Here is a 118,243-nt window from a genome sequence, read left to right on the forward strand (position 1 = left end):
CGCAGGTCTGAGGGCCTCGTCGTTCCCTCCAGCCAACCCAATGTCAACCTCTTTTCTCGCTGAAATCCCAGAACTATAACAAACATCAACAAGGGTATCCCGAACAACATTATGCCGATGTTTAATACCCACAATACCAGCACAAGACACCGCGTGATCACCGAAAATATCTCCAGCAAAAACCCTCGAACAAGCAGAGCACGACGTGGAGATAGAGAACAATGGAACACCCAACCGATAGGACAACACACATCGATAAGTCTTGGCGTTCATCGTCTGACCCAACCCCGAAATAGGAACCGCCCGAAGCCAAGCAGAGGTGTGATCACCCTGCTGAGATTTCCACAATGCTGATTGTCGAGGAGTTAAAGAATAAGCAGATTCTGCAGAAGCGGTAATCTTTGTGAAATACATATCTGCCAATTTCTTCATGAGTTTAGGGGCAGCGACCTCACTCGGATTACTCAAAATGTCAGACTCCACTGTTCCATTAAACAGACACAACGCATCCTCAAAGGCTCGTCCAAGACCAACAATGCCAGAATGCCGAAGAAGTTGTGTCTGCAACCCAGCAGACTACAACCGAGAAGCAAGAAAAGCATAGTGACGAACATCACCTGCAGAATAAACACCAAGCCCTCCAAACGCAAATGGTAAGGTGGCAAGCCGCCACTGCCAATCACCAAACCCAGGCCCCGAAGCGGTAACAATACGCTCCAAGGAAGATCGAAGAGCTCCATCAAAAGTGCGCTGAGCTACCTCAAAAGTACTAGGAGGACAAGTACGTAATGCAAAGTAGAGTTTTGAAACTCCAGTACATGCCCTAAGTAACAACAATTCACACTGAGGATCATCTAGCATAGCGACTTTATCCATAAGGGCAATGGTCTTGGTCACCCTCTGCATCACAAGCTCACCACTGAAACCAGAATCGGAACTAGCGGGACCTCCAAGCAACCTAACACCACGCAAAGGTCGAGCAATATTAGGCGGAAAGACACCCACCAGCCAGCTTCGAGGGTCTTCCGTAGGCCAGAAAACTTCAGTTTTTTCCACGTTAAGACATAACCCAGAACGAGGTCCTTCCTCCATAATCAACTGCAGAACTTGCCCCACCACCAAAGTGTCTCCAATAATCGTGCCGTCATCTAAATACCAAGCCTGAAGACATACATCAAAAGTCTCTCTAATTTTACACACCAGAGGTTGTAAAACCAAAGAAAAAAGCAAAGGACCAAGGGGATCACCCTGCTGCACCCCTTGAGATGACCATAAGGTTTGGTCCCCATAGTACAACCTGGCTGGATTAGAATAGCAGAATTCAACCCATCGCGAAATCCCTGGACAACGGCGACGTACCTCACTTAACATGACCGAACGATCAACCAGATTGAAGGCATTTTGAAAATCCACCAACAACATAGATAGACCCACATCAGAACCACGATCCTCAATTAACCGATTCACCGCATGAAGAATTGCCTCACCACCTGAAGAAACCCCAACACCAAATTGAAGGCCATTAAAGTAACTCCCTAAAGACTGACCAACCATAACAGCACCCACCTTCGAAACGAGACGCCTCCAAACCGTACCCACAGCAATAGGACGGATACCACCACCGGGCTTGACAAGTGGCGTAAGAGGAGCACTAGCAATGTACTCTCCTAATTCCATAGGACATCTTCCAGCTAGAAAGAGATTAACCACCCCGGTAATAGAGTCAACCAACTCATCTGAGACTGCCACAGCTGCACCACTTAAGCAATCCATAAGATGTTGAGCACGCAAACCATCCCTACCACATGATGTGCCACGAGGGAAGCTCTTAATCCGATCCAAAACAACAACAGAAGTCGTTACGAGATGAAGGTGATCAATAGGTATATCAGGCAAGGATGGAGCTGGAGATGAAGGGTGCTTGGACTGTAAATCCGCAAGAGTGGCGTCATTATAAGGAGCAACGCCTGAAGAGGAAAGAACCCGAACTGCAGCAGTGTAATGGCCATCGCAAATCTTCCTACGACACTGCTTTATATTACGCTCCTCCAAATCAATGTCCTCATCATCAACCGCCGACAAAGTAGGAGATTCCTCCGCCAAAATTTCCCTCACAAGCTGCAAATTACCACCCGCTACATTCCAAGAACAAATAGCACGGGAAATACTCTCTTCTTGATGCCGACGCCTTACCGTAGACCGAGACTCACGACTACTCCGAGGGCGAAAGACTTTAAGGATGCAAAGAGGTAACACCAACAAAGAGACCCAATTAGAAATGTCATCAGGCTTAGAGATCACCTTATCAAGAGCACCTTTCAGAACCCGAGAAAACCCCAAACGACACTTGGGAGGGATAGACTTAACAGTGCGAAACCCCTTAGAGAAAAAACAATCAAGGAGAGCCACATCAAAACCACCGTTATGATCTCGCACCTCACCATCCACATGACCAACTTGCGCAGGAGAAGAAGGAGCTTGCGGCTTGGTAAAATTATGAAGCACAAAACGAACAAAACCATCTCCTTCATCAGGGGGCGAAACATCCTCATCCCTATCATGACGACACTTAGAACGAAACGTGTGCGTTTTATAGCAAACGCCACATAACCAAATCCCCATACGCCTAAAAGTAACTTCTGCCTCACTATAAACAGCTAAATTAGAAGTTAGAGAATGACGGGTGATATCTCGCGCATCGATACAACAATGACGATCACTAAGATGCCTAATTAGAGAACGTCGAGTAAGGCCATTTCCACTCCCATCTTGACAACCACTAAGACCCACAAACGGACAATGAAACTTCACAACGACTCCGGACATAGGCTGCAAATACTCTCCCAAGAGACACTTGAAAACTGCCAATTAAACCCCTATAAAGCTGCCTGAAAACTGCACCCAAAACACACCAAAAACACCACCAAAACGCACCTGAAATACGCCGGAAAAAGCACCAGAAACAGACCATAAACTGCACCCAAAACTGCTACAAAACACAACCTAAAACTGGAGCAGCACTAACCTGAATTATGCCACAAAACAAACAGAATTTTGCCAGAAAAACAGCCCGCAAACAGCCCTCAAACTGACCCAAAAGCCGCCTGAAATATGCACTAAAATGCTCCAAAAACGCAACTGAAAACACGACTGAAAACAGAGCAGAAACAAAGCACCAAAATCCTCAAAACAATGCCTCAAAAACGACCAGAAAGACGCCTGAAACCAGCCCTCAAACAGCACCAAAATCACACCCAAACTGAAACAGAAAACTGACCCGAAACCTGCCTTAAAACCGCCTGAAAACAGCCCCAAAAACACCTGGAAAATACGCCTCAAAGTCGCCGGAAACAGGGGAAAACAAGCAGCAAAACACCGGACTGAAAATCGCCTGAAAATTGCCTGGAAATTGCGCCTCAAAACTGCACCAAAAAAGCCCAAAACCACCTGAATATTACCCCTAAAATAGCCGCCTGAACCACCGGAACCACCTAACGCGAACACGCCTGACCTGAACGACCCTAATCGCCGGAAAATGCGCCGGAAAAGGACGTGGAAGCCTGCCCTGCCCTACCCTAATCGCCCCTAAACGAGAGAAATTCTATTATTATTATTATTATTATTATTATGACAAAAACCTACGAAGTCAATCAATTTACGAGAAATTAGAGGGGAGCCGAGATAAAATCTGGGCCCCCACCCCTCTTGCCATAGCAAATCCTATCTTGATGAAGATGTGAGCAGCTGCACGAGCACTAATATACTGAGTCCTAGCGAACGCCTGAACCCTCTTTAGCAACACAACATTTTCCTTCTCTAATTCTCCCAATGAAGAAAAGGAGAAAGGAAGAAACCCATAGCCCAAAGCCCTGCTACGTACGTGTCCCATACTTGTCCCGCCTTCGCTGAGCCGCAACCAATACAACACGACCAGGAACGAAGTCAGACAACCCTAATTGTGTCAAAGGAGAAGACCCCGTCAAGTCAACACATATATCAAGGCCTCTGTCCCAGGAATAAAGCAACACATCTGCTGGTCGAATAGCCCCATCGTTTCCACCAGTCAACCCAACGTTAATCTCCTTTCGAGCAGAAATCTCGGACCGGAAACAAATATCAACAAGGGTATCGCGAACAACATTATGTCGATATTTAATACCCACCATCCCAGCACAAGACACAACATAATCCCCAAAAATATCCCCATCGAAAACTCTTGAGCAGTCTGAACATGTTGCCGAAACATAGAACAATGAAATACCCAACCGTAGCAAAGAACAGAACGGTAAGCCTTATGATTCATAGTCTGACCCAACCCCGATATTGAGACCGCTTGTAACCAGGCAGAAGTGTGATCCCCTAGCTAGGATTTCCATAAGGCAACCTAAGGCAGAGATAAGGAGAAAGTGGATGTTGCAGAAGCAGTAACCTTCGCGAAATATATATCTGCCAATTTCTTCATGAGTTTGGAGTAGCGATCTCACTAGAGTTACTTAAAAGGTCAGTCTCCACAATCCTATTAAAAATACTAAGGGCATCATCGAAGGCCGGTCCCGGACCAACAATACCAAAATCTCGAAGAAGCATAGCCTGAAGACCAGTAGATTGCAAACGCGACGCAAGGAAAGCATAGTGCCGAACATCACCCGTTGAATAAGCACCAAGACCTCCATAAGTAAAAGGTAAAGTGGCAAGACGCCATTAACAATCACCAAAACCAGGCCCCAAAGCAATTACAATGCGCTCCAAAGAAGCCCGTAGGGCCACATCAAAAGAAATCTGTGCCACTTCAAAAAGACGAGGGGGACAAGTGCGCATAGAAAAGTAGAGTTTTGAAACCCTAGTACATGCACGAAGTAGTAACAACTGACATTGGGGATCATCAAGCTTAGCAACAGCATCCATTGGCACAATGGTTTTCGACACTATCTGAGAAACAAGCTCACCATAGAAAGAGGAATCTGCACTGAGAGTACCACGAAACAACTTAAACACCATGCATAGGACGAGCAATATTAGGAGTAAAGACACCGTTGAGACGGCTACGTGGGTCTTCCGAGGGCCAGAGAACTTCCGTTTTCTCAACTTATTATTATTATTATTATTATTATTATTATTATTATTATTATTATTATTATTATTATTATTATTATTAAATTAGTGGGAAGCCGAGGGCCCCCCACTCCTCTAGTTATAGCAAACCCTACTCTAGTAATTATATGAGCAGCAGCACGTGCCCAATGTCTTGCGTCGTCGAGAATTTCTGAACCCCGGTAATGCAACAACCTCTTTCTCTAATTCCCCAAGTGAAGAAAAGGAGAAGGGAATGAAACCATATCCAATCGCTTGACAATTAGATTCGTACTTGACCTGCTTCCGATGAGCCGCATCAGTCACAACCCGTCCAGGAATTATTATTATTATTATTATTATTATTATTTGATTTTTTTTACTCTTTTTATAACATTAGAAAATGTGTTAAATAATATAAAATATTAATTATTACCATTAAATATTATTTATTATTATCAATTAATATTATATTTTAATTCTTATTATTATTTTTATAAAATATTGATTATTATTATTATTAAATATTAATTATTATTATCTATAAATATTAGTTATTTTAATAAATTTAAATTATTTCATTTTTATTAAATTTGAATTATTATTAATTATTAATTCTAAACAAAGCGAAGCAGGGCACGGCGGAGCAGAACAAATTTCAACAGAGTAGAGCAGGGTAGAGCAGAGCACAACAGCTCTAAAGGCCTGTTCTCATTTACTGAAGTGAGCTGAATTGAACTGAACTGAACTGAAGTGAATTGAATTAGACTGAATTGTTTATGAGAGAAGGAAATTAAAAACTGAACTGAATTAAACTGAATTAAACAACTAAAGTGAACTGAACTGAAATTAAGCTAAACAGAACGGGCCCTAAAAAACAGGGTCGTAGTTGGTGTTGCTCTGAGATTTCCACCAACTCTTAAGCTTGTTAAGGTAAACTAAATATAGCCTAAACATAATTGCAGTGAATTATGTTGTAAAAAAAAAAAAAAAAAAGTCAAATAGGAAGTGGGTGGACTGAAGAAATAAAGTAAAAGACAGTTTTTGCAGTAAAATGCTCAGATCGTACCCACTCTTGTCTCTGCCCTCCCATTTGGCTTCTACAACTGCTTCTCACACCTTTCCTTTTTTTTTTTTTTTTTTTTTTTCAATTTTTAATATCACCTAAATTTGGTTAAATTTTTCCTCCCTCCGACATATAGTTTTAGGTAATTTAATTGACTTAAATAAAATAAGAGGTAAATGGGGTAGTTGGAGTATTAAAAAATTATAAAAGAAAGATAGTGGTGTTAATAGTTTATTAAAAAGTAATAAATGTGAGAGGTGAGATATAATAAAAAAAAAGTAGTAGTGGGTTTGGGTGGGGACCATAAGAGGAGAGAGATATAATATTTTAATGTAGCTTTTTGCCAAAAAAAGAAGTGTAACACTTATTAAAACACGACCGAATTCGGTAAGTATAACACTTAAAAAAACACGGAGGAAGTACGAATTATTGCTCAAACACGTAAAAGACCAAAGAAGAAACATTAACTTCAGAATTTGTTTATACGAGTATATATATTCAACTATTGAAGATTAAGATCTTTCTTAGTTCATGATTTTTGAAAACGGACAGTAAATTTTGAGGTTAGTGCAACTATTTTAACAACTAAAGTCGGAATAGTTGGTATATTGAACTATATGCTATCAAATAACACATATAACTATGTAAGAGTCCTACATTGATAAACTTTATAAGGTAAAGGGAATACTCCTATTATTGGCATATGATTTTAGGATGGAACCTCCTTTGGTCTTGTGCAGTGGATTATTTCTATTAGTGACAAATGCGGCCCAGACCAAACCCGTATTTGACATGATACATACATGCATAATTCTGGCATGGACGTGTGTGCCTCCGTGGTAGGGATGACAATATTAAGTGGATATCCGCTAACCATTACCTACCCGTTTAACGTATATTAATTTTTTTATCTAAAAATAATATGAAATGTGCAAGAAAATTACTGCATTTCTTTGAAACACAAAAAAAAAAAAAAACACCAAAGATACTCGTAAAAGTATCGCATGATTACAACCAAACCAAAATCAAACTAAAATAAACCAAAAATGACTAAATAAGACTCGAAACCAACTAAAATGACCTTAAAACAGGTAAAAAAGGACTTTCACGATCCCTATCCATTGCATCATCTAAAAAATAAAATCACTTAATTGTGTTAACGACACAAGATTCCCATACACACAATATAGTTCATCACAGTGCCATTGAATGAACAAGACATGACAAACACACAAACAAATAAGAGTTGATAACCATTGCTAGTAATGTTCACAAATACTAAAGAGACACTAACACTTAAGAGTATCATGGAAAACATGTGGAATTTCGATTAAAGTTATGCATTGTCACGTGTGTCTGGTCAAAGTGATCCATGTACTTTAAAAAAAGAGAATGTATTAGATTTAGGAATGCTAGTGGAACTAATCAAAGACCTGTCTCACCCCTGCCCATAGAGGAGAGGGGGGAGTTGGGGTTGGAATGACCAAAATTCACATCTCTAAGTGGATTACGCACCAAATGAGTTGATGTAATACTTTTCAGTAAGATCATATATTCTTACATTTAAGGTCTAGAAAAAAACTATAAATATGAATTAGAAATGACAAATGATACAGATAAGGTCCTGTTATTTTGAGTGGAACTAGATCAGTCTGAAAAGAAATAAAATGGATTATTATTATTTTCTTAAAAAGAAATTATTATTATTATTATTATTATTATTATTATTATTATTATTAAGTTTAAAAGAACAGGGTCTAACCGTTTAAGAGAGCATATTAATTTATTTTTTATTTATTTTTTAATTTTTTTTTTATGGCAATAGATTTTGTTATCAGAAATCTTACAAGAAAATTTATAAGCTGGTAGTTGTGATCTAAGGATAGATAGTAGGATGGTGGGGTGAAGCAAAGAGAATGAGAAATTGAGGCAGCTTGTAATTTATGTTATTCTGCAAATTCACGTTCATTAGTTAATTTAATAACAGTAGTAAATTATTCAGTAAGTGGTCCAAAAAGCTTTAAAGAGCAGGAGGTGAAACTCATGTGAAAAAAGCTAGTACAAGATAGTCAAGGTAAATTTATAGAAAGATACATTTGGCAAGATGTGAATATTCATTTATCACTCCATTTATTTTTATGATTATGAGACCAATTTCTGTAATATGATGAATATGACAGTACATTGGAATGATTTTTCTTATTTTTATCCCCACATAATTATTAGGAAAGTTTTGGTGCAATAACAAAGTAATGTAACAAATGATTTAAGAGAATTGTAATAGATGAAAAGGCTTTAATGCACTTGCTTTTTGCGATCTATGCTTTCAACTAAAAAAAACAAATGTATACATACTCACTCGGTTTCAAATTACTTACTATAATTATTACATCTATATTGCAAAACTCCTCTACACCCTCTACTCTATGAAGAATCACTATTAGATTATTTATGTACTTCTCTACTCCACTAAATTATACGGAATACTTTATACTCACAAAATAAATGGAGTGTATTATAAGGAGTACTTATAATTTTATTGTTAAATGTTGGTTCTTATAATCTAGTCAAATAATCATGTGATAATTCCTTAGATTTTTTAGAAAAGGCCTATATATATGTTTGACACAAAAGTATTTGTTACAGTACTTGTAGGTTCCTTAACTCTACAAGATTCAGATCCAAGGGCGATCATTTCTCAAACACTTGAAATCGTTAGAGACATGTCATACCGACTTACGGAGTATGAAATATTTATTTTTATTTTCTAAGGTTTTTAAAGATACCTAGTTTTATTATCTATTATTATTATTATTATGTTTTAAACTAGGTAAATTAAGAATTACATTAGGTTAGGAACCATCCTCAGATTCCTCACTAGAGTCAAGCCAGACTCACCTGGAGAATGCATTGGAGATGAGTAGATTACTTAGAATTACTACAACAATTTTTTGTTTTTCTTTTTTTCTAAAACAATTACTACAACAATTGATAGATGCTCATTTTTCTGTCCCAAAAAAAAAAAAAAAAAAAAAAAAAAAAAGAAGACCCACATTTGCAATCAACTTTGCTGCTTGGTTTAGCTTGCACAATAGATGTGACAAATATCTAATGCAAAATTTTGGAGGGTATGAAGATATCTCCAATATTATTTGCAATCTTCCGTAGTTGACTGCAAAAACATTATCAATTTTGATACGAGTATTGCAAAACCTCGTTTTATATTGTGGTGGAGCATAATAAGATTGGATGCCTAAATTGTAGTTGGTGATTGTCAACACTTCTGCTTTTGAGTTGCAAAGGATGAACCGCAACATTTCATGATTTTGTCAACCAAACAACTCCTTCTTATTCCCCTAATTTAGTGAGTATAAAGTCAAATGCGGCTATGCTCCTTAGTATATTTCACTTGTTTATCAAATAGATCGACTTATATTTTCTCTAGTTTATGTAATGCACAACACTTGGCTATATGCCAATATACTCCAATACTCCATAGTTTATGGTACAAAATTCACGAGATTGAAGTTGTGCTAGTCTCTACTAAGGTTAAACTTTCCAAATTAAAAATGTTTCAAGATAGGACAGAGAGAAATTAACAGTTAGTGAAAGATGTAAAAACAAAGAATTAGCTGTCTAAATCTGAGCACATAAACCAACAAATCTTTTACTAACACCTCTCTTCTTTCTTTCATTAGTTTTTGTTTTATGGGATTCTGTAAAAGATTGGCAGAGACAAATAGCTGCACACATGCAGCAGTTTTAGTTTTAGCCATAACATTTCAGCATCCCTGAAACCTAACAGCAACAGCACTTACACCAGCATCTGCTGCTTCAGACTTTCAGAGTTGCAGTCATTATTTCTGCAGTAGACTTCTGCATTTCACAGCATACCCCCCTTCTCTTCTAGAGAGAGAAACCAAAATCTTAGAGAGAGAAACAAACCCAAAAAAAATTAATTTTTTTTACAAAAAAAGAGGTGGGTTACAGTTACAGTAACAGTACCAGCAGTATAGCAGCAGAACCTCTGCTCATCTGAACCATTAGTTTTATCCATGTACAGAAGATTCTGCCAAACACTCCCCTTCTTTCTCTCTCTAAGTGGTCCCTTAAAATAAATATTTCCTCCCCCTCCTCTTAAATCTTCCCACTTCACTTCAATTCACACTACTTCCACTCTTCTTTCTATCTCTCTCTTCAAAAGAAGCCATCTTTTTTTCACTTCCCCTGTTTTTGCTTGCTCTGTTCTTACAATTTCCCCTGTTTTTTTTGTTCAAGAAATCACAAAGTTTTCTTACTTTCTGTGTTAAATTTACCACAATGAGTACTGCAACTGCAACAGCAGCAGCAGGAGGAAGAACAAAGTTCCCATTTACAGCAACACAATGGCAAGAACTTGAACACCAAGCTCTAATCTACAAATACATGGCTGCTGGAATCCCTATTCCCTCTGATCTCCTCTTCACTGTTAAGCGCAGCCTCGATTCATCTATTTCATCTAAGCTATTCCCTTACCAACCTTCCCCTTGTAAGTTTTTTTATGCTCATTTCGAAACATCGAACACTTTGTATTTTTAATGTAATGGCGTTCTTTATAATGTAACCGATGTTTTTGCAGTGGGATGGAATCCGTATCAAATGGGGTACGGTAAAAAAATCGACCCAGAACCCGGAAGATGCAGAAGAACAGATGGTAAAAAATGGAGGTGTTCAAAAGAAGCATACCCAGATTCAAAGTACTGTGAAAGGCACATGCACAGAGGCAAGAACCGTTCAAGAAAGCCTGTGGAATCATCACCTTTGACTACTGCAAATTCAAATTCTTCAAATAATAATCATAATCATAGTCATAATAATAATATTAGTAGTAATAATAATAATAATTGTTCAACTACAAATTCATCACTGACAGTTGCATCAGCAGCAGCATCTTTGACCAATCAATCACTTCTCAGTAAAAACCCTTGTTCTGTTTCTTCTGCTTCTCTGTTTTCTCTCCCTTCTCCTGATTCCTCTTGTAATTCTCTTTACCCTCCTTTCAAAAACAATCACAAGGACTATAACAGGTTTGTCTTTGTTTCCCTCTTTTTACTTTCCGTGTCAATTTAGTTGTCACATTATGAGTTTAACAAATTACATTATCAGCGTGACTATTTATCGCTAACTGTCAGATATGGGATGTGGGTGTTATGTTGTGCAGGGAAAGGTATTACCAAGGGTTAAAAGAGGAAGTGGGGGAACATGCATTTTTCACAGAAAGTTCAGGATCAAGTATGAGAGGATTTTCAGGATCACCAATGGAAGAAACATGGCAACTAGGTAACTTAGATCATCATTCAAAGCAAAGTGGTGGGTATCCCAATTACTTGCAGCAGCTTAACAATGGTAGTGCTGCTGCTGCTGCCGCCGCGGCGAAGCAGCAACAAGAGAAGCAATGCTACATTTGGGGTAGAGATTTTAACTGTGATTTATCAATGAAAGTTGAAGATGAAAGAGAGAATTTTCATGAGAAAACAACCCATCATTTTTTTGATGAATGGCCTATAAAAGGTGGTGGTGGAAGAGGAGGAAGAGATAATTCATGGCTTGATTCTTCATCAACTACTCAGCTTTCTATTTCCATCCCTAATTCTTCTTCTCATCATCATGACTTTTTCCTCACAAATTCTAGGGAAACTTAATTATAATTGGTAATTGTGTTTTACATTCTTAATTTTTTCATAATAAGAGTATATAATAATATGCTTTTTAGTTCTAATTTTTTTTGCCCTTTTTTGGAGGGGTTGTTTGGTGTTGGCTTTTAATGTGACAAATATTTGTTTGTCATATTATGTCCTTTCTTTTTTTTTTAGTAAATAATTATTTTTATTTATTTTTTGCAGATGAAGTTGAGAATTTCAAGAGCTGGGTGTGAGTGGGACTCTGAATCAAAGGTCACCAGAAAAAGAGAGCTTTTACTGAAATTTGGTGGGTGGGGGGTCAGTCAGTCTGCTGTTTAATTTTTATTTATTTATTTTTTTTTTTAACTTTTTCATTTTATTTCATTTTAGGTTTTTTTTTTTTGAACTTTTTTGTATTTCTGTTGCTATCTCTGTAGTCTGTAAGTTATCTGGAGTGATAGGACTTGGTACTGGACTGTGCAAGAAGACAATGTATTTTCATTGGAGTTTTTCTGAAAAGTGTGACTGACTCAAATTATGTACCAATTTAATCTTTTATGATATTATCATTGTGTTAATATTTTTCTTTTTCTTTTGGTATACACTATCATAATTTCTAAAGGAAAAGAACCCATATATATATATTTTTTCCTATGGCCTTTTCTTGATTCTATTCTATTCCTTTCTTTCCTGTCAATTGTGAAATGACTCTGCACAGAACACTCATTTTAGTATTTAGCATTCTTAAAATATCTCTGAAATGAGTGTTCCGGTCATTTGTCGTTATTGAATTATTGATACTGTATTTATGTGTATGAGATTGATCAATACTCCATGTTTTATACTACGTGCTTGGATAAATAAGCTTGTTGAGAATATTTTTAGGTTTTAGGAGGTGTTAGTTTCCCTCTGCTTGAAAGGCAGATGACAGCTTGACCCTTTTGGCAGGTTCTGAAGTTGGTTTTTCAGTTTTCAGAGCTTTTGTTGTTTGTTTTAAGACTTCTACTTGTTTGATTATATTAAGGTTGGGTCCCACAGATGCCAGTTTTGGCTTTTCCCTTGTGATAAAACTTCATGTTATTCAGAACTTAAGAAAAGATTAATTAAACTGCCATTAAAATCTTAGACAGATAGTGTAATAAATTTAACTTGTGGAATCCAATTACTATTAATAGAGGAGTAACTGAATAAGACAGGCAACTAGATAGCTGATAGCTACATTTATGACCCTTATTTTTAAGGGTGTGTTTTTTGTAGTTTGGTAAGCTAATCTAATTGGAATCCAAGGTAGACAAATACTCCATTTCAATTGCATTACATCTCTTGGCTCTATTTTTTTTTTTTTTTTTTGAATAGCTGGTCTTAATATTGGAGTATGGCAATACACAGTCTACACTATTACTTGAATACTCGTATGATTCAGAGATATATAACATTTGTTCAAATTCAAGTGTTGTTCAAATTACACTATAGAGGGTTGAATCCCCCAACTGAGGGTTGAAATAGGAAGATCTCTTACTCTTTCCCCTCGCTTCTAACTTTCAAGTGTTTAACCCACAAATATTGGACCCAAAAACTGTAAAGGTTGGGGTCTTCTCAATCTCAATATGTATTAAGGTGATTAACTGTTGAAACTGAACTGTGTACAAAATAAATACAAGGCACTATAAGCACTTTTAATCAGACAAAATTCTTAAAGAAAAATAAAATGAATTATGGGTGTCACTAGGTCTACTATTATTATGTGAGCTCGGGAACATACGCAAGAATAACAATAAATGCTACCTAACTTAGTACATTATATTCCTATAATATTCAGCAGAAGGAAAAATAATTATATAAAAACTAGGGCAGCTTGATACAGAAAGAGAAAAAAAAAAAAGAAGTTACAGGCCCTTTGTAAAAATGATCTTGTTAACGAACGCCCTTGGAGCATTGGATAAGCATTTAAAATAATACCTAAAGTAGTATTAATTTGGGAAAACATGACAAAATCACGCATCAATCGGTGTAATTAATGTTCATTTTAATTTAATCTTTCTACTTTTAGGTAGCTTATCCAACGCCCCTGGGGCGTTCATTAGCTTTTGCCTTATAAAAACTAATGTATAGAAAAAGATTGGGAATTATAACCTAAACAACTCTAATCTCGTATAAGTAAAACCTAAGTTAAACTTTTACACAAGTTCTTAATGGCACGCGCATCCTCTGGGAAAACTGATATTGAACAACTTCCAAACACCAAAGTGCAACTAAATTCCAGGTCAAGACCTTCAGGCTTCAGCCCTTGCTGCCTGTAGTTGCACTCGAGGCCTCGAGAGCCAAATCTCCATCTAGCCTAAGGAAAACTTAGCACACTTTTGTTACCTTTTGGGAAGCTTGCGCTCACATCAATCTATATCATCAGCCTCAACATTTGTTTCGTTTTCATCATCTCTTATGGTTCCAGTCTCATGCTGCTGTGTGTTTTCTCCTAGTGGACTGGAATCTTCGTGCCTATATACAGGTTCATCCTCGTCGGATTCAGCCCAAGCCTGCCTCCGCCGACTTGCAGTTGTAGGTGCATCCTTTATCAAGTGGAGATGGAGCCATTTCAGCAAAACAAAGTAATCTCACTACTTTTGCGCACATAGTATAAGAGCAAAATTTCAATTTATACTAGCATATTTATGTTTGGAGATGTTGGAGGTAATCTTCAGGATTCTATCAAATTGATCATCCATAAGCATCACACCGAAAGAAAAGAAAATTCTTATGTAGTATGAGAAATAAAAGATATACTAAACACAAGAAATACTACTACATAAAAGATGATCAATGCAAGGTTGCCTCATCACGACATCAATGAAAGAAAGTGCACAAAATATAATAGTGAGCTTACCATTTCGTCCTCTACATCTGAATCTTCAAGCCCAACTGCAGCAAGAGGATCTTGAGCCATATCTTCCTCATCATCATAAACCGTATCGAGCTGATTAGTGGGTTCCTCATAATCGTTGAGGTGTTCATCCATATCTTCTTGAAATTCAATTCTGTCAGCTTCAACTTCCTCAGTCTCATAATGCGATTTCTCGCTCTTGTCCCTCCTCTTCTTCTTTCCTCCTTTCCTCCTCTTCTTCTCACTATGCTCACCCTCCTCATCTTCACTTTGAGCTCTTTCCTTTCGTTTGGATGGTTGACTGCTACTTTTCAATTGCTCCTGAAATATCCAAGTTTTCAGTTTTCATAGAAAAAAGACCCAAAAGTACTTGTAGCTATAGAATCTTAAGAAAAAAGACAATTGTGTTTTCCCCTGTTTTAAAAATTTAAATAAAGCCCCAAAGGGCGAGCTAAATTTGATTATCAAAGCTGAAAGGCAGTCTGTAAGTCAGTAAAGACATCTAAAAAGAGAGAGAAAATACTCAATCCAAACTAATCTACCAATCACCCATGGCACACAATGAACAGACTCATTAGCAATCCTCGCCTATGAACATAGCTTCTCTAAGACACGCTAGATAAGGACCTACCAAAATAAATTACATGACTAGAGTGACCAACTGACCATCTACTGACTAATTTTAACCATTCTTCAATAATGGATTACGGTGAATATTTGAGCTCAGAATCTCAGATACCAACAGACTAAATCCAACGAAGATGAAAATGACCTGTGTTCATTACTCTTTGTCAAGTGTTATGCATCTAGAGATGATACAATGACACGATATTGAATAAGGTGATAAAAAATCATTATGGTAAATGTCCTATCGTCCTTTGTCAATACACCCAAAAGAGATTGATACTTGAAATATACAGAGACAAATAATACCATCATATCAGCTTTTTAAACGATAAATTCCCTCTGCAGTATTAACTTCACATATGAGCTTAGGTTTACTCGAATTGCTGAAATGAAACTAGCAGCAGATATTCATTCCCTGAAAGGGTATTCGCTGAAATCATGTTAAAATACTTCAATTATAAAGGGTATTGCCGAAAGCTCAAATTGAGTATGGCGAAGGGATAATGGGTATATTTCAATTAAACTCATATTGCCAAAATCATGTTAAAATACTTGATTGTAAGAAAAATGGGACAGTTGAACACTAGAACTACAGAATACTAAATCTAGATAGGAGTTTTAGCAGTGACAACTTTGATTGCTACATATTAATTAGACATTCCAATTCCCAAGTTAACAATCATATATGAATGGATGCTTTCTGCACACCCTAATTTATCATATTACACAGTGGCAACCTTATTTTCACTCTAAGAGCATTGGAATTTGGAAAGCAGTTTCTTAAGGGTAAGCTTTGGTTTGATGATCACTGGGACTCATCATTTACCACAACCAACTAATGAGATAGTTGTTTTATGTACATTGCAAGAGTGCAAGATTATTCCCCTCAGAGTTGAATAGTATCAGTACAAAATTATAACACATCAAATGTAAGCAGGTTGAAATCCAACAAGTTCAATGGCAAATTAAGGAACTACATGTCTTGAATCACTGAAAGAAGAAGACTAAGATGGGAAATGGAATGCAAGTGTGCAAAGATACAAATGCATACATTTAAAAGAGAGTAAAGACCATCTGGATTGAATAAACAAAACTTGCATGAGCTACAACAAAATATTAAAATGAAAATTGAGACAGGCACACATTATACTTCCACTACATGTCTACATGGCAAGCCAACAGCAGCAACAAGCCAGAAACTACCAAGTTAAAAGTATATGTTTTATTTAAAGTTCTTAGTTGATGATACTTGCCTTGACACGTTCAAATCGCTGTTCCATTTCCTTCACTCGCTTCAGCTCTTCCTCTTGCTTTCTCTTTTCCATCTGTTTTGGAAAATATCAGTGTATTGTAAACAGCATGACATAATTCGTCTCTAATGAACAGTGAATTGCGAAATCTAACCTGAAGTCTCTGCTGTTCTTCAGCTTTACGACGAGCTTCCTCAGCTAATGTGACCTGACGAGCGAGCTCTAGCCTCTGCCGGCTCTGCTGCTCCTCGAGTTCAGCAGCTTCTCTATAAACTTTTGCAACTTCCAACAAGTGCTTGCAGTAGCTAACATGTGTCTCAATCTTTTTTTCATCAATCCCGTGAATATTCTGATTAAAAGCCACAGCGAGCTGTCCAAACACGCTAATAGCAATCTCCAGCTCTGAAACCGTTGTGCGCATCTATAACAAGCCATTAAAAAAGTTTAAAAAAAAAAAAAAAAAAAAAAAAGGTTTAAGAAATAAATGGATGACACTAAAACCCATTTACACATCAAAGCGAGGTAAAAATAAGAACCAGAAATTAAAATAGAATTCTAATAGCATAAATTTTGGGGCAAAAAAAATCGGACCCAGGAGGATAGCAGGAAGACAGTTAATTGTACAATCACGGATAACAATTAAGTTCAGGAGAAAACTAATGCTTCCCCTGTTCTTTGACAATTAGAAAAATTGGACTATTGCACTATTCATACACCATTTTTTTTAAAACTAAGACATGTGAATTATTCCCAAATCATTTTGGGGGTAAGGCTTTGTTGAAGTTGTTGCAAGACATGAATTATATTTATTATGTAAATTATTAATAGACAACTTCATTTTTTTTAAGAACAAAAATATTAATGGTCAAAGTTGTACATTGGCAAACATAAAAGTCGAATTGTTGCAATATTTAAATGATGGAAGAAGTATAACATATTGAGAGAATCAGCTAATTCAAACAGAAAGTGTAAACCAAATAAAAATTCTTCCCACACCTTCATCAGAACAATCACTGTATTAAAAAATTTGACATTATCCTTTACTAATTGGTGTGCTATATTCCTTTAAAATATTATCATCTCTCTCTCTCTCCTACTCTTTTATCTGATTGTAGCCACTATACCTTGACCCTTCCACTGTCTGGGTATCATCCCCCCCCTCTTTTTTTTTCTAGAGAACTATTTCTTGCAAAAGACTAGCAGAGTTCACTCAGAAAAATGTCTTGGATGAAATAGGAATTCAAATATTTGAAATTATTGGATGCCGAAGCTTGAAAGCGAAACAATGATAGGAAAATTGGCTACCAGCGAACTTAATTAATGATATTGACAGCCTTAGATATTAGCCTTGGCAAAGCCTAGAGATTTAAAGTCATAGAAAAGAAGGCTGGAGGGAGAAACTACACCAGTGATTAAAGTTTATCTGCTGCCAAGTACATTGTTAAAATTGGTAACTTAGCTGGATACTGGCTTTAGATTGTGAGAATGGGTGGCTAAAGAATCCAAGGGAGCAGAGAAATAAATGAGTTACCTGCACCAGCATTTTCCTTAGATATTCAGTGTAATGGTAGCAACTAGCAACGTATTATACACAGAAAGCGGAAAGCTGTCAGCCAGCTACACTGTATATTTTTCTAGCAGACAGATTTTGAAGATTATCACAAGTAAACTCAAGACTCAGGTGACCCACAGTGTCAGATTTTGGTGCAGAAATGCAATCACCTATATGAAAGCAATTGGTAGGTATAAAGTAAGCCATGAACTTTCTAAGGGTAGGCCGGGTAGCCCAAAAAATGTTTAGGAGGCCCCAGAATTAGTAATCATTTTGATCAAAGATTCACCCCACAAAGAGCACTAAATGAGTACACTGCAAAAGTAAACACAGGCCCCAACATGGAAACCTACTTGGTAGCTCACATTCTCTTTCATCCAATTCCAAAATGGCCTTTACACAGTCGATAATATATAGCCTTTCCATACTTAAAAGATGCTTCACATTTCCAGAAACCAAGACATTTAAAGAATTCACATAAAAGCAAATGAGTAGGTATGGTAAATCACCTCATCGGCAGACCTCTTTTCTTTATTCAACAAGGATGCTGAAAACTTCTGCATCACAACACCAAGATTGAATCTAAGTGTATAATTCGAAGGTGACAAACGAATGGCCCTGAGTAGTGTCCTCTTGCTTTCCTGCCACTGTTCAGCTTCATAATGAGTCCGGGCGAGATACAGAAACAGTTGAGACTCTGTGTTGTAGTAAAACTTCCGCAAGCAATTCTGATACTGCAAAATAGGCAACACAACAACGATGTTACCTTGGTTTAGAAACTAAATAACAAATTGAGCACATGAGAAGGAAAAAGGGTGGGCAAGCACCATCTTTACAGCCAATGTATAATTCCCCTGAGCAAAGTACACATGTGCCAAATTTATCCACACATCTGGCATTTGAGAGAAAATTGTTCCACTTCCAGCTTCTTGGACCTGAAGCAGATGTATAAATAAATTAGACACTCTAAGGTAATAAGCCATTTACACAATGATGGAATTCAGTAGATTTTAGGTGACCCCCCCCCCCCCCCCCCCACCCCCCCAAAAAAAAAAGCCCTCTCATTGATGTGGTGGAAACTGATGGTGTTCATTGTTCAGTAAAAGTAAGTGGCGACTAATGTCAAGGAGAAACCACTAAAGCTGACATGGAGCCATGGTGGGACTAAATATACAACTCTGCAGTAACATACTCTGATTGGGGAAGGGTTTTAATCGAGTAAGAGAATTCGCAGAATGAAAACAGAGGATCTGAAGCCTAAATTTAGAATAGAAAGCAGATATTTAACTCAGAAAAAGTACACAATTCTTTTAAAGGAAAAATTCATGCAAAACTTGCCTGTGTGAATATTTCTTTGGAAACATCAAATTGTCCCTTTTCTGCGAGAATCATTCCCAGCCCGTTGGCAGCATACAGATTGGAGGTGCACTTCTTTAAGACCTTGTCACACAATAGACAAAGAAATTTCAAAATTAATTGTCAACATAAAATTTGACAGAAAGAGCATAGCTCAAGATCAAAGCTAACCAACCCACCCCACGGCCTAAATATATATGAATACTGAAGGAGAAAGGTGGTACAACCGCACAATCTGTTATCAAGTGTTATAAATATAATCTATTCTAGTAATGACAATAAAATGATATCTTCAGAAAAAATTACATTTGAGTACATATCCTTCGCCTTCTCCAGATGAACGGGAATGTGCTTGACCTGTTTCTTCAACTCGCTTACAAGTGCAGCAAAGTAGTTCCAGTTTCCCTAATAAGAGCAAAAGAAAACAAAATGTAAACAATAAACAGATGCGTAAGTAAAATAAGATGTTTATAGTAAATACTATTATTAAACTTAAAAGATCTTTTATAAGAACAATGACAAGGTTGCAATCTAGCAATGATACAGAAAGAGATGACTGTTAATACTTGATATGGTTAGTAAACAACAGCTAGGGAAGAATTGGGAGAGATCATGATGTACACATTCTCCCCAATGACAAACTACAAGGACTGCTTCTAAAAGACCCAAAAAAGTGCAGTTTTGAAACGATAATATAGTACACAATGAAATCACAAATGAAGCTCTAAACAGTAGCAGGCTTAACGTTATTTTATATCTAACAATTTTTATATTTGGAAAAAAGCCAGAACAAGAGTTAGCTATATTAGAGTAATTATGTTTGGAGTAAAGTCTGATTCTCACCAGACAGACAGAAGCGTAAAAATCCTTCCCATCAGCAGCCTCACTAGCAGCACGGAAAGTCTCCTTAGCCTTAACCCATTCATCATTCTTCAGCTCCAAGCATCCCAGAATAGCAAGAGCACCAGGACACTTATCATTCACCTTAAGTGCTTCACCAACCTGAAAAATTAAAGATTTTCACCATCAAAAAGACATAAAAGCAACATAAGAAACCAAGGACTTGTTTGTAATTTTTTCCTTTTTTTTTCCTTCTTTTTTTCTGTTTTGTTGCTGTCAGATTTTGTTTTTTACAAAACGAAACACATAATTATGGAAACCACAAAAAGCATATTCCAGTATTTTTTGTCCGTTTTTCAAAATAACCATGATGATTATAGGTATGAGCATTTTCCAGTATATTTTGTCCGTTTTTCAAAATAACCATGATTATTATGGTATGAGCATATGACTAATTTTATCTTTTAAGTTTATTGAAAAAAGTATATAAAAATAAAATAAAATAAAAACAAACTGACAGTGATACTGAATGGGCCCTAAGATACTAAGTCATTGTGAAACCCTCATATCTTACATAAACAAGCTAGTACATCCAAAGGTATCCTTTTGTAATGTCAGCATTCAGAATTTGGGGTTCCAGATCATTATGGATCACAAGTTGCCATAGAATGATAAGAAGTGGTTTAGGAATGATTTGAAAAGAGATTGTTTCCAGAACATTAGCCCTTTAGGCCACCAGAATAAATAAATTTATGTAAGTGAGCTCTTTGAGGAATAAAATATGCTATATCATACGAAATGGACTTACCAATTCAATGCTCAATTGAATATTGCTTCGAGCCTTAGCTATGGCAGCAAGCCTTAGAAGAGCATCTACATACTCTGGATACTGCAAAATAAATTAGAAACAATTAAGGCCAGAAAATCATACAGAACTCAGTGGAAGAATATTAAATTTCATTCCTTCCAAGGGGGAGGAGAGTAGAAGAGTTGAGTAGTTAGAACTGGGCTCCTGTGTAAACAAGAAGCAATTAAGTCCATATCCTGGAGAACTAGTAATGAAAAGACATCTAAAGCCATTAAGGATGTATAATTCAGCATCAACAATTATCCATATGTTATTAACAAGGCCCCAGTGTGGTAGGGTAAGAGGGGCAAAACAATAAGGCTGTACCTTCACGTAAAATGCAATCACAATCTGCTAGTTATAAAATCAAGCATGGATAGTTTAACTTACCATTTTGATTCATAACAACCTCCATAACTACATTGGAAACAGATTTTCTATGTAAAATATTCTCTAGAAGTTATTTCATAGCTCATACACCATTCGAAGTAAGCCTTTGTAAATAAGAATGCTATGGTAATCACACTTTCGATTTTAAGCAGTCGAGAAAACCAAGGCCTCCTTAACTATTTCAACGTTTAACAGAATCGATATTGGCTAAATGCCCCCACCCCCAAGTGACAGATTCTCTTGAACGATGATGGCATCGTCATTTCACATATTCTTTTAAGGGCTCAATAGAATATTCTTAAATAACAGATTGCCTTTATACTTCTCAGTTCACAGAAATAGTTTTTATGCCCTTGAAGAGATCTTTGCTAGTAGTAATTAATGTGGGCTATCACTGGTGCCAGAAATATTCGAGGGCAACCAGTTCAAGAGTATTCATTAATTACAGAAATAGTATTATTTATGAATACTCTTGAACTGGTGCCAGAAATAGAAGCTATCACTGTTACTTCAATGTGGGCTGACAACCTCAGTGTGTTCACAATTGATTGAGATTCCCACTTTTTCAATGAACATATATCTTAGCTTCTCACATAAAGATCTTTCTTGCACATTAAATACAAATACATAGCATAGACTTTTCAAAGGCACTAAAAACCTAAGTCCTCCAAGATACAGCCCCTCCAATCCCATATTTTATGAATAACTATATAATATAAAAATGTAAAATATGCTATAGATGTGAAAAATTCAACAAGAGGTACTGGGGTATTAGCATACTTTATTAAAGCACACGGAATATCTCATTTGCTCCACTACATCCATAAGCAATTTCGCTAATAACAGGGACTTTTAAATTTTAATATATGCCTTATCATCAAAAGGTTTTCATAACCAATTTAGCCCAACATGAGATGAGACCTAATATTGCTTATACAAAAGTATTGAGTGCACTTTCATCAATGGGGAATCATATTTAGCATATCAATAAAAAGATGAAATTATTTTAGCCAAATTTCTATTTTTACCTTATATAAAATCAAGCGATACAGCAAAATCGCGCTTAGAGTTTTATGTGACTCCTCGAGTAATCGGGCCAGGTTAAAGATTGTTGAAACTTTGCTCCATGGTAGTTCCACACTACTTCCTTCTTCCTCGAGATGATGGAAAATTTGCACATCCTTGTACTGAACCAAAGCTGTGAATGCATCCACAACATAATTGTTTTCTTTCCCATTTATCAGTGAAAGCCATATACCACTACCTAAAGCATCCTTGAAAGTTTGCTCTGCAAGCTAAAATTAAATACCAAGAATTTACTATGCTATCTTGAAAAAGCCAATAGTTGCACAACCTTTAGAAATAAACAAACCTCGAATTCTCCCCTCTCAAAGTGAAGAACCCCAATGTTGTTAAGAAGATCTATCGGTACATCTTCACCAACTTTCCTTAGCAGAAGGCGCGCCTATCAAGAAGCATGAAATTGTGAATACTGAATACAATAAGTGGATTCAGGATAAGAGAACTAAAAAAGACAAAATACAGTATCTGATAGTAGACAAGCCCTCACATTTCTGTAAGCTTCTAGAGCAGCTCCAGTATCAGATGTAATCAAAATTTCACCCAGATCTAAAAATGCCTGCGTATAAGTTGCATTATATATTATTCCAAACACCAAAACTACAATTAGACAATTATTATATGACAATCCATGCAACCAAAAACTGCATATAAATCAAATAATCAAAACAAAAAGAAATCACTTTAAAAACCCACCATTATTAGACATCCCAAGTTTAGCCAAAACAAATTAAAGTTATAATTACGCAATACATTCCCTCCTGCTTTCTAGGTTCTACTTTTTTCTTCAAAAGGTGTCACTTTAAGTTTCCTAACTTATATAACAGATAAACAACCAACTGATTATTTTGCATGGTAATTTTTTACAAATGATCCCAACTTAAGTTATACATGGAAATTGGAGCAAACACTTGGAGAAGTAGAGAATATATCACCTGAGCATCACGTGGATCAATTCTAGTAACCTTCCTTAAAACCTCTAAAGCTTTGTCTGTCTGGTGAAGTATAGCATAAATGTGCCCAAGCGACTAAAAATAAATTAAACAGAAAAGGCAATAAAAATAATTAGCAAACAAATTGAAACGTCATTCCTGAGTCTATAAAGCCTGAATGCAAGAAGGAAAATTCCAGAATTAGCAGCCAACCTTCAGAGTTTCGCAGTTCTCAGGATAGACCTCCAAAACCTTTTCAAAGTTGGCAAGGGAACTTCTGTAGTCTCCTAATTTGAGCTGTACTTGGCCCAGACCTGCAGAAGGCCTTGACTTTAGCCCAGGTCTTAAGTATGAGGTAAAAAGATAGATAGCAAACAAATCAAGTGATGTAGCCAGTTTAAAAGGCAAAAAAGGGTCAGGGTGTAGTACTGTAGTGTATATTTTACAAAACCCCCCAAAAAGTGTCCTGCACTTATCTCTGTACCTGTAGTGATGTAGCAGTATAATCAAGCTTTAACATTGCAGACACAGTCAAATTAGTCCAATGCCTTACCCTAGAATCTAAATTAAGCACAAACAGACATGTATCTACACAAATATCTTTTAATTTTCCCAGGGATGAGAGAAAGTTCTGCTACTTTGGAACAGCAAGAAGCTGCGTCAAGATATACGAGTGAGAAATACAAGGCAACAAACAGACGCATTTCTAGGAATTAAGACTGTTTCACACAGCATGACAGGTCCTAAACCAATCTTATCGTAAATGTAATTAATATCGGTGTGACTGTCACCAAAATAATGGTACTTCCTTCATTCCTTTAAGTTCTTCGGCTTCTTCCCATTTCCTTTTGATACGTTTGACAATGCACATTTTCAATAGTTAATATCTGTATTTACATGTTAGTAAAAGTTTGATATTCTAAAATGTAATGGACTGATTTTCAGATTTGTATATTATATGGATTATAAGATGAAAGCTTGGAATTATGATTAATAATGGCAGAATTTGATACAAAAAGTGATAGGTTAATAGCTTAAGGTTATTACTCTCTTGATAACTTTAGGTTATCACTCTCCTAGTAACTTGAGGTTACTACTCTCAACATTTTTCCTCACAATTCACATGACATCCTATAGCATATACTATCCCCTATTTATACTAAGGCCAAGGACTACTAGCCCTAAAGTATTCAAAAACTTTTGTATACATCCGATGAACAGTAATATTACTGTATATCGAGATAACTTTTGTTGAATTTAGGGTAACTTTTATCCATAAAGCTTAAATAACTTTAATTTATATCAGGATAACTCATTCATTATAGGGTAACTTTTGATCATTTTAAGTTAACTTTGAAGCGGATGTACAATATTTTATTGTAAATCCGATTTTTTAAAATGTTTGTCTAAAGTATAAGACTTCCCAAATTGCCCCCCCTAAGATTAATCTATTACATAAAAGTACTTGACAAGATGAATTAACCAAGACCCCATTGACTGTTTTTTTCTTGGAAAGGATTTAGAAGGTTCTCTTAAGTTGTAACTTGTGTCTAGATTCTAAATGGGAAGAACTTCTAAGAACAGAAAGAGTACCAAAGGAGCATTTATAGGGAGAAGAGACAGATCAGCACCCAATGTTTAGAAACTTAATAGGTTAGAGGGCAGTATCTGGAAGATAATATATCAAGTTCAGACTCACGAGTCACGAGTATAAAGAAACACAGAAAGAGAAAAGTCAGACAATCCAAAGCAAAAAGCAAAACCCAGACTACAAGAACAACAAAATATATACATAAACAACCGACATTCAACATGAAACATAAAATCTCAAGTAACAAGAACCTGAGCTAGACAGACTGATAGACAAGGCTAGATAATTATTTGCAAAACTTCATAAGGTCAATTCTTTTAAATTCCATAATACATTACAATCCTACAACCTATACAGTCCATTAACAGTGGTCAAACTGGGTTTCTCCATTAGAATGAATCAAAATATTAGAAATAGCATACTAAAAAGAATAAAAGAACCAAGCAGCAGCAGACAACCCTTTTTCATTTTTAAGGAAAAACCTAAAGATCTCATATGAAGCGCCTATTATCTGCCTGAAAACCCAATTATCAAAAAAGTGTTGATTTTTGAAAGTTAGTAGTCTGTATATACTAGTGTGGTAACTAGAGAGTAGAGACAGTAGGATGAGTCACTACAACCTTAATTTTGGCGCCAACTGGTTTTAGTGATCCATGAGAGCAAAAAAATCAGATTTTTCATTTTCTAAGGTTGTTTGCACGGAAAATAAAACTCTGAAGTTTCAGCCCTTATATCATATATTCATGTATAATACTTCCTTTGTTTCTTTTTACTTACAACTCACCTCACAGGCACCCAATTTGAGGAAGATATTAGCTACGGTAAATGGACAAATTAATCAAAATAAATAGAACCGCAATAACCAAGTCCTTTTCTCATATTGGTGCAATTTTTTAAAAACAATTTGTTCGTTAAACCTCCTTAAATTGCGAGCCCATATGGTGAGTTGTAAGTAAAAAGAACTGGATGAAGTATATAGTTAGCTTTAATCATAGGAAGCACCAAAAGATGGATTTGCTAAGAACTAAACCAAACCCTTTCTCTTAACACAAAGTCAATTGAAACAACTTCATTGGACATACCATAATATGGTAACACGAATTCCTGAGGCTTGCTGCTTTCCTTAACAGAGGCCATGTAGTAACGACCTGCTTTTTCATAATCTCCCTGCAGGAAAGATACACCATCATATTAACACAGATAGAGGAGATCAATCTTCATAGTTCAAAACCAGAAATCTAACACATAACCAGTTACAAGGTAAGAGAAAGAGGAAGAAATCAGAAATCTAACACACTAATACTATCTGTCTATCTAAGACATTATAGCAAGCCAACAAGATAGATTAGGCTATCAAAATACAAAAAGCTTGTAGCAGGAGAGGCATGATCAGTTACAATTTTACATTACAATTCAGAATGACCTGGTACGCTGGTATAGCAGATAAAAGGGAAGTAGAATCAGTAGAACTAGGGTTTAGAAATAATGAAAGCAGGAAAAAAAACGGGTGAGTGGCACAAAAACAAAACTGAACAGCTGAATAGAATTAATATAAGGGAAAAAGGGTTCACTCTAGATCTTTTTCTCCTTAGTCAATTGTATACTCTACATGATAGGAATTCCACATTTATTTACATTAAAATAAATAAAGAACATTCTCAGACCTTGCTGTGATAAGATCGAGCCAAGTTATAGTATGAATGAGCTTTAGTTGGTCCGTGATTTGTAACAGCCAATGCAGTTTCTGTCAGCTGCTCAACTAAAAAATGTTGACCAGTGAAAAAGAAGTGATTCGCCAGATAATTCAAAGACAATGCATTGTAGGGATATATCTCAAATGCAAGCAGCATTTTTTCCATCCCTTTTCTAATCCCAGCAGCTGTCAATTTTTCACCAAAGAGGAAACTTCAGTTAAATCGAGATTAAGCTCAGAGCACAACCACCATCCAGAAAATTCACAGGTCACTAACCATCATTTGCATGCAAATCCATAACCCCAAGAGCCACAAGAGCTTCAACATTTTCTGGATCTAACTGCAAATCAAAAACCAACTTAATTATATCAAGAATCTCATATCATAAAGTAATCATGATCAATGGTAATAATGAGCCAGGAAATCAAGCAACTCCCCCCCCCCCCCCCCCCCACCCCTTCAAAAAAAAAAATATAAAGAAAATATGGGAAAGGATGAATAAGCCTTATAACTTTACTAAAAACATAAACAAGCTATAGATACACGTAGAATCCCTTGAGATCAATGGAAATTCATGTGTTCTTTAGTGTTAGGCCATAATCACAGTTAAATTGCTTTAACTTGGCTACTAGTGCCAGACATGAGTTAAAGTCCAAAAGTTAACTATTTTATGAAAATTCTAATCTTTTAGGACTGAAACAAAGTTCTAAGTACCAACATTGAAGCATCAAATACCCAGCAAGGGCAGGTAAGGTTAAAACATAACGTACGTGTATTGTGTATATAGAATCCCAGGATATTCATCTACACCAAATTCATGTGTTTATGTCTGTGGCCAACTGTGCCCTCAAGTGTGCCTAAACATACGTAAACCCTGGTCTTATCCCCAAATGTCAAAAGAAACAGCAAATAAAAGAAGTTTTCTTACCTGCAATACACGCTCAAAAGCTTGACGGGCCCTTTCAAAGTGACCTAACTTGTAACGACATAAACCTATGCCTAATCTGACAGCTCCAGGACAATCAGGATACACTCTCAAGGCTCTCTAAGAAAGATTGATAAATTAAATTAGTAACAAATAAACACTTATCCACTTTCAAGCAGTATGTGCAATCAAAATAGCACAAGGCCCATAAGTAAACAATCTAATAAAAACTACTTCAAAGGAATCCCACAGATAACATAAGCCAGGCTAAACTGACCTTGTACAATTCCAAGGATTCAGAATAACGTCCACGATTAAACTGAACAGATGCCTGCAATTACATAGATCATTAATACATGAAGAGAAAGATACACATACAGAGCATGCTTGAAACAATCAAATTGAAATAATGAACCGGGCACACACACACACACAAAAAAAAACACACTAAGCTAACAGGACTGCGTTCGCCCCACTTCAGGTTTGTGATTAACAAGAAGAAAATAAGGGCACAGTGGAGGGTGTAGAATTGCAATAGATTGGGAAAAAAAAAAAAAAATCAGTCACAAGGATATTGGACATAATCATGCTAAACAAACTTGAAAGAGACAGCCTGAATTCAAATATAACAAGGTCAGTTTTTCAAAGCCAAGTTCAGTTAGCAATGAGTTCAGGATAGCATGCATAATATTGTTGAGAGACAAATTTTTCTAAGCTGCTGCATATGACATAGAAACAAGGCGAATTCCCTGTCTTTAATTCTTCAAATTAAGAATTTAAATTAATTCTCCAAAATTCTCATTTTCTTATCTTACCAACACTTTCTCTGTCCCCAATTTGACTTCCCACTTTTCTTTTCGGGATGTAACCAATAAAATTCCTCATTTCCTTTTTAAAGTTGAAAACTCTCACTCTCACTCACTCACTCTCTCTCTCTCTCTCTCTCTCTCTAAGCGTATGCCACTCAAAATGGAAAGCTAAATATAGGACACGGAGAGTAAGGTTAAAAGGCCAATAATCAAATACGAGATGTATTGGTCAAGTCTAATTAGTTTTCCAGCAGGCTAACTAATATATCTTGACTTAGGGACCCTTAAATATAAATTGAATGGCCAATAAACCCAAAAAAAAAAAAAAAAAAAAAAAAAATGAAAAACTACAAAAGCAGACAAAGGACGATACAGATGAATGACCCATACAACAATTACGGCACATCAACCACAACACGTAACGCAACACCATAATAAAGTAAGTGCCACTATAATAATTAACCATAATGGTTACAATTTTACAACAGCAGCAACTTAAAACCATGATACAAATAAACTGCAGGAATGAACTGTAAGAAACATAAAAGAACTTGCACATAACAAAGGGAGAATTACAGAATGAGCCACCAGAAAGCTAATATCCAGCTTCCTTATCTTAAGTAATAAATGTCCCTTCTTCATTAACCAAGATAGAGAGCATAGATACCTGTCCAAGAAGAGCGGGAACATTATCGGGATCACCATCAAGTACAATCTTGAATGTATTAAATGCTTGCTCTACATCACCCTTAGCTAGTAAAAGCTGGCCTGCGGCAGCAAAGATGATAAAAAGTTTACCAGTAAATCCTTATCCGGAGTATTGATAGTATAAAATCGCCAGAGAATAATCCTCAATGAAGTTCCATGAAACTATAATAAATCCTTTTTGGCATGTCATTCAATTCATAAGCTATGCCTGCTGAATACAAGAAAATAAATATTCTCATCTCTTAATGACTATAAGTATGATTGCAATAAAGGATGAGAGCATGAGATACCAACCAACCACATTGCTCACAGGAAAACTGTTGCATACAACTAAAAATCCTTCTTGACAAGTCATTCAATTGAAAAGTACTTGTGCTTAGCGCTTACCTTTGCCAACCCAAGTAGACGATTCATGCATGTCAATTCTTGACGCTCTATTGTAGTATTGTGTTGCTTTAGCAAAATGGTTATCCTTCTCCTTAAGACCCGTCTCTATTTTTCCAATATAGCTATAATAAGCGCCCAGCGCATTAAGAATGGCAATCCTTTCATATCTCACATCAGCATAGTATTCATTGATTTCTGAAAATTACATAAAACAGATTAAGCCTCAAACTCTATAGTAGAGAAAGCCAACTAATAACAAAGCACAACTTCTTCTGAAATTACCTGGGCTTGAACCTTCTTCTAAAATTTGACAAAATTGTTCAATCTTCCCTTGCTTAAAGTACTCCCTCTACAAAACACCACCACATTCCCAACCACAATAAGTCATAAAATTAACAGAAAGCAGAATTTCTACTCAAATTAACATAATCACACCTACTTTAAACGGAATTAACAAGTGACCCCGGAATCAATTCGAGCCGATTTTTAGTGACAGTGCCGAAGTGCATGAAACTACAACTAAACACAACAACAACAACAACAACAATAAACCTTTCCATTGATTTTTTTTCAAGTAGAATCTGAGAAAATCTCGAAAAGTTCTCGTTTTTAAATTGAATTCCATAATATTTTTACAACTTAACAACCCTAACACTAGCAGAAACCACGAATTAAACCTAAATCAACAATTCCAAGTAATTCAAATTCAATTAACGCCCTAATTTATTGAAAATCGAACCGAAGCGAAGAGAGAAAGCGAACCGCGATGACAAGCCAGAGGTCGAGGGGAGCTTGTTCGGCCTTAAGAATATCAAGAATGTCAGTGGCATCACGAGGCAATTGATCGAGAGAAACTCTAACTTCTTCCTCAGAATTCTGAACTGGAATGTATACGCACGCCATTGATGAACAGGATGATTGATTTTCCCCTTTCGAAACCCTAGTTCATCAAATTTTTCTGGGAAATTTTCCAGAATCAGCAGAGAAGAAAGAGCAGGAAAGCTGAGCTTAAAAGTGGTGATTTGATTTTGTATGTGCAATTGGAAGTTGCAGCCTTCACTGCCAAGAGAGGTAATTTTATTTAGACTCACTGCGTTTGCCACTACAGCCGTGTATGATTTTGATTTTCTGATTTGACTAGACATTATTTTTACGTACATCATCTGAACTGCTAAACGTCGCTCTCATCTTACAAGGGAACACTCCCTTTTTTATATGAATGGACAAGTTTGCCCTTTTTATAAGTTGTATTATAAAAAGCTCCTTTGTTGGTCATGAACATTATTATATCAAACATTTCCCTCAAATGCGTACCACGTAAATCCTGAGCCCACCAAATTGGCCCCCCCGACATCCAACCCCACTTGCTTCGATCCACAACCCAAAAATCATTTTTTTTTAAAAAAATAGTTATTTAGTTTTTGCGACGGGTTTTGGACGATGGACGACTGGAACACTCGCACTCCGGAGAGGTCGTCGGATGAATCTGTAAGTGTTTTTTTTTTCTGGAAATGAGACATTCGCCCAAAAAATTCAGATGTATTCCACCTAAAATTTCCGGATCTGCCTAGGTGGATCCGGAAATTTCAGGCGAATCCACCTAGGTTGATCCGGAATTTTTAGGCGAATGTCCCATTTCCAGAATTTTTTTTTATGTAATTTAAATTAATTGTAATACGTAATTAAATTACTTTTTTTATTGTGGTTGTTATTATGTTATTGATAATATGAGTAATTAGTAATAATTTTATTATTATTTTGTAATTAGTATTAACGTGTTAATTGTAGTTATTAGTATTAGTATTATTGTTGTTATTGTTAATATGATTAATGTTTTATTTTTTAATTAATTAAATTTATTAACTTTGTCGTCTTATTAGTATTATAATTTTTAATGTGGTTATTATTAATATTTTGATAATTTGAATAATTGCTATTAATGTTATCATTGTTTATATAATTAATATTAATGTTATTATTGTTATTATTAGTATTGACGTTATTATTATTTGTTCTAATATCGTTTTATAAATATTGTTATTATTAGTATTAACGATATTAATTATTGTTATTGTTATTATAAATATTGTTATTATTAGTATAAATATTGTTATTATTGTTATTATTAGTATTAACGATATTAATTATTATTATTATTATTGTTATTATTAGTATTAAAGATATTATTAGTTCTAATATCGTTTTATAAATACTATTATTAATATTATAAAAAAGAACATAATATCTTAGACCATTGTTTTGTTTATTTTGTTTTTATAGGATTTGGAATCTTAAGACGGCAGTGATGGTGTGAATTATAGTGTGAATTTCATCACGAACACGTTATTTCCAACGTCTGATGGTGCAGTTAAATGGGCGAATGCTGTTTCCATAAATCTGGGATTTATTTTGGTGAAATCGTCTTATAACAAAACCAGAGATGGTCGGCCGTATCGATATTTGAAATGTGATCGAGGATGGAGGAGCAAGCCGAGAGAGTTGGAGAATGCGATAAGGAAGGACACAAAAACTAAAGCTAATGGTTGTCCTTTCTACATCAAGAAATATTATGAATTCACCACTGACAGTTGGAAGATTCGTGCAAAAAATGATGAAACCGGCACCCATAACCATCCAATGATCGTGTACCAAGAGGGTCATCATAAAGTTGGTGGATTGAACCCGGGTGCAAAACAGGTTGTGCGTGACTTGACAAAGTCCAAGGTTGCGCCGCGTAACGTCATGGCAACTATTACAGAGCAATTTCCTGATGATCATCCAAACATCAAGCACAATTACAATTGTTGGAATGACTTGAGGATGGAGATGTCTGAAGGAAGAGGAGTTGTTCAGCAATTTCTTCATTTGGCGAGAGAAAATAAGTATATTTACTGGGTTATGCCCGATGATCTCGGTGTCCTACAACATACTCCGCACATACCCACATGTAATAGGTATGGATTCAACTTACAAGACCAACCGATATGGGATGCCGTTCTTTGAGATAGTAGGTGTCACACCGACAAATCAGAATTTCCTAGTTGGTTATGTTTTCATGCGCAACGAGTGCACGGCAAGCAATCGGTGGATGTTACAGAGATTAAGGGAGTTGAATAGGTTTAATAAAGAGCCAGCGGTATTTTTGTCAGATCGTGAACTTGGCCTATGTTCGGCTTTGAGAGAAGTGTTTCCAAGGACGACACATTTACTATGTCGATGGCATATTAACAAAGATGTGGAAGCTAGGGTGGCTGATATGTTCAAAAACAAGAAGATTGGTAAGAGTTTTAAAAATGGCAAATGGAAACGTATCATGGATGCTACAACCGAGGTGGAGTATGATGTTGCTCTAGCTACGATGAAAGCTAGGTGGCAAAGTTTTCCAGCAGTGATTCTTTATGTTAAGAGAACATGGCTTTGTCATAAAACCAAATTTGTGACATATTGGACAAACCAAGTTCTACACTTTGGTAACATGAGCAATTGTAGAGTTGAGAGCCAACATTCAACAGTGAAGACGTGGTTTGAATCATCCACAGGTTCGTTGTTTTATTATATTAGTTGTTGTGTTTTACTTCGTTATTGTAATTTTAATAAAAGATAATAATGTTTTTAATAATCTGAATCAATGGCAGGTTCTTTGGATACTGTATGGGCCTGAGTCCATTGTCATATTGGTAATCAAATCATTGCAATTCGTAATGGTTTGGAAGCCATAGCACCATCGACACGAAGCCCAAGAATATAGTACACATCGTGACATCGTGCAGCATGATCGTGATTTCCCCAAATGGCATATGAAATGTGTTCGTATTCGGCTGCCATCTCTCAACAAAAGCAGAAATTAACGGCCAATCATGCTTTTTAAACATAAGCCCGGGTAAGTGAGACAACCAACCGGCATCAATCAATTCGAGGTTCTTCCGTGAAAGCCAACCTCACCACTTGACCAATTCAAAACAGAGCTTTGACCTACTCAAACACCACAAAACATTTCTCTCTTTCTCGACCCATATGTATGATGCCACGTGACCACCAAAACTAGGGATAACTCTCCCATCCTTAGGACCACCTGGCATCGGCTGCTGCACTAACCATGTCTCTGCCGAGCCGGTGGTAGGCTGACTCACTTGACTACCAATGAATCTCCCATGCTGACCCCTATATACCATATGATAATCCTGAGGGTCCAATTCTTCGTCCCGATCACCAGCATGACTAGCCGAGTCTTCATCCACCTCGTCAGATGTAGGTAGTCCACCTGGCGAATACATGGGTCGGCTAGCTCCTGACTGATGGTCTCCCGACCAACCACTAGGAGACCCATATTGCTGCTCATGCTGAAGCGGTGACCCGGTCATTACTGAATGAGATGATTGTCTCCTAACAGATGCATTCAAACGCCGTGATATTGCATGACGAGCACCAGAACCCTCGATCTACAATAAATAAGTACAAAATAAAATATCAGTAATAATTACAAAAAAACACTATTTGATTAAAGTTGGACTACAAATATTAATATTCAAATAAAATAATTTCATATATACCAACACCATAACCAAAAATAATAATAATAATTATAAACCAACACTAATCAAAACAACAACAACAACAACAACAACAACATAATACATACTAACAACACTAATCATAACAACAACAACAACAACAACAATAACAATAATCACAATAACAACAACAACAATAATAATAATAACAAAATAAAATATTAACAATAACATAATAATAATAATAATAATAATAACAACAACAACAATAATAATAATAATAATACTAATAACAACAACAATAATCATAACACCAACAACAACAATAACAATAATCACAATAACAACAATAATCATACAAACAATAATAATAATAATAATAATAATAATAATAATAATAATAATAATAATAATCATTATCATCATCATCATCATCGTAATAATAATAACAAAAATAAAAATAATAATAAAATTACTAATAATAACATTAATCATAATAATAATAACAACAACAACACAACAACAATAATCAAAATAACAATAATCATGCTAACAATAACATTACTAATAATTATTAATCATGTTTTTTTAACAATAATCATAATCACAAACAGTTTTTTAAACTAAATTATTCATGAAAAAAAAATAAAGAAAAAACCAAAAAAATACGGAAATCCAGAACATCCGCCTGGAATTTCCGGAAAATCCTAGGAGGATGCGCCTGAAAAATCCGGATCCTCATTGGTTTTTCCGGAAATTTCAGGCAGATCTCCACTTCCGCCTAAAATTTCCGGAAAAACCAAGGAGGATCCGGAAATTTCAGGCGGATCCTCCTTGGATTTTCCGGAATTTTTGGGCGGAAGTTCTGGGATTCCGATTTTTTTTTCTTTTAGTTTACCTGCTCGCCGCCGCCGCCCAACCCCCTACCACCGTACGTCACCCTTATGCGCCGCGGATCAGCCATTCCTTTGTCACCTCCTTCAATTGGTGGTTGTAGGTGGTTGTTGGTGGTGGTTGTTTTGTTTTTTTTTTTTTTTGCAAAATTTTCAGATTTTAATTTTTTAAATTTTTAGAGAGTTAGAGAGATAAAATGAGAGTGAATGAGGTTAGAGAGTGAAAATGTGAGTCGTTGAGTGGAAATTCCGTATTTATATGATAGGGGCAAAAATGGAAACTCCTTAAAAAAATGCGAGCGTTCCCTTGTAAAATGGGAGCGACGTTTAACAACCCCCTAAATCATTAAGACAAGACAATAAAACAATACGAAGTACGGAGTATAAGTTTATTTAACAGGTCGAGTTAGTATAGATGTTTTTCAATTTATTTAACTTCGAACACTAACACGAGAATGACACGACAACGACACATTTGCCAGCTCTAAACACAACATGGGCCACACTGGGCTTAGGCGAAAAAAGATGGCCCGTTATCAGGTCAAAGATTCGGATCGAGCTGAAGTTCAAGCCAAAAAACTTGTTTCCAACCGCTATTTTAGATCATCAAGATTTAGGCATTTAGGGCGGACCATATTTATAACTAAAATTTTAATGTTAGACTTTCCAAAATACAAAATTAAATCAGGGCAATCTCAACCAATATTGAACTTCGAACCTAAAATTTGGCATTTTCATGTTAGGTCTAATATAATCAGCTCTAAGCATTTCTCATATCACTTAGCATATGCTATGCTTTTAGAGCAAAACTATAGACATTATCAAAACATTTGGATTTTGGTCGGGAGTAGAGAATTACATATACATTTTTATTTTTTTAAAAAAAGGAATTCTCCATGATAGCCATATACAATTGAACATTCCCTATGGTAGCAAAAAAAATTTTGTTTCGAGGTTTTTTGGAATCCCTCGGTATACAGGTCTTGAATATGTCCGGACGGCCACAGACACCTGCAAAACAACAAATATTCCGGTTGATGGAGTATTCGCCTCCGACAATCAAATTAGTGACTGAAAAACGAAAAATATTTAGAAAGAGAAAGTAGAGAGAAGTTAGAGCGCTCCGGATGCCTTTTTTTTATGATATATCTCAATCCAACCCTCTCATCATTAATGATTGGGGTATTTATAGGAGTGAGAATTAGGGTTATTCACTTTCGGATATCGGAAATTTTCGGATCGGAGAAATTGCGATCCGAATCTGATTCGAAATTTTCGGATCGAATATCCGGATTTTTGGATCGGATAATCGGGTTATCGAATTGGATCTCCGGATTTTCGGATCGGGTGGTTAAAATTTTCGGACAAAATCCGATCCGAATACCCAAATTTTTTTTTTCGGATATTCGAGACGAAATATCCGAAACCTTAAAATCGGATCGAATATCCGAAATTTCCAATCGGATCATTGGATTTTCGGATTGAATATTTTTTAACACCCTTAGGTGGAATGCGTGCCCTTTAGGGTTTGATGACCTAGAATGGTGGGCGCTAATTGGCGGCGCAATCGAGTTAGGACACATGTCCTAGGAGGGCGTTGTTTTAGCGCTTATCTCGGGAATTGGGCCTCTTGATGTAAGGAGGCATTCTTTCTTTCAGGTGCTCAATGTTTGCCACGTGTCATCTTCCTATTGGGATGCGTGCTGCCCTTTTTATTGGGCCACGTGTCACCTTAGGATTGGAACAAGTGTTGGGGTAATTTTACCCGAAACATTAAAAAATATCCCTTTTTTTTTTAGGCACAAAAATATATTTATTAAATAGCATTAAAGTTATAATGATTTTTTAATCCATTTTTATTTTAATAATTCAACAATATTTAACTTTTAATGATTAATCATGGTTTACAAATTAACACCCTCTGACCCTCACCACCATATCATACGCTCAAGCTCACCATCACCAACACTGCCACCACCTTGCAACCCTAAACAATAAAAACACAACATATATGTTTATTTTAAAATAAATAAATATACACAGGATACAAAATGGAAAAGAAAATGAATTAGGTTACGGGAGCAAAGTCGACACAAAAGTGATCATGAGAGTTGTGTTGTATGCGACGACGCGACGTGGTGATGGGTGATGGTGTTTTTCGGCATGGTGTTCGATGATCATGGAGAAAAGACGTTTGAAAGATAAAGATAAAATAAAAGAAGTGAAGCTGAGCATATTTTATATTCATCAAATGAGTGAATCATATTGATATATAGGATTTTTTTTTAGAAATCGATGAGATAATTATTGTTTTGTAGATGAGTAGATATATCAATGGAGAGTATAATTCTACTATAATAGGAAAATCTTGAATTGATTTTATAGATTGATTGGGATTGATGAAATTATTTAATAACTTAGGAAATTAGATGATTGTAATTAAAGATGGTGGACTAAATCACGACAATAATGACATAATCTTATTAGGTCAATTGATTAAAGATTATAATTAATTGATTGAATTAATTAAAGACATAATTGATTGATAATTATTAATGAATAATTTTTTTAGCTATTCAAAAAAAAAAAAAAAAATTAAAAAATAGAATTAATTTTAACTACTTTTTAGTATATATAGGGGTATTAAAGTATTTTCAAGAAGACAACATAGCCTTTCCTTTGGCTTATATAATAGAGATAAAAACAAATTTTAAAAAAGAAAGAAAAATTGGAATAATAACTTGTCAAAAGAGCCAACTTGTTCTTCAAGAATTTGCTTGAAGGCAACATACAATCTATCTATTAACCTATACTAAAAGCGAATCCATCCATAACACTTGGCACAATGTCATTTCTTCTTTTCTCGCCAATTTCATTAATTCCTAAATTATTATTATATTATTTTTTTTATTATATAATTATTTCCTTATTATATTCTTATATATTATTATTATAATTATTATAATATATTATTTATGTTTAAACACCCGAAAAGGAATGGTTCAATACGGAGCACTTCACCATGATTCTAGAATCCCAAAAATAAAACATCCAGAACAGTCCACAACTTACTCTTTCTCTTTTCTTTTTCTTCACTAATGTTCTTCTCACCTCTTCAAACTTTGAAAGAAGCAATTTTTAACACTTCGGAGAAATCTAGGTACAATTACAAAGCATCATCATTTCGTAACCCTTAATTCCGATTCAATTACAGGTTAGGGTTTTTTATTTTTCATTTTTATTGCTCTTGAATCAATTTATCAACTTTAATTTTTTGGATTGTTGCTATATTTGATTTTCATTTTTGTTTGAATGTTTTAGCTGTGAATTTTATGAAATTTAGGTAGTTCACCAATTGATTGAAATTGAAATTGCATTAAAAAATTAACTTTTTTTTTTCTTAGGATTGATTATTCTTTACCTTTCTTTCATATCTCCTACATATTAGACACCTACATATTAAGAAATAATAAATAAATAATTTCGTTTTTTTTTCCTTGCAACAAAATTTCCACTATCTAATTGTACTTCCAAACTCAATACATACTATCTAATATATTATTTATGTATACATAGTAAATATATACATAGTAAATATATCAACCATATCGTTCCCAAAACAGAAATAATGTGAAAAGGTAGTATAAAATCTTTTCAAACTTCCAATATTATTTTTATACTCCACAATACTATCTAAATATAGTTGCAATTTTCAATATCAATTTTATGCATGATTAAGGAGAGTTACGAGTAAATAATGTGAAAAGATAGTATAGAATCTTTTCAAACTTCCAATATTATTTTTATACTCCACAAAATTACCTAAATATAGTTGTAATTTTCCATTAAATATCAATTTTAAGCATGATTGAGGATAGTTACGAGTAAAAATTGTTAAGGTAGTATAAAATCTTTTCAAACTTCCAATATATTTTTATGCTCCACAATACTATCTAAAAATAATTGCAATTTTCAATATCAATTTTATGCATGATTAAGGAGAGTTACGAGTAAATATAATTGCAATTTTCCATTAAATATCAATTTTATTCATGATTGACAATGGATACGAGTAAAAAATTTTAATTTTACATATTTCCCTATATATAAACCACATATAATCATTGATCACAATTGATTTGGGTTTTAAATCATTATTATATTATTATATTGTTCAACCATTATTATTATTATATTGTTTAACCATAATTTTCATTCATTCATGGCTGAAAATTTAGTATTCATCGAGGACATAAATCCTACTACTGAGAATGTAACCTTGCGAGTTAGAGTCATCCGTTTATGGGCACTATCATTCTCCAATCCTGCTGATATCTATTCTATTGAGATGGTGCTATTGGATGAGAAGGTATTGTTGTTTGGATTATTAAAAATAAATTAACATACAATTGACCAACTTTATTTCTGCATGTACTATATTTTGTTATTACATTAATTTATAACTTTTAATCTTTTTATGTGCTAGGGTGACAAAATACATGCTATAATTAAAAAGCATATGTTGTCAACGTTCCAACATCAATTAAACGAAGGCGAGATATATAAGATATCAAATTTTTCTGTTGGTAAAAGTAGTGGGGAATACAAGCCTACTAATCATGCATACAAGATAAATTTTCAACGTTCTACTAGCGTTATTGCCTTTGCTGGAGCGAACATAAATGCATATGGTTTCGAATTGGTGCCCTTTGATGCAATTCTTTCAAATAATCTGGATAGCAACTGTTTAGTGGGTATGATATAATTTCTTTAAAAAGAATTTTAATGTATAGTGTGATCATTATTATTATTTTTTTTTTGTTGTTGGAATATGTTCTAACAAAATTTTAAAAATATGTTCTTCGTATAATAGATGTCATTGGCTATATTTCTGGAATTTTAAGTACGGATGATTATTCAAAGGATGGCAAAAGAACGAAGGTGACCACTATCCAATTAGAAGACCTGCAGTAAATACATTTAAACATTAAAATATTCAAAACTACCTAAAGAATGGAAATATTGAATTAATGATATTTCTGTTTATTAAATTCAGAAATAATGTTTTAAGATGCACTTTATGGAATCGATATGCTGATCAATTATAAGATTATTTATCTGAGCATCCAGGCCGTCAAGTTATCATCTTATTACGGTTTGTAAAAATCACAACTTGGCAAGGTATGTAAAGTTGCGGGTTTTGGTTTTGACATCAATATTATTAGTACTATCTATTATATTCGTGTTTATTAAATTTTATTTAATAACAGGTACTACCATGCTATCAACTTCCCTATTTGCGACTAAACTCTATTTAAATTCTGATATTCATGAGCTGAATGAGTTTAAGAATAGGTACATGATTTTTTTTAGATATGCATACTATTCTTGAAAGAGTATATCCCCCAATATATATATATATATATATATATATATATATATATATATATATATATATATATATATATATATATATATGTATATATATATATTGATTACTTATACAACAAAATATATATTGATTGTTACATTAATTTTGCAGATTTGATAAGGGTGGAAAGACTTCTTCGGAATTGGTGACTGACATAAGTAGTTATATCTCACAAAAAAATGAGAGTGACTTTTTAAACAAATCTGAAAGAAAAAGAGTTGATGAGATTCGTTACACACAAGAGGCAAGTGCTTACTACTACTATTTTATTTTACAATTACGATGCAGAAATCATATTGTTTAAAATTACAGTTATCAAATTTATATGACTAAATTTTATTAGTATAAATATTATTTTATAAATATTTATTTATATACTTATATTTGTAGGTGTGTGTTTGTGTCACATTAGCTACAATTGACTCCATTGAAACTGAAAATGGATGGTTCTACCTTGCCTGTAAGAAAGATTTTAAGAAGGTTAAAGAGATAAATGTTGAAGGGCAAACAAAGTTTTTGTGTAAAAAGTGCAATACTTATGTTGAACCTGTTCCAAGATTCAAAGTCCATATTAGGGTAGTTGATGATTCTGGAAGTGCTTCATTTGTTGTTTTTGATCGTGAATTGGTGCATCTTCTAGGTAAATCTGCTTTATACCTACGAGAAAAACAAACAAAGGTATGGTAAATATTTTAATTTTTTTAGTAAATTGAATTAAATTTATGATTAATAATGCCAATTCTGATATCATGAATTTGGGATGATGCAGGATGGAGATAATATGGATTTGATTCCTAAAGATTTGAATGAACTCTTAGAAAGGAAATGTTGGTTTAAGATAAAAGTTTCTGAATATAATATTTGACAAGATTGTCCCTTATTCACAGTTATGAAGATGTTTGATGATAAAAACGTAATAAAATCATTTGAGGAGTCAGACAATGCTTATAAGGTTGTTACTTAGTTTCGACTTAAGGTTTATGATGATTAATAATTAATATTCGTTTAATTATTATTATTATTATTATTATTATTATTATTATTATTATTATTATTATTTTTCACATTATTTAGCTTTATGATTAAGATTTCTTGGTAGTTCATGATACACATTTTTTTTTCTTTGTTTGAAGTTTAACGAGCATGAGGATATTGATGTCACTTCAAAAGTTGCACATATTGGCAATGACTGCAATAAGGTTGGCCAGGTATAAATATTATTAGGTTTTTTTTTACTCCATAGTCATCTTAAATATAAATATAATTTTATATTGTTATCAATTTTTTTATTATCACTAATACATACATTAAAATTACAGATTTCTAGCACCATATGCAACGAGCACTCGGATGACAATTGTTCAAATAATGGTGCCACGCCGAATCAAAAAAGGTGTTTTAAAGATGTTAATGACATGAATGCAGATGACCAATTTACATCAACTGAGTTTTCTACAACCAAATATCAGCGAAAGATTAAGGTTGAGCACGAAAAGGATGAAGATGATACTTGAGTCTTTGTTGTATGCTCAAGTTGTTACTCTGAGATTAATAAATGAGTTTTTCTAATTTTATTTTTAGAATAATATAATGTGAGCTATTTTGCTAGACACCTTCAATAATTATGATATTGTTAAGATATATGATATCATCAATAATTATGTTAAAGATATTAATAAGAGAATATATCTTTAGGTTATAGAGTAACCTCTTTGATGCACAAAAATTCTCGCTCCGTCCATTTCTATTTGTCCTACTCACTTATATTTTATATAATAATAATTAACTTACATATATAACTAAGTACCGCTTTAATTACGTATAAAAAATAATTATGAAAACATGATATTTAAATACTACACATTGAAACGCCACTTATAACAAATATCACACATTTGTAATTTTTGATTTGTACATAATAAGCCATAACAAACAGTGAAAGTTGAATGATAAAGAATTAAGGTACTCTGTAATATAACTCTAAGCACTAGCCACATCACCAACAAAATTATGTCAAACCTTTTCAATTATTAAAGATTTTCAATTACTAAAGATGAATCAAAGACACGATGATCTAAAATGTACCCATAAATTCAAAGAATGATTATCTAACATATGCCCATAAATCTCCCGTATTTTTTTTTAAAGTGACCCATAATCCCTTTTTTTTTTTTGGAAAGAAGTGACCCATAATCTTGATTAAAACAATTGAGTGATTCATTATTATTATTTAACTAATATAAAAAAGTATATTTATAGTAAATGTATCAAGTATCAACCATATCATTATTAAAATAGAAATAATGTTAAAAAGCAATATAAAATCTTACATATTCTAATATAATTTTTATACTCCACAATACTATCTTTTTTTTTAAGCAACTCCACAATACTATCTAGATATAGTTTTATTTGTATTCTATATATATTCACTTTCTGCCATCAAAATAAAAATATATTCACTTACTATGAAATATTAATTTTCTTAATAAAATCACACAAAAAGGTTGTCTGATTGATAATCTAAATATACAATAGTTACATATATATTTCTCAAAATTTTTTTATATATATGTATAGTTAGATGATATCATTTTAACTCAAATCAAAGATATGGATCAATGCGATAAAAAAAATGCAAGGTTAAATAGATATCGAATTTTGAAGGAAAAGAAACAACGACTATCATATCATCCACAAAGGTCAGATAATCAACTAAGAAGACCACTCAGTGACATATCAAATTGTAAGTTTTTGCTTCTATGACTTCAAATTAGTGACAAATTTTTCATTTTTGTTGTAATTTACCTGCCCTTTAAAATGGCTTATAGTACAAGCACTATGACATTGCGTAAATAAACTTAAAAAATCTCAATTTTATAGTTTCAAATGATTATGAACGATCATTTGTCGGTCAATGTCAATTGGGTGCTCCGAGTGAACTAGCGTCTTCCTCTAATAACACCAGAATAAGCAACGTAGATTCTAGCCTATGGTTTGGTAGAAATGAAAGTTTACATCGTTCACTTAAAGCCGGAAAACACATTATACAAAACGGAAGAATTATACAAGCATCAGAAGGTATTATCATTTATTTATTTATTTACAAATATTCTTGTCATTTACTTAATTTATTAATTTTTAATCACTATCTAATATAGAATCTGAGCTTTTATATGATGAGCTTAGTGATGATGGTTCGGATATTGACACATAAGGTATGAACAAACCAATACTCTGTAATTTATATTGTGATATAATTCATTTTATTATTATTAGTTAATATATAATTATAACTTTTTTATTGTATTATTTATATTCAAATATGATGCTTTTCGGTTTATTTTCTGAAATTTTAGGTGGCAATATATCTGTTGATACTGCATTTGAAGGTACTTAAATAATAATTGTTAAAAGTTATATAAAAAAAAATTTAATTCTTTGTGATGATAATAACGTGCTATTTGAAAAAACATATGCAGGCTATTGGGACATTGGAGACCCAAATTATCCTTGTGAATATTGTGGGGCAATAATGTGGTTTGAAGAAAGAGCTATAAAAAAACAAACTACAAACCCCAAATTTTCTCAATGTTGCATGAAAGGGAAGGTTCAACTTCCTAAGCTTCAAGCTCCACCTGAAATGCTTCAAAAGTTGTATAGAAATGGAGATGCTAAGAGCAAAAACTTCCTTGAGAATATAAGGCCATATAATATGATGTATGCTTTTACCTCCATGGGTGGGAAGATTGATTCATCAGTGAATAGAGGGCGTGGTCCATTTACCTTTAGGTTGCATGGACAAAATTACCACAGAATAGGGAGTTTATTACCCATGGCCGGAGCATCTCCAAAGTTCTCACAACTATATATATATGATACTGAAAACGAAGTCTCCAACAGAATGCATGCTTTTAGGTATGTTAATATGTTTACTTCAAATTATCATGAGTATATGACATTCATGAGTTTTTTTTTTTTTTTTTACTAACTAATTAATTTTTATGGTCTATACTCTATACAGTTGATTTATTGCAATGCTTGACTATTTGAATAAAATATAAAATGTACATATATTAAACTAATTTCAGTAGTTGACATTTCTGAATATGATAAAGCACAAATAATCATGATGAAAACTTAGCAATGTATTTAACAAATCATACATGAAATCTGATTAGCTCTAATATATATATTTTGGTTTATGTGCAGTTCAAAAAAAGCAAAAAATTCTTTAGATGGTGCAATTGTTGAGGATCTATGAAAAATGATTGATGAGCATAATCCTCTAGCAAAGGCATTTAGAGTGGCTAGGGACCGATTTGCATCCAATAGTGATCATGAGGGAGTTAAGCTTAAACTCATTGGGAGAAGAGAGTCTGATGGAAGGACTTATAACTTGCCAACTGCTTCCGAGGTAGCTGCTCTTATTGTTGGAGATCTAGGAAGTTCATCGAATGAAGAAAGGGATATCATATTAGAGACACGAAGCGGTCAATTACAACGTATTAATGAGTTGCACCCTTCTTATCTAGCTTTGCAATATCCCTTACTATTCCCATATGGGGAGGATGGTTACAGACTTGGTATACAATTAAGAAACATATCTGGTAATCAAAAAAGAAATAAATTGTCCAAGAGAGAATTTTTTGCTTATAGAATTCATGAGAGACATGATGAGGCTACTACTCTTTTGTGGTCTCGAAAATTGTTTCAACAATTTTTGGTTGATGGTCTTACAATGATAGAATCTGAGAGGTTGTGCTATATCCGAACCCATCAAAAAAAATTGAGGGCAGATAATTACAAAAGTTTGAGAGATGTTGTATTAGGAGGAAGCACTAATGCATCATTAATCGGAAAACGTGTAGGTATACCTTCATCTTATACATGTAGTGATAGATATATGGTCCAAAATTATCATGATGCTATGGCTATTTGTAGATTGTATGGATATCCTGATTTGTTCATCACTTTCACTTGCAACCCAAAATGGCTAGAAATTATGAGATATGTACAACAGCGAGGACTCAAACCTGAAGATCGACCTGACATACTTTGTAGATTTTTCAAAATCAAACTCGATCAGTTGACAGGAGATCTAAAGGATGGAAAAATATTCGGAGGAGTACAAGCTTGTAAGTTCTAATTACATTTGAATTTTGTACATACATTAACTAAATCAATTTCTAATGATTTTTATGATCCATAATTTCTCTTCATAGACTTCTATATTGTTATTAAGCTCAGATAAAGCTCTTTAATAATATATTATTATCCGTCCATCCGTGCAGTGATCTACACAATTGAATTTCAAAAGGGTGGTCTACCTCATGCTCATATTTTATTGTTTTTGAAACAAGAAGACAAGCTTCCAACCGGGGATGATATTGACAAGATCATTTGTGCAGAAATACCTGATCAAGAAACAAACCCTCAATTGTATAGCTTGGTTAGAGACTCCATGTTTCATGGCCCGTGTGGTTTACTTAATGTGAACTCACCGTGTATGAAAGATGGAAAGTGTTCAAAACATTTTCCTAAGAAATTCAATGAAAGAACAACAGTTGACGAAGATGGATATCCTATCTACAGAAGGAGGGATAATGGTAGGACAGTAGAAAAGAATGGAGTTCTTTTGGACAATAGATATGTTGTTCCATATAATCCTCATCTACTCATAAAATATGGAGCTCACATCAACGTTGAGTGGTGCAATCAATCTAGATCAATAAAATACCTATTCAAATATATCAATAAGGGTCATGATAGAGTAACTGCATCATTACGTCAAACAAGGGACGGTGATGAAACTAATCATAATGTTGATGAGATAAAGTCATATTATGATTGCAGGTAAATTTCTCTTTTGCCATCTATATTTTTTTTCGGTGCATATCTCTTTTGCCATATTATTGAAAGAACTTTATATGAATGTTTTACTTATTTAATCCATTACATAAATTAAGATAATAAAGTGAGATATTTGTGTTTATATAAGTAAACAACATTGGATACCCTCAAAAAAAAAAAAAAAAAAAAAAAAGTAAACAACTTTTGAAATTCATTGGACATTACCCTCATTTTCATGAGTTTATACAAACGTAACATGTAAAAGTTTCTAATGCCTTTTATAAATTGGATGAATATATATGTAAAATCTGTCATTTATAGGGTTCATGAATATTTTGCTTTATTTTGATGATGTAAACAAATCTAATACATAAACTTTACTATATTAAAAGATGTTAAAATATTATCGAATACAATATTTACTTTATTACTCCGTACAGTATAAACAAAGATCACTAAATCAAATTTGACAACCATTAATTAGAATTGATACTTTATTATGCATCACTTTTTAAAGTAAGCTCTTTTAAAAATAATACTAAGTATTATTAGTTGCTTCTATATTGATTATACATATCATGCATTATTGTTAAAAGGATTATATCATGCATTACAATACCTTGAAATTGATATTATCCTTTATATCATGCATTACTACTAAAAGCAAGAATAGAATAACACAAAAAAATTATATAGCAATTTTTAGATGATTGTAAATTGCAGTTGGTAAAGCATGTGACTTGAAGATCATTAATATGCATGGTGGGTAAATAATTATCTTTATCAAAGCCCTTCTAACTACGTGTCTAAACCTGAAAATTATTTTACAATTTTAACTAAAGTTAATGAAAGAAAGAATTAATGTTAGACTTTGTTTGTATGACATTTGAATTCCTAGACAATCATCATTAAGTTGTGTAATTTGAGAAAATAATTGTAGGTACATATCTCCATGTGAAGCCGTGTGGAGAATTTTTGGATATAATGTTCATCAGGGGCGAAGTCAGGATTTTCAAGTCATGGGGGCCGGACTTGTTAAACAAGGGATTGATGGAAAAAAATTAAAATGTACTAATATTTTATTGTTACAAAAAACATTAGTTGAATCGTACTCTACGATTTTTCATGGTAGCAAAATCATCAATCAAAGATTCAACACTAAAATCTACAACAATCTCTTTTTCTATGTATACAACCAAAACATCTCTAAGAAAATCATCCTCCATTTTACTCCTTAGTTGAGTTTTGAAGATATTCATTGCAGAAAAGGCACGCTCACAAGTTGTTGTAGAGACCAGAAGAGTTAGCATAAGACGAATCAATCGATCAACAAGAGGATACGTAGACGTGGAACCCTCTTCTTGTTGATTATTAACTTTTTTGTAAAAAAAATCTAGTGTTTTTGATTTCATGATTTAACCTATATCAATACAAAACAACAACTATCAAATTAAGTAGCATATAACCCTAAATTTGATCTAATGGTCCATTCAATAAATTAAAAATTAGCCAAAATTATTTAATAAATAAACATATTAACCAAGTAAACAACTAATCACAATCATGTAAATAACAATAAGAAATTTATTAATTAAATGATATTACATAATTTAGAAAAAAAATTAATGAAGAAGAATTTTTAAAAATACGCTTAAGTCTTTGGGCTTTATCATCAAAATCAAAGCCCAAATTGAATAAGAAGCTTTATCTAAAAATCTAAAAAACATGTGAGTGAGGGGAATCGAACCTAGGCTGTGTGGGAAGGAGTATTATCACCTAACCAATATGACAGGCTTCATTTGTTGTATCATATGTGTCTTCAATACCATATATAATAATATCTAGGGGGCCAAGAGTAAATAATTAAGGGCCGCAAATTTGGGCCGGGGAGGCCGGGCCTCCACCAGGCCCCTCCCCCCCCCGTACCTTCGCCCTTGATGTTCATTACAGGACTCCTTCGGTCGAAAGGTTGAGCTTTCATCTTCCTAATGAGCAGAGTATTGTATTTGAAGACGATGATACAATTGAGGACATTATTAACAAACCTGGGATTGATCAATCAATGTTCTTAAATTGGATGGAATGCAATAAAAAGAACCCTGGTGCAAGACAATTAACTTATGCTCAGTTTCCAACTAAGTTTGTGTGGCACAAAAAAGGAAAACGAGAATGGAGGGAAAGGAAAAAAAGATTTTCTACTATTGGAAGAATTTATTATGTTCCTCCAGGTACCGGAGAAATGTACTATTTGAGTATTTTGTTGAATATAATTAAGGGTCCGACATGTTATGAAGATATCAGAACTATCAATGGTGTAGTGTACTCTTCATTCAAAGAAGCTTGCTATGCCCTTGGATTACTTGATGATGATAAAGAATATATTGAAGGTATAACGGAAGCGAGTTTTTGGGGATCAGCGTCTTATTTAAGGAGTCTTTTTGTGACTTTATTATTGTCAAGCAGTATGTCTAGACCCGAATTCGTGTGGGAGCGTGTATAGAAATTCCTTGCAGACGATATTCTTCATAGGCAAAAAATGATTTTCCAAATTCCTGGTACGACATCACTTTAATGTTTAATTATAGTGACATATATATATGATAGTTGTCAATTATTATTATAATTATTTTTAGCATTTTTATTCATGTAAACATATATTGCATTTTATTAGTAGGTTATTACACATAGAACATAATATCACTATAAAAATATTCAATTAACATTGATTCGTGTAAGCATATATAGTCAACAACTAATTTAATTTTAAAAGTATAATAATATAAAAGATCCTTCACATTATCATTGAAAATAATTAAGTAACCAAGGAAATAATCTTATGCGATTATGTTAAGAGCAATCTTGAACTAATCAAAATCATTAAATTAGTAGCAAATATCATCAATTAACTATTTTATGTTATGTAACTTTTTAATTTTGATGATGATATATTAGGAAGCATACATATATATATATATATATATATATATATATATATATATATATATATATATATATATATATATATATATGTATATGTATATTGATTATAATTATATGCTGTCAAACTAAATAATTATAGAAAATTAACCTTTAACCAAATTGAAAATAACTCTCTCTTAACTTATAATTTTTATTTGTATGATGATAAGACTTGCAATTAAGTGAAGAACAATTGAAGAACTACACTTTAGCAGAGGTTGAGAAATTGCTTCAATGCAATGGACGAAGTCTTACAAATTTTCCTCCAATGCCGTTGCTGGATCAAATTTTAGTCTCTGATGGGCTTAATAAGCTCATTCAAGAAGAACTTCGTTATGATAGAGCAGAAATGGAGATAGAGCACAAAAGACTACTTTCATGTCTTACAGATGAACAAAAAGGGGTCTATGAAGAAATAATGGGTGCTCTTGCAAGAGATAAAGGAGGTGTTTTCTTCCTTTATGGGTATGGTGGCACAGGAAAAACATTTATGTGGAAAACTCTTTCGGCTGCTGTTCGAAGCCAAGGTGAAATTGTACTTAATGTTGCATCAAGCGGAATTGCATCCTTGCTTCTTCCGGGAGGCAGAACTGCTCATTCTAGATTTGCAATTCCTATCAATGTACATGAAAATACAACTTGTGAGATTAAACAAAGAGTCCCTTTAGCTGAACTCTTAATTAAGACAAAGCTCATAATTTGGGATGAAGCACCTATGATTCACAAGTTTTGTTTTGAAGCTTTGGATAGAAGTTTGAGAGATATTCTTAGATTTTCTAATCCATACAGTATGGAGCAACCATTCGGTGGGAAGGTTGTTGTTTTTGGTGGAGATTTTCGACAAATTTTACCGGTTATTCCAAAAGGAATTCGACAAGATATTGTTTTTTCGGCTATAAATTCATCATATATATGGGATTATTGTCGAGTCTTATCTTTGACACGTAATATGAGATTGCAAGTTGGAAGTTCAGAGAATTCGAATGAAATTAGGGAGTTTTCAGAATGGATATTGAGAATTGGTGATGGTAGAGAAGGTGAACCTAATGATGGGGAAGCAACCATAGAGATTCCTGATGAAGTTTTGATTAAAGATGAAGCAAGTTGCCCTGTTACATCTATTGTTGAGAATGTGTATACTTCTATTTTGCATAATTTGGATGACCCAAAATACTTTCAAGAGAGAGCTATTCTTGCTCCAACACATGAGTGTGTAGAGGTGATCAATGAACATTTGTTGAATATGATACCGGGGGAAGAAAAGGTATATTTAAGTTCAGATAGTATTTGCAAAGCAGATATGCAGAATAATCAAGAGTTATATTCAATAGATTTTCTCAATAGTATCAAATGTTCCGGGCTTCCAAATCATTCGTTAAGATTAAAGGTAGGTGTCCCAGTTATGTTACTTAGAAACATAGACCAACCTTCTGATGGGCGTTAGAACGGTCGCACATTCCACACTCAATCAAACACCTTACAAACCAAGCATAATGACAAGTAAGAGTTCGGTCCACAAGGAACGGGATATGGTTGCCAAAGATCTTAACACTTAAGCTAATTCGAAGTCAATGGTGAATTGGGGTTCGTCAAGAAGACAAACAAACTATGGTTCTAAATCAATGGATTGAGGACACTAGGGAATGGGATCTACTCAACCAAGGCAAATAGACAAACGGGGAGTGAAATTGATAAGATATAGCAAGGACTATATGTAAGATCAACCTCATGCAATTAGGAAACAACTCACACTACTAAACTTAGATTCCTCATTAGTTTAGCAATAGAAGATACATAATCAAATTGCAATAAGTAATGCCATGCTTCATTCACATTTCCATGTCAAACTAAGCATATCATGCTATCAAGCTCCTAAATCAAGGGTAGCTAATCCTATCATTGAAGAACTAACAAGCAATCTCATATAATCAATTTAATTGCAATACAAGCATCAATGCTTCTCCCACATTTGCATAATTAACCCAAAAGGTTGAGCTTCACCCAACCCCTAGCAAGTAGACTACTCACAACTCATATTTATCAACATGCAAACAAGTATTAGGGTTCTAACTTCTTCAATAATTGGGGAAAAATGATTAACAATTGAAATAACTATCATCCAATAACAAATTATCAAGAACTAAGAAGATTTAAATATCATGCAACAACAAATAAAATCAGAAATTAAATGGAGAAAAGTAGAAGGAAGTTACTAATTGAGGCTTGAAATAGTCGAATACAAAGTGCCAATCTTGAGAAACAAACTTGAAACCAACTATTACAATGATTGAATTGATGAAAATTAAGCTAAATTAATTAAAAGGAATGTTTCAAACTAAGAGGAGTCTCTAAAAACTAGGTTATATCTGTCTGTGATACAAATGAATAAAGGAGGAAGTATTTATACTCCCCGTAACACATAGGGAAATCCGTCAAAGAAAACGGATTTCCCAGCGAGGAGCGCCCACTCCACAGCCAAGAGCGCCCGCTCCTCAAGGCTGCACGCCCGCTCCTCACAGGGTGTGCAATTCTTGAAGCTTTGGCAGAAAGTTGGCAGAAAGATCGGAGCGCCCGCTCCTGAGGGGTGCACGCCCGCTCCTGCTGGAGCGCCTTCTCCATTCTTTAATTCTCTTGCCTTAAACACAAACCATGCACCGAAAGCTTGCCAAATTGAGTCCATAGACCTGCAAACATGGACAAACACAAACCAAGAGGGGGAAAGCCGAGACAAAACATTTTCATTCAAAATTGGGTTAGTTTAAGGGGAAAAGATCGCAAAACCGGGTTTAAATTAACACAGTAAGTGGTCAAATAAACCACTTATCACCTTCTGGTTTATGTAATGGCACAAGATTAGTGATTACCCAATTAGGTAATCACGTTATTGAGGCTAAAATTTTATCGGGTAACAACATTGGTCACAAAGTATTTATTCCTCGCATGTTGTTAACTCCATCGGACACAAAGTTACCTTTCAAACTTCAACGAAGACAATATCCATTGGTTGTTTGTTTTGCCATGACAATAAATAAAAGTCAAGGACAATCTCTTTCACATATGGGTGTATATCTTCCAAGGCCAGTTTTTACTCATGGTCAACTATATGTTGCAATATCAAGGATTACAAAAAAAAGTGGGCTGAAAATTTTAATATGTGGTAAGGAAGGTAAGACATATAATACTACTCAAAATGTAGTATATAAAGAAGTGTTTCAAAATGTGACATGAGGTAAATTTTTTTTTTTAATTAATATTCTTTGGTAAAATTGCTTGAAAGTTCTTTTCGTTCACTTAACTTTGGATATTAAAACACATGATACAGAATAGAAGAATTGTACAAGTAGCAAAAGGAACAATGCTATAGCCTATGGGTGCCAATACTTCTACAGGTATTACTTTCATTTCATTAATTATACTTCCAATAACATCACATGTATAATTTGCCTTTATATTTTCTGTTTTGGTTTTGTTTTGCAGACACGTAACAAAAGGAGGCCTACTAGATTGAATGATAGATAGAATGACAGAGAAAGTGATGAGTAGATTGAATAAATGAATGATGAATAATGTAGGGTTATTGGCTTCATTTTCATCTCAACATGTTTTTTTGGAGGGAATTATCACTCATTTCCTTACTATGTTGATTAGATGCTGTTGTTTAATTTTTTCTATGTTAAGTGCTATTATACCCTCTTTAGGGACCTACCCCTCTTACTGCTGATCAATAGTAATAAAAAAAAAAATTACAATAATGCATGTATTCCACAATAGACAATACTATATAATATGTGTATTATACGATAAGTAACAATTAAAAGTCTTATTCAATGGTAAAAAAAATTTAAGAAATGGTTAGATTTAGGTCCGTGCAAATTATTATTCACTTATAAAACATTATTGTCTAAATTATTTTGTCCTTATAAATAAAATATATGTACACACCGCGACCTTATATATGGATCTAAAAGTTTAATTAACTACAGAAATGTTGGATAGTATTTTAAGAGAAAAAATCAATATAAAAGAACAATCTTGAGACGATATCTTTAGACTCATTAGTTTATATATGTATTAATGTATATAATTATAAAAAAAAAACATTTACTAAATTAACTTCCAATTCTCCGTAAAAAAAAATATTAACAATACCGATTATAAAAAGGTCGTCTTATATTATGACCATTATTAATCATAATAATAATAATTCAATTTTATCCGTGCATGGCACGGGTCTTACACTAGTTAAAAATATTTAACAGTGTACTAACTCAACAAAGTCAAAATTCAACACACAAACATAGGAAGTAATAAACAAATTATTATAAGTCGTAAACTTACCAAAAGATACAAACATATCTAGACTTGCAACAACTTGTCAAAGTAGCTAACTTCTCCTCCAAGATTATGTTAAGTATCAACTTTAAAATGTTAAAATAATCTAAAGTAGTAAAATATACTTGTAGTTTTATTTGTTACATGATCTTGAAGAATATAAATTCAACCCAAATTCTACAAAGAATTCTATCTACAACAAACTGTTTATTTTCATCAGAAAATGGTTCCTTTAATACTAATCCTCATCACCCCTATAATATTTTTGGTTCTGTATTCTCTAACTAAAGTTTTATATTCACTTTGGTGGAAGCCAAAATGGCTGGAAAAGAAACTAAAGCAACAAGGCATAAAAGGCACCCCTTACACTTTCCTGACTGGAGACATGAAAGAATGGGTGAAGCAAGTAGAGGATGCTTGGTCCAAACCAGCCAACCTTAACCATCAGATCGCAGCTCGTGTCGATCCTTTCACTCATAGTCTTTCCCAGAAGTATGGTATGTATGTGACTTTGTGTGAGTTGCGTCTATCCAACTTGTTAATCTTTCTAAGAATGACAGTATAATATGTAGTAGGTTTGCTAGAGAATATAGTTGTTACAACTATCCTACGAATTTTAGGATCTTACAATTCTACGATCCAAAGAAATTTGATGGGTTCGAATCCTTGTTTAAGTCTATGTTTGTGTCATTACTTATATAATTCTTTGTTTTAATATCATTACTTGCAAAGTAAAGAGTCGACCTTTCAGAGACCAGGTATAATCTAGCATTTCATCCATAATTTTGTGATAATCAACTTCTTTGACTCTTTCTGATTTTATTACACTACCACTTGCAGATTATATATGTAAGAAAGAGACATAAGCAAAGATAAAATGTACATACAGCTCAAAAATAATACACCTGCCCATTTTTGTTGTAAGTTAAATAGAACTAAGATAGAAATTGAGGCAAACAGTTGAAATTTGCTGTTAGTGTGTTAGATAATCAGTTCAGTATAAGATTGAGATAGAACATGTTTTATGAAAACAGGGAAGGTATCCATGTGCTGGGCAGGCTCAACGCCGAGGCTGATTATCAAGGACGCAGAAATGATTAAACAAGTGTTAAGTAACAAGGAAGGTCATTTCGAAAAGCCATACATAGACCCCCAACTCTTAGTCCTTACTAGGGGTCTTACCACTTTGGAAGGTGAAAAGTGGACAAAACACAGAAGGATCATCAACCCTGCTTTCCACATAGAGAGGCTAAAGGTCTGTTCGTAATTCTGTTCTTCCTACTTTTTGCTTCAGAAGTCTGATTCTGTCATATATTGGTTTACTTTAGAACATGGTGCCTGATATGGCTGCTGCTTGTGGTGAGCTCATCGAGAAATGGAAGAACTTGGCTGGTGCTGAGGGAAGTTGTGAAGTAGACATCTGGCCTGAGTTTCAGAATCTGACAGCAGATGTAATTTCGAGGACAGCTTTTGGGAGCAACTATGCAGAAGGGAGACATATTTTTGAGCTTCAGAAGGAGCTTTTGAATCTTGTGATCGAAGCAATGCAGACGTTGTACATTCCTGGTCTCAGGTATATCCTTTTAGTGCTTCTGTAAGTTAGTGTAAGGGGAGAACAGTTCATGATAAAACAGGATTAAATTTCCTGCAGATATATTCCTACTAAAAAGAATCGGAGGAGAAAAGAATTGAGCAAGATGATCACATCAATGCTCACAGATGTGATCAGGAAAAAGGAGAGTGCTGTCAAAGCAGGAGAATCAAAGGCGGATGACTTGCTAGGCTTGCTTCTGCAGTCTAATCAACAAAGCAATGAAGCAGAAAATGCTACAATTCTGAAACATGGCGGGTTGACCACAGAGGAAGTGATTGAAGAGTGCAAGCAATTCTACTTAGCTGGCCAAGAAACAACTGCAAGCTTACTTAATTGGGCTATGATAGTATTAGCTATGCATCCAGATTGGCAAGAGAAAGCGAGAAAAGAAGTCATAGGAGTTTGTGGGAAAAACTCAATTGATTTTGAAGCAACTACTTACCTCAGGACAGTAAGTTTGTCTTATCAAATTGTATTTCAGTTCTAAGAGTTATGTGAATTGCAAAATATAACAAATGCCACCACTTAAAGAAATATTGCTCTAAACTTTATGATCTGTAAGATATAAAAGTGGTTTAAGAATATTTTCATCTCTGGTTTTTAGGTTAATATGATACTTCTGGAGGTTCTAAGGCTATACTCACCTGTGATTGCTCAATACCAACACACTTACAAAGAAACCAAACTTGGAGATTTCTTCATCCCAGCAGGAGTGGATGTCACACTTCCGACACTACTTATCCATCATGACCCTGATATCTGGGGAGACGATGTGGATGAGTTCAACCCAGAGAGATTTTCTGAGGGAGCTTCCAAAGCATCCAAAGATCAACCCGCGTTCTTCCCCTTTGGATTTGGTCCAAGGACTTGTGTTGGTCAAACTTTTGCTCTTGTTGAAGCTAAGGTGGCTTTATCTATGATTCTGCAGAACTTCTCCTTTCAGCTCTCCCCATCCTACAGGCATGCTCCCCACACTGTTATGATGCTTCAACCGCAGCATGGAGCTCATATAATAATGCATCCTTACCATGCTCATTAGTTCAAAAACTTTAAATATTAAACAAGCTGCAACTTTGTTATAAATCTCCTACCATGTGTATACTAGTGCTTTGGTGTTGTCATAATCTTACTTTTATATCTAAAGAACTAGAGTGTACCCGTGCTGTACAGAATAATACAAGTCTTTTTTTTCAAATGTGGGAAGTTGATTTTGATAATATTAAAAAAAAAAAAAAAAAAACAAAAACAAAAAAAAAACAAAAAACAAAAAACAAAAAAATAATATAGTATGAATTATTAGATTATAGTAGGTGTAGTTAAGTGAGAAATTAGGGGGACATATATTAATTTTTATTTAAATTTTTCTTTCTTATATATTAAAATGAAAAAAAAAATAAAAAAATAAAAAAATCTATTACATTCAAGGATTTACAAAGACCAGTGCAACCAACAAAGGAAGAAGTGAAAGAAATGCAGCATTATGAATGAAACAAGCCACAAATGTCTACACCCATGGTTATTTTTGTGAAGACTCGATGAGTGATAAGACTCATTCTTTGTTCTCATTAACTTTGCTATAATCACATCAACGATATTTGTTTCAAAAAAAAAAATCACATCAACGATATCACAGTAATGTAGTACAACGTAACAACGAGTTAACTGCATTGACACATTGCTATATAGTCAAGGAACAGAACCAATTTACAAGTCTAGCATAAGAGTCTTAATTGGGAAATCAAAATTTATAGCAAGAAACTTCACAAAAAAAAAAAGTGAAAATATTCATTCAATCATTATCTTTTTTTGCTAATAATGTCAAAATTTTACATCATTTCAAGCACAGATGACTTTAAATGATGTTTGGTACACTTTCCAGGGAAAAAAAAAAAAAAAAAAAAAAAAAAAAAAGAGAGTAAAAGGAACCTCTCCCTCTTTCATTGACAGGTTCTAAAAAAGGCTTCTTTTTTTTTTTTTTTTTTTTTTTTTTTTAGTAACTATCATTGAAGGAATTATAAGGTATGGAAAGCAGACTTCTATAGAGCGCTCACGTTTAGACTGTATATTCTCTTTTCTGTAGACTATCAGATCTAAGTACTCTGTATCTTAAAGCTTAACCATTAGCAACCCAAGTCAGCAAATTTTTCCAAAATAGAGTCCACACCAGGAGTTAGAATAGCACGCTTATTGAGCTCCCCAACAACACAGCAATGCTTCTCCGCAGAATTAATAGCCACAACATCCTGGGCAAATGTACAATCTGAACCAAGGCTTGCCTGCAGCAAAAGTTTAACCATAAAAATGGGATCTCAATGCAGTGAAAACTATTGGGAAATTAAAGGGGGATAGGGAATTCCCTAGAGCAAAGAAATAGAACAATCACAATTCAGCAAATGTAGGCAAATAGGCAATCTTTACATTCCAAGATATTTTAATTTACATATAGAACAGTCCAATCCAAATAGACAGAGTTGTGAGAGTTGCTAGTGGGCAATATAATGAATAGTTTTAAGAAGGCTAAATGAAATAACTTGCTCTTTTGTCCTTGTAGGTCAACTGTTGAGTTTTCAGTTGAGGGTATATCTAAAACAATTGGCCGTATAACATAACATCAGGTAAATCAACTATGGTAGAAGCCATAGAAGCCTTGTGCATTGAGTGGTTGTCATAGCAATCATATGTTATACATGATGTAAAGAGTAAAGGCAACAAAGGGGATGTTAAAGTTGTACAATTCAATTGAAGTCAAAGGCATAACGCAACCAATTCAGCCACTTAAAATATACCATCTCATTTTTTGTCTTTCTAGCCAGTTTAAGGTTAGACTCATATTACAGCCATTTAAAATTTGTGCTTACATCATAAAGGGTATCTCCAAGCTTAAGCTTCACAGCACCACTTTTGTAAATCAGCATTTTTCCCATGATACCTGCTTGTAAATCTTTTAATCCAGCAGCCTTCTCTATGGGGTTTGAGCCACTTGGTGGTTTGGAGCTGCTGGTTGAATCTTGGCCTGCAGCTGAAGTTTGTTTTGTCATCGGGATAGTCGTTGGTAGCTGAAAAAACATCATCCTAGGCTCAGAATTTTCCTCCTGCCATGAACAAGTTCAGATACATTATGCAATATGGAACTCTATTGTCATAAATTCACATCACATGGAGCTATTTATAATACTCACCATAAGGCCAAGCTCCATCGCTGGGTTGGACATATTTTCATCAAAAGTAGACAATTGCCCAAATTCTTCTTCATTAAGGATATCTGAAAGCAAAAAAAAATTGAAAATTTTTAAAATTAAAATTAAAAAGCTAATTTCATCTGTTATGCATCTATATTTGACTTAAAACAAATTACATTGAGCCACAAATTGATGGTACTCAAAATCACTTACAAAAATATGTAACATGCCTTGACATACCTGGATTTCCAGAATAAGGCCTTCGAAGAGGAAGAGTTACAGGATAATAGCTGTAATAATTCTGTGAAAGCATGTAAAGAATCAATTACGCTTCAATGAGTTCAACTCAAAGGAAAAAGGCAGAACAAATTAAATAAATTAAATGAGTAGGGTAATGACCAATTTGACCCATTAATGAAAAAACCTACCCATGGTTCTTTGTATTCTTTGTTCTCTCTCAGGTTGGAAAACTGAGCTTTATCTGGGTTACAAAAAATTTCTTAAGTTCATAGTAGTTTAAGCAGTGAAATCATCAAAGTTATTGCTCACCAAAACACTATACCTTGATTCCAAGAATTATTTCCATTGGAGGCACAGAATTGATTACTGGGGATTGATGATCCGTACCCAAATGCAACTCGTTGAACAGGTTCTGCTGCATACCATAAAACCAAGAGGAAACTTCAGGTGTTATCAAAAAGAAAAAAAGAAGATTCCTTAAAGATTTGAAAATATTGATTAAGAACCATGTCACTTCACATTTATCCCCATCATCTCAAAAAGGCAAGAATTTTCTCTCCAAATAGGCAAATAGCAAACAAATATGCATGCAGCCATGCAGGGATCATCAATAAGGGGAAGTAATGTAGATTAACATCAAGCATGAAGATAGGTTTTGACGACAACATGCATAAGCTGGCAGCCAATAAGCAGATAGCTTGATTACATTAGGCTAACTTGTCTATGGTCACCGTTAACCATTATGATTCAATCCCTAGTGGTATTTCTCTCCTATTAATTGGTGATGACTGATGAGGAGTATCAGGTTGGTAGGGTTGGGCTTAACTCAAGTCACTATCAAAGAATATGGTCCCTTAGAAAATTTACCCAATCATTAATGAAGCCTTGGAAGATTAGGGGTCCACTCCTAGTCCTTACCTACCAAAAGAGGGGAGAGAAAGCTCATGAGGATATTTTAAAAAGAAAAAAAATTGAGTCAAATCAATGTAAACAACATATTAATGCTAACTTCACTAAACAAAATTTGTCAGCTTTCAGGATTCATCAATTTCACTATTGATCATAATGTTCATGTGCTTGACGCTCATATCTTAGATGCAGCAAGGAGTAAAGACTCAGAAAAAAGAACTCACATTTTTTAATAATCTTAGGCTTCGCTGTTAAGGCATCCTATGAAGGAAAAGCAATAGATTAGAACAGGAAAATTTTGCTTACATATAATAATGATTGAAGATGGGAAAATAGATTTTCAATGAATATAAGGAAAACCTGAAAACGTCGCACTAACTCCTTTGCCTCAGCAGTTTCAGCATCATCAATCACTTCACTGCAAACAAAAGACATTAATTGGCTATATATACACTGCAGAGTTAATTCCCCGAAAACCACACTACTAAAGCAATAACACCATACATTTTTGCAACAGCAGCTTTTGTTGCTTTGCGTACTGGAGCTTTTGGTTGAAATCTCACCTACAATGAGAAAGACACATATTATAGAAAAGCCTAGGAACAATAAATGTGTTTGTGATGAAAGAATGAGATGTAAACCTTTCGTGGTGCTGGTTTTTGGTCAAACGATCCTGGATTCATCACAGTTCGATAGTGAACTACTACAAAAATAAATCCATGAGTTAGTCACAATGGGGTTAGCGACGAATTCCCTGTATAACAGATACAATGAAACTTAACAAATTCAAAACCAAGATTTTCCTACAAAATCAGAAGCTCATTCATAATGAATGATGTCCACCATTGACATTGTTATCCATGACTCTTAATGTACAATGAAATTTAACCTAGTATGTAATACGTATCGAAAGAATTGACCCTTCATCACTCACTTCATCCTAGTTGTATGGACCCCATGACAAAAAGGGAAGAAACTAGGCCAAATAAGGCACTATACAAGTTAGAACATACACCTGGTTACATGTACTACACTAGTACGATATGAAGGTAGTTACTAGTATGTAAGATTTTTGTAGTATTTTTTATAGGGTAATGCTATATATAGTCCTAAAGGCTCTATATATATAAACATTAAATACACTTTTCGAAATTGTATAAAATTATGAATTCATAACAAAAACACGCGTAAATCAGTGTAATTATTGTTTATATTTTTATGATTTCTTAACTTTTTACGATTTTCAAGTGTAAATTTAATGCTTATATGTAGCTCTAAGGGCTATGTATATCATTTTCTTTTTTATATTAAAAGAAAAATGGCAGTATCAAGACTCAAACAACTCAATTTTTATCCTCCAATCAAACCTGAATTTGATTGTTTTTCTCATATGTTATTTTACGATATCAGAGGGTTGGCTCTATTGAAACTGATTATATTCTGATAACCTCATTAACGTAAAAACTAAAAGTGAATAAAATTCCACTACTTGAAGAGGTTAATAAGCATTGAATCAAATTAAGGAAATGAACATATGAATATAGAATATAGAATATAGAATATAGAATATAGATGCACATGCCTTCTAATAAATAAAGGATATAGTCGGGGCTACAATCACATTATCAGAGAAGAAGACTACCTCCACATTTATACAATTGAAATGATCAAACGGAGTTCAGAACATACTAACTAAATCTAATCTAATCTATTGCTTGGCTACAAAGTTAAGGGAAAACTAAGAAAAACGCCAAGAAAGTTTAAAGAAATGAAATGTTTTTATTGGTTGATTTGATGATGCCTTATGCGTTGTGGACCTTTGCTATGTATAATCAAATTCTCCAAGAACTTCGCCTTCGTTTCCTATGCCCCTAATCATTCCATGGTTTCTGTCTCCTTGGCTTTAATGCTTCTTTTTATATAAAACTATCTTTAATGGTGAGACTTGAGGGAGTTTTTTAGAAGAGATAGAGTATTTTTTGCAAAGGGTATCAATAAGTTGGTATCTAAACTTAGCAACTCCAAAAGAAAGTTGTTAAATTTGCATACTCAACTTTGAGACTCATTTGACAAAAAGTGTGGGCCCTTTATCAATATCATAATATATTTTGTTATTTTTTTAAGGTTTTTTTTTTTTTTTTTTTTTTTTTTGAAAAACTTATAATATGGATTTGGTAGGTCATAAATTGAAAGTGACATTAGTATACTTTAGATTTTCTCATCATTGGAAAATTAGACTTCATATGAGTTGCTAAATTGAGAAGTGAGTTAGGTATCACCATTGAAGGTAAAAAAAAATAAATAAAATAATTAATTTTGTATTTCAAGACTCGAAATTGAGTCTCACCAATGGGGATAGTCTAAGTCTAACTGGAGTACTGGACTAATATAGTTGGCCACGTTCTTCAAGGAAGTATGGGCCTCAATATTAGGCCATCCTCTATGCCTACCGGACCTTTACACTTAATAGATTTTTCATTTTGTAGCACTGACTAGTCCATCGCTTATAGATCAAACTATCTCATATTAAGTCAAGTTTTGGTCTAATCTTCCTTAAAATTGTCAAGGTCAACGAGCACAAAAGAAAGAGTAGGGGTGCAAAAGGTGAGCATAGAAAGGAATTCCAAAAATCAACAAACATTTTAATTTGGGTGTAACAACATTAGTAAAGGTGTCTTTCAACATGTTACATTTAACTTGAAACAAAAGGAATATAGACTATTTATCAACTTATAGAGGATGATGCATTTAACATATATGTAAAGATTTAGTTATATACACTCGGATGTACCGTACACCCATAAGTGTTTTGTTTTCATTTTGATGATTGTTTATTATTTAATCATCAAATGAAGAGCAAAAACTAATCTTGAGTTAATTAAATGTATGATACACCTGGTATATGTAACAAATTCTAATATATGTGAGGTTTTAGCAACCTATTTGAATTTTGAATACTTGATATAGAAGTAATGATCTTATTTATGGAGAATTTTTTGAGTAAATCAACTGTAAAATTGGTTGATGGTTGGAAACCTCATCTTAAGGAGGAAAATGAAGGCCCAAAATTTGCAAATGATACGACAACAAAGAGTCTCCTACACAAAGTAAATGCAATGTTTTTGTTCAAAATTTTAAGGCTCCGCTCTTCATCAGAAATTCATAGCACCCACAAAAATACTTGATCTTACAAGCATACATGCAAAAGCTTAAATGACAACAATCTGGAGATTGGCACAAGAAAGAAACCCCTTTTTCAATCATCATATTGCATATCCTCACATTTTTGTCTGTTTACCTCCTGAACTCCGGGGGCCTGCATATCTTCACAGTTTCATCAGAATGCAGTAAACCATGAAGTTTGAGGTAAGAAAATAAAAAGTGAGGAATTGCAGCGAGCTACGGAGTACAGAAAACTGGATCTAAAGGTGGGGAGCCACATCTGCTACAACAAAAGTTACAATATAACATGTACAGAATAATAAAGGTTTTAATTTCTGATTGCTTGTGTTGTTTGCACAGTTGCAATCAGTTGCGCCATGACAGTGGCATACTGAACTGCTGTATGTTCAGCGGTATACTGGTCTGCTAAGCCATACTCTCCAAAGTTGGGTTCGATATGAATAAAATGACCTGGTAACAACCTCTTTGACAATGTATCTTTCCAAATATCCACAAAGTCCTGAAGGATTTGCCTGGATTTTTCAATAGAAGAAATTGGAAGATACTCAACCTGTAAAAACAGAGAAACAAATGAAGATAGTCAAACAATATGGCAGAGAACAAAAGATCAACATACCTAAAAACCCCAAGTATCACTACATATTCTTCATCAATCAATAAACAAACAAATCATTGATAAACTGGCTTATTTCAAGATTTCAAGACATATAAAGTGTGGGGTACCTTGAAACCACACTGCAAGTATCATTTCGGATTTGATTTCTGTATCTATTTATTCAGAAAGTACAAGGAAAAAAATGAGTGGGTGGGACTTGGAAGTGGAGCAAAACCGCGAAACTTATAAGAAAACTATACAGGTAATTTAGCTAATAAAAAGGGACAACTCAAAAAAACAAACATAGCCATAAAAGAATGCACAACCCTGGAGGGCGGGGGAATAAGTAAATATAATGAAGGACAGCTACACATTCAACAACCAAGAGCTTAATTTTGAGAAATGAAGAAAATTTCTAAGTATTAAATAAGTTGATTACTTCTGACATTTCCAGGATGATGTGGTAGGATTAAGCTCAAATTGTTCAGAGAAATGGCACACATGACAGGATTCTGAATAACAAAGTGCCTGTAGAAAATACTCAACTGTTTCTGCTTACCCTATTTTTCTTTTTTAGATTCAAGAGAAGAAAATTCAAACAAGATTTTTTCACTGTAGAGAAGCAATATTCATATTCTGTGCGTTGTTCAATTGAAGAAATTTTGTATCTAATAATAAATACGAAGTATAAAAAATAGCATGACACCTCATCACAAGTTAAGAAATACTCCCTCCGTCCCTTATCTACATGCCTATTTCCTATTTTTCACGGGAATTAAGGAACTTAGAGATTCCTTAAAACCCATGATTGGGAAGTACAAATGTGCATGTGGGGTTAGAGAGAGATAGAGAGAAAGAAAAGGTAATTGGAAATTATTGAAAAGATAGAGAGAAAGTGTTGGAAAATGATGCCAATAGTAAAAAAAAATTAATAAATAAAAGAAAATTGATGACAACTCATCAAAAAGTGGAAATATTGTCAAAAAGTACATTCTTTAAATAAAAATAGGCATGTAGTCTTGAAACCCTCAAAAAGGAAAGTAGGCATGCTGATTAGGGACGGAGGGAGTATCAGTTTCTGAAAAAAAATAGTTTACTGCACATGACAAAATGGTTATGTTGGTGTTGTGTATCTGAAGCATTAAGTATCATCTCAGCAGTGATCAAGCAAAGGGGGTATAGTACAGTAAAGCAAAAAATTGTTACTTATCCCACTTACACATTTAGGAAACATACGTAATATTCATCTTGTTTTCCCTCTTTCCGACCTCCTTTGGTAGACGAAAGTCACATGATTTCATTTAACAGTGAAGAAACATCGTTCAATCTGTGGTTATGTCCTTACCAATTATCCAGCTTTACATATTGACTTATTGCACTTTGAGTCTTTGAACCAAAAGTATGATGCCAGTTGCCAGGCACAATCAAAATGATGAACTTATGCCACTTTCCTAGTAAAACTATAAGGTTGTTCCAATTAGCTCATTTTACAAACTTGATTAAGGTCATTTTGCATCTAGAAACCAGTCAAATACAAATGGGAAGACACCCATCTTTGTAAGTGTCTCTTCTTTGGTCCCCACAACTACATTTTAAATTATTTCCACTCTTCAAGGTTCATACTCCAACATCATTTTCAGTATTCTCACATTCTTTACATTTGAATAAGTTATTAAACACACTATCACCTTCTCAACGTAGTAAAATTTAATTCTCCAACAAGCCCCACTGCCATAATATTTCAAGCATCCTATACAATTCTCCTAAAACTCCACAAGGAAACTTGTGTGAAAAAAAACGGAGGAGAATTTAGTTTACTTGGCTAATAAACAATATCTCACGCACTGACTCTTAGACAATAACAGCTTATCTACAAATGAACAGGAAGCAAGTCATCATAATTCATTTCATAGTCTTAGCATACTGATAATGATTTATCCTAAACAAATCAGATATATTGATTGATTTTTCATGGAAATAAATACCTCCATGACTATTCCTCGCATAGTTTCAGAATGACTAGGAGCAACCTTTCCTACTCTCACTTGGAAGTCCCCAAGCTGGTACTGGATTCCCTGCACACACACAGTAAAAGAGCAAGTTCAGAAGCAGTCAAGACCATGAGAAAGAAGAAAAAAGCCAGACAGTTATGTAACACATCAAGCAAATAGATGCATTCTATATGTAACAAACTCCAGTCGACAACATGAGTAAATTTGCATTAGCCTAGACAACATATACATTTCAAAAGAAACAGACAGCACAATTATCACTGAAGCGATATTTATTAAATTAGATAATTTCTTAAGTTACCATATTTCAGGTAATAAGGTCATATAAATCCTGTAGGTAAGTACAAAACCTGCAAACTTTAATACAATGTACATCAATCTTATAAATTTGTAACAAATATCAAGGGAGAAATCTATTAACTAAACTAAATCAGAACATGCTTACATCATTTTTGACACATGTCAAACTATCATTAAACAATTCCCCGCCAAAACAATATATGATGTCATTTTTATTTTTTTTTTATTTTGGTTTTTGTTACTCCATATTTTATTACTTAGCGTATTTTTTAAAAGTACATTGTATAGTTATTTTGGAAAAAACATGCATCATTGATGCAATATAATGTATAATACTTTTAAATATTTTCAACACAACTAATCAATAATAATTTTTTTCTCAAATTAATTTTAATAATTTGGCCTTATTATTTCAATTTTCTTATACACATTGCATTTGTATATTTCATATGAATTGACTCATTTTTTAATATTATATCACAAATTAATTATGGAAAAAAATTGTCACTACCGTGCATCACTAATCTAGTAAAAAAAAACAAAAGGCAATACATAGCAATTTCCACCGCATAGGAAATCACATTGTATCTCCATAGCATTAATTCTAGTACTCTCCTTAGAATTTACATTTCCACATTTCCACCTAGCCAATGACAAGAATAGTCTTGGTAGAAAACAATAAGGTCAACTGCACATTAGTCCATCAGTCACAATTTTCATATTTCTTTCAAACAAATTACCAGCACCAATAAGAACAGAATTATGAAGCAAACCTCAAAATTCAAGGACACCCTTGACTTGTATGATTGCAACTTATCCATAATTGTTTGTATACTTAAATCTGCTTCAAGAACAATCCGCTGGCCACGAATTATAAAGTAATATTTGTTGGGTTGATCTGGAATTGAGAAACCAAGATAATCACGGGGATATTCGGCTGCCATCGCCTGATCTGATGGGAAATCAACATGTATTAGATTAAAAAAAATGATAAATCTACTTTATGAAAAAATAATACTGATTAAAATAAAAAGGGATAACAAATAGACCTCGAGTGATGGGCTTGTAGAAGGTGAGCACAGATTTCCACCTCCCTTCTTTGACACCATTCAAGTTCTCAACACACTGGGAGATTTCATTCATTATTTGAGTGTTCACTGTATTCCCTGCATTGGGGTGCCAATGAAGCACCCTAAAATCGCAGATTTCAGACCAACCCAACTTAAAGAGAAAAGGAATGAATTGAAATGTATATGAACACATACCATTTCACAGCCATAGTAAAATGCAAATAGATGGAAGTAAATGCAATCACGAGTGCTTTTCCTTCGAGCACCACAGTTTCACTAAGCAAGCTTCTTGCTCTTGCCTACCCAATACTGAAGTCTGAACTCTGAAACATCAATTCATACCATCCATAAATTTAACAAAAAGATAAGGGGTGCAATTGAATCCTATAGCAACATTAATCCATAGTTCCATACCACAAAATTGAAACTTGAAACCTCTTTGAATTCGGCATAAGAAACCCCTTAAATTTCAAACAAAAAAAAAAAAAAATACGCTCAGTACATTTAGAAATAGAGGGTTCACGGCTAGGATGCACAAGTACGAACACAGAGACGATAAGTCGATAACACCACAAAAAATCAACAAAAAATAAGGAGATACTGGCAAAGTGTCAAGTGAAAGTACAATATCAAAGAACACACAGAAAATATGGGGTAATTTCATTAGTATTCAATCAATCACTTTACATTGACATCTAATCAAGATAAAAAATTAAATAGTTTATGACAAAAATCGTCCTTAGAAGAAAAGGTTCAATGTCATACTTCCATCCTACTATTGAAGGGTTATAAACTAAAGCCTGAAACACAAACAACCAAATTTGACTCAATTATCAAATTAGGCTCCAAAAATCACATAAAATTCTTCTAGCTTATGAATATTAACAACATCGCTCATTATAATCTATCATAACTTCAGTAACTATTGCCAAAAGTTCAATAATCTACCTTAGAAAAACCCTGAATTGACACTACTGACAGTTAAATTAACGATAAACCCTAGATTGTGAAAGTGATATTCAACGATTAATTAAAACAAAGAAGGAAAATAACATCTTACCTCAAAGCTATTTCAATGGAGGAAATAGTTCAGAAGCGCCTTCAATGAAGATTGGAGAATTTGGAATACGCTTTAACGGAGGAGAGATTGAGAGAGGTGAGAATACATTTGAGTAAGTTTTTCTTTTTTCGAGGGAAGAATAATACTAGGTTAGATTTCGTGTCATGAACGGTTTTTTCACTCTTTGTTACGGAGTATCAATTTAAAACTATACTTGTGGATATGAAAAATTAATTTGGTCCAATATCTAATTCTTATCATATCACAAATCAAGGAACTTATTTTGTATCTTTTATGACTACATATTACTTCGTACTTTTTTTTATTCAAGATTTATATTATTTTGTAAATGGATTGCATTTTTTCACATTTGATAATTTTTAATTTTATTCACTAATTATGTTAGGTTGAAAGATATATATACATGATTTTTTTACTATAAATAATTGATATGATTAGATATCTAAGTTGGTAAATATTTTATTTTATGATTTTTTTTTCCTAAATTTTGGAAGAAAATATTTTGAGTTTATTCTTTTTCAATTATTTTAGAAGTTTTTTTTTTTTTTACAAAAATATACGAACAATTTGTAAAGAAATGTAGTGTTGAAAAATAAAGAAATTATTAGAATAGTGTTCACCTAAAAATATTTCTTAATGTAGTGTTCATGTAGGTTCGGAATTTACAAAGCTAGATAATGGTAAAAAAATCATTGAAGAGATAACTTTTTTCTAATAAAATCCTAATAAATATGTATACAATCAAATTCTTTTTTTTTTTTACACGAAAAGAGTTCCTTTTATTAATTACTCAAACCTTGATAAATCAAAGAGAACATCAGCTATTACAGTTGATGGAATTTCTCCAAGCCAAAGTTTCATTTATGCATAAGATATCTTAAATAATCCTTACGATAACTTAATTTTTTTTAGCCTTGAGCCTCGTTAATTCATCATTAATGATTTTGTATTTTATTAATAGTAAAAATGGATACTATAAGCACTAGCTAGAGTATGGATTAATGGATTATGAATACGAAGTAGTAATAATAAATGTATAAATAATTTCTAGCATATTTGTTATGGATATATATTGTCAAAAAATATGTAACATGAAACATAATGCATTATTTAGTTAGACTTAACTTATCAATCACCATAGTGTTCTTAAAACCTATTGTCTAATTCTATAGAGTAATACATACTAAGTCAAAAACTCAATCTCTAAACACAAACTAATTTTCTTAGCACCATTTTTTTTTTTATGAATATAGACGAAGGTAGTGATGCCGGAAATTGATTATGCTTCTTAGTCAATGTTGCGTCTAACATCAATGTTTGGAACAAAGGTGAATTAAAATCCTGAGAGAACTATTTATGAGACTCCAATGATTTTTTTTATTTTTATTTTTATTTTTATTTAGACTAGCTTAATCACAAAGCGATAAAAAGTTAGGTTTGGGTTTTTCAATCCTACATGAACACTACTTTGAGAAATATTTTAAAGTGAACACTATTTTAGTAATTTTTTTATTTTTCAACACCAATTTGGCAAATCGTTCAAAATATACTAAGAATACATCAGAAGATGATACGTGTCAATGCTGGTGTGTCTTTTAGTATATAGTTATTATTGATTGATCCCAACTATCGATTATTCTGCACTAACCCCAACTTTCATCTCTGTTTTCTTCTAGTAATCCCAAACCGGTCAACAAAAGTCAACAACCTTTTATTGTAGGTTGATGGACACGTGTTAGCATATATGTAAGTGGTCTAAAACAAATATTTTATTTAAAAAAATGTTAAATATACAAAAAAAATTTAAAAAAAGGAAAAATAAACTAACTCAACCCAGCTCTCCAGCCCCAACCACCACTTCCTACCCACTAGCGCGCAGCCGCACTCCCCAAACCACCCCCTTCCCCGACCACCCAACCGGAAACAACCCTATTCCCTAGCCCTACCACCAAAATCGGCTAAAATCCTAAACTCTTGCCCTTAAAACCTGAAAATTTCATTATACACCCAGGTGTACCATGAGCATGATACACCCGGTCAAAATACATGAGTTATAAAAACGCGGAAAGAACATTGTATACAAATACAAAGTACACGAGCCAAAAAAAAAAAAAAAATCAAAACGATTTTCCTCTTGATTTAAAAGATTGATTTGTTATTTTTATTCCTTGATTCATTATTTATATTCACTATTTATATTCCAAATTACTTTTGATAAACAAAATTTCATTTTTTTGTTAAGAGAAAGCAATTGGGTTTATAAAGAGAAACTATGGTAAATTTTGAATTTCAAAGTGATTTAATGTTATTTTGGAGTTGATTTTATCGTTTTGATGAATCATTTAATTGAAAGATCAATGTAATTGACAAATTCGTTGTTGAGAGAAAAGGTATTTTCAAATATTTTTTTTGTTATCAATTTTTATGTTTTGGTGTTATTTTCTAAGATTGAAGATGATGTTCTTCCTATTTTGATGAATGTTCTTCCTATTTTGATGAATGTTCTTTTATCATTTTATAATTGCAATGAAATATGGTTTTTAAGTCTGATCAATATGTTCTTTGAGTCTAAACTATATGTTCTTTACAAAACAAACAATGTTCTTTAAGGTAATATATATTAATCATGTTCTTTTGGTTATAATAATATAAATTATGTTCTTTGGGTATAATAATACAAATTATATTCTTTTTACTTACACAATATGTTCTTATATTTTGAATTTCGAATTTTTGAAATTTAAGAAAGAAATTTTGAATTATATTTGTATAAAATTAATTTTAGATAGTTTTAGGTGTTCTCGAGAACATAATGGACGTTCGCATTCAAATTTGCGTCCAAGCAATATTGATTGTGGTTTAAGTACTTTAGCATTTCATAGCCATTATTTGTGGCACAAAACTCTCTTTTTTCTTAGGACCTTACTATTACAAATAGTATGATACACCTTAATGATAAAAAGAAAGCATCTTTCCTTCAAAAAAAAAAAAAGAAAATCTGGAAATCCTAGGCAAGTGGAATGAATGAAAGGACAAAAAGGACATAAATAGATATACAGAAAAAATGAGTTGGATTACTTGGATAATAATAGGACCCCCCAAATTAAAAGTTGAGTAACCTGAATTTCAAACATCTAGGTTGGATTTTTGTTTGGCAGCTGCTTGCGATGTTTCCCTCTATCCTCCTTCAAAATTAAAACAATTTTGTCCTTTTACAAAACATAAAGGTCTCCAGCTTTCTATTCAATTAAAGGGAAACCTAGTTTGAAAATTTGCAAGAGGCAGATTTTCAATAATTTATGGCATTTGTGAGGGATTGCTTAATGTCTTAATCATCTTAATTGATTTTGCCTTGCATTTTTAAAAAGTATAAATTATATTTTAGATCTTATTTTAATTTATAGTTTATAACTATGTATAAAACTACTATCATAAAAAAAAAGTACTCTACAAAACTCATCTATATAAAATATGCGTTTTATTCAGCTTATTTTACTTATATGTATTTATCTTATTCGTATTTTTTTAGAACTTATTAGATACTATTAGAACCTATTTTGGTTGTAAATTGAATTTGGGAACAAGACCGCAATAGATAAAGATGACCTTTAAAATAGTTATGTTTTTCTGAATCCTAATATGTATTTTTATGTACATTAAGAATTTGCGTGTTTTAACTTTGAACATTTTTCTATGCGTAAGACTCCGAGTTTTTTTTTTTGACAAAATAATCCAAGGAGAAAAAAATCCGAAGAGAATTTTTAGGTTTATTTATTTATTTATTTATTCATTTATTTTTTTTACATAGTCTTGTGTGAACATGATATAGGATTAATTAGTAAAATAACATGGGTAGTTGTCAGGTTATGGGATGATGGCATCTCAACTTTTTGGAATTGCGTGACTAAACCATAACACATAATGTACTGTACTTGTTTAATTGGTTAACCAAATCTATGACTTATGTATTAAGACTTTGCTACATTCTTTATTCAAAGAAAAAACAAAAAAAAAGACTTTGCTACATTCAATGTTTATTGATTAAGACGTTCATCATTGTGCCCCATTAATCAATTATTCATTGATTCTATGTCAATGATTACAACGTTGCTTCCTTGAGTTTTTTTTATGCTTTTGTTACAAATTTAGAACGTTGCTTCGTGACCGTTATGTTTGGCCTTATGTTGTTGAAGTATCCAAGTAACTTTTTCCCTAAAATCAATTCACATTACATTTTAAAACTTCACTTCATTGATTTTAATCGTATGAAACTTTGCAACTCAAGCAGACCTTATTACATGTGAATTTAGCTAAATTAAGATTGGATTAGCAATTGAACCTTATCAATTACTTAAACTGATTCTTGAATATAATGCTTTTTAATACGGAGTATAAAGTATCTCTATTGATGTTTGAACATTGGTGAAATCAGTAACCCTTTTGACTGAGTATACCTTCTTTGAAACTAAGTCCTAAAATATAATGGTAAAACTTACTTTAATTAAAATTAAAAGTGATAATTAAAAAAATAACCATAAATAATTTAATTACCTGTTAAACATTAAACGTGGGTGTGGGTTAATTATTTATTAATTATATTTCGTTTTTTTTTTCTTCCAAAAAAAAATTATATTTCGTTCTTTGGAAATATTTCCTTTATATTTTAAGTATATTTTAGAGATATACTTTTTTTTTTTGTGAGAAAAATTTTAGAGATATACTTGGTATGGAGTATTTAAATAAAAAGTAATTAACTTCCCTAAAAAAAAAAACTTTCCTATAAAAAAAAAAGTAACTGACAGTCACGTGGGTTCTTTGGGAGTATAAAAAATTGAACTCTTTTATTAATTTTTTATAGGAAAGGAAGAAAACTGAAAATTAGATTACTTTTAGAAAACCCAGCGACAACAGTTGCAAGAGCTACGCCTTTTATTTTCTTTCTTGTAACCTCATTCGAGAAAAAAAAACAAAAAACACAGTTCGAAGAGCTACTGCAAAATCCAAAACAGCAAGTACAAGTGTACAACAATGGAGATTGAGATGGAGAGTAAGAGAAAGATGGAGATAGAGAAGGAGAGTGACAAGAGAGAAGAGTAATGGAGGGAGAAATTGAAGCAGAGAGGTTTTTATTTCTGGGTTCAGATTACCATCTATTTTGTAAAGATCTGAACAAGACAGAGGTGGTATGGACCACAAACATTCATGGCACATCTGACTACCTTCCTTTTGGTATGTCTTCAACCTGGTTCGATTTCAACACGGCTGCTTCTGGTTCTAAGGTTTTGATTCCGTTTTCTACTTCATCGTCTTCTGGTTCAAATATTCTTCTAATTGGTAGGGAATGACAAAATCCTTCATCACCGTATTGTTCAACGCATGCCTCGAAAGAGAAATAAGATATGTCCAGAAGTTGCTAACGGTGATTTGAAGGATATCAAGATTGATTATGCCGGATGCTTATATTCCGAGAATGCAATCCGGTAAAGCATGTCCAATTATTGAAGAAATCGGAGGTAATTTATTTGTTCTTCACAGTGTTTTATTAATGGAGGTTTTAATGAACAACCTGAAATTGCTTTTGAAGTGTTTGACTCAAAAATGGGTCAATGGAGAACCCTCCCCACTCCTCTTTTTTTACTGCACAGTCGGAAACCGTTATCTATGCTCATGCTGTTATTGAGCATTATTTTGTAATAGAAACGTCAAAAGAGTGTTTTTCCTTTAATATTACCAGTGAACAATGGTTAAATTCAGATAACATGACTTCTTTTCTAATTAACCGTCTTCCTATGACGGTATCATCGGGGCTTCCTTGCTTCGGATTCGACAGGCAAGGTAGACCCCTTTACGTTGGTGTTAGTCTAACCATTGAACCAGCTGCTTATTTAGTGTCCCCCGATGGCACCATTCTCATTGGACAATCTTTGCGGGACATTATTTACAAGGATATGCTTCCCCATCCCGAAAGACCATTGATTAATAATGTTATTATTCCTTTGAAATCTGTGGAACATAACATTATTAGGATGTGTGCTGCTTCGATTGTCTCTAGCAACGAATTTCCTGGTTGTTTCGTATTGGTTGTTTCAATTTTCTCGGCCAAGATTTCTCCGTCTTCTCATCAACTCATCCATAAGATGATCTCCAGAGAATTGTCCGACATTGAGGATCATCATGCCTATTCTACCTTCTTAGATGTCGTTGTGGAAAGAAAATTTTTATTTAATGTTCCACATCTCGGAAAATTTTTCAGCGGCCCTGCATTGTTTCTTTGAGGTAATTTTGATGGTGGGCTTTGCACTCATGCTTGTTGATAGAGGCAGTGAGATGCCGGGAATACATCCAGAAGTAATGGAGCATAAGTTGAACGTTGATAGAAAGTTCAGGCCGATAAGGCAGAAGAAGCGCAATTTCTCAACTGAGAAGATAGAAGCAATCCAGGTTGAGGTGAATAAGCTCTTAGCGGCAGGGTTCATTGAGCCTTGTACATACCCAGAGTGGTTGGCAAATGTGGTAATGGTGAGAAAGCCGACAGGGAAGTGGCGAATGTGCGTGGATTTCACAGATCTGAATAAGGCTTGCCCTAAGGATTGCTACCCACTACCCCGGATAGACAGATTAGTAGACTCAACCTCTGGTCATGCCATGCTTAGTTTTCTGGATGCATTTTCAGGATATCATCAAGTCAGCATGCATAAGGCTGAGAGGAATAAAACGGCTTATATAAATGTTGGTGTATATTGTTATAAGGCAATGTCGTTTGGGTTGAAAAATGCAGGGGCAACCTACCAGAAGTTGGTAGACAAGATTTTTGAGAAGCAGAAGGGACGGAATGTTGAGGTGTATGTGGATGATACAATAGTAAAGAGTAAGAACAAAGAAGACCATATAGCAGATCTGAGGGAAACATTCGAGACTTTGAGAAGATATCAAATGAAGCTGAATCCGGAAAAGTGCGTTTTTGGGGTGAGATCAGGGAAGTTTCTAGGCTTCATGGTCAGTGAACGGGGGATAGATGCAAATCCAGATAAGGTGAATGCGGTGCTTCAAATGAAACAGCCTAAAACCATTCGTGATATACAGAGGTTAACTGGCAGGATGGCAGGGTTAACCAGATTTATCAGCAAATCAGCTGATAAGGCTCTTCCGTTTTTTATGGTGTTGAGAAAGAATAAGGCATTTGAGTGGGGAAAGGATCAAAGTGATGCCTTAGAAGTAGTAAGGAATCATCTCAGATCTCTGCCGACAATTGCCAGGCTTGAGAAGGGAGAAGTGTTGCAGTTATACATCTCGGCATCGCCAAAAACAGTAGCAGCCGTTTTGTTAGTAGAAAGGAAGAGACAACAGCAACCAATTTACTTCGTCAGCCATGTTCTAAACGCGGCAGAACGCAGATATCCAGTTATAGAGAAAATGGCGCTGGCAGTAATAGTGGCAGCCAGGAAGTTGAGACCTTACTTTGATGCACATCCGATAGAGGTGCTCACCAATCATCCTTTAGAAAAATCATTGCGCAAAATGGATACATCTGGTATATTACTGGCATGGGCAGTTGAGTTATCGGAGTATGAAATCAGTTACAAGCCCAGGACATCAATTAAGGCTCAAGCGTTGTCAGATTTTATTGTTGAAACCACATATACAGACGAAGAAGAGGAGTTGGGAACATGCCAGGTATCGGTTGATGGATCAGCCACAGCAACGGGGGCAGGGGCTGGAATTGTGATAACGGCCCCAGATGGGAAAATGTTTGAATACGCCATTAAATTCAAGTTCAAGGCGACAAATAACGAGGCCGAGTATGAAGCTGCGGTAGCCGGAATGCAGTTGTCAATAGCAGCAGAAGCAAAACGACTAGTTTTGACAACTGATTCTCAGCTGGTATCAAGTCAGTTTAGTGGGGAGTACGAGACTCGAGAGCTAGCAATGGTGAAGTATTTGGAGAAGATGAAGCAGTTAGCAGCTCAGTTACAATACTTTGAAATCAAATTAGTTCCGCGATTGAAAAATGCTCAAGCAGATGCACTGGCAAGACTGGCAAGTTCAAGCTTCAATGATTTGGAAAGGACAGTTATGGTTGAGATTTTAAAGAGAAGTATAGATGAGATGTCGGCAAATGTTTGTTGTGTTGAAGTGGGGAATCAATGGTATGATAAAATACTGACATACATCATTCATGGTGTATGGCCAACAGATAAAGGGGAGTTGAAAAGGTTGTGGAAGGATAGTGTGTGGTTCGTTATGTACCAAGGCCAGTTACAAAAGGGGGTTTTCACTGCCGTTGCAAAGGTGCATAACGGATTTTGAATCAGCAAGGTTAATAGAAGAATTGCATGAGGGAAGCTGTGGTAACCATCTCGGAGCAAGAGCCTTGTCCAGAGAAGCAATGAGAAGCGGATACTACTGGCCGACAATGAATGCAGATGCGACGGCTTATGTTAAAAAATGCGAAAAGTGTCAAAGGTTTGCTCCAGTTATCAACTTGCCTCCAAACGATTTAACCCCGATATTAAATCCAATTCCTTTTGCCCAATGGGGAATGGATATAATAGGCCCGTTTCCATCGGTCACGGGTGGAAGAAAATTTCTGATAGTAGGAATTGATTACTTCACAAAATGGATTGAAGCATAACCAGTGACGAAGATAACGGCATCAAAAGTGAAAAAGTTTATATGGAAAAGCATCTTCACAAGGTTTGGGTTGCCGATGGTGATGGTTTTTGACCATGGAACTCAATTTGACTGTAAACCAGTCAAAGATCTTTTAATGATGTATAAGGTGAAATTTGCTTATGCAGCAGTATGCCATCCATAGTCTAACGGCCAAGAAGAAGCAGCAAATAAGCAAATCATAACAGCAATTAAGAAGAAAATCGAAGATGCAAAGGGTTTATGGGCAAATTTGATACCGGAAATATTATGGGCCAACAGGACAACAGTAAGAGAAGCCACAGGTGAATCCCCTTATACTCTGGTTTTTGGAACAGAGGCAGTCATACCAGCAGAAGTCGGGTTGCCGACATTCCGGATTCAACATTACTGTGAAGACCAAATCGATTTACTCCTGCGACAACAGTTAGATTTCTTGCCAGAATTGAGAGAAAAAGCAGCAGTTAAGTCAGCTGCCTTTAAAGAAAGAATGTCACGAGCATACAACAGAAGAGTGTCCCATAGACCGTTAAGTATAGGAGATCTTGTATTACGAAGAACAGCAGCAACCGGCAAGGGAAATGAAGACGGGAAGCTGACTGCAAATTGGGAGGGGCCTTATCGGGTTAGAGATATCGTCATCCAAGGGTCGTTTTACCTAGAAACTTTGGATGGGACACCTCTAAAGAATGTATGGAATTCAGCTGTATTGAAGAAATATTATGTGTAATGAACATTTTTTATGAGAAGCTGATATCGAGAAAGATATCAGTGATGAATGAAGAGGTATTCAGACAATGTGCATTGAAATAGGCATCCTCCATTTAACAGAACATCGTTAAGTGGGACGGACAGCTCAAAACCGCTTCCATGAAGTTAACAGTTATACAACCTGATCAGTTGTATACGTTAACTCATGAGGTTGCTGGTTCAAAATATAATACCGGCCAAATCAATTCGAGTATACGCCGATATGAGGCGTAGCTTAGAAAGTGATCGCCGAGAGGGTACCTAACTGGCTAAAACAACAAAGCAGTAGGTGACCAATGTTATAATCAGAACCATCAACAACCGGTTGCGGCTCAGTGTGCATAGCTCTAACACGAACTATGTACACTGGAGGGAGCAAGGAGTGATATGGTGTTCATAATATATTACTGATTCGTGGTACCCATAGTATGCTGATAAGTCTTTAAATATGCTGGTATCATAATATATTACTGATTCGTGATACCCATAGTATGCTGATAAGTCTTTAAATATGCTGGTATCATAATATATTACTGATTCGTGATACCCATAGTATGCTGATAAGTCTTTAAATATGTTGGTAATTTTTAAATGTAATCTCTCAAGCCAGGTTTTTAGATCTGGTATCTTCAAAAGCTGGCGTCTTTAAAGAGGTTTCCAACTGGAAGTTTTTGGATTTCAGACAAAGTATCAGGTAAACATTTATTTTTTGCAATTTTTTATATGCTGAAAATTAGCAAGGCAACATGACTATCATAACGTTGTTTAAAAACAGGCAAATTAGAGAGTAATAAGTAAGAACGATGCAGTTAAGATAAGAAATACAAAAATATGTGCAGTAAGCAAACAACGAACGAAAATTAAAATAAGTTTATACAAGTGAAGTTGACAATCGACAGGCATCACCACAAAAAAGGGGTATATGCCTATAGAACAGCATTGTCAAAATAAGTGTTACTACAAACAAAATACAAATAAAAGTCAGTTATAGCTGATAAGGCCCGATAATACAAGACCCACAAGAAGATGTCGGTGATGACTGCCCGCCCCTTCAAGCTTGTGTATTCTCAGGGACTGGGGAGTCCAAAATACTGAGATCTTTGGGGCCGTCATCAGCACTTGGCGCCAGATTGTACAAGTCCTCTTCAGAGAACTGCTGCGCCTCGAAGCCGGAAGGGATCTTGTAGGCTTCTTCGTTGAAAGCCTTCTCAACCTTGACCCAATCATCTTTTTTCCAACCGGCAGCGTGGGCAACACATCTCTGAGCAGCAGTCCAACCTCCATCGAAACGGTCCTGGAGCTTGGAGCAGAACTCATCTGAAGTCAAGTAACGGCCCACGGCTCTCTGGCGAATCCCAGGCTTATCGGCTTCCATCCGCATAACCTTCTCTTCGAGGTTTTTTACTTTAGCCCTGGCATCGCCGAGATCTTTCTCAACTGAAGAAAGACGCTCAATGGCTTTATCTTTTTCAGCAATCTGAGTCTTCAGACTCTGCATTTCCAACTCCAAGCCAGCAACCTTTCCAGCCTTAACCTTCAACTCCGACATCTCCTTGTCGTCTTTTTCTTTTATCTTCCTCAGGTCACCAAGGGCCTTTTCAGCGTTGTTAATGATTTCTTGCATGGCACTTTGACTGGAGGAGGCTTGATGGTGCTTCTCTTGATAATAGCGGTACATCTCCACCAGCTCCGTACCGGACATAACAGCCTGTGAACAGGAAAGTACTTCCGAATAAGAATTAACAAAAACCACGAAACAAGCAATAAGAGTGCGTAAGCCATAACGTAATATAAGAAATAGGTTAAGGCAAAGAAGTAAAGTAAACATACCTTCATCATGTTGTGCATATGAGCAGCAGCGAGGGGACCGATTGGACCAGCAGGTCTGTCCATCGGAAGAGTAAGGTTACTAAGAAGCCGGTAACCAAGGGTCCCACCCTGAGTTGGATCGTCGGTAATCATTGATTCATTCCGGCCAACATCCATGTCGGGCTTCCAACGGTCCCCTGAATGGCCGGCAGGAACAGCAAAGCCTTTCAGGACTTCATCTGGAAACCGGCCGGAAACTCTTTCTATCCACTGGTTGGACCGATATGTTAAAGCCGGTATGCTGGAATCTGACCCAACCGTAGTAGGAGCAATTGTGGTGGTCGCCTGAGGTTGACGAGGGGATTCGGCAGAGGTGAGATCTTCGATCTCAACACCCTGAATAACCTTCTTCACAATAGCCTCAGGGCTCTTAGCCTTGTTGATGGGTGGAGTCTTCTCAGACTCCGCTTGGTCCTTCTTCTTCCCACCACGCCCTTCAGGTTGTCTAGGGCTGGAGGTCACAATTCCACCTCGCCGATTGGCCAGGGATGTCGTCTTTCTCTTTTTGGCATTGTCATCAGCCATGATCTCAGCTCTTCTCTTGGCACTGACAGTTGGAGCGCGGCCGCAAACGGTAGCAAGAGTGTCGTAGGGGCTTGAAGCTTTAGGGCAACGTCTGACAACTCTTTTCCCGTCGGAAGATAAGCCGAGTTGCTTATTGTCCAACTTGTCAATACCTGAGAATAAGGAATGCAAGTACAATCAATTAGGTACATATAAAAAAAAAGAGAAAGAAAGAAAAAGAAAGAAGAGAAATTCAATAAAATAAACAGTACCATAACTGTCAGTCCAACAGAGACCGACACGAGATAACGGCGCGTTGCCCAGAATGTAACTTACATTCGGCACCCACACATTAGGAACTATACGAACCTTGCCGTCACCTTCATCAAATTCTGAGACGTCAAAATGATTGACGGCTCTCTCTTCGTGCTTACCAAGATCCCTCTCGGGGATTGAATCAAAACGAGGATGAGGCTGGTAAAAGGTTCTTCTTAGAGGAAATTCCTCAGGAACCGACATGAAAAAGAACCTCACTTGCCAGCCCTTACAGCTTGTCAATTTGGGGTGGACGGTATATTTGCGAGGTTGGGTATACAAGGACCATCACCCATCTGACTAACCATCTCTCTTCAAAGTAATCAGTCGTCTAAAAACGTTAAGGGTTAGGGGATAGTTTCGATATAGCATGACCCAGATGGTGGCAATAACGGCCCGTATGGTAGGGGGAGTAACCTGAACTAAACAGACATTCCAGGCTTTTAGGATTTTTGCCACAAAGGGGTGTAGGGGAAAGCGAAGTCCGAAGTCTAAATGCTTCATATAAACGGCCACGGAACCTGCTGGGCAATCTAATACTGAGGCTCCAGAAGGGGGAACTGACAGCTCATACCCGTCAGGTAAGTTGAAGAATTTCTTAGCACGACGGCAGTAATCTTTTTCAATTGCCGTTTTCCTAAAATCATCACTTATTTTCGCCTTGGCCACTTTTCCATCTCTGGCAAGGGTAATAGGTTGTCGGAATTCAGCTCCGTCAGTCTCAGAGTTATAGCCCTCGTCCAGATTCTCTTCCTGGATAACCTCTGCCGTCAAGTCGACAATGTCATCCCTACTCTCATTGTTGATACTGTCTTCTTGAGTCTCGTCATCTCCTAAAACTGAGTTGACGGCTGAATCATGAACTGGGGATGACGGACCCTCCTGAGGGTTCGCAGGGATATCAGCCACTGGTTCTTCTTCAGAAGAACTTACAACCTGACCTTGCCCAGGTCTTTTGCTGGATTCTGCTGCCTTAGCGGCCTCAGCTGCCTTAGCTGCTTTGGCGGCCTCAGCAGCTTCACGGGCAGCAGCACGAGGCTGATAACTGGTTCTCTTTACCCTTGGCATGGTGTTTATACCTATATTGCCAACGTTAGTGCCGTATTGATTAAAATAGCGTTTCCCAGCAAAGCTGCGTAAGTGATAACGAACACTAACAGGCTCAACGTTAAGAATTTCGGTATCGGCAGGGATATCAGGATTAGTAGGGTGGAAAGCACTTTCACGGTGAGCAATGGTCCTATGTATCATAAAAGCGCGTTTCTCTTCTTCAGAAGATAACGTCTCAAATGGATAATCAATATTATCAGAAAGGGAAGATGAATTACCCTGGTTACTACCGGTTTCTTTGCCTAAGGATTGCCTAATTAAACGACGCCTAGCAGTACTAAGGTTAGGGAAATTCTCTTCGACACTATCTTCAGACATTTAGTTCAAAAATGAGAAAATAAAACAGACATGCAAAATTAAGGGATTAAGGAACAACAATACCTTCGACAAAAGTCGCTGATACGACGAACTTAAACTGACAAGTGATGAAGAAGAAAAGCACTCCGAGTAAACTAAGAACCGTAGACCGAAATCGGGAAGAATCAGAAAAGTAGACTCTTTGTTGAAAAAACAATTGAGACGGAGAAAAAACTTTGGAAAGATGAAAAGTGAAATGAAAAATGTTGGAATTTTTGATCTAAAAGGAAAAACTGAAAAGTCAGTTGAGGTGAAAGGCGGTTCAGAAATCCAACGGCCCTCAATCGACAATCAATTTCAAAAAATGACGGTAGGATTTACAACACGTGTATTAATTCTCCCGCTTTTTTTTAAAAAAAAAAAAAAAAAAAAAAAAAAAAAAAAAAAAAACGGTTACACTACCATAACGTGCTCATTAAAACAAGTTGACCTTGTCAGCTATCGGCATACAAGGTCAGTTGGGGAGGAAAACGAAGTTTTTTCGCTCCCAGGTATTTTATAATTAGTTGACCTTGTACGCTATCGGCATACAAGGTCACTTGGGGAGGAAAACGGAGTTTTTTCGCTCCCAGGTATTTTATAATTAGTTGACCTTGTACGCTATCGGCATACAAGGTCACTTGGGGAGGAAAACGGAGTTTTTTCGCTCCCAGGTATTTTATAGTTAGTTGACCTTGTACGCTATCGGCAAACAAGGTCACTTGGGGAGGAAAACGGAGTTTTTTCGCTCCCAGGTATTTTATAGTTAGTTGACCTTGTACGCTATCGGCATACAAAGTCACTTGGGGAGGAAAACGGAGTTTTTTCGCTCCCAGGTATTTTATAGTTAGTTGACCTTGTACGCTATCGGCAAACAAGGTCACTTGGGGAGGAAAACGGAGTTTTTTCGCTCCCAGGTATTTTATAATTAGTTGACCTTGTACGCTATCGGCATACAAGGTCACTTGGGGAGGAAAACGGAGTTTTTTTCGCTCCCAGGTATTTTATAATTAGTTGACCTTGTACGCTATCGGCAAACAATGTCACTTGGGGAGGACAACGGAGTTTTTTCGCTCCCAGGTATTTTATAATTAGTTGACCTTGTACGCTATCGGCAAACAATGTCACTTGGGGAGGAAAACGGAGTTTTTTCGCTCCCAGGTATTTTATAATTAGTTGACCTTGTACGCTATCGGCATACAAGGTCACTTGGGGAGGAAAACGGAGAAGAGTTAATAAAAGTAATGAACAACACGGTGTTACGGCACAAAAATTGTCCTCTTACATAAATAATAATAATAAGAAATACTAAAAGTAGCAAACAAATATAAAACTTCTCAGCAAAAGAATATAGGGCTTAAAAATATATAAATATATAGAAGCTAATTTGTCTGGATACAAGCCAAGCAAGTAAAATGAATTGTGACAACGGCAAGGTCAGTAATGAAACTTTGTTAATAAGCAGTGCTTGACAGAGCACAAGAAACGTTACTACAATAAAATTTCCAACATGAGGAAAAGTCTCAAGAATGAGATGTGGAACCCAAAGTTTGTTTCGTTAGGTTTAGCTTGTTACTCATGTTAACTGAGCACGATGATGAATGATCATACGTCCTCACTTGGGGGGCTAATTGTATGGGATGATATCTGGGCATGACCGATATCTTGTGAAAGCACATGACCAGGTTTCAATAATTATAAGAAGATGCTGATATGTTACAGAAAGAAGACATGTCGGCCTGCCGGAATTCAACACGTGGCAATAGAAGCTCGACACTTGGCACAAAAGGCTTTGCATGGATGAGAGCCACCTGTCAAGGTAAACTATTATAAATAGTAGGTAAGACCTCATTAATGAGGGCATTAATTACACTCTCTCTCTCTCTTACTTATCTTCTTCTCTCTTAAACACCTTCTGACTTTATCATCGGAGTGGTTATCCCCAGACCACCCCGGGGTTAGCTAACTTCTTCTTATTGTGTAGGTTCTCAGCTCGCCGATAGGAGTATCAAGATCTCAGGTCCGAATTCTTGGGGAAGTCAGGATCAGACTGAAACAAGTACTATCGTATGCGAAGTATATACTTTAACAACTATATATAATTTGTCAAACTCTACTCATTACCTTTAAAAACAAGCAAAGCTTAGTCTAGTGGTAAGATTGTCACCTTCCAACCTTGAGATTGAAAGTTCAATTCCCACTAGAGATATTTTGAGGGCGAGGATCCCTTACCCTTTCCCTTCACTCTAAAAGTGTCTAACACGTAAATACCGGATAAAAAAAACGGTGAGGATTGTTGTACGGTCAATGTATGTTTGAGAAACACTACCCATACACTACTTATACCACTAAGTGCTGCTCGTATTTTGCCAAATATTCATATTATTTCCAACTAGTATATTGACCAAATCAAAACGATAAATACTACGGAGTACTTGAAACGCTAATGCTGAAGAGGGTCAATATTAGCTAAAATTTTGGAATTAAATCAGTTTTACTGTTTTACAGTTTAATGCAACGTTTGCGATAAGCATGTAAATACAAGCTAAGTCATAAAGTAAGGCCAACACCAAATCCTTTTTATAGCAATAATGTCTTAATGGCCTTGAAGATAATTGTTGCTTAAAATGTGCAAGATTCGAAGATCATAATCAAATACAAGTGTAGTAGCTTATATTCAAGATTTCAAACCTATTCAACTAATCAATATGCCATTTTTGGTTCCTAGCTCATGTGCAACAGCATGAAATTTTTACTACTGAGTTCAGCTTGTACTAAATTTGATTTTCTTTTTTAATTTCTTATTTTTCTCAACCAATAAAGTGACCCTACTTTTAGGTTACAAGCGTCTACGGTAAGAATTTCACATAGTTGTGTGGAATTTTATGCCTTACAAGTTTTTAATTTACTGGCTAATGCATGAATTTAGCTTATCATAGCTAATTACTTTACATGTATTTTTTTCGCAAAATCTTCTTTTTGCGGGGCAACTCGAACAGGGAGGAGGAGAGTTTGGTCCACAAACAAGGCTGAGGAGCCTCCATACTAAAACCAATTGGCAATAGTAGAAGATACTCTTTTACCTTATAAAGTGGAACCATCTCTCTTCTTTCTCTAATGTGGGACACTCACAAGTGGGCTAAAATGGGTTTCAACACCCCCCTCACTTGTGAGTGTCCTTAGAAATTAGAGCACACCAGAAGATATAATATAATCCTCATTGGGAATGAACATTCAATAGAGGCCCCTAACCAGTGACTTGACAAATACCCAGTTACGAATGACCCAACAAACTTGGCTCTGATACTATATTAGTGGACTATCTCAACCAAAAGCTTAAGCTTTTGGTTAAGTTGGTCCTTTACCACTAGTGATGATACCTTTTAAAGGACGGATAGAGGCTCGATCTCTAAGTTAGTCTTAACGCATTCTGGGCCGGCCGGTAGGGAAATAGAGCATTAGAGCCTAGGCATGGCCATATCTTTAAATCACATAAGTAGCTTATAATAATTTAACAGTATTATCAGTACTCGTATTAATTATTGAGACGATATGATACTCATACATGTGATGGATCTCGACCACTCCTAATTATATTCTTTCCCTAGGCATTTTGCAAGCAATGTTATTTTGTACGAATAAACTAAACATCATCGAAGACCTTAATAGAAAGACCAAGATACTATTCAAGCATATTGTAACAAAACTTTATAAAATTCTATGAATCAAGTTATATATATAGCACACATATATATTCTCTCAATGTTCATGATTTACCTTTGTACTCAAGTGCAAGAAACAGTCAGAAATCGTATTTAAAGAGAATGGAAATGTTGAAAAGTAAAAATAAAACTACTATTTTAGGAAAGAGTCCAAAAACATGTACTCATAGTAGTTAACTTATCTAGTTACATAACTTGTTATTGATTTCCAAGCCAATCTTCAAGCAATTCTTGAGACAACACAAAAGGCTCTTCAGGGGAACTAGGTGATAAATCACTAGCACCTTTGCTTGACTCGTTACTTAGCTCACAAATGTCCGAAAAATCGGACTTTAGAAGCTCAGAAATCAGGTTAAATTCTCCCATGTTAGACACCTCCATCATTAAATCCGATGGCATCTTGTACTCTTCATCTAATAGTCTTGGTGAAGAAATATTATGATCAACCCAAAAGTTTTCCACATTGTAATCCATTGAGCTTGTTGGTTGAACAACCGCGAAATTAGTGGTTTTGTTGGCACGTATAATCTTCTGTTGTGGTTGAGGGTTGATGAAGACTTTGGTGCACCGGACTGCCTTGGTTCGGACTACATTGGACTCAATGGTATGTGTAGATGTTTTAGGTACGTCGTCTATGTTTGGTAACTTCTTCTTGTTCTTCACATCATTTCGAGTTTTTTTTAGATTGTGGTTCACGGCTTGATTAGTGTTGTGTTGGTTCAATCGCTTGCTCAAACTGGTATTCCAATAATTCTTGATTTCATTGTCTGTTCGACCTGGTAATCTTCCGGCAATCAATGACCACCTACAACATACATATTAGAGGGGTAATTAGATTGAACACTCGTTTTTGGTATAAAATTGAACAAGCAAAATATACAGTTTTTCACAAATTCTACTACCTCCGTCGTTACATATTATGTGTAACTTTTGAATTTTTTATATCTCACAAATAATAGCTAAAAGTTACATACAATATGTAACCGAGGAAGTACATTAAAAATCCTAACCTAATAACTTGGATCACGCTAGCTTTCTTAAATAACAAATTTATGAAATAAAGATGAGTAAGTTATTAGGGTTTAGTCTCGAGAGAAGTTTTTTTTTTTTTTGAACTTTAAGTGTATTCTTCCTTAGCTTGCATTAAAAAAAACACACACACACACACACACAAATTGATCTCTATATCAATTGAGATTAGAATTAAGGATCGACTAAATTATTGTATGTGATATTTTAATAATGTTATAAGCAAGTAGTTTTTTTCAAATAATTGGAAGCAAATTGAAGAGAAAATAATATGTGTAAAATTATTGTATGTACCTATTTCCTAAAAGTTTATGGAGTCTTATGATGAGTTCTTCCTCATCAGGGGAGATGTTGCCTCTCTTAATACCCGGCCTTAGATAGTTCAACCAACGCAATCGACAACTCTTCCCACATCGCTTCAAACCTATCAAATTACATCATATATAAATAAAATTTAGTACGTATTGTTGATTTTTTTTTTGAAGGTAAGAACAAAAGGGAAAGAATTTGGAACCCCTTCTCATAAAGGGAATTTCTAGAACAAATTATACAACTTACAAGAAATAAAAATTATGATTCATGTAAATGATTTTAATTCGATCTTCTTACCTGCCCTTTTAGGAAGATTTCTCCACCTTCCTTCGCCGTGTGTCTTAATATACTCGCTCAAAATATTGTCCTCCATCGCGGTCCAAGATCCCTTATTCATCCCTTCTTTTGCACAACACGGACTCCTTCCCATCTCCGATTCCCTCACACGTCGTGTATGTATGTGCACCCGTGTATTAAATCTTTTTCGCGAAGAAAAAGAACTAGATCGAGGGAGAATAACGTCGGAATAGTCTCTTTCATTCAATAATATTCTCTCTAGAAACTAATATGAGCTAGAAAGCAAACAAGAAAAAGGTATATGATATGGTATGACATTTTTGCATCCCTTTCTCTTGAAGAAGTGTAGTTTATATTGAGTTAATTTGCGTACGTATGTAGCACTTTTGTGCAAAATTTCAAAAGCCCAAAGAAATTATCACACTACCTTAATAAGATGCATTATGCATGGACCACAAAGACTATACCTAATCAAAAATTAACACGATTTGTGAGTATTTGAAAATGAAATTAGCATTAATTAGAAACTGTAGTTGCCTAGTTACTTAATATATGACATAGCATTAATTTGTACGACAAATGGAACTTCTTGCATTACATGTGCAAGAGACGAGACTATTTATAATATTGGGTTTTTATATTAGCCGTCAAATTAATTTATGTACTTTCTCTGTTTTAAATTAGTTGACAACTTGACACGTTGTTTATATCACGTTTGTCTATTTATAAACTTAACCGTTAAATATCTTTAATTATTAATAAGTAAGGAAAAAAAAATTAAAGATATACATGGACAGAATTCTAACGAGATTTTAAATGAATATGTTTTTTCACATATATGTAAATTGCTAAAGCTATTCAAAGTAGAGCTTGTAATAAGTTTTAAAAATCAACATGTGACAAAAGTATCTTTTCATTTTATCGATTTAGCACGACCTATTGATTTGGGCACCCTATAAAAGTAGAAATGAGGGGTGAAAGAAAAAGAAGGGTTATTAAGTTTTCGTAATTAATGGGAGAGATATAGACGGATGTAGTGTAAATTATTGGAGCAAGCTCTTCCAAATTTGTATCATTTCTTCATCAGCCTATTACGAAAAATTACCAAAATAATAATCTGTATGAAATTTTACTCAGGTATGAGTTACGTGAATGAAAAACAATTGAAAGTACAGAGAGGTTCTGTACTTTGGTGCATCGACTGAGTGACTGACCAGGGGTCTCGTGAAACATATGACATGTTTGGGGGCTTGGGGCGTTGGGCTTACGATTTCTTATACCCGCATCGGCTGCATATTATATATAAGTGTATTATAATTGAAGGTGATAATCTTTTAGTTATTAATTTTGTTAAAAGCATTTGATCAACATCATAGCAAATTGATCATATTGTTAAAGACATTTGTTCCCTTCTTGGTAAATGCGATAACTGGAGTATTGTCATATCTTTCGGGAGGCACTTCAAGCAGCGGACTTGATAGCAAATGTTAGTCATTTAGTTAGTGATAGTATGAATATTATTCCTTGTAACAATTCTTCTTTATTTCCCTTCCTTTCTGTTGGAAGTTCTTGATATAAAACAAGAGTGTTGGGAAAAATAAGAGAGAGAGAGAAAAACAAATGAAAGGGGAAAAGTCCCACATTAATTGGGGAGGAAGGTTTTTCCTTACTACTTAGTTGAGTGAGTTGGAGGTGTGTGTTACTCCACACACACACACGCGCGCGCGCCGGGTCGGGCTCGGGCCTCGGGACTTGGGGTCTTGGGGAATGCGCGGGCGTGGGTCCTTGTTATCTTTTTGGAGAAATTTTATTTCCCTTTTTCTTTGTTAAACAGAATATTCCTTTTTGTCTGTTGGGATTATTCTTTTCTGACTGTTGTGAGAATTAATCAGCCATTAATTCCTTGATTGTAGCTGACTGATTAATTCCTTGTTTCTTGCCTCGGTTGTTGACTGACCAAATTAATCTGGTCATTTTCTTGGCCAGATTCTTCCCACCTTTCATGCTTCCCGTTTTTCCTCTTCATCCTATAAATATTCGGTGGTTTTCTCAGCCTAAAGACACAACACAATCAGTCATCTCTCTTCTCTAAAATTATCTAAACACATGTTCTTTACGTTCTGTTTTCTGGGCAAGTATTCTGAGTTCCAGTCGGGTTTGTGAGTGCACATAAACTTCGGCGCCGTGCTTATCCTGGAGGGCGAACGCATTTGTCTACTGCACCGGGAGGTAGCGCGGAATCGTCTTTTAGGTCAGTGGTTTTCCACGACGCGGCTATTGTCAGTTTTGGTTCACGCATCAAGAGATAAGTTAATTCTGTTTTATTGCTTATTAGTATAACACTTTCTTCCGACACATTAGGAATTCCTAGTGTTTTCTTTTTTCTTACCATTGTAATAATAACAATAATAATAATCATTGGCGGACCTATTAAGAGTCATGGGTGAGACCCCCCCTCCCCCAGGCCCGTTTCTGAGATTTTGGTGGCCTAGGGGCGAATTAAAAAATGGGGCCCTTATAGGTTAATATATTAGGAAAAAAATCGGGTGTGCAAAATAAAAAAAAAAAAAATTTGAAGAATTTATTTAAGACTTTTAACTGTAATTGCCGGCGGCATCACTAACATATATATTGCTCTTAGATATGATAAAATAACATAAGCCAAAACGGTGAAATGAAAAATTGAGATGTAAAGAACAATTGAAAGAGTATAAATATATTAAAAAAAAAAAAATTGTAAGTATTAAATCTTTTAATCCCGTTGAAATTTATTGTGGAAAATATGTATATGGGAGAATCCATCTTTTGAAAATAAATTTGGGAAGGAAGGTGAAAAATCAGAAAAATAAAGGTAATGATAAAAATAAATTTGGGAAGGAAGATAAAAAAAGATTATACGTGTAAAATTGAATTGAGTGGGTGAATTTATTTGGGATTATCTACTTCCCAAAATTGAAGGAGCTATTTTCTAGGAGATGATTAAATGTGATTGAAGTTTCAAGGGAGTTAATTAATATTTGCACTTACAAATTTACAATGTACGTACATAATTTAATTGTTTTTTTTTTGTTTTTTGTTTTTTTTTTTTTTTTTTTTTTTGGGACTTGCATTAGCATATGTGGGCTTCAAAATTTGGGGCCCTGGGCGGGCGCCCCGGCTGCCCTGGTCCAAATACGGCCTGCTCCCCCCCCCCCCTCAAAAAAAAAAATTAATTTTTTATTTTTTTATTAGGTAAATGTGTAAATTTATAGGTTAAATACAATTTTAATGCAATAAATAACATTAATTTAGTTTTGTCGCAGTGGTAATGCATAACTTTATACATAAAGTTTGAGGTTCAAGTCTTTATACAAGCATTTTTTTTATTTAGTGCCCCTCCACACTAAATATTCTACATCCGCCACTGATAATAATAATAATAATAATAATAATAATAATAATAAGAGTATATTCAAGTACTTCTAAAAATTTAAAAAGTTGATATTATGAAAATACATATCAAGATTACAAGTAACAATCTACATAAATACATAATAAAGTATATAATTGTACTATACATAAATTTGCTCTTATTTTTTATTTTATTTTTTGTAGTTCTCTTTGCTCGTTTTGTTGAACATAAAGAACTAAAATTTCGTAAAAGTATTAAGTTTTCTCAAGTAAACTCATTTCGAAAGCGGAAAATTCTATTTGATTGAAAATTCACTTATTCATACTCCGTATTTCACATGGACTTAGGTAACCAACTTCGTCTACTACGTATTTTACAAAAGGTTGATCTTCCTCAAGTAGTGCAACTTTTCATAAATTTGCCAACCAAATAATGTCATATTGCACTCTTCAACTTGATACGAATATCTACTTTTCTCAAATTTTGTCATCAATCAAACAAGTAGTTAAGTCAAGTACCATTGTATCAAGTACTTGTACTCGATCACCTATTGATGAGAATCATCATAGATCTCACCTTTCATAGTTATGGACGTCATTGGATAGCTACTCGCGTAGTAGTATATGACGATGATAGAAATTAATTTGGATGTAATTAGCAAGAAAATTAACATCATAATTAATTCATGGTAATGCCATTTCATCTCCAAACTTTGAAACTCGTATCATAAATTTTCATTCCCACCCAATACTACTCCCCCCACATGTGGTAATCGAGGATAATGAAATTTGCGAAGAAAGTGAGATACTAGACGATAATCAAGCATTACCATGGATCTTGGTAAATAACTTTTCTCACTTACATAAATCTCAAAGTAAATCAAAGAGACGGTTAACTGCTTGAGAAAAGGACATACGTCCTAACCAATTCCTAGTTTAGAAAGTTTGTATTTATGTGAATTATGTCATCTAATTTAAACCAACGTGATCCCAACACATACTTAATACTACGAAATATTCAAACAAAAGTAGGCCTAAGATAATTACGGAGTGTTCAACACTTTTCACAAGAGCGTTGACGAAAAAAGTGCCGAGAATTGTTTATACAAGAACTTTGTTGTCATACGAAGTACTCGTAATTGTTTTGAGTGCAAAGTTACACCAAGCAAAATCTTTTTACAGTAGAAGAATTTTTGTGCCATCAGCGAAATTTATTAGTTCTTGAAACTAGTAACTTGGACTTAGTAAAGGGGTAACAATTTGCTAAGTTGGCATCACCAATCTAATCAAGGCTTAATAATGTTTATTAGCTTAGGCGCGTGCATATTAGGCTATTAGCAGCTTGCAAGTGTCAAACAGGCTAAAATGAAGTTCGAGAATTTACTCGTTCTAGTTAACCTAATAATCCTAGTGCAACAACATAACGCTCTTGGCACCTGCAAAGCCAGCAGAGATAATTGTCATCTCTGATGTAATTATGTGAAGTGCAGCAAAGTACCAGTCAGCAGACGTTAACATATCAGTACTAAAGGAAACACAAAACAACGATGGAGCCAGTGATGTGAAAGCTTTCATTGACAAACAATCACACACAGTGGAGCATATGCAAACACGACCTTCTACTCAAACAAACAGAGTGAAAGAAAACCACCTACGAAAACACCAAGTAGAAAAGAGTTCACAAGAAACCAATGTAGATAGCAAGAGTATTGACTATTGACACTCGTTCTTGGCAAATCTTCCCACTTTCTGTTGTGTACTCTCTGATGGTGATGTGCACATTGCAAAAAAGTAATACCTAGTAAAGGCAAGGACCAGTACAGAACAAGTGAACAACCATATCAGACGAAAAGATCTCGAATGGTGTTAATCATTGGACCAATTTAATGCTTCATAGGGCCCTAGATGGTAGCCAGATGCTACTCACAATATAAACAACAGAACACGGAGCCAGCAATGAAGCTAACAGCATCCTCTCCAAATTTTTAATTGATTTGAAAGGGTGATAATTTCATGTTGATCGTTTAAGTGATTCGAAAGGGTGATGATTTCATTTTGATTGTTTAGTTTCTCTTTCAACTAATGTCCCAGATAAAATATTATTAAAAGTTTAAAACCAGAGACAACCTCAATGCTTCATAGTTAAGGTTCTTGCCATATGATTTAAGTCTGAAAGGCCAGCAATATAACCCTCTCGATTTCAAATATCTAAGCATTAGCAAAACATCACTTTCTGAATTAACCCCATGATCCTCAATTTTCAACTTTAAAGCTTATCATCCACATTTGACTCCAAATAAGACATTGTTTTAGCTCACTTGTGAGTTGGGACATTCAACAATTACTTTTCTCAGTTAGGTTTAAATTGGTAAATGATGAGGTGAACGTAGCAGAATAACTCATGCAAAACACTTGTTGATTCAAGTGAATACAACGCATAATTTATTCAAGCAACAGTCTTATCCTACCCAGATAATCATTAACCTTGCCATTAGCCACAATCGAAGACATGATTAACAGCATGATTATAAACCTTTAAGCTATTCGGCCATAAAACAGGAATAACAATTACAGAGTACTACATAATCTAACAATGTAGTCTCACCTCTCAATGCAAACTCGTGATGTATGTCTAACAGCTTAAACAACTCTTCTCCGTATATCATAATACCCATCATTAAGCATAGCTTTGCTGAATAATCAACAAACTAACCATCAAATGTAGATTGAGGGCCCGTGAATATATTCATAACCCAATGTTCACCTAATAGATTCACATTAATCAACAAGCGGTCAATTACCCATATAAAATTATAAACTATATATGGGTGCTAATAATATGCATCATGAACACAACATGATCATGAATCATGATCAATGAGTATAATTTACAATCTACGCTTCAAATGAGATATCATTTTTAGCTCACTGGGAACATTCAAGAATTACTCCTCTCAGCTAGTCTAATATTAATTTAAAGATAAGGAGGCTTGGTGAATGCATCAGAAAAATAATCCCCTTCTCAAACTCCAACATTGAATCACACAATCAACAGTTTAACCTCTCTCCTAAAATGCAAACCCAAAAACTCATTGTAGTTTGTAGGATAGAATTCTAAAACAACTACGAACAAGTCAATTGCTAAACAATTCAGCATCATAATTCCATCATTATTAGTAAACAAATTATCCATCAAATTTGCATTTTCCAATGTCTTATTCGGTTAATAGAATCACCTTAACCAACATTATGCAAGGATGCTACTAATATCAATGAAAGCCTTAATCCAATAAGTGGGCTCGGCTACACGAACCAAAGTGATTATTCGGAAGCATACTACCAGTACATGATCAAATTGTTTATTAATCCCATACAACAAACAATGAAACTACAAGATGGTCATGAATCAAAGACTAGCGGATTGATTCGAAGGAACAACATAATCAACAATGACAAAAGAATCAACAGAATCCCTAACCTTATGTTTCTCATTAGAAGGATCAGAATCAGCATCATGAGAATCCAAATCACCAACCCCACCAAAAACCCCAATTGAGCAAATCTCAAACCCTTTAGCTCTCGCCGGCGAAAAATTCTCCCCAACAGAAGACTGCTCAATCCCCTTAATCTTCCCCTTCAATCTCCCAATCATTTCAACCACTTCCCCCTTTTTCTCCTCCACAACCCCTTCTTTAAGCTTAATCAACTGAACTCTAATGGCGGAACCAGGCTTAACCCCAACCGGACCCTCGAGATTCTCGGCGACCCAATCGACGGCCATGAGATCGTCGCAAATGGGCAAGACGCTGGTTCTGACGACGGAGAGATGATCAGGGTGAGCGGAGTAGTCGGCGAGATCTTGTTTAGTGCGGTAACGAGAGTGGAGGATGTGGGTGAAGGAGATGGAGGAGGAGCGGTTGCGGTGGAGTTTTCCGGCGGAGAGATGGAGGACTGTTGGGAGGGTTGAGAGGGAGTTGAGGCCGGTGAGCATGGCGGAGAGTTGGGTGGTGTCTGCGGTGGGTTTGACGTTGAAGAGGACGATGTGTTCGATGGTGGAGGTGGTGGTGGACATTGTGGCGCGGGTTGTGAAGGTGGTGCGGGTGGTGGTGGAGAGGGAGATGCGGCGGAGGAGAGGGTGGCGAGTGGTGGCGAAGTGGGTGGTGAAGAGTGGCCGAGTTGTTGCGCTGAGCATTTCTTGTTTGGGGTTATTGAGTGTTGAGTGTGGGATTTTATTTGTTTGTTTACATTTATTGCACGGAGAATACAAGATACGAGTATTGGTTGCATTAAAATGTGGTCAAATTATCAATTAGATGTTGGAATGTGCTTCGAGAAAAAGATAAAAATAAATTAATTAATTAAGGACATGTTTCGATTGGTTTTAGAAAAAGACATGTTTCGATTCACTAAAAACAAATTGATTGGAGCTGAACTGAACTAAACCGAGCTAAAATGAATTGTTTATGAGAGAAGGAAATAAGGAACTGAATTGAAATGAACTGAACTGAACTGAAATGATTGGAACTAAACTGAAATTAAGCAACATAATAGGCCCTAAAAGTTACCCAATGAGATGTTGATCTACAGAGTACTTTACATTTTTACAAGTTACGCACATCCTTATGCACCTTTGGCGCTCTCACATCGAAAGTTGATGACAACACAGTTTTTTTTTTTTTTTTTTTTATTTTTTATAGGGGTTGATACCTCAATCTACTAGAGGCCTACCTCTCACATCGGAAGTTGAGGAGAACAAAGCCTTCAAATAATCAATTGTTGTCTTCTTGCTTAAAATGATCTTTTATTCAAGAGATTGGAGTTCCTTTAATTCTTATTTTACTTCTTTTTTCCCACAAATTACGGTTGTAATAGAGAACTATAACAAGTACATTTTATTAGCTATATTTTTTTTATGAAAAATGATAAATATACCATTAGGGCTATGTATAAGAAGCTAAACAGGGAAATATTGAGGATATAATAACATTAATTACACCGATCTACGTGTGTTGTCAAGAATTTCAACTTAATTCCATTGTAAGAAGTATATTTAATTCTTTACATACCCTTAAGGGCCTATTCATTTCAGCTTAATTTCAGTTCAGTTCAACTCCAATCAGTTCAGTTCAGTTCAGCTCCTAATTTCCCTCTCTCATAAAATATTCATTTCAACTCAGCTTAATTCAGTTCAGTTCAGCTCCAATAAGTTCAGTTCAGCTCCAATCAGTTCAGTTCAGCTCAATTTAGTAAATATGAACAGACCATAAGAGCTACATATATCATTACCCATTTTTTATTTAATGTTCGAATTTTTCAAAATTTCTGAACCCATAAGAATATATTTGTGGGGAAATATATTAGTAAATGATGTTGGAATTTTTTTATTAAGTATTCTGTAATTTGAAATTTTCAAATTTAAAACCTTACCTATTAAAATATTTATATGTTCTAACATTTTTGTTACACCAAGCTATAGTCTATTTTTTCCCCCAATTTATAATTCATGGCTCTGCCACTGCCTAGCTCCTCACCCCTTTTCATGACGACAACCCACCATAATCACCATGATCACTCCACTATAACCACCAACCCATCCCAATAACCACAACACCACCATAACCACCACCCCCTCACACCCACCAACTAGCCCTCATCGCCACCATCATAACATCACAAAAACCCTGCCTTAAAAACATTCACGATTATAATGAAACGGATGGAGTACATAGTACATAGGTCTTGTTTGGCAAAACTAGCGATATCGAGTAGATTTTAGTGGTCGAGCAGCGGGTAGTTGTTAGATTAGCGAGCAGCTGTCAATTAGTAATGGGTAGGGGTTAGCTGTCAATGTAGCGATTAATAGTATGAGTATTTGGTAAAACTAGTGGTTGAAATGTTAAGATACAGTAAAAATACATGCATAATATTTAATCCCACATTTTTTTTTATAAGCTAGAGTTGGATTTACATATTGTCCGAGACAGATTTAACCATCAATATCTTTAATTAGTGGTTAGTAATAATTTTGAAAAAAAAAATAGTTTATAAAAGTAGACATTATGACAAATCCAACAACATATTATATGACAACATTTATACATACATTGGTAAAAAAAAAATAAGTCAATGATGACATATAAATAGTGAAAAATCCCAACTCTGGCTTATATTAAAAAGACAGAAGGAGTATAAATAAAGTAAACAAAATTTGTCAAAAACTACCTGTTACCTTTCAAATGCTAATATTATTAACATTTGACAAAACCTACCTAAACACTACCTCTATCGCTAACCGCTATATGAATCACTACCTTACCAAACACACTGATTTTTTCCTACTAGTGTTTTGACTTAGTCCAAACGCTAACCGCTATCTAAAATGCTACTGCCAAACAGGGCCATAGTATAAAGTGAAAGAACATGGAAGTATAACTTAAACCCAAACAAATAACATGGTTCATATTGAACTCAAGATGTCTTGTAATTCAGCATGGGGAAGGAGGGGATATAGTAGTTTGCAGAGCTTGATCCAACTCAAGCTTGGCTACTTAAGTATTATCTAGTTGGACTTTGTTCAATTCACTTTAAAAAATAATATTAATGAAAAATAAGTTCAGTTTGATAAAAATAATTTCAGTTTAGTAAAAATCAGTTAATTAAAGAAAAATTATACTAGTAATAGAGATTTAATAAAAATAATTTCAATTATGTAAAATTAATTCAGCAAAAATAACATTAATTTAATAAAAATAATTTCAATTCAGCAAAAATAAAATGAGGTGAACGAGACCATACTTTGATAAGACAAAAATAGAATTACAAGTATTAGTTTCAACTTGTAAAATTTTATAATGGGTCACATATTTTACACAGATGCATTAATAATTGTCAACCCAAAAACCTCAAAAAAAAAAAAAAAAAAAAAAAAGCCCAATCTCCCTCAACCCAAACCCATAACCTCAGAAAGTCCAAAACCACAAGATCTCTTCATCAACCTCATAAAATACCCCTCACTTCATCTCTGTCATCCAAAATTAGGGTTTTAGATTTCTAGGGTTAGCCTCTTCATTTCCGCCTCTTTATCTCTCAATCTCTCTCTTTCTCTCTCCTCGGAGATCTCTGCAATCATGGCGACCCAGATGAGCAAGAAGCGAAAGTTCGTCGCTGATGGTGTCTTCTACGCTGAACTCAACGAAGTTTTCACTCGTGAGCTTGCTGAAGATGGTTACTCTGGTGTTGAAGTTAGGGTTACTCCTATGCGAACTGAGATCATCATTAGGGCTACTCGTACCCAAAATGTTCTCGGTAATTTCCCCCTTTTAGTCTGTTTTTGATTTGATTCAATTTTTTTGGGTTTTTTTCGATTTTGATTTTGGGTTTGGATTGGATTAGGTGAGAAGGGAAGAAGGATTAGGGAACTGACCTCGATTGTGCAGAAGAGGTTTAAGTTTCCAGAAAACACTGTTGAATTGTATGCTGAGAAGGTTAACAACAGGGGTCTTTGCGCTATTGCTCAGTGCGAGTCTCTTCGTTACAAGCTTCTTGGAGGTCTTGCTGTTAGAAGGTATATACATGTTTATACCTCTTTTTTTTCATTATATTATAATTTCGATTCTTTAAATTTATCGTCTAAATTCCAAAGTTATGAACTTTAGTGTTTGTTATGCAGTAAATCTTTGGTTAATAATATATTGGTTGATTGTTGATTTGCGAAATGAATAATTATAAAACTTGATATATGCTGAGATCCTTCAATATGTACTCATGAAATGAAAATCGATTTATCTTAAATTTCCATTTGCATAACTTCAAATTGTTGTATTGAAGTAATGTATTCAAGTTATTTATTACTGGGTTGATTAACATATATGCTAGTAATGTAATCCTCTTTGTTGAAAGACAATTATGCTGCTTAATATGCTCGGGTTGTCTGCATTTGTATGCAATGTGCAATTTTTAGATTTTCATCTGAAATTAATTTTTTACATAAACTGTTTTTCTTGGATGGTAAAATACTTTGTGTGATACGTGCATTGGTTATGCTGTGTTTGTTCTTGTAGCTTGTTTGTCTATATTTAATGTCATTTGTTGTTGTCATCCATAAAGCAGATTGGTCCTTCTGTACCTTTTCTGTGTCGGAAGGTGACTAGATTAAATCAATCCTCAATGCTATTATTCTCGTGAGATACTTTGATTATTCACGTAAAACCTGCTAGAGGGCACATCTATAAAGCCCTTAATCACCCTGGTTTTATACTTTAATATTGTATGAAATTATGAATAATTATTTATTTCACCATTGTGTGCTATTTTTTGTTTTATTTTATTTATTTGTTGTTGAGATAGATGGATTTCTAATGTCTGTATGGAGATCATTTAGAATAGTTAGTGTTTATACCCTCCACTAAAGGAAGGAAAAATAAAGGATGGGAATCAATAGAAAGTATCTTAGAAGAACGATGTTTTGGCTCGGTATTCATATTCAATTTTGTGACAGACTATTGTTGTTATTGTTTGTTTATCTTGTTGCCAGTAATCTGTACAGGGCAATGTGCTTATAACCTTTTGGCTATGTGCACATAAAATATGTTTAACTTTCATGTTTGTTAATTGTTTGAATGTGGAGACGACATTGTTTTCATCTAATGTCATCTACAAAGCTAATTGGTCTTTCTGTACCAATCTTGTGTCGGAAGTTGACTATATTGAAGTTCCTCTCTTTCATTCTCCTACTGAGATATGTTAGTTTTCATGTAGTACTGTTAGTGAGGGCACAAGAATACAAGATATGGTTATTATTTCCTTGGATTTGTTCATTTTTTGTATTTTTGATATATTTTATTCTTTGGAAGTGGTGGTGTTGTGCTTGTTTGTTAATATCTGTTAAACAAATTTGTATGTAACTATGCCCTCCATGAAACAAAAACTCACCATATGAGTAATTCTCTCAATTAATATGCAACAATTTCTGGTTGCTCTGTTTTTTCCTCATTCTAATTTTTCTGGTGGTGTATGCTTGTTTCTTTCAGGGCCTGTTATGGTGTTTTGAGGTTTGTCATGGAAAGTGGTGCCAAGGGTTGTGAGGTTTGTTGATATTCTCCTAATTATACCTTTTACCCTATATAGTTTGCAATTGACTGTTCCTTGTAATTTAACTTGTGCTGTTTGAACAGGTCATTGTTAGTGGTAAATTGAGGGCACAGCGTGCTAAGTCCATGAAGTTCAAGGATGGATATATGATTTCCTCAGGTCAACCAGTTGTTGAGTACATTGACTCAGCTATCCGACACGTGCTCCTTAGACAGGTAAATCTTTAGTGGGCAAGATATGAATTTTGTGTGGATTATCTTCTTGGGGTGTCTTTGTTGGTGTCTAATTTTGTTTTGTATTGTGCTAATACAGGGAGTGCTCGGAATCAAGGTTAAGATTATGCTTGACTGGGACCCCAAGGGAAAGATTGGACCTCAAAAGCCAATCCCTGATGTTGTTGTTATCCTCCCACCAAAGGAAGATGAGGTCTACGCTAGGGTTCCAGTTTTGGCGCCAGAAGTTGATCTTGTAGATTCCAGTGGTCCAGTACCTGTTGCCATTGCATAAGCTTCACTAGGCTAGTTTATAGACTCTTTTTCTCTTTTTTTTTTGGGCTGGTATGTTACTGAGTTACCAGAATTCATACAATATGATGACTTGTTTGAGTCGCCAGTGGTGTTTCTGCAATGTCTTTGTTATGTGCTATTGAAAAGTTTTGTAGTTTCTATGAGATTGACCGTAAGTATTTTGACATATTTTGATTTCACTAAACCAAAATTCTTGGAATATGTTGCATTTATCGTCATTTTGTTTTGGTTATAGCCTTATTGGTATTATTGTACCTTTTAACTTTTGTGTTAAATCTTTTTTTTTTTTTTTTCCCTCTCGACTTTGGGATCTGAGGGTAGTATTGATTCTCTAACTTTTGATCTTGTTACTCCTTAAGCTCATTGCTTGATGTTCTGCTGCAAAACTTCTGAATGTTACGATATGTGCCTTGGCATACCTTAAAGTTTAGTATAAATCTAGTATCTACAATGTGAGAGTATGAGTATAGATTGATTTTCCAGGTTGTGGATATGCGAATAAATTTTTTAAATTATATTTCATGGTGTGAATTTGCTATGAAATTATACTAGATGATTGATATAAGAATGCCTTCTCAAAATTGATTGAATTTGGTTAATAAAGTCGAAATTTATATTATCCTGTATTGGACTAAATTTTCCTGCATCAATTTTTTGAATTATGGTCAAATGTAGAACTGGCATAGTCTGTTACCATCAGTTTCATCTTTTGAATGTTGTAACAATCTGTAGAATCTTCTCCATCCAACAATTTTATTGGATGTCTTACAACTCGAAGCTAGTTTTATTAGAGCATCCACAATGGAGCCATTATCTTCCCACGCAAATGTGCCTTGAACTTGCTAACAAGGGTCGTTGATATTTTGTAAACTACATTGCTTTATGGAGTAACTCATTTAGCTAGCTACAAACATTGGCCGATAACCCCAAAGCACTGCCCTACAATTTTTTTTTTTTTTTTTACAGGTGGTGTTCCAGTGTTCCACTCAATTTACCCTTTGAGGATTCAGTCCCCTACAAATTGTGATCCTTCTTACTAAGTGTAGTCCCAATCGCCACTGTACCAACAACCATTTGATATAATTCTTAGTTTACGCATATGAATAGACTCTATAGAATATTCATGATTCAATATTTATGATGGCTACCCAATCTTTGTAGTTGGGTTTCTATAGAGTATTCAAGTTTAAAGCTCATGATTAAGTTCTAAAATTATACCACCTCGATTTATTTCTATTCAAAACTAACCGTAGAGTTTCGTATACTTCTATTCTTAAAAGAAGTAGTCATTTTTTAGTTGGAGCATTTTCTAAACTTCAAACATTTGATCAAAATAAAAATTTAAAAAAGGACAAATAATTACTGACTAAAGATAAACTGACATAGCAAGATTTGCTAATAGTTAAATTTATAAATAACTAGGTTAGGTCCCGTGCCATGCACAGTAATTTTCAATAAGTATTTTTAAAATTAATACTATAGTATTAAATATTTCAAATAATTTATATTGTATTCATATTTAGAGTTGTCAAAAGCTAAACCGACTCGAAAATTTTACCCGAATCCAATCATGACCTGACCTATTTGAACTCGAGAAATTGGTGACCCAAACCCTATATGAATCAACCTGAAACCAACCCCAGACCCAAGTTAACCTAAGGATTCGTGACCCGAATTCGAACATGACTCGATCTGAGATGACCCGACCCGAACACAACACTAAAGAACAACAAAAATGGCAAAATCACACTAAAAATAATCAACATGTGTCGTTCTTGGAAATATTGTTGAAATATCTACAGTTAATTATAGATTATTGATTGATTAAAATTAAAATTCTGATCATAAATTATTCAAGGAAATAACAAAAATATCATTTGTTGATTTGATATTCGCATCATTGCTTTGGCGAAAGCTGATTTGCTTTGATTTTATAAGATCTCTAACGTTTCTTCAAAAAAAATAAAGATTCGCATTTTATTGTTTACATATTAAAAAAAAATCAAGAAAAAAAATATATAATTTTATGTCCTTCTTAAAAAAAACCCCGTATGTCACAAATTATGTTAAGAATATTTGGGAAAGATACATTATCAAATCTTCTCTTATATTCAATATATAAGTAATTATTATCATTATATATATGTAAAATATTTGTTTCTTAAATAGATTTTTTTTACAAAAAAAAAAGTAAAAACCTAAGGACACACCAGAAAATGGCACGTGTCATTGCTAGTGTGTCTTTTAGTATATAGTTATTGATTATTGATGATTGTATTGCTTATTATTTTATTAAATTTTTTTTTTGAAACAAATCAATTCATTAATAGATTTAAAGGTAAATAGTTAAAAATCTAAAATTTTATAAAATGTTCACTATATTAATCCATATAGTTACATGAAGCTATATTTTTTTAAAAATAATTGAAAAGGTAAACGATTCTAAAGTCTTCCCATTTTAGGAAAAGACCAATAGGAATCTAGACATCCCTCTATCTCTAATTCTCAAGGAAAAACTAATTGATCAAAGAAAAACAACTTTGCAGTTTGTACCTAAACTAAAAACTAAGCTTCTAAAAGAAGCTACTACTAAGGTAAAGGGTAGGGGTCCACATGGTGTACAAAAGGCTATCAATAAAAAATCGCCAAGTCAGCATTGAAGTTAGGGAAACTAAAAAAAGAAGAGGGAAAGGAAAAAAAGAAGAGGGAAAAACGAGCGGCTATATTTTCAGGTTGGGCGTCATTGTGATGTAGTTGAGCGGCAAAAATTTCAACGGGCGGCAACAATTGATGCAGCAATACACAATTAATTTCCCAATTAAGGTTCGAAATTTACCATCTTTTCCCCCAAAATTTCATCTTTTTTCCCCAAAATTCTTTGACAAAGAACATACCAATTTGAATAAGGAACGAATCGTGACAAAATTATTCAAGTGAATGTTAATTTCGTCAATCATTTACAAGTATTCGGAGGTAATCTTGTTTGTTGTTGAATTATTTCGATTAAATTTCCTAATTTGATGACTTTGATAATTTAGGGTTTTCATTGTTTGATTTTGAAGAAATTGATTTTGGGTCAAAATTAGAATTGTTATAAAGATTTATTTGAAAGGGTAAATCGTGTAGATTAATAGATTGATTTGTATGTTGGGTTTGGGATTTGTTTATGGTATAATTGTTTATTGTGAAATGTTATGCAAGTGTAGGAGTATTTCTGGGTTTCGTTGTACTGGTATCAATTGTTAAATGGAATCGATGTTTATTTGCTGTCAATAATAAATTATTTTATAGGATCTGTTTGTTGTATGCAGTATCATTTTGTCAGTATTAAATTAAAATATTATTTCGTAGTATGTTTTTTTTTTATTTTTTAAGCATATGAAATTAAATACAGTACTGTGTTTTTGACATTTTGGCAGTGAAATGGAAAGCGAAAACCAGTCCCCTCGTTTGAACATTGATCTTATTGATGTGATGAACGATGTGGTTAGCTCAATCGGAGATGCAGAATCAAACGATGTAACAGAAGAAGCAACAATGCCATTCGATCTCAATGAAGAGGCTGAGTTTAATAACATTGATAATGAAGAGGTTGAGGTTAATAACAATATAAATGAACATGATTCTCTGAATCGGTCAAACTGAGAAGAACAACTCAGCCCTACTCCAGCTGTGGGTATGTATTTTGCAAGTGGTGAAGAATTTACAAAGTTTTGCCATATGTATGCCTTTGAGAAAGGGTTTCAATTTTTTGTTCGATCAAGTTTAATAATGAACGAGTATCGTGAAAAAGGAGTAAATTGTCTAGGTGTTGGGGAGATGGAGCCTAAAGGTCACATGATGTCCCGTATTAGATTGGTCTGTAAGATGGGTATAAAAGACAGAAGGAAAAAGAAATCGGGAAGGAAGATATCATGTCCTCCTACAAACTGCAAGGTGTATGTTGAGGCACGATTCTCAAATGGTTGGTTTTACATTAAGAATTGTGTGTTATCCCATGATCATGAACTATTTCCAAATGATAGCCGGCTGATGATGAATTATCGGGGCATTGATGACGGTGCTTATGAGAATATGGTCTTAAACGACTGGTATACATCCAATGTTTCTGAGTTGAATGACTAAGTAATATGTTAGATATGAATCAGCAATCAAATATTTGTACTACTCCTGTAAATACCTTTTTGATGCTATAAATACAATTTTGATGCTGTTGAAACTTGGAAAAACCTTGTTTTATGGAATTTAAAGAAATCAGACTGGTTACAATAGTTTTATTCATAATTACTAACAACATTGGTTTTTAAAAGTTAGACTAGGATACATTAGTGTTTATAATAAAACCAAAAAAAAAATAGTGTAATATGGAATCGGACACGGATAACTTACGAATAGTAAGAAAGCATTAACCAACTACATCAGGGGGTATCAGCACATATATAATGTCATTATTTATTTATTTGTACCGTTTATATTTATATAAAAATAAGTTGGTGATGCTATTAAAAACAGTATGACTCCTTAAATGTTAATTGGATGTTTTGTTATTGTAAGTATCATATGTCCATAAATTTGGGTAAAATCTTATTTTTAAATATTAAAATATTACATTTTTGTTTTATTAAAGGTAAATTGGAAACTTATTGATCATAAAATAAATGAAGTTTTATTTCGTACATTTGATGTTGCTGTCATATGAATTTTATTTTGGTAAAGGTGAATATGATATTGTATATAATAAAATGATATTATATATATTAAAATGATGCTTATTAATACATAATGATCATTATTGCTTCATATTGTTAGGGTTTAGGGGGTAGGGTTTAGGGTTTAGGATTTAGGGTTATAAAACTAATAATATGAATGTGCTTCATTTTGAAAGTTTGATATGTATTTACAACAATACGTAACCATATTTTTTGTACTTTTCTAGTGTTGTGATGTGCATCACTTTCTAAATAGATTAGTTTAAAAATGTGTTATTTGCTTTTATAACTTGTAGTGATTTCATCTATTTGATATGTATTTACTAATAATAAACTAGTGTAATGTTTACATTATGAAAAATAAAATGGTTTATATTACGAAACCAGACCTCGAATAGTTGTATTGATAATTACTAACATTAGTATTTATGGCTATTATGTGAATGAAACCTAAAAATAAAATAAAAAAAAAATAAAAAATGGTGTAGTATGGAATTGAACACGGAACACTTACGAATAACAAGGAAGTCTTCACCAACTACACCAGGGGGTATAATCACATATATTTTAGAATTTTTCATTTATTTGTACCATATAGGTTTATGTCAAAATAATTAAAGGATCCTATTAAAGATAATATGATGCCTTAAATGTTAATTGGATGCTTTTTCATTGAAAGTACCATGTCCATAAATTTGGTTAAATTTAATGTAAGTTATGTCCCTCTTATTTTTTAACATTAAAATTCACGTTTTCCTTTTTCTTTTTCGGAGGTAAATTAAATTGGAAATTTATTGATCATAAAAGAAATGGAGTTTTATTATGAACATTTTTTTTTTGTTTTTGTAAAGGGAAATATAATATTGTTTATACTAAAATGATGCTTAGTAATACATAATGATCATTATTGATTCATATTATTAGGGTTTAGGGTTTAGAGTTATAAAACTAATAATATGCATGTGCTTCATTTTGAAAGTTTGATATGTATTAAAAACAATACGTAACCATAATCTATATACATTTCTTGTGTTGTGATGTGCATCACTTTGTAAATGGATTAGTTTACAGATGTGTCAGTTGCTTTTATAGTTTCTAATGATTTCATCTATTTGATATGTGTATAGTAGTGAATGTTTATATTATGAAAAATAAAAATGTTTGTCATTCGTTTTGTAACTTTAAATTGTACGTTTTATGTATTACCACGGGATTTCAAAATTGTAATTACTTTATATAAGTTTTATTTGAAATCCAAAACATGTATTATAGTCAATATTAATAATTCCATAATCTTTTGGTTTTTTAAAATATCATATCAATAAACATGGATTACATTTATTGTAAGTGGGGGTACATCGTACTTGTATATGGATAAGTATAAAGAAATCAAACCTCGAATAGTGTTATTGATAATTACTAACATATATGTAGTATGGAATCGAACACGGAACACTTATGAATAATAAGGAATTATTCACCAACTATATACCAGGGGGTATCAGCACATATGTTATAGTATTATTTATTTATTTGTACCATATATGTTTATATCAAAAGAATTTGATGATTCTATCAAAGACAATATGCTTCCTTAAATTTTAATTGGATGCTTTTGCATTGTAAGTATCATGTCTATAAAATTGGTTAAATTTAATGTAATTTGTGTCCCTCTTATTTTCGAATATTAAAATTTCACGTTTTTCTTTTTTGGAGGTAAATTAAATTGGAAACTTATTGATCATAAAAGAAATGGTGTTTTATTTTGTACATTTGATATTGATGTCATTTGAATTTTTTAATTTTTGTAAAGGAGAATATGATATTGTATATATGCAAAAGGATGCCTAATAATTAATGATCATTATTGCTTCATATCATTATATTTAGGGTTTAGGATTTAGGGTTTAGGGTTATAAAAATAAAAAATATGCATGTACTTCATTTTTAAAGTTCGATATGTATTAAAAACAATACGTAACTATAATTTGTTTACATTTCTTGTGTTGTGATGTGCATCACTTTCTAAATGGATTAGTTTACAGATGTGTCAGTTGCTTTTATAGCTAGCTTGTAATGATTTCATCTATTTGATATTTATATATTGTTGTAATGTTTATATTTTGAAAAATAAAAATGTTTGTCATTCGTTTTGTAACTTTAAATTGCAGGTTTTATGTATTTTCACGGGAGTTTAAAATTGTAAGTACTTTATTTAAGTTTTATTTGAAATCCAAAACATGTATTATAGTCAATATAAATAATTCCAAAATCTTTTGGTTTTTTAAAATATCATATCCCTAAACATGGATTACATTTATTGTACATTGTAAGTGGGGTACATCGTACTTGTACATGGATAAGTATAAAATTTTTGTTTTTTTGAGGGAAAATTCCCTCCAAAATATCTCTATAAATAAGTATTCATGCTTTGTATCTTTTGGTTTTTTTAAAACTATAGTGTGTATTAGAGTTTAAAACAATGTTTATGCCTATTCAGAAAAAAAAACATTGTTTATGCACATCTGAAAGTATTACTTTTATTAATTTAGATTTTATAAACATAAGAATGATTATTTAAAATAAATACATTGTTTATGCAGATCTAAAAGTATTACTTTTATTAAGTTAGATTTTATAAACAGAAAAATGATTCTTTAAAATAAATAAATGTTTGAAAGGAATTTTTTTTTTTTTTTAAAAAAAAGGTTTTTTTTAAGGTCGCAAGGTTTGAACACTAAATGACTTTGCATAATACACAATTTCGATAATGTCTAGACCATTGGAGTAAGGGGGTATTAGCACTTTATTGGATTAAATATTAATATATTTTATTAAATTTGATGGTATTAAATGAAGATGTTCTCTTTTTACATTTCTTAAATTTGAAAAAATTTTACTTAAGAAAATACTTTTTAAATTTTTTTTAGAAAAATAAAATACTTATTAAACATTAGTTATTAAAACATAAAAAAGTAAAAATATTTAAAGGTATAAGTTTGTTCCCTTCAAAGAAATAAAAAAAAAAGTATGTTTTTGTTATTTTGATATTTTAAAATTAAATATGATTTTGTAAAATTGAAAAGTTATAAGACCAAAAAAAATAAATTATGTACTGTCACAGAGTTCGAAATGTGATATCCTGTAGACAATAACACACGAAGCTTGTATATAAGACCATTGAACTAAAGGGTATCAACACGTTCATAATGTGAAAAGAAATTTATTTATTAAAATGTATCTATGACATTTCCGGCGAAACTTTGGTGTCTCCCACTACAATTCAGGCGAAACTTTGATGTCTATTACAATTCCGGAAAATTTTTGTTTGTCCAAGTTCAATTCCGGCAGCAAACATTAAACCAATTTCCAACTACTAATTCTACAAAAAATTTACAACATTAATGTCTCAACCAAATTTGTATTCAAATAAGTTTATTCTTCATAAGTATTATCATTAAAATTCATTAACAATTGTAACCCACCAGCGAAAACGGCCGGTAAACAACCAGAAGAAAAAAAAAATTGACCGATGACATAAAATATTCACTGGAGAAATCAGTGAAAATTGCACCTGGGTCAAATTATTGCATGAAGAAACTAAGAATTTCAAATTTCTTGAATATTCTTCATTCGTAATGGAGAGAGAAAAAAATTGGACAGAGAAAAAAAATTAGGAGAGAGAAAAAAAATGAGGGGAAAAAATTAGAGACAATTTTTTTGGAGATTATATACTATTTTAATTTGGGTAGTTGAAAGGTTTGATAAATTTGAAATTCAAACTTTAAAATTTTAAAAATAAGGTTTGAAATTCAAATGAAAATAAGGGTGACCCAGACATAAAAAAGATTCTCATTCCACCAATGGGATGCTTGTGTACAAGATGCTTTTGTACACATAGTTTACCCCTACTCCCTCCCTACTACTTAAACAAAAACTTTCTAGCGTAGGGCCTGTTCTGATTAATTGAAACTGATCTGAACTGAACTGAATTGAACTTATTGGAGCTGAACTAAACTGAATATTTTATGAGAGAAGGAAATTAAGAACTGAACTGAACTTATTGAGCTGAACTGAACTGAACAGAAAATAAGCTGAAGAGAACATGCCCGTAGTGTAACAATCAATCAATCATCAATAACTATATATATAATAAAAGACATACCAGCAATGACACGTGTCATCTCTTGGTATGTCCTTACGTTTTATTATTTTTTTTTTGTGATGAATATTTAATTATAGTAAATTCGTATACAAAAATAATTTGTTATATTAAGTTATAAAAAATTACTACTTTAAATAAAAAAATATTTGATATATCTTTCCATACAAACATTTATGATTATAGTAGAAAATATTAGCATAATTTGCGACATATTTTAATCTACATCAAGGAAGTATTCATATTTTTTCCCTGATAAAAATAGTTGTTCATTTATTGATTAGAATTCACATCAAAGTAGTGTGTATAATTATTAATTTTTTTTTTAAGATTTTTAAAATTTTTGTAAAATAACCAATTATATTTAAAAGTTGATACGGAGTATTATTTTTTTAAAATTACCGTGCGTGGCACGGTACCTAAACTAGTATTCCAATAAAGAAGGGAGGACAATATGAAGACGAACAAAGGTGACGATTGAAAAACAAAGACGATGAGACACCAGAACAAGAGCCCAAAATTTGAAGGGAAAAAAATTGAATACAAACAAGAAATCGGATGAATACTCAAGACAATAATCCAAAGTAAATTAGACATCTAACAAAGTTATATAAAAAATTATTTTTGATTGAAATTATGCAAATATTTGTATAGTAATTGATTAGAGGGCCATGTATATTTAATATTTGTTAAAACATAAACAAACATTAACTACTTTGGAATATCTATTTTGATTAAGTGCTTTTCATTCAATAGAATTTTGAAATAATTTGTATAATAATTAAATAGAAAGGCATATATGTTAAAACTTCTTTTTTTTTTTTTTTTTGTGTATTGTATGATATTGTATATATATAGTTATTCTCATACATCTAAACACAAATGTTTATTAAAGGCCGTTTTACACTAATTTAGTGTAAATCAGTTTGTTAAAGGAAACAAAATTTGTTTCCTTTTTTACTCACACGTGCCTGTCAGTTTTTTAAATTTTATCAAAAGAATTTTTCTCTCTCTTCTTCATTATTCATCACAACTACTTTCTCTCTCTTGTTTCTTTCTCAATTCGGCACTTTCTCGCTCTTCGAATGATTTTCGCAATTCTCAATCTCTCTTCTCTAGTTGATTGTTGCTCTCTGCGTTTGAATTTCGAAGTTTATTGGCTAATTTCAGGTTTGTTTACTTAATTTTTTGCGATTTTTGTTAGTTTTAGTTATTTTTATTCTTCGATTTTTAGGTTTTTTGATTTTGTTTTTGTTTTCGATTTTTGCAGTGTTTGATTCTGCAATGGTGAAGAAGAATAGTACAAAGAAGTCTTCAGATGCTGAAGAAAGTGTGTTTACTTAATTTTTTCATCAATTTTTCAAAATTTTCAGCTCAATTTTTGCACATATATATGTCGAATTACTATTGCATGTTATTTTCAAAGTTTACATTTGCTTTTTTGCTTATTTTGTATGCATATTATGATAATTGATGTTGAATTTTGAAGTTAATGTGTTTATTTTTGTTTTAATTTTTTTGTTTATTGTATTTGATTGGTTAAAAATTGCTTATTCATGTGTTGTTATGTGTTAAACAACTTTTGCATGTTATTTTTGCGAATTTGCTCTTTGATTTTTTTCTTTTTTTAACGGAGATTATGAAAATTTGAATTGATAATTGTATTTATTTGTTTGTGCATTAACTAGTGCATGTTATTTTAGAATTTGCTTCTTTTTTTATTTTTCAATGCTTAGATTTTAGGTAGAGTATGCTAATTGGAATTGATCTTGGTTTTAGGTCGAGTATGCTAATAGGCAGTATGTCATTGTGTTTAGAAGGGTCAGTTTATGCATATTTTTTGCTGTTAAAAGGGTCACTTTTTGCTGTTAAAAGGGTCATTTTATGCTGTGAAAAGGGTCACTTTATGCTGTGAAAAGGGCACTTTGTGCTGTTAAATGGGTCACTCTGTGCTGTTAAAAGGGTCACTTTTGTAGTTTATAGTTTTGCTAGAGTAGCTTATGAATTGTTAATTTGTGTTAATTTTTGCTATATTAATCAGATGTAGGTGGTTTTGGTTCTATAGGTGGATACCGGTATAAAGAGTCTGTTGTGAAGGCAAAAGCAGTACCTAAGAAAGCGAAAGCAGTCTCTAAGAAAGCTAAAACAGTGCCCGAAGAGTCTCCTAAGGGTAAAGTGGTGCCTAAGAAGGCCAAAACTTTAACTGAAGAGGCTCCTAAAGGTAAAATAGTACCTAAGAAGGGCAAAACAGTGCCTGAAGAGTCTGCTAAGGAAAAAACAGTACGTAAGAAGAGAAAGATGAGTCCTCAATTGGAATTGGATTCTGATTCTAACTCTGATACTTCACTGTAAGAGAACTTGTTTTGGATTTGTTTATACTTGATTCCACTGATACTTGATTGGTTCTGACTCTGATTTTTTTTTTTTTTAAAATTATATAGGGACCAGAGACGTTTAATTACAAGGTGTAGACCATATGCTCTGGAAAGCTTGGTGCAGGGCTTTAGTGTTAATAAAAAACAAGCTGTTCAAGAAGTTGGTTTTGGTGGTTTATTAGATTTAAAGTTGAAAAATCTCTGTCGTAAAATGCTTCCTTGGCTCGTTAAAAACTTTAATGGTGGTAGCTGCTGTAGGAGTTTATAGGTACTACGCAGCGGAAATAATATGAATCATATTCAATTAAGCACCTAATCCAGAATCGCATGCATAACACACAAGACACATAATCATACCTTTGATGCGTGAATTCCACGAAGCTATTCGACAGGAAAATCAGGGAGAGAATAGAGCCCAAAGCGTTGCTCCTCTACTTAGTCCACAAGCTTCGAATGAGCCGTCCACCAATAATAAATTGGTCGAGTGATTAAGGAAAACCGCGATCACCACCTTTATTGAACTAACCGACCACCACGATCTACCACCACCACGAACCACCACACTGGCGCCAAGGGAGGAGGAGAGAGCCATGAGAGAGAGGAGAGTTTGAGAGGGGTTGGTCTCGTGTTTGCTTATTAGGGTTTGATCTCACTGATCAGATAATTGCATACTCCTTAGCAAACCCTAGGCACCTAGTCTATTTTTAATCACATTATAATTAGACTAGGGTTAGGAAGCCCAAAACCCTTCAATCCACTCCATGTGGCCGGCCATACTAGAGGATGAGGCCCATCATGGGCCTTGTCCTCTCGTGCCCGATCTAGACCCTTTGTGTGACCTTATAGGATCCGTCCAATTGGGCTTTAGACTATTTTACTAGCCCAAAGATCGTTAGTACCTCTAGCTATGATAAAACGACGACCCAAATGTACGAACTTAATTATCTCCATAATTTGATCCATTTATATATCTAGTAATTGCACACGACGAAGACATAAATCCTTCAGCTGCATGTTTACTATTGGTAGTGGTAAAGAATTCGTAGCTACTAGGAATGATGTATGTGACGTGTTCTGTTTGCCTATGAGTGATATTCCTGTTCCTGAACCGAAGAAAAATGCTGAAGATGCAAGTATAGACAACTGTATTATTCAGGCATGGAGATCTGATTTTGATATTTCTGATAAGCAACTTATTCCTTTGTCAAAATTGGAGGCTTGGATGAAAGCTTTGGTTGGTGGAGGGGAGGAATTTAAGAGGTATTTTGTGATTCTTGCTATGTCTAGCTTTTTAGCTCCTACTACTAATAGGACTGCTTCGTTGAAGTTGCTAAAGGCTGTTGAAGAAGTTGATGAAATCAAAACTTTTGATTGGTGTTCTTATGTTTTGAAGAAGTTAAAGAAATCTGTTGATAACTATAACAATGATCCAGCTGCTCAGAATATTAGTGGATGTTTGGTGCTTTTGCAAATTCTGTACTTTCATCGTTTAAATTTTCAAGGAGTAAAGGAGAGTAGTAGCATTCCTTTGATTCAGCATTGGACAGATGCTAAGATTAAAAGTCGGATTAATTTGGAGATTAAAGCTGGTGGTTTTGGACATGGACCATTGGATACTACTGCGTATCCTGTGTCACAGTCTCCAATTAGTCAATCTGTTGTTGTTAAGCAACCTGTTACTTTGGGATTTGCTCAGGGTGGTTTAAGAATTGGTGGAGGTTCTCCAAGTGGTATAATTGGCCGCTTTGTTCAATTTGAGCTTTCAGAAGGTGTGATAACTGATGATGAAATAAAAGAAATTTCAACTGATGTAAGTGTTTTTTTTCATGTGTAGAAGTTACCCGTTTATGTGCATAAAAGTTACCCTTTGTGTGCATAAAAGTTACCCTTTATGTGCATAAAAGTTTCCCTCTATGTTTACAAAAGTAACCTTTTATGTGATCAAAAGTTACCCTTTTTGTGCAGTAAAGTTACCCTAAATATTCAGTTTTAGTTACTTTTTTTAATATTTTTCTTTGTCATATTTGTTTAATTCTTTCTTTGTTTCTATGGTTTGTAGGCTATTCATGAATCATTTCTTTTGCTTAAAGAAACATGGATGTTTTATCAAGTGTTCAGGCAAATGATTTTAAAACCTTGGGTGATTTGGTTTCCAATGTTCTTTCTGAAAGAGCTGTTTCATTATACTCTGAGGATCCTGTTCCAGTTTCTCAAACTCAACAGTTACTCTCTACTCCTCATTACCATAAGCTTATAGATGGTATTATTGAGGAGTGTATTAAGATGAAGTCTGCACATGAGTTGTTTCGTGAAGCGTATGGTGGTAAACAACATAATAAGGATGAAAATGCTTATGAAGTCGTTCCTGAAGTTAATGCTGATGTTGGTGGTAGCTTAGAGTTAATGAAAATGTTTCTGTTTGTGATGTTAATAAGGATCAGGGAGGAGGAGTTAATGAAAATGTTTCTGTATCTAAAGAAGTTGTTTCATTATCAGATCGAATAAATCTTTATGCTCAGTTAACTGTGGGCCATTAGTTCAGAATATGCCTGTTGTTACTCTTTTTTTGAAGGGTAATGCTCGGATTTTCAACGGTTTGCCTCGGTTACATTTGGAAGTTCTTGATTATTGTTTGCTGAAGGATGAATCGATGCATAGGAAGTTAAGTGTCATTTTCTATGAGTATTATTTTTTTTCCCTATTTTTTCCTTTTTATTTTTTAAAATGTTGATCTTATTTTTTATCGTTGCAGTGAGAATCTTGTGACATTTGGAATGAATTTTCTAATTCCAAGAGAAGATATGGTGCCCTTAATGCTCCTCTTAAGATTCAATGGTGCATTGTTGATTGCTTTGCTCTGTATTTGAATGAGAGAGCTTGTTTTGAGTCTTCTGGTCCTCGAAGATTCTTTTTTGGTTCGAGGCAAAGTGTAAGTAATTTGATATTTTTATATTTAAACATATTCACTTTATATTTGTATATAAACAAGATCTTATACTTTAATAGTTTGCGTTGTTGCATGTTTGTGAAAACATTGGCCGACGTGACGTTTCTAATGTTGTTAACGATTTGCACGGTGTATGGGAAGGGTGGGTCAGCTATGAGAATCCTGAATGTGATATAATGGATGCTGAACTGGTATGCTTCATGCTAAACTAATATACTACCCTTAAAAGAGTTATGCCTGTGAAATGCTTTGTCTAAATCACTTTTAATTTTTCTGTTTCAGATCTATATTCCTATTCTTATTGAGGATCACTACATTTTGTTTGTTCTTGATCATTGAAAAGAGTTATCTATTATCTTGATAATATTATTTGGCGTGATTCTAGTCTTGATTCCATGAAAGATTTGTCTGCTTAAGTAGTACGTTTCTGGCTAAAAGGGTAACTTTTTGCAGTTAAAAGGGTTACTTTTTACTTTAGATTTTAACACTTTTTTTTTGTATTCAATGTATTCTAAAATTTTGTATTTTTTTATCAGTGTGATCAATTTGGTGCTTTTCTTGGCAAAAGAAATCATCCAAAGAGTTCTCAGATACCTTCTTATCGCTTTGAAATTGTTGAGTTGGAATAGAGAAAGGATAAGGTTGACAATTTGGACTGTGGGGTCTTTGTCATGTATCACATGCTCCATTTTGTTGGTGAACCATTCAAATTAAATAATCTCAAAACAGTAATTATTCATTTATCTGTCTTTTGTTTTTCCCTTTCTGTTTTATTAATTTCATACTGATAAGTTTTTTTTTCTTCTGTTGTGAGGTTGTTGGAAGAAAATTTTTGTGTGGAGAGATCTGTACCACACTTGTATTGTGTGATTTGAATGAATATAGGGATGATGTCTTGTCAGAAGTAGCCAAGTTCAATGAGAGGAAGAAAGATGCTGCTTATGTTCAGGAAGTTGAAGCAAGATTAAAGGTTGCAATTGCTGAGAAGAAGAAAAAAGAAACTGAAGAAAGTAAAAAGATAGCAGAAGAACAAGCAAAGTTAGAGGCAGAAGAAGAAAAGCCCAAAGATAAAAGGGAAAAAAAGCAAACAAAGAAGTACACTCCTTCCAAAGACTGAAATGACTTTTTAGTGATTAGGTGTAGAAATATTTTTTGAAGTATTGTTGGTACACTTGTGCTTGTACTGGATGCCGAAGAAACATCATTGCTCTGAGTGCTATCTGCCACATCAGGAATGTCAGAATTAGCTTCTATACCTTCTTCTCTCTGAGCAGCAGTAGCAAGTAAGTCTTCCACCGTTTTTAGACTATTTATGAAGCTTTGTTCCATAAATGCTCCTGTCTCTTCATTTTCTTGACTTTTTAAGATTAGATTGTAATATTTCCTCATCATTGTTTGCCTCCATGGTATATATGGCTGTGTAGGATCCTGACTCTTCAACCTATTCCATGTCTCTATTTTTGCAAACTTAGTCCATCTTTTTGTAACATACTTGTCTGGTATTCTTGTTACTGAATGTAGGTGTAGAATTCTGATGCAATGATAACATAACCATCCAGATGCTTCAAAATTTTTGCAAGTACACCATACACTTTGGCTCTCTTGTATATAGTTTACTTGATGTGCAGACCATGACTTGTCTTCTAGGGTTACTTGATAAAGTAAGCATTCTTCAGTTGTCCCTATCATTTGAACAGTTTTTGCCATAGAGTATCCAAACTCCTCTTCAAAGTCTCGGAAGAGTGACAAAGTGAATACCTGTCCACCAAAATTATGAGCTAGATTTAAGCTGTTATATATTATGTGTTATTTATGAACTTTTTAGTGAACTTTTTACCTGTGCAGCATGCTTTAGAATTCCAGACAGTGGCAATGAAGTGAATGCTATTGACTTGCTACAGGTTAACTCATCATATTTCTCTGTGCTTCTCCAACGATTGGTTGTCTTCTTGAATATGGTATAAAATTCTGCTAAGGTAGTTGCTTTACTTGCTTTGAATCCTATAGCATGATTAGTGCTTTCACTCCTTTGTGATGACAAGATTCCTGCTGAAAAGAAATCTCTACTAAGGGCAGGACACCATTTCTCTTTCAATTCGTACACTCTTTTATACCAAGAGTGTACTGTCAAGTTATATTTCGGCATCATTGCCTGCCACTTTTCTTCAAATTCTTGTTCTGTCACACACCACTTTAAGTATTGGTTGAATGCATACTTGAAATCTTTGTCTTTTTTTAGAGTCCCATATCTGGTTATTGCATTTTGTTCCAAATGCCAGATACAAAGTCTATGCCTTGTATTGGGAAGGACCTAAATTCAAAATTAGAGGGTCACTTTAGGCATTAAAAAGGGTCACTTTATGCAGTAAAAAAGGTCACTTTATGTATTAAAAAGGGTCACTTTTCAAACTAAAATGTGTAACTTATTACTGTCACTTTATGCAGTAAATATAAACTTATTACCTGCTCAATTGCATTTGCCATTGCTTGGTCCTGGTCAGTGAATATTGAAGTTGGGGTTTTACCCTCCATAGCTTTCAAGAAGGTTTCTAGTAGCCACACAAACGATTCAGTTTTTTCATCCCCAATAAAAGCACATGCAAACATACAATTATGCCAATGATTGTTTATGCCAACAAATGGAGCACATATAATATTATACCGGTTGGTTCTGTATGTTGTATCAAAGACAAGAACATCTCCATATATTCTATAGTCTTCTAGCATCATCAAATCTCTCCAAAATATATTGGAAATTCTTCCTTCATTGTCAAACTTCACTCTAAAAAAGAAGTTTGGATCCTCTTATTGTTCTTAATTTAAAAGGTTCACTAAAGTTTGAGCATCTCTAGCCTCAATTTGCTCCATTCTTAACCTTGAATAAAAATTTAGGTGATCTACAACACTGTGCCCTATATTCTGTTCTCCTCCAGCTTCAGTAGCCATGTACGTAATTGTAACTGTCCATTGTAGTCAAGCCTGAAGATTTCATTGTTTTGATTGCTTCAGCTTTTTCTTTTGTCATTTTTCTTTCAGAAAGATGCAAGTAATGCCACTGTGACCTTGTTAGTTCGTGGCTATGTTGTATTACATGTGACACCACCTCAAACTCTCCTTCTTTATTAAGTTTTGCTCTTATGCTTTCCCTACAATCAGATCGTGTGATGACTATTTGTCTTTGCTTTCTTGCTTTCACATTTACATTCTCTTCATCAATCATTTTAACCAATTTTGTTTTCTTGTCACCTGAATTTCTTTTTCCTTCAGCAGAACACACATAATATTTTTCACTTACTATCTTTGTCTTTGTGATGTATCTAAGTATGTTTTCTAATTGAAAACCCGAGTATAGCTGCATGCTTCTCATACAATTCCAAGATTTCTTCAAAAGTTTGTCTTACCACATCAACAAATGATCCTCTAAGATCTAACCAAGAAGCATCAATTGGATTTGCATGTGTGATTTAACATTGTCATATCAGATAAGCAGTAGCAGCATATAATTATGTTTAAAGAAATACTATGTTTTATATGGGTCACTTTTATGCATAAAAAGGGTCACCTTTATGCATAAAAAGGGTTAACCTTATGGTTTATGCATAATAAGGGTCACCTTTATGCATAATATAGGTCACCTTTATGCATAAAAAGGGTTACGTTTTATCATAATAAGGGTCACCTTATGCATAAAAAGGGTAACATTTGTTCACAGAAAGAGTAACAAAATTCAGCACATTAAGTTCAAAATTCAGTTTCATTCCAAGGTTGATTGTATCGAAATTACCTTCAGTTTGATTTGATTTGAATGTTTGTGCTGAATTTGAATCAATTGACTTACGAGGAACCACTTGATTTTCTTCTGCATTGTCTTGATTCGTGTTTATACTTTCACTATTCTCGTTCATTAATGGCGCTTCTCTGTGTTCATCATCAATTCGAGTAGTTTCGATGTTATCTTTTACCAAATTCTCTGTTTCATCTTCTATTATTGTGCGATTTAGGTCGAAATCACCTAACAATGGTGTTTAAATTTGCCTATGTTGTTGTAGAAAATCATGGATCAAATTACTGCAATTTGATGAATTGAAGTTTGCTGATGAATCCTCCATTGATGATTGAATCGATCGAATACCTAAGGTAATCAATTTTTCTCTCTCCTCCATTGTTGTGTTTTCTCTCTCCTCCATTGTTGCTTTTTTTTTTTCCTGTGTTTTCTTAGTTTCTCTCTCCTCCATTTTTCTCACTTTTCGCGTGTTTTATGAAATTTTTTTTTAAAAAAAACCCGCACGTGTGGCGGCACCGATTTACAATAAATTATTTTAAACC

At 34.0% G+C, this 118,243-nt stretch overlaps 9 protein-coding genes, 1 long non-coding RNA gene and 1 pseudogene across 13 annotated transcripts; 6 read left to right on the forward strand and 5 right to left on the reverse strand.

Annotated features, from left to right (window-relative positions):
* Positions 1-10,106: 10,106 nt before the first annotated feature.
* LOC145578859 (growth-regulating factor 1-like) lies at positions 10,107-12,359 on the forward strand. The gene is made up of 4 exons (XM_081636156.1): positions 10,107-10,664; positions 10,755-11,202; positions 11,337-11,826; positions 12,019-12,359. The coding sequence occupies exons 1-3, from the start codon at positions 10,457-10,459 to the stop codon at positions 11,815-11,817; spliced, it is 1,137 nt and encodes a 378-aa protein (XP_081492282.1). The 5' UTR covers positions 10,107-10,456; the 3' UTR covers positions 11,818-11,826; positions 12,019-12,359.
* A 1,141-nt stretch (positions 12,360-13,500) lies between these two features.
* Positions 13,501-30,729, reverse strand: LOC145580030 (protein CTR9 homolog). 2 transcript variants are annotated; one of them, XM_081637346.1, is made up of 24 exons: positions 30,425-30,729; positions 29,945-30,011; positions 29,663-29,857; positions 29,235-29,335; positions 28,036-28,089; positions 27,762-27,878; positions 27,110-27,173; positions 26,804-27,018; positions 26,222-26,306; positions 23,801-23,862; positions 23,552-23,593; positions 23,107-23,175; positions 22,909-23,001; positions 22,565-22,831; positions 21,108-21,188; positions 20,303-20,461; positions 19,766-19,864; positions 19,442-19,543; positions 18,931-19,038; positions 18,613-18,837; positions 16,706-16,972; positions 16,555-16,626; positions 14,678-14,995; positions 13,501-14,363 (listed from the first exon to the last, which is right to left on the reverse strand). In XM_081637346.1, exons 1-24 carry the CDS (start codon positions 30,563-30,565, stop codon positions 14,187-14,189), a joined length of 3,180 nt encoding a protein of 1,059 aa, XP_081493472.1. In that variant the 5' UTR covers positions 30,566-30,729; the 3' UTR covers positions 13,501-14,186. The 2 variants fall into 2 exon arrangements, with proteins under 2 accessions (XP_081493472.1, XP_081493471.1); XM_081637345.1 differs by having other exon boundaries at positions 23,552-23,644; positions 23,762-23,862; positions 30,425-30,728.
* A 7,415-nt stretch (positions 30,730-38,144) lies between these two features.
* LOC145578860 (uncharacterized) lies at positions 38,145-40,459 on the forward strand. The gene is made up of 3 exons (XR_014098934.1): positions 38,145-38,280; positions 39,940-40,036; positions 40,123-40,459. It is a non-coding gene; the product is annotated as an uncharacterized LOC145578860 (long non-coding RNA).
* A 4,305-nt stretch (positions 40,460-44,764) lies between these two features.
* Positions 44,765-52,557, forward strand: LOC145577750 (uncharacterized; annotated as a pseudogene).
* Positions 52,558-53,876: 1,319 nt separating this feature from the next.
* LOC145578861 (cytochrome P450 CYP72A616-like) lies at positions 53,877-56,416 on the forward strand. Its single transcript, XM_081636157.1, has 5 exons — positions 53,877-54,158; positions 54,696-54,916; positions 54,990-55,234; positions 55,313-55,706; positions 55,860-56,416. Exons 1-5 carry the CDS (start codon positions 53,885-53,887, stop codon positions 56,292-56,294), a joined length of 1,569 nt encoding a protein of 522 aa, XP_081492283.1. The 5' UTR covers positions 53,877-53,884; the 3' UTR covers positions 56,295-56,416.
* Positions 56,417-57,246: 830 nt separating this feature from the next.
* LOC145578862 (uncharacterized) lies at positions 57,247-60,287 on the reverse strand. Its single transcript, XM_081636159.1, has 10 exons — positions 60,225-60,287; positions 60,088-60,146; positions 59,944-60,001; positions 59,808-59,844; positions 58,997-59,089; positions 58,863-58,915; positions 58,675-58,735; positions 58,435-58,517; positions 58,114-58,347; positions 57,247-57,531 (listed from the first exon to the last, which is right to left on the reverse strand). The coding sequence occupies exons 1-10, from the start codon at positions 60,264-60,266 to the stop codon at positions 57,376-57,378; spliced, it is 876 nt and encodes a 291-aa protein (XP_081492285.1). The 5' UTR covers positions 60,267-60,287; the 3' UTR covers positions 57,247-57,375.
* Positions 60,288-62,731: 2,444 nt separating this feature from the next.
* Positions 62,732-67,927, reverse strand: LOC145578863 (mediator of RNA polymerase II transcription subunit 20a-like). Of its 2 annotated transcripts, XM_081636160.1 has the most exons (7): positions 67,804-67,927; positions 67,158-67,204; positions 66,939-67,066; positions 66,723-66,865; positions 66,447-66,625; positions 65,347-65,436; positions 62,732-63,316 (listed from the first exon to the last, which is right to left on the reverse strand). In XM_081636160.1, the coding sequence occupies exons 3-7, from the start codon at positions 66,950-66,952 to the stop codon at positions 63,074-63,076; spliced, it is 669 nt and encodes a 222-aa protein (XP_081492286.1). In that variant the 5' UTR covers positions 66,953-67,066; positions 67,158-67,204; positions 67,804-67,927; the 3' UTR covers positions 62,732-63,073. The 2 variants fall into 2 exon arrangements, with proteins under 2 accessions (XP_081492286.1, XP_081492287.1); XM_081636161.1 differs by lacking the exon at positions 67,158-67,204 and having other exon boundaries at positions 67,804-67,922.
* A 6,182-nt stretch (positions 67,928-74,109) lies between these two features.
* Positions 74,110-77,203, forward strand: LOC145577752 (uncharacterized). The gene is made up of 4 exons (XM_081635206.1): positions 74,110-74,557; positions 74,603-74,856; positions 74,995-76,113; positions 76,640-77,203. Exons 1-4 carry the CDS (start codon positions 74,110-74,112, stop codon positions 77,201-77,203), a joined length of 2,385 nt encoding a protein of 794 aa, XP_081491332.1.
* Positions 77,204-85,156: 7,953 nt separating this feature from the next.
* On the reverse strand, positions 85,157-86,850 carry LOC145578864 (transcription factor MYB1-like). The gene is made up of 3 exons (XM_081636162.1): positions 86,718-86,850; positions 86,403-86,532; positions 85,157-85,884 (listed from the first exon to the last, which is right to left on the reverse strand). The coding sequence occupies exons 1-3, from the start codon at positions 86,848-86,850 to the stop codon at positions 85,278-85,280; spliced, it is 870 nt and encodes a 289-aa protein (XP_081492288.1). The 3' UTR covers positions 85,157-85,277.
* A 5,790-nt stretch (positions 86,851-92,640) lies between these two features.
* On the reverse strand, positions 92,641-94,405 carry LOC145578865 (stress-response A/B barrel domain-containing protein UP3-like). Of its 2 annotated transcripts, XM_081636164.1 has the most exons (2): positions 93,586-94,405; positions 92,641-92,871 (listed from the first exon to the last, which is right to left on the reverse strand). In XM_081636164.1, exons 1-2 carry the CDS (start codon positions 94,297-94,299, stop codon positions 92,854-92,856), a joined length of 732 nt encoding a protein of 243 aa, XP_081492290.1. In that variant the 5' UTR covers positions 94,300-94,405; the 3' UTR covers positions 92,641-92,853. The 2 variants fall into 2 exon arrangements, with proteins under 2 accessions (XP_081492290.1, XP_081492289.1); XM_081636163.1 differs by lacking the exon at positions 92,641-92,871 and having other exon boundaries at positions 93,455-94,404.
* Positions 94,406-97,129: 2,724 nt separating this feature from the next.
* LOC145580031 (small ribosomal subunit protein uS3z-like) lies at positions 97,130-99,890 on the forward strand. Its single transcript, XM_081637347.1, has 5 exons — positions 97,130-97,412; positions 97,500-97,671; positions 99,137-99,191; positions 99,281-99,412; positions 99,510-99,890. Exons 1-5 carry the CDS (start codon positions 97,235-97,237, stop codon positions 99,702-99,704), a joined length of 732 nt encoding a protein of 243 aa, XP_081493473.1. The 5' UTR covers positions 97,130-97,234; the 3' UTR covers positions 99,705-99,890.
* Positions 99,891-118,243: the final 18,353 nt, after the last annotated feature.

The sequence above is a fragment of the Chenopodium album genome, chromosome 14, assembly GCF_948465745.1.
Source record: "Chenopodium album chromosome 14, dcCheAlbu1.1, whole genome shotgun sequence".
In the NCBI taxonomy this organism is placed as follows: Eukaryota; Viridiplantae; Streptophyta; class Magnoliopsida; order Caryophyllales; family Amaranthaceae; genus Chenopodium; species Chenopodium album.

Excerpts from the sequence above, each read along its gene's own strand:
- LOC145578859 (XM_081636156.1), top strand. The coding sequence starts at position 10,457 with ATGAGTACTGCAACTGCAACAGCAGCAGCAGGAGGAAGAACAAAGTTC. Across the intron at positions 10,665-10,754 it reads CCCTTACCAACCTTCCCCTT|TGGGATGGAATCCGTATCAA; the intron begins GTAAGTTTTTTT and ends ATGTTTTTGCAG. Across the intron at positions 11,203-11,336 it reads AATCACAAGGACTATAACAG|GGAAAGGTATTACCAAGGGT; the intron begins GTTTGTCTTTGT and ends TATGTTGTGCAG.
- LOC145580030 (XM_081637345.1), bottom strand. The coding sequence starts at position 30,565 with ATGGCGTGCGTATACATTCCAGTTCAGAATTCTGAGGAAGAAGTTAGA. Across the intron at positions 28,090-29,234 it reads TTCCCGCTCTTCTTGGACAG|GCATCTGTTCAGTTTAATCG; the intron begins GTATCTATGCTC and ends ATGTAATTGCAG. Across the intron at positions 26,307-26,803 it reads CTCGATCTTATCACAGCAAG|GGAGATTATGAAAAAGCAGG; the intron begins GTCTGAGAATGT and ends TCTTTCCTGCAG.
- LOC145578861 (XM_081636157.1), top strand. The coding sequence starts at position 53,885 with ATGGTTCCTTTAATACTAATCCTCATCACCCCTATAATATTTTTGGTT. Across the intron at positions 54,159-54,695 it reads TAGTCTTTCCCAGAAGTATG|GGAAGGTATCCATGTGCTGG; the intron begins GTATGTATGTGA and ends TTATGAAAACAG. Across the intron at positions 54,917-54,989 it reads TCCACATAGAGAGGCTAAAG|AACATGGTGCCTGATATGGC; the intron begins GTCTGTTCGTAA and ends GGTTTACTTTAG.
- LOC145578862 (XM_081636159.1), bottom strand. The coding sequence starts at position 60,266 with ATGAATCCAGGATCGTTTGACCAAAAACCAGCACCACGAAAG. Across the intron at positions 59,845-59,943 it reads AGTTAGTGCGACGTTTTCAG|GATGCCTTAACAGCGAAGCC; the intron begins GTTTTCCTTATA and ends TTTCCTTCATAG. Across the intron at positions 58,916-58,996 it reads AAATAATTCTTGGAATCAAG|ATAAAGCTCAGTTTTCCAAC; the intron begins GTATAGTGTTTT and ends TTTGTAACCCAG.
- LOC145578863 (XM_081636160.1), bottom strand. Across the intron at positions 65,437-66,446 it reads GGGTGTCCTTGAATTTTGAG|GGAATCCAGTACCAGCTTGG; the intron begins GTTTGCTTCATA and ends GTGTGTGTGCAG. Across the intron at positions 63,317-65,346 it reads TGCGAGGAATAGTCATGGAG|GTTGAGTATCTTCCAATTTC; the intron begins GTATTTATTTCC and ends CTGTTTTTACAG.
- LOC145577752 (XM_081635206.1), top strand. The coding sequence starts at position 74,110 with ATGGTGGGCTTTGCACTCATGCTTGTTGATAGAGGCAGTGAGATGCCG. Across the intron at positions 74,558-74,602 it reads AACGGCTTATATAAATGTTG|GGGCAACCTACCAGAAGTTG; the intron begins GTGTATATTGTT and ends TGAAAAATGCAG. Across the intron at positions 74,857-74,994 it reads TAGATGCAAATCCAGATAAG|AATAAGGCATTTGAGTGGGG; the intron begins GTGAATGCGGTG and ends GTGTTGAGAAAG.
- LOC145578864 (XM_081636162.1), bottom strand. The coding sequence starts at position 86,850 with ATGGGAAGGAGTCCGTGTTGTGCAAAAGAAGGGATGAATAAGGGATCT. Across the intron at positions 86,533-86,717 it reads AAATCTTCCTAAAAGGGCAG|GTTTGAAGCGATGTGGGAAG; the intron begins GTAAGAAGATCG and ends GTAATTTGATAG. Across the intron at positions 85,885-86,402 it reads CATAAACTTTTAGGAAATAG|GTGGTCATTGATTGCCGGAA; the intron begins GTACATACAATA and ends TGTATGTTGTAG.
- LOC145578865 (XM_081636163.1), bottom strand. The coding sequence starts at position 94,299 with ATGCTCAGCGCAACAACTCGGCCACTCTTCACCACCCACTTCGCCACC.
- LOC145580031 (XM_081637347.1), top strand. The coding sequence starts at position 97,235 with ATGGCGACCCAGATGAGCAAGAAGCGAAAGTTCGTCGCTGATGGTGTC. Across the intron at positions 97,672-99,136 it reads GGAGGTCTTGCTGTTAGAAG|GGCCTGTTATGGTGTTTTGA; the intron begins GTATATACATGT and ends TGTTTCTTTCAG. Across the intron at positions 99,413-99,509 it reads GACACGTGCTCCTTAGACAG|GGAGTGCTCGGAATCAAGGT; the intron begins GTAAATCTTTAG and ends GTGCTAATACAG.